The sequence below is a fragment of the Podarcis cretensis genome (genome assembly GCF_951804945.1).
Source record: "Podarcis cretensis genome assembly, chromosome: 6".
In the NCBI taxonomy this organism is placed as follows: Eukaryota; Metazoa; Chordata; class Lepidosauria; order Squamata; family Lacertidae; genus Podarcis; species Podarcis cretensis.
The window spans coordinates 68621386-68765564 of NC_137175.1; the positions used below are offsets into that span (position 1 = coordinate 68621386).

Below are 144179 nucleotides of genomic sequence, written 5' to 3' on the forward strand. Positions count from 1 at the left end.
ATTCTGTTATTTCTTTCATGCCTGATATCATGCGTACATGCATGCGTATAGCTAAACAGAAAATGGTGAACTATTCTTCCCTAAGGTCTGAATTTAGTATTTCCTTTTTCCATGACAAAGCTCTTTGTCTGTATGCATGTTACCATAATAAACATTGAATTCTTTGTCATTCTCTCACACATTATGTTACCAGTATTCTAAATGAATATCAAGAAGAAAATTTGTGCTCATGTGTCCTCCCCTTCGGAGGGCACAAGGAGAAGGGGACGACAGAGGACGAGATGGTTGGATAGTGTCTTCGAAGCTACAAACATGAGTCTGACCAAACTGCGGGAGGCAGTGGAAGACAGGAAGGCCTGGCGTGCTCTGGTCCATGGGGTCACGAAGAGTCGGACACGACTAAACGACTAAACAACAACAAGTCCTCCCCTTCCTACGCTTGTATTCTCCTAATTCAGGCAAATCCAAATCAGCCATTGTTAACTGTATCCACAAAGGGACTATGGCACAGGACCCTCCACCTTGGACATTCCTACAATTGTGTGGGGTTCTCCTTCATGGAGAGACTGCAGAAATGTTCAACTGAATGTACAGTTGCCCTTCAGATCTTCTCAAGCAATACAAAAAGGTCAAAGGTGGAGAGGCAGCCCCTCCATAGATATAATTAACCAATGCCTGTATAGGGATATATCTTTATATTACAACTGAACCAGCAAATTGTAGTCTGAACATGCACTCCACACAGGGTGGAAAACCATGGTTGGAAGCTGGCAAACTACAAGTCCATTTCTGATCCTCCATGCTGTGGTTTCAAAGCGCAGAAATATTGTGTCTGAATTTACTGAAAGCTGGCTTTTTATTTCTCCACACTGATGGATTCCGGGCCTTCTTTTCCCCAAGAGGCACCACTTAAAATAATGCTTTTGTTGAGATATTATTTGATGGAAGGTGCTTAGCTCAGATTCTAAGCTTCTTCTTTTATTGACCTCAGGGGACGCTTTATATGAGAGTCTTTTCTAGAACTCAAGAGTGTTTATTTTCTACTGAAACAGCTGCATTCCCTTTCTGGGCCATCTTTTCCTTTAAAGCTATGTCAGCTCAATGGCTCCTAAGGCTGGTATGTAAGTGTTTATGACAAAGCACCTTTATCGAAACACTGCAGTCCCCAAACACATTAACAGTATCGTCTTATACACGACTGCTCAGAAGTAGGCTCCATTGAGTTCAACGGGGCTTACTTCCAAGTACATAGGTATAGGGTAGTTCCTAACACACTCTGAAGCATATACTGGATTCTCTGTCTCATGTTTGTCTCATAATTCTAATTTGGCTGTATACTTCTTGACTCAGTACATAGTTAAATTGTGGAGCTTGCTCCTGCAATAAAGGCCATTAGTTTGGATAGCTTTAACAGACATTTATTTATTTATTTATTTGACACATTCATGGGGGACAAGGCTATCAATGGCTACTAGTCATGATGGCTGTGTTCTGCCTCCACTGTCAGATGCATTATGCCTCTGAATACCAGTTGCTGGGAATCACAGGTGGGCAGAGTGCTTTTGAACCCATGTCCAACCCAGTGTGGTGTATGTCAGTATATGGAAACATCACCGCTGCAGACAGATTGTTGACATCACATGATGCGCCTATCTGTGGGAAAGAAGAGTTTCCCAGGACGTTCACAGGCTGGATAAGTCTCTGTGAAGAGTGTAACTTGAAACCTTCCAACTGCGCATGTTCAGGAAGTTTGTCAGACTTGCTAGAAGAACTGAACTGAAAGGACGTGTTTTTCTCTAGTGCTGTAATGTCAGAAATAAACATCATGTAAATAGATTTCTGACTTATTTTCTTTCCCCTGCGGAAGCAGGAGGGAGGGGTTGTGCATTTTACCCACGCTTGGGAAAATGTCGCCTATCAAAATCTCCCTGGTCTGTCCGAGATATCAGCCAGAGGAGGTTACCGGTAAGCAAGCTCCGAGGACAGTGAGAGGGGCCAGCCTCTATGGAGGGGGCTTGCAAACCAACAGTGTAGTGGTTAAGAGTGGTAGAATTTGGTGAACCGGGTTCGCGTCTCCGCTCCTCCACATGCAGCTGCTGGGTGACCTTGGGCCAGTCACACTTCTCTGAAGTCTCTCAGCCCCACTCACCTCACAGAGTGTTTGTTGTGGGGGAGGAAGGGAAAGGAGAATGTTAGCCGCTTTGAAACTCCTCAGGGTAGTGATAAAGCAGGATATCAAATCCAAACTCCTCCTCTTCTTCTTCTTCTTCTTCTTCTTCTTCTTCTTCTTCTTCTTCTTCTTCTTCTTCTTCCAACATGCAGGCTCCCCAAATGCACCTTGTAGAACATTGCAACAATTGGATTCCTTTTCTGGGGAAAGTCAGCAAGGGGCACTTGCCCCTCTTATATTCACAGATTCTTTTCCAATATTTTTTGCTGCCCTCTCTCCAGCTGGGTCTGAGACTGCAAGAAATACAGCAGTGAGGAAATGCGGCATTGAGGAAGCATTTACAGAGCAGAATTGTTGGGTGCTGGATGGGATAAGAATAGAAATGAGGGAGAAATTTATATCAATTTGCATTTAAAGACAAACATACAGAAGTCATGCTTCCTAAAACAGTAAGTACAGGAACTGAAATGCAGCCACCATTCAAAACTTACACTTTTCTGAATTTTGCAATGCAAAATTTTTGCAGTGCAATACAAAAATGCATATACTAAGATAAAGGCACATATATTAATGAAAAGAATGTGTGTGTGTGTGTGTGTGTGTGTGTGTGTATATATATATATATATATATATATATATATATATATATGCTTTCTGCTAGGGGGAAATTGCTTACAAAAGCATACAGTATATATTAGACAAAATCCCATTCTGTAGATTTAGGAAAAACAACAATTCGTCTTCTCGGGGTCATTTCAAATTTTTGTTATTGTGTTATGAAAGCAACTAAAAAAGACCATTGGTCTTCTCGTATTTAAAGGCAAGACCACCTCCCTGAAAACTGGGGGACAATATTTGGTCCCTGTTTGGTTTAGAACTCTCCACTTACAGCCGTTTCTGCTGTTTAAGTTGTTTCACAAGGATTATCCAGCAGATGGCAGTAAAATGATACGGCATGACATCTCAAATGTCAGAAGGCTGTAAAGATGGGGAAAAGGTGTACTTGCAAACAAAGGCTCCTTCACTATATGTATTTTAAAGATCTTTCAGTAACTATCTTGAGCTGGCCTTCCTATTTGAAAGAAAAAAAATGCAACAGAGATGGGGAGAGGAGAGAGAAGGTGTGTCATAGGGATGTGTTGAGGTGAGAGTAAATGTATGCTTTCTGAAAAGAGTCCTTTGTTATGTCTGGGTGAATGTGATATAAAAGAAAATCTGCATGGAACCAGAAATAAAATAGTATATTTATTAATATCCTCAGGGCAAGAGAATCTCTCTTCCTGAAACAAGGGGAGGAAGGAATTATACACATACTCCATGGCCTATTAGTGTTAATGCAAATTATATGTGCAAATCTCTGAATCTCATGAGATAACTCCTGCCACAGAGGCAAGACAACAAATTCTTCCCAGCGCAAACTCACTTAAACTAATCAGACGAAGAGATCCATTCTTTTCATGAAAAGATTGCCACATGAAGGGCTCTGTGACTGAGGCAGGCCTTCTAAGGATTACATCTGTAGCTGATTTTCTTGATACTTTATGAAGGGGAGAGGAGAATCTGCTTTGCTAACTGCCTGAGGCAGGAAAGTTTTACAGAAAAGTAGAAAGATGAAAATAGACTGAGCTATACAAACATCTGCGTAGCTGACAAGCCTCTTTTGAAGGGAAATAAAAATACCAGTCATGTGACCCAAAATCTCCCTCTGGTCTCCCCCGCTCCATGAATTCACTTCTCTGATGAGAAACCAGAGGGAGTTCTTCCATGAAAAGTGATATCCTTCCTCTTCTTAAATATTCTGGTTGATTCTTGGTCAGATGTTGTAGATTTAATCCCTGGACAACCCTTAATTGCAGGCCTGTGATTGTTAATTGCTTAAGTCAGAGTCAGTGCAAGACATTAGGTTACTTAGGCAGGCCAAACTGCTACCATTTCTCCTTCCAACCCTCTTCCTACCACTACCACCTCATCCACTGTCTCCTTCCTCCTTAACCCCCCCCCCATTTACTCAATCTCTCCCCCCCCCCCGCTACTGCCATCTATGCACTTTGCACATTGCTAGCTTTGCTCGGAAAAAGGGTCTTTGCTCAGAGCAAGGCACTATGGGTGAGGTCACCCTGAGAGCACTGGCGCCCCCATCCAGCACTTTGCTCCACCTCAAACTACAGCTTAAAAAACACTTTGAACATTCCTTGCAATTTCAAAGTTTTAATGAGATTGTGCTATAAAGCTGTGGTTTACAGATGCAGTGCGGCAGATACTGACTGGGCAACCTCACAATGCCTTTCTCGGCAATGCTAGGAATGCCCGCATCGCAGCAGTGAGGGTGCATGGGTGGGCAGGCAAGAAGGGAAGAGTAGCAGCAGTGGGTGGGTAGGAGGGAGGGAACAGGTGAGTTGCAGACAAGCAGCAGATAAGTGGCAGGCAGGCGGGTCAGTTGGCTGGCTATATGACCACAACTTTGTTGATTACAGATGTCAGGTGGTTTGACACAGGCATTGGGTGTGTATCACAATATCAGCCACCCCGGTTGAGCGTTAAACAGGCTTGACCAAGGTTAAGAGTCAGCCTATGCGTCATATCTGGCTGACTCACCAAGATTACTGAGGGGGTATTTCCTAAGGCCCATGCACCCCTCAGCTGGATATTTGGACATGAAGCATCCATCCAGGCTTCCTTATTGGGATATTCCATGACAGCAGAGCAGGGTGGCCACACACCCTGCCTGTGTGGTCTAAGAAGAAGAAGAAGAAGAAGAAGAAGAAGAAGAGAAGAGTTTGGATTTCATATCCCACTTTATCAGTACCTGAAGGAGTCTCAAAGCGGCTAACATTCTCCTTTCCCTTCCTCCCCCACAACAAACACTCTGTGAAGTGAGTGGGGCTGAGAGACTCCAAAGAAGTGTGACTAGCCCAAGGTCAGCCAGCAGCTGCATGTGGAGGAGCGGAGATGCGAACCCAGTTCACCAGATTACGAGTCTACCACTCTTAACCACTACACCACACTGGCCCACCTCAATGCCTTTTCCACCAAAAAGATGTGATGATTGCTAAGAGGCAAGCAAAACTCTCAGATAGGAAAATTCCTCCTTGGCCCAGAATGTAATCCATAGCAAAGTCCCACAGGGCCATTCCTCCTAAGTATCAGGTGGCCCATAATCCTGAAATTGAGGGTGGAGCATCCAGTGTAGACTGATGACTGGGCCCTGGCATGGCCGTCTTTATATGGCCAGGAAGCGGGGCAGAGAGAAAAGGTTCCCTCTGAGGTCTGCTCCCAAGCCCTGCCACATCACATGGCCACAATTGGCCAAAGGGCCATGTGGGTGCGACTTCTGCAATTGGCACAGCAAGAGGAGGTGGAAGTGCCTTTTCCCACCATGCCAAAGTCCAGCCCCCACCACGGCCATGTCAGAGCCACAACAGCTGCACGTGGCATGGTGCAAAGGGGCATTCTGGTAAGTGGGTGGCTAGCTGTTTCATTGCAGTGAGAGATGGTTGAGCTGATTGACTCATTCCAACTCATGAAGGGGCCAGCCCAGACAGTTGCAGGTACCCATTGGTTGCTAACAGATGGAAATGAAGTAGTAACCAAGTTAGTTTTGTTGTTCTTATTAGACTTCTTTATGCCTCTTTGTTACTGATCTGCATCTTGTGGCTTCACATCATAAGCAATTCCTCAAGTACTGCATTGCTTTGGCTGTTCCCCCCAAACAGCTACCCCCCCTATTCTTCTTGAAGCAGGAACTGAGTCCTGAATCCTAAACACACTTACCTGGAAGTAAGTGCCTTTGAATTCAATGGGATCTACGATTGACTATACATGCAATAGGATATTTTCCCCCTTTACTGAAGTCCAGATGAAACTGTGAAACAGAATACATTTTTCTTCTTCTTTAAAACACAGTGAAAAGCTGTTGCAGCATTGCTGCAATAATTTGTTTTGCCAAGGGGAATAAGGAGTTTGTTGACAGTGGTTGGCAGAAGCTGAAAGCCGGATTCAACAACACAAATGCAGCAATTTTATTATTAGAAAATCGTCTTCAGATTGGAAGGCCATTCTATTATATTCTTGTTGGCAACAACAAGAATACCTTGTTAATTTGACTTGCAGATTTGCCTTGATAGTTAATTGCATTGCAATTTATTTATTTTAAAATGTGTATTCTGCTTTTCATTTAAAGTAAGTCCTGGCACAGATTGGAAGAAAATCCTAAAGCAATAAACAAAACAAAACCAATGTATCTGCAAAGGGGGGGGGAACCATCCCATTTCCTATTCTATTCATGCTTACTCAAAAAATAAGCCAGTTACCTGGATTCAAACCTTTGACTAGGCTATCTTCCTCTAGTGCAGCAGTCTGCTCATTGCGCTGCCAGTTGCATATTACTTTGAGTAGTGATCAAATGGTTGCAGCTGTTGGTATGCAACTACCAAGAAATGCAGGTTACTATGCATATAAAAATGTATTTTTTTAAGGCTGGTTTTTCAAAAACCTGAGAAGGGTGAAACACGCTAATGAATGGACACACGTGAAAGTGGCATGGACCAGAAGTGATCTGTTCATCCATACGTCTTGCACAAGCTACAACAGGAGCCCCCAAATTTATTTAACCAGGGTGCTTACAAAACCAGAGATAATGTTAGAATAGTGGGGTGCATTTGAACATAAATCAGGTTCAGGAGTGGTACCTCCACCCATCTGGGATGGATCCAAGCAGTGCTCTTTTTCTAGAAAAAAAAGGGGCTGGAACTCCCCATGAACCCCTCCCTCGTTCTTTTAGAATGGCAATGGCGCCCACCTGGGAGGTGCCAGAACTGTGTTCTGATGAGTTCTGGCTGAAACAAAGCCCTTGATCCAAGTATATATGGCAAGCATGTTGAACTAGTGTCAAAGAAGAATAGTTAGGTAGCCTAGATAATAGGTTTGCTTCTCTTTGTTTTATTATGTAACTACCTGATAGAGCTCTGGACTGCCTGCCTGCTCTCAAATTGTTCCTGTCTAACCCTCCATTGTATCTTATATGACCCAACATCCACCACTTCCATTTCATGTTTCAGTTGACTGTGATCTGATGATAAAGGCACTGGGGAACCAGACAGTGTAAATCTGACGATAAGATAGTGAGGCTGATGCTAGAAAATTGCCACCGACTGACATAAGACAAAAGGGGGGGGGGACACATCAGGAAGCAAAGAACTTTTGAACTCATTTAAACAAATATGTAATAGAGACATATCTTTCTTACAAGAATAGATTTTGCTAGTGCCAAGCCAAAACATCTAAAAGCTAATAACTAAACAGAGGCATCCAGCACTCGTCTGCTGTGAGAATTGATCTTTGAAGCACAACGCCCTTGCCTTTCCCAAAACAATAGACAGGCAGTGTCCTTTCAACTACTGTGGATAAAGACCTACATCCAGTTTTCTTTTATTGCTCCAGTGGTGCACTCAGAGAGGAGGATCCCATTGTGTCTGTATGCTGGGTTATTGCTACACCAGGCTAATTCAACATAACAGTCATGTTCCTATACTCTTCTTCTTTCTTCTTCTTTGGCAATCACTTGCAGCTGAGTAAGACTGTCTTCCATAAATGTGGTTTTAACAGTGAGTTCGTAAGTGACTGTGGAGGCCAATTCTGGATCCACACGTCCTTCCACAGTGGGGACTCCTGACGGGAGTTGATCACAATGAGAGTTTGCCCAGTGTGCCTTCCTCTTAGCACGTTTCTCCCTTTCATCCTGAGTTCGAGTGTCTGCAAAGTCCATGACACCTTTGGCAAAGGCTGTTCTCCAATTGGAACGCTCGCAGGCCAGTGTTTCCCTGTTGTCGGTGTTTATACTACATTTTAAAAGATTTGCCTTGAGAGAGTCTTTAAACCTGTTTTGTACTTGCCATTTCTATGAGGCTGGGGTTTGGTGTGGCACCTCTTTAGCCAACAGAAAGTGATGAAGGAGGAGGAAGACTACCAGAGAGTTCCTCTGGAGTGAAATGATGTCTCTTTGGGACCCTAGTTGGTAATGTGACAATCACCTCTTTTACACTCAAATTGGGTTTAAAATTTAAAGACAAAGTAAAAACCTTATCTTCCTAGCCATCGGGATCCTGATAAATGAGAGTAAGTTACCTGAAATGTCCAGTAATCCTACCTCTTCCTGAGATAGCAACGGAGGGTAAAAATTAACATTCAGCTGAAGCAACACTCCTGGGGAATTTCTAGGCAGGAAGGAGCCTTTAGGCATGATTTCTCAATTTAGAAGGTGATTTTTCCAGAGGAGCACAGGACATTAGGGAGCAAGTTGTGGAGAACAATAGACCTGCCAGGGGTTATTGCTTGAGACGAGATCTGCCTTGAGGTAATGGCAGAGCTGCCTCATTCAGCTGATGCAGGCTACCCTTGTCAAAATTAATCAGAATTCACTTGATTTCATAATCGGGTTCTGAAAACTCAATCATTATTCATCTACCTTTCATTTTCTTTTGTCTTTGTCACTTTTTGGTGTTTTGACACTAGTGGAAAGCATTCGCTTCTAGCAGAGTACTCAGTCACCTATCATCCTTGTCCTCACTTATGCACTCCCAGTCTAGACTTGGACCCTGCGTGGTGTAGGATTGCGTCATCCATATGCAGGTTGTAGTGACTGCAGTAGTGATCAGTGTGACGGCTATCACACAGCTACAACTGTGTGACTGTATCTGTTGGATGGTTCTTATGTATACCCTTACTGGAGTGCCACAATCGAGTGCACAGTAAATCACAATCATATCCTCTGTTGTGCCTGTGTGGCAGAAAGGGAAGATTTGGGAGAGGTTCAACCAGGGGGGTCTCCACTGATTTATTTGGAAATATATTAACATACACCCAGTGGCATGGCGTGGCATGGCGTGGTGTGGCAACAGGGCAGTTGCCCCAGGTGCAAAATTTGTTAGGGGCACAAAATTTCAACACCTGGTGTTGCCTCAGTACAGCTGCACGCTTTAGTCACCAGGCTCCGTTGAAAACAGCTTCTCCACACGAACTAGGAAGTGACTGCGCCAGACAATGGAATGAATTTTCCTTTCTTATCTCTGCAGCTGTAATGCCCTAGGTGATGCAGACACCTAAGGCAGTTGAATGTACATGCGTATTCCATCTGTTTCCCTCCCTCAGAGCTGCCCCGGATGCTGGCAACCCACAGTATGCCATTGCATACACCCACCTGTTTACCATTATGCTGCTGTTAGGGGTGGGGCTGACTTCTGAGTAAACTTTCTGTAGAGCATCTACTTTTCCTCAGCCATGCCAGTGGTAGTCTCCTGTCAGTGCAAAGGTATTGCTACATCAATATTTCCTTTTTGCTGGCTTAGTGTTGTGGTCCACTGAAGCCAGAAGGTATATGAAAGATCCTATCCCACCCAATGATTCTATGATTCAATCATTATGCTTATAATATTTTAGTAAGTCATGATTTTAAAAGCAGAAACTCAGTGAAGGAAAAGATACGTTACTTGAAATAAAATCCTTCATTTACAGAGGTTCTGATGCAGAGGCTCCCTTCTAGTTAGCTTTATCATCAGCTCTAATAGGACACTTGTCTCCAGAGACTATGGTTACCGTGGTTCCAGATGGCCTTCAGAATTCTCTGAAGATTTGCTGCCGTGATAAATGACAGATGTGGGAGCTGTAATTTGGCTTTTAGGTCCAATAACGTTAGTCATGGTGAAATCCCAGTAAACTAAATTGCTAGTTATCATGAGACAGCGGTAAAGAATTACAAAGTCTTTCTTTTAATACTGAAACAAGGAACTTCAACAGAATGAAGGAAACCAAATTACCCTTTCCTATAACTTCCTCTGCTTTTAAACCTACTTCAAACTGTTTATAAGAATTTTGCAACAGAATTGACGATCGAGGCAATGCCACAAAACAGATTTGGCAAATGAGGGAAAAATATTATTATGTTATGAGTTTTAAAAACTGGAAAGCAAAAACACCATGACTATATTGTTCTTTATGGAGTTTCATTTTGCATATAGAATTGTGAAGAAGTAGCAAGGTGGTTATCAGTTTGGTCGCTATTTCCCCTCGAAAAAATGACAACATGAAGTTTGTCGCTCTGTGTTTTGCATTTAGATTTGAACTGGTACAGACTGAAATAGCACTAAGTACATTATATGAGTGGGTGGTTATCAGGAGCTGCACCGCTACAGCTTTCCCTTAGCTCTATGGCCCAACCCAGGCCCAGATTAAAGCTAGGAGGGCCTGAGCTAGGAGAATTTGGGAGGCCCAAACTTAATAGCATCTGATAATGAGAAACAAAACCTTGTTCTCTTTTTTACTGTTACTAACCAACTGGGCCTAGATAGTATAACCTGCCTGTTAAAAAAAAAACAAATTGCAAGAGGCCAAAAACCCCCTCCCCCAAGATTATGAGACCATGGATTGCAGTTTGCTAAGCCCATATGTAAATCTGGCACTGTCCTTATCCACCCGAATCCCTTGGTGGTGGTGTCTTGTGTTGGCTTGCAGCAATAACATCCGAAAACCACTAGCATAGCAGATAATAGGATCAAGTCTTAAAAATCATGCTAGTTTCTCCACCACAAAGTCACTAGCCATACAGTAGTGAATCCATGTGCTATTTATGTCTCAAAGCAACATTTTGTTGATGATATTCATAAATCAGTGGCAAAGGGAATGGGGTCAAAGGTCTCAACTAGAAGATGTGTTGAAGATCTAATTAGTCCAAAGCTTTGCAAAGATGGTGGCTTTGAAGACAGCTTGCTGGAATCTAGGCTCATAGACTTTCCCCATTATTGCAAAACATTTTCATGCTGTGTCTACAAGGCAATTGTGTCCGATTCAGTAGCTTCTAATACCCTCATCTCTCTTGGAAGTGTTGCATACAAATCATCTATTAAAAAGGTAGAATATGTGATATCACTGGAGTTTCTTTTAAGCTCCAATCCTATGCCTTTTCAATTTTGCTTAGCTTCAGGGGAGATATCCCTTCAAACTGCAATCATGTAATGCATCTCTCATTTCCCCAATAATTCATAAATCTGCTTTCCTCCACTACCACCAGTGCTTTTCTTTTTGTGTTGTCATGTGCAAATAAAGACCATGTGTTTCTAAATGAGATAATTCTGCAGTCTTTGATTTTGGATATAATTCCAGATCCCAGCCCCCTCACCAAGACACTAGGGGTGTGTGTGTGTGTGTGTGTAGGAATTAAAGCTAGTTAGAATGTGACTTAATGAGCCCTTGATTGAGGGAGACATAGTGTTAATATGTTGTGTGGAGAAGTGGGACCCTATCCTCAGGCTTTGCTCCTGACCTTGTTCCCATGGCTGGAACAAAGCCCATCTGCAATGCCTGGACTTTGATTGCACAGAGAGAGCCTATGCTTATGCAGTCTTTGAGATCAGCAAGGCAGCCATTGCCTAAGTGAAGTAGCCATCCCTCTTTTCCTTGCACCGATTTGGGTAATGCTCTCTTTTCCACAATACTTTACAGCACAGTCTTAAGCATATCTACTCACAAGTAATTCCTATTGAATTCAGTGAGACTGAAAGGTAAGCAGGGTTAGGTAAAGGGACCCCTGACCGTTAGGTCCAGTCACGGACGACTCTGGGGTTGTGGCGCTCATCTCGCTTTATTGGCTGAGGGAACTGGCGTACAGCTTCCGGGTCATGTGGCCAGCATGAGTAAGCCGCTTCTGGCAAACCAGAGCAGTGCACGGAAACGCCGTTTACCTTCCCGCTGGAGTGATACCTATCTATCTACTTGCACTTTGCCGTGCTTTCAAACTGCTAGGTTGGCAGGAGCAGGGACTGAGCAATGGGAGTTCACCCCGTCGTGGGGATTCGAACTTTCTGATCGGCAAGCCCTAGGTTCTGTGGTTTAGACCACAGCACCACCCACCTCCCAAGCAGGGTTAGGATAGCAGAATTTGGGACTCACCAGTATCCCTAGCCTACTTCGGTCCCCTACCTACACTGTAATGATCAGGAAAGGAGCTATCCCCATGAAGAAGCACCTAGAGGAGGGGTTGTCAACCTGGTCCCTACTGCCCACTAGTGGGCATTTCAGGATTCTAGGTGGGCCGTAGGGGGTTCTAGGGCACAAATTGAATTCTCCTTCCATCGAGCACTGGTGGGCGGTAAGGAAATTTTACCATCAAGAAAGATGCATTAGTGAACGGTAGGCATAAACAGGTTGACTACCCCTGACTTAGAGTCTAACCATGACTTTTCCTGTGGCCAACAATGTGCCATGCCTTTTTTCTTGGGAAGTGGGACAAAGGGTGCATCGCACAGCATCTGTGGAGGGAAAGGTCAACATTACTTTTTCAAAGCACGATACGACCCAGCAATTCCTGTTAGGTTAACTTCTTTTTGTGACTTGGAAAATTCAAGTTACATTGCGCTATTAAACTTTGCATCATGGAATTAGCATGCATTTAAGTCTCTGTGAATGTTAACAACAGTGTTTAGGGACAGCAGGAATAGAGAACAGAAGGCAGGGGAAGGAACGAGGATCCATGCAGAGCAAAGGTCCTACACTCTGGCTAAGGGATATTTTCTAGTTCAAAAGCATTTTGCACAGCCTGCCCATGTGGAAACTAGAAGCTGGTCTTTGAAAAAAAATAAAATTTAATTCTGATTATCAGGATTCCGTGAGGGATAGCTACCAGAATCTGTGTTGGCATCCTCACTTTAAATTTTGTGATGTGATTGCAAATAAACTTGTGCTTAGCCAAAACCTTTCATCCAATTTCCTAAAAAGTTATATTCACCCATGAAAGAGGCTTCTATTTTCAACCTCTTTTGAATGATGCTTTAGAATATCTTTAGACTGAATTTAAGGTATTATTACCAAGTGGTTGTGGATTGGATGAGTGCTTTTCTTACATTGATTCAAAACTTTGCAGCCTCACCAGCTGCTTGGACCTCTTGATTTCAAAAATGCCTCATTTATTGCCTCATCACACATCTTACCCTGGTATTTAATTGAAGTGTTGGAAGAAAGGGGGTTGGGGACTATTGAGCACCTGAGAGCAGAGCTCCCATTGATTTTGTTTTTAAGGGTAGCTCTTCCTTTTACCGTAAAAAATATTTCTGCACTCACTTCTTTAAAAGTAAATAGGCTTCACAAAACATCATAGGAATACAGTGCTACCTTGGGTTAAGTACTTAATTCTTTCCGGAGGTCCGTTCTTAACCTGAAACTGTTCTTAACCTAAAGCACCACTTTAGCTAATGGGGCCTCCCGCTGCCGCCACACGATTTCTGTTCTCATCCTGAAGCAAAGTTCTTAACCTGAGGTACTATTTCTGGGTTAGCGGAGTCTGTAACCTGAAGCGTCTGTAACCCAACGTACCACTGTACAGTCATACCTTGGGTTGAAGTAGCTTTGGGCTGTGCGTTTTCAGGTTACGCTCCATGGCAACCTGGAAGTAACAGAACGCCGCTCGCACATGCGTAGACGCTCAAAATGAAGTCACATGCATGCATGGAAGTGGCAAATCGTAACCTGCGCACATTCAGACATGGGTTGTGTTCGCTTCAGGATGCGAACGGGCCTCCAGAATGGATCCCGTTTGCATCCAGAGGTACCGCTGTATTATGAAAGGTAGGATATAAATGAATGAATGAAGTATATTCGCCTCATGAAGAGTAGATATTTAGGGTTTTTACTATTAGGTGTGTTTCATGCATTTTCATTTTTTTAAAAAACACTGACTATTGAATCATTACTAATAATTTAAATTTTCAATCTCTCCCCCAATTTTAGTGCCCAAGGATGGTATTAAGCTTTACTCATTCACATTAGACCCATTCAAATTAATGCATATGACCTCAATAGGGCCATTAATTTCAACAGGTCATTTCTGAGTAAAGCTTAGTTGAATACCACCACAGTACTATTTTTCTAGAAAAAGAGGTGCCGGAACCCACCACGAACACCTCCCTTGTTCTCTTATAACGGCAGTGGCACCTGCTTGAGAGGTGCTGGAACTGAGTTCTGGTGAATTCTGCCTAGAAAAAAAAGCTTTGGATATTGTACTGTGCCCAAAAGCATGCAAGGCAAAACCTGATTTGGCTAATATCAGGAACCCTTGCAGAAAATTTCATTTTACAGGTCTACCTTAGACTAAGGTTACCAGACGTCCCTGTTTCCCGGGGATAGTCCTGGGATTTACAGATCAGTCCCCATGCAAAATCCATTGAAGTTGAAAAGTGTCCCTGGATTTATTGAAAAAAATCTAGTAACCTTACCTTAGGCCCAGTGCATAAGAAAAGTGAAAAGACCTCCCTTCTGGAAGGGCAGGATCTGGAAGGATCATGTGTGGATGGAAGGAAGGGAAGACCAAAGGAGTTGCATTCTTCTCCAAATTAAAGCAAAGATGAAAAAGAATTTTGTGGCCATTGGGCCCGGCTTGCACTTTAGGCATGCACTGAAAGTGACATGGTCCATATTTTCAAGCCGGGAAAAATCAGTGTTGGCGACATCCCTAATTGATTTCAACAGCTCTTGCCGGCTTGGAGGTGCACCTGATTCCCCATCGTGCATATTTCTTATTACTCGAAAGCTACGCGAAACATTTCCTGCTCCTAAGAATTATCACTGGATTAGAAGCAGAATGAAGCATACTCTTCTCGAAAGAGATAGCATTGTATTTCACTAGAAAATTGAGTGTGTAACTTTACCACGGCTAAATTGTTTTGTACAAGGTGGATTAGGTGAAGTCTGCTACAGTAAGTGACTAAATAAGACCAGCGTGGCTTATATCCTTTTGGCAGAGAAACATGAAGAAAGCCGAATGTTGCGAACAACTTTATTATGCTGGCATCTGACACTTTAGCCAAGGCAAAATAGAGTGTCAATGTACTGAACATGTTATGCTTCCCCTTCTATTCATTTTGTTTATAAATAGCTTTTCCAGACAGGCCCAGGCTGTGGCTATGTCTTGACTTAACGTAGATCTAATCTAAAAGTCTAGCAGTTGACAGGTTGGTTAACATTTTATCTCCCCCAGATGTGTGCATTTGCAGCTCTTCGTATTTCTTATACGGTATATTCAGGACCTTGTGCAATGCTTACATTAGGTGGGACAAGTTCGCATAGGCCATATATATATATTAATTAGGATAGCTGATAATTAATTAACCACACAGGAACTTTCTGTACAGAACAGGCCGTGCCATCTCAAAGTTCTGTAGGGATTTGGGGCAAGATGTCTAAAGTGGTGAGCCTTCCTGAAGCGTGCCAACACCTTGTGAATCCTGTGCATTTGCTTTCTTTCATCCTGCTTGCTCAGGCAAGTCCAAACAATAGATGAGGCAAGTGGAAGCAGTTCCTCCTTCTCATTACTGTCAATGCTGTCAGGGAATGACAGCAAAGAGGATAGCACTAGCATTGGATACAACCCATTGATGACTAAGCTAAGTGCTCAAACCAACAGCAACAACAAAAGACTAGCCAAATATCCCATCTCTCCCTAATTTTCACAAGGGATTGCCCTTTGTCCCCAAAATGGTTAAATAACCCCAACTCAGCTGGTGTTATTGGCTCAGAACTGAACCTCTAATCTTTGGAAAATGAACATGTGAGAAGTGGTTGTTATCCTACCCGCTAGACCGTCCATTGTCCTCAGTATGTTGATCCAAGTCTTTACAAAGAGCCTACATGCATACAAGCTGAAAGCATATACAGTACTGCAGACTTTGTGTAGCAGGTTGAGCAGAGGTACAGTGGTACCTTGGGTTACATACGCTTCAGGTTACATACGCTTCAGGTTACAGACTCCAGAAATATTACCTCTGGTTAAAAACTTTGCTTCAGGATGAGAACAGAAATCGTGCTCCAGCGGTGCAGCAGCAGCGGGAGGCCCCATTAGCTAAAGTGGTGCATCAGGTTAAGAACAGTTTCAGGTTAAGAACAGACCTCCAGAACAAATTAAGTTTTTAACCCGAGGTACCACTGTACAGCGGTTGACTCCCTTCTGGATTGTTTTGGTTTCCTGCTGAACTGTGTAACAGAATCCTAGGCCCTTGATTATTTCTTTATGCGGCTTTGAAACCATGAAATCTAGAAGGGATTTCAACCCTTCATCAAGTTAGCAAATTAGCATGTTACATAAAAATAACATGCCCTTACATAGAAGGAGGGCTCTGTCAAGGAAGGCCTCGGGACACCTGAAGAGCTCCCCATGCTTTGCCAGGGATGGTGGTGTAGTTTGGGGGTGTGGGAAGGACCATGTGTGAGGTGCAGTGAAGAAAAAACAATACATGTGTTTAATAGAAGATATGGTTCTTGGAATTGGAAAGTAGGAGCGAGTACTACAAGGTGAGTAAATAATTAGTGTGTTTTTAAAGCCAAAAACAACCCCCAACCCCCCCAAAAAACAAAACAAAACAAAAATTGACATTTGACATTAGTATTACAATATAAATATAATCCTCTGGTTGCCAAGTGGTTTGAATGCTAGAATGGCCACAATGGGAAGCGGTTGTTCAGCAGAAAATGGAAGAGTCAAGAAAAAACAGCATTCAGTGTGGTTCTCATTGAGATAGAAAACCTGTGATTAGACTGCACAACTTCACACTGTAGGGGGGGGAATGTATGTTGCTCATTAATAATAATCATAAAAATACTGCAATTGTAGGTTTTGGAGAAAAGAGTTCCAGCCTAATTTCCTCACCACATGCTCCTTTTCTATGTGTGGTTTTGTTTGTTTGTTTTTATATTGAGGAGCATTCAATCATGCAATTTTCAGAAGCTGTCCCTGTTTCTGATTTGATCCCGGAATGTCCTGCTTTTCCTTAGGATGTCCTTATTTTCATCAAAGAAATGTTGGATGGGACGCCGAGTCATCTGAAAGCAGCCCTGTATAGGGAAGGTTTTTTTTAAAAAAATGTTTTATACATGTTGGAAGCCGCCCAGAGTGGCTGGGACCACCCAATCAAATCGGTGTGGTATAAATAGTAAAATTATTATTAATATGGAACAGGATGTCCCTATTTTCATCAGAGAAATGTTGGGGGTATGTTCTTCATATCAGACAGTGGTAACAGGGCATCTGTTCTGCAACACTACACTTGCTGCTTGAAATTTCCAGTGTTTTGTTTATGGTAAACATAATTAAATGCTAGCCCCCTACATAACTGCAGAGTCTTTGAAAGTCAGTTCCAAATACAGAATGGAATGGTGGACGGGGAGGGGACAAATTACTTTTAGTAGAGCTAAGTTTTCTTTTCTGAACACTGATCTGTTATCATTATCATCATCAACATTATTAGCAGCCACTCTGGTATTGCAGCACTCTTATTGACAGATTTAATGGAAGGGATTCATTTCACTGAATAGGCGGAGAGTTTAATACTTAAATCTAAGCATTTATGTTCACCTGCCATTTGAATGGTCCTGTAAATTTAGGGGTTTTTTTAATCAAACCCTCCTGGAGGAACTATGCGCTTCTGAAGCACTCTCTATCTGTAGATCTCAAATAAGTTTTGACTCCTTGAAATCAGTCTGTCAGTGATTAAATTGGACATGGAGAGCTCTTATTGGAATCAAATTTGATTGTTTTATGCAAGATACTTTGCTCAGACACAAGAAGTTGTGTTACACTGAGTCAGACCATTGGTCCATCAACTTCAGTATTGTCTACACAAACTAGCAGTTATGCTCCAGCGTTTCAGAGAAGAAGCCCATCTGTCTTGAGAGTTGATGGAATGTGATTCCGGGACTGAAGGCAAGCAGCTGTGTTAGCAGGACGTAAACCTGGCAGGCAGGGGTTCCCAGACATCGACCCCTTCTCAGCCTCGCTGATGTAGTCCAAAGGAAAGCAGAGCAATACATTTGGCACCAGCTTGGCTGCAGGAGTTGTCAGAAGGAGGTTACAAGATTCCATCCAACCATCTTAGGGACTCCTTGGCCTCTTTCTTCTACTTAAGATGTTCTGCAAGGCAGGGGAGGTTGAGGATAAGAGTTTTCCTTATCTTAGATGGGCTATGTTCACAGGTTGATGAAACCATCTGCCCCACACCTCAGCTTAAGTACAATGTTAATGTGGCATACTACGGGGTACGTAGGGATTGTGGCTAACATCTTGTGTACTCGGCTTCAAACTGCAGTGGTGGGAGTGCACTGGAACTGGAATAAATGGGAATGTGTGCACCGCCTTCGTGATGCAAGCCCCTTAATTGTTTCCATGTAAATGAGGCATTGATGCACACACAGAACCACACAATTATATCTACAGAAAGAGAGAGAAACCTTATTTTTAATCTAGCTGTTTTCAACAGTGGACACTGAGTTTTGATAAAAGTAAAATCTTTTTATTAACACTCTAATGGAATTTACTCTCTTTAAACAGCAATAAGCTAAATTATTTTCATTTCCAAGTCAGCAGGTATGACATTAATAGCAAAGTCCCTCTCAGAAACAGCTTTGCATACTGGGCTTGCTCCCTTCTGAGTTACAACCATTAGCCCTGAAGAGGCCTGAGCTCCTTTAGAAGCCTTATTTGTTACACAATAAACCAGTCTGTCTTGTATAGATATGCTGTTTGTACACAATATAGTGTGCCTGAATGCACATTTAAGTACAATATCTATACTGGAGAGAAAGTAATTGATTTAAGAGAGATGACAGCTCAGTAGCTCATTTCATACTTTCACAATATAGCAATTTTTCTAAAGCCTCGTTTTCTCCTTTCTTCCACGGTGCTGCTCATCTTAGCTTTCCATCAATTTACCTTAAGCATCCAAAACAGCAAGGGACGTTTCTGAACAACCTAGAGTATTCATCCTGGATCTGAAATGAAAAGATGGAATGAACACAGTGGCTTATTAACAGGTAAATATATGTATTTTAAGCATCTTCCAGAGAGTGTGGCTTATTCTGTTATAAAGGTTTTTACATAATTTGGCCTCAGAGAGGATTAGGGACGATGCTGAAGGGGTTTTCAGAATGCAGACTGCAGGATCTTACATAAAGGCTTCAATCCAGAATCAGATGACTATAGTTAGTAAACCTCTTTAATTATTTCATAGGATTATTGCTGTACAATCTGAAATGCATTGCTTCTTAAATTGTAGATCTGTGAGACATAAATCAGATTTCAGAGTCTTAGGACATGATTGTGAATTATGTATGTGCACGAATTATTTTATTCATCTACGGCTGCAATCCTTAATACACTTGTTAAGTGCGGCCCATTTAAATAAATGGGACTGCCCAGCTAATATGGATAGGACAGTAATGTAAATCTTCTAGCTTCTCTGCCTCTGATGCTGCCTTCTGCTAAGGGGCAGCACAATCCCCGAGCTGGGGTAAAAAAAGGGGTCAGCTGAATTAACTTCCCTTTAAATACCCTACCTGGTGAGCTTTCCCATGCCTGTACCTTTTGGGATGACTCCTGTGCGAGAGCAATCTCTGAGGTTAAAGGGCGGGGGGCAGAAAACTTATGAGAGGGGAGTTTAAAAAGGAGGGGTCTTTTCAGTTTACAAATTTCAAGGGAGGCTTTGGCACAGGTGTGCCACATGAAGCATTTCTAGGTAGAAGAAGTACTCACTTTTCGTGACAAAACACAAAGAAATATGAAGATGAACAGTCCTTGAAATGCATTGAAGATTGTAAAAAGGTATGCAGTGACCACTGATCCCTGGATGACATGAAGCACACCAAAGATCCACGTCGCCCCAAGGAGGAAGAGGAGGGAAAGAGCCCCCCGTGCACAAGATCTAGGTAGAAGCAAGAGAGTTAGAATTCTCTCCCTCCCTCCTTCCCTTTCCCACCATATGCAGGAAATGATTTTTGCAGTTGAAAAATCCCTGAACGCTGCATGGCAGTTACATGGTTCCTCCTTTAGGGTGTGCTGTGGTGCTGTTGCCGAAATGATATTCTCTTGCTCTCATAACGAAACGGGGAAAAAACAACAGCAACAAAAATCGCAGAAGAAAGAGTAAAAAGTGGACGGTTTTTTAAAAACACTGCCTGTCTTAATCTTCAAATCTGTTTTCTCTGGTGTATTGCAGAGCCATATGATTTGATTTTAAATCTACTGTTAGTGTAATTCCCCAAGGTAAAACATATGTCTGTTATGAAGTATACCCCCTAAGAAACCTTGGAAAAAATGTATAGTATGCTCTTAGGTCAGCACATGTGCATGACATCAAAGGGATCTTTTGGCTGTTTCTCAGTTTCAGCCTCGGAGATAGTGCTGGCTGTAAAACCAGACTTTCTCTTTATATTAAAAGGATTTCGCTTTTACAATGCAAGGGAACTTTAAATTGTGGCAGGGTCAGAATACTGATGTCCTAATAGCATACAAATCAATTGCCTCTGATTCCCCCACCCTCTTTTTTTGTTAACACACTGTAGTCTAAGTACACCCAGCCCTGCTCATAGACTCTGACAAATTACACCATGTTGTCTCACAAATGAGCTTCTTGATTAGTTTTTCTTTTTCATTTTCAGTCCAGCAGTTGCTGGACTTCCTTTCCACAATAAAGCCTTTTCTCTCCCCCCCTCCTTTTCTCTCTCTTTTTCTTTTTTGGTGCTGCTTCCAGAAAAATGAATAATTTTTTGACTTCATTAGAAGCAGTGCACTGTGTGAAGCTGATAGGGCGAGGAACAGGAGAAAAGTGATCAATCAAACAATTGCTAAATCCTAACTATAAATCTAACGCAGCAAGTTGAAACTGCAGGAGTGTTTCTAAGCAACAAAAACAGTAAGTTGTTTTCAGTGGTCCCTGTAGCACACACACACACACACACACACACACACACACACTCCAGCCTTGCCAGCACAAACGGTTTTCAAGGTCTCTATAAATCAGTTTTAAAGAAAATGAGTTGATCAGGAAATCATAGCAGCACACAAAATAATAATTAAACAACCCCGAGAGACAAACAAATGAAAAGGCAGGTTTGTTGAACCCTCCCCCTATTTTCCTCTCCTCCACCAGCAGAGTGCATCACCCAGAAAGCAAGGAGACAGAAGAGAAGTGTTTTTTCAACCCCATTGATTTGAATGGGAGAGTGAAACAAATTCTGAGCTCTCCCTTAATGGAAAAAATGGGCATCCTGACTGCAATCCTATACTCACTTACTGGGGAGTAAGTCTCTGTGAACTCAGTAGAACTTATTTCTGGGTTGGCATGCATAGGATTTCACTGTAAGTTGGGACTATGCCTCCAGTTTGGCTTAGGAGTTTTCCCCCAGCAAAATGTATCGGGGGTAAAGGCAACAAGTATGATGATTTTCTTTAAAATCCCCCCCCCAAGCCTAAAAACTCAACAACTTTGCCCCCCCCCACAAAGGTATTCGTTAGCAGAGTTGTGGCAGTGATGGTCAGAGTTTTGGCCGCTTTGGGGTGACAGGTTGTGTGTGGGAATCAGCCGCGGCTGCGGTGGGCAGTTGTGGTTCAAGGACCCGACCCCCGCAATGTGGAATGAATACACAAAGACATGTGATATAAGGTTAACAGGCAAGAAAAGGCCACAACTTTATTGATTACAGCAGTGATAAGGTATTGGCTTAGGCATTGGATGTCTAAAACAAGGGGGTTTATTCACCAGTAGGTGGAGCCTGTTGATGCTAATCCAACTATAGGCTCTCCCCTGATGTCACCGAGGGTCGTGGCCATGGCCTCCCGCCAAGCAGGCATCGGACAGAGTACACGAGCGCCGGATTCCTTTAACGGAATACCCAAAAATTGAAGGCATAGGCGATGGCCACACCTAGCTCTTCGACACACCACAACACATTATTCCAATGCCTAACCTGCCCACCAATAACACGAAAGTTGTGACGATTGCTACGAGGTAGGCGAAAAAACCAAAAAGCCTAATGCCAAATGGAAAAATTCCTACCAGGCCCCCTGGACAACCAGGGCGACCAACCTAAGGTCCATAACAAGACCAAGGAACTAAGACCCTGAGCTTGAAGGGAGTGGAGAGTGGGTGACTCGCGACGAGACGACAGAGAGGAGAATGAGGCCGAGGAAGGGCTGGCGCCGCAGCACATAGGCTGCTGAACACGCCCCCTCAGAGGCACCTGGTTGGGTGCCTGCCGATGGGCGTGGGCGCCAGCCAGGTGAGTGGGGGAGGCAGGGGGCTACCGCCCCCTGCTAGGGGCGGAGCTCAGGCTCCCGCCCACAACCACTCCCCTCTCTTTCAGGGAGGAGAGTCTTTGCTGGCAGCCCTGAGGGGGAAGTTCTGCCTGCTTCTCTGCCATGCATATGTGAGGAGATGTCTTCTCCAGGCACCAAAGAAGTGCCGAGAGCAGTGGTGGTGGGGCAATGGATCACATCTTATGGAAAGGTGAGTTGTGGTGCAGGGTGGCTGAGCCCATCATCCTGTGCCCGGGAGACATCGATCACCCCTGCCAAACCACCCTGCAGAGGCAGCGACGGCCATGCCCTGCCACAACTGCCACTCACCCCACCATATGGCAATCCTAATTCATTAAAAAAGATTTCTATTTCTATTTGAAGCACAGTTTTAAGACCCAGATTCTTAAAACTACAGAATTTAGAGTCCCCGTAACCTTACCAATCCATCCTTACTGCCAACTATTTTAATAGGGTGCCATCCAACTAAACAGTTTAGCTGGTGCAAGGACTTTAAGCAGCAGATATTCCCCACCCTCTCCTTTCCCTGTACACACTCTGCACGCCCTGTGAATTCCCAGAACAGATTTAGGTGTTGTGGGGGGAGAGGAGAAGGTGGGGAAGTTCCGCTACATATCTTGTTGAGTTCTGTGGGGCTTACTCACAGGTAAATGGACACACAAGTACAGTCATAGGCTTTTGTCAGCAAGAAAAAAGCCTTGATGCAGTGTAAAGTAGACTTTCCTTCAGGAGTGATGTTAATATAGAATTACAGCAGTGGGTAGCTGTTTTCAGATCAACTGGTTTTAGTTTTTTTAAAAAGAGTAAAAGTTGAAATTTACCTTATATTTTCATAGCAGCTAACTTCTGGCTTTAGCATGGCTGTTTGTCGAAATACTTTATAGATAATGACACCAAAAGCAATCAAATTAACCTGGAAATATATACATATATGTATTCAGTTTAACAAGATGAACATTGGAATTATATCTGTATTTCATATTTAAAGCAAACAAATCAAACCCCTTCTTTCTGTTGAAAGGAAAGAGCTATTTTGATCCTTTTAATAGAACAAAGAGTACTATAGTAACCTAGGTCAAAGACGAATGTAACTCTATATCCTTTCAAGTGTATAATTAACAGCAGTCTGCAAATGTTTATTGAATTTATTGGCAAATCTCTTTAGGTTCTGGATCAGAATTCTCCCCCAAAGTAGATGTATGGAATATGTATTCTCGGTTAGGCATTATACAGATATTTCATTTGAAAATACAAACCCACTGTTTCCTACTAAGTAACATTAGCAACATCAAGGGTGCGTTAAAATCTTTGGGTGTAAAAGATACAAGTGAAAAGTTTTGAATTTCAAAGGTACTTTTGGTAAAAAGGGTAACATACTATGGACTTGGTATTAAGCTTTGCATTTGTTTGACTAAGAAAAAGCCAGAAAAATATGGAAATGAGACATGGAACAAATAACAGTATACCATAAATCAGAGAGCCAACCACATATGAGCCAACCACAAATGATACTACTGAGCAGTGATGGCTTTGTCTGAGCTACCACCACAAAAATGAGCAATAGCCTGCTTTATCTCTGGGTCAAAGCCCTCTTTCTCCTAGCCACCCAGCCCTTCGATCCCCCAATCCTCCTGTCCCATTTTCTGCTGGTGGCAACAGTAGCAGCATATAGTAAGCCCACAACTTACACCTTCCCTTGTCCGGTACAGTATATAGAGGGCACACCAGGAAAAATGGTGCTGATGGCCCTCAGGTGCAGTACATTTCCCCAAAGCCTCCAGGACCTTTTCTCCAGGACCATACCTTCTTCTCTCTCCCTGTGGCTGGAATGTCATTATTGCTGCTGATACCATTGCTGGCAACTCAGACTTGTAGGTAGAGTCTAAACCAAAGGGAGACAAAGGGTGTGGTGGAACAGGTGGGAAGGGGGGTAAACTAGGAATTCCTCCATGGCTTGGATTTTTAATTAAGCCAGAAGAATTCAGGGCCTGTGATGCTCACATCTTCTTTGACGTGAATGCTGTGAGCCACAAAAAATGTACCTGTGAACCTCACTGATGTTTGTTGAGTGCATATATCACATGGAATAAGAAAAGAAAATGTCCAAATGTATGCAATACCCAGCATAATGTAATATAGTATCCGATATAATATCTTATACCAATATATCTTAGAGATCAGGTACTTTTCACTTTGAAAGAAAGCAGCTCTCCCACATAGGAAGTGCTCCTTAGAAAGTAGCAGGGAAGCGCTAGGTTAGGTACCTGTGGGGTTTGTTCAATAAAGTTATGCTACTGTTTGAAGTAAGTGGAAGCGTCTGATCAGCTATTCACAAGCAGCAGTTATTCACCAAAAATACCCATGAGTAACAGCAGATCAGTATTAAAAGAATTATATTGCTGAGTCCACCTGCACCTTTATCAATAACAACACCACATTCCTTGGACAAAGTTTGCCTGAAGAAAGCTTCTGAAGTAGTCTTTGGTGCTTTATAAAAGCTGTACAATACTCCACAAAGTAAAATAGGGACACCTGGATATGTATAATTCTCTCTAGTTGAAGAATCAGTACCTGAGTATCCCCCATCCGGTATTTCTATGGTCCTTTGTATGCTATGGTCCTTTGTATGCTTAAAAAGCAGAGACATCACCTTGCCAACAAAGGTCCGTATAGTTAAAGCTATGGTTTTCCCAGTAGTGATGTATGGAAGTGAGAGCTGGACCATAAAGAAGGCTGATCGCCGAAGAATTGATGCTTTTGAATTATGGTGCTGGAGGAGACTCTTGAGAGTCCCATGGACTGCAAGAAGATCAAACCTCTCGATTCTGAAGGAAATCAGCCCTGAGTGCTCACTATCGTGAAGCTGAGGCTCCAATACTTTGGCCACCTCATGAGAAGAGAAGACTCCCTGATGTTGGGAAAGATGGAGGGCACAAGGAGAAGGGGACGACAGAGGATGAGATGGTTGGACAGTGTTCTCGAAGCTATCAGCATCAGTTTGACCAAACTGCGGGAGGCAGTGGAAGACAGGAGTGCCTGGCGTGCTCTGGCCCATGGGATCATGAAGAGTTGGACACGACTAAACGTGTCCTAAACTAAATGTGCTACTATGTGCAGAAAGAGGTAAGTGGTCCACCAAGACCCTAAGCAAATGGTCGGGGGAGGGGAAGTTGGGGAAACTATGGCCTGCACAATCTAAATGGTATGCAAATAGACTTTGCTTGCTTGATTTGTTTACTTATTCAGGGGCCCACAACTGTACAGGCAAAGCCCACACAAGTAGAGTTCGTACGTGCCCACAAACTTGTTCACACCTTATTTCCCCAGCATGCATGGAATTGGTTCCTCAGATAAAGAAATCCATCTGGCATAACTGAAGGGCACTTGAGAACTGTCAGCTTTAATTAGAGGTGCTGCTGGTGAAAATGGTGGTGAATAATATCTATTGATATTAACCAGTTGGGACACCTTTTTATCGATAAAACTATTCAATTAGTTTTAAATGTGTTGTTTTCATTTGTTGGTGTTGTACACTACATTGAATGCTTTTATAGTGGGAAAGTGGAATAAATATCTTTCCATTAAGTAAGTAACCCAGAGAGAAAATTGTGTTTGAACCACAATAATAAACAGGAACTATTGCAGGCACGGGCCCAGGTGGCGCTGTGGGTAAAAGCCTCAGTGCCCAGGGCTTGCCGATCGGAAGGTCGGCGGTTCGAATCCCCGCGGCGGGGTGCGCTCCCGCTGCTCGGTCCCAGCGCCTGCCAACCTAGCAGTTCGAAAGCACCCCCGGGTTCAAGTAGATAAATAGGGACCGCTTACCAGCGGGAAGGTAAACGGCGTTTCCGTGTGCGGCTCTGGCTCGCCAGAGCAGCGATGTCACGCTGGCCACGTGACCCGGAAGTGTCTCCGGACAGCGCTGGCCCCTGGCCTCTTAAGTGAGATGGGCGCACAACCCCAGAGTCTGTCAAGACTGGCCCGTATGGGCAGGGGTACCTTTACCTTTTTTTATTGCAGGCACATGCATCTCCAAGCCTTACCTAGCTGTTTCCTGACTTCCTACCCCACCCTGATTCTCCTTTCCGAAGAAAAACATCCTTTGAGTTTAGTCCTACCTGCTTTTTCATTTACCCAACACCACAAACCTCAGTTTACACAGTGACCCTAAGTGGGTTTGTACCAGACCAAAAGTGCAGGTAGTTGGACACACAGAGAGAGCCTGCTGTGCAGCAATGCCTGAGGGCTCCTGCTGTTGTGGGCCATTGCTTGTGTCCTACCCCTTCCCCTCATCTTTCCCCTTGGATTTGTGAAATTCTAAAAATATACTGAATGAGCCACATTTCAGCTGGCTAGCTTTTTGCATTCTGTCTGTGAATTCTTGATTGCAATTGTGCCACTTGGTTCTTATGGATTTGCACCTGCTGACTGAGTAATATTAATGAAACATCCACTTGTTTCCTCATCTATATGCTTCAAGAGGAGGGGGGAAACCCCACTCATATTTAAAACAGCAATTGGAAGCCCAGTGTAGCATCCATGATGGGAAGCCTAGATGGGAGATTTTGGTGGGGTGGACAATTAAGAATTTGTCTTAACCACAGTCTGGGTTTGATCACATGCACCCCTGCAAAGGCATTATTTTAGAAACACATATGCTTTATTTCTTAACAGAAAATCCTGCATGTAGGTGACCCAGGGCTATGTGTGCCAGCCCTGCCTCCAACATCTCTCTGTGTGCAGACTGTACAATCTCTCTATTCCATACCTTCCTGTGTTGAGCAAGGATGATCTGATGGGAGCATCTACCTGCATTTTTGGGTTGTATCCACAGAGTAGGGAGGCTAGTTTAGCAGAGCTCGTGGTTGTATGGTGATTTCTACTCCCCTTCAAATGAATGTGGATAGAATCCCCTTCAGACCTTCTATGTTCAACATCAAAAGGTCTGGGACTAAGTGGGCAGGCATAAGGATTTTTGGAACAGTGACCCCCAACATGGACTGATGTTTCCAATTCAGGCTTAATGCCCAAAGAGGGGGCAAAACAGCTCTATGATGCATTATCACATTTAACAGTTCACAACCCCTTGTTCTTAGTAATAACTGCTAGGTAGTTAGTGAAGAAACAATTAACTACCTGAGATAGTCCATCTTTTCAGTGGCTACTTAAAAGACCTGAAGAAAGTCTTGGGTGGGGGGGGGGGGCAGGGAGACGGAAGAAGAGAGGTCCAGGCCAGGAAGTTTATGTCATGCATTTAATACATTTAACATATTAACTTTGTTAAATACATGTTTGCTAATGTACAATAGATGTGGAGGTCAATATGAATGGGACAGATAGATAGGTGGGGCTAGGGCCTTTCCCATGCATACTGCATTCTTAACACTAAACCCCGAAGATGCTGTTTGGAGGGAATCTGCTATTAGTACCAATATTTAAAATTCTGATATACATAATACTTCTGAAACCAGCAGTTCTTGAAGTTAATTATACAATTAATTTGACCTTTATAATAATTATATGCAGGCTTTTATATAATATACGTATTCTGGTGAATAACAGAGGAAATAATTCACTTTATCTCTAGCTGGCATAATGTGAGTTTGGATTGCTCTTATTATAAGTGGGGCAAAATGTAGTCGGAACACAAAAGGGTGATACTTGGAGGATGCATGAAGTTTTAGGAAACTAGATAGGTAATGTAAATGGCATCAGCCTAATCATCTAGTCTAGACAATGCTCTCATACTCTTTGACATCTAGGTGGCATCTAAGTGGCAAACTAGGAATTTAATTTCAACTTCATGCATCTCTGTCCTAATTATGGGTTGGTTTTGGAGTGTAGTTCTGCTCATGGAATGGTCATTCCAGGTTCCCACTCATGGAAGAGAAGAGGTGAATTTCACTGATTCCCTATTTACCCATCACCATGCATCCTCCCATCTACTTTTTAGTGTAAGGATCCCTCCAGCATAATGTGAAAAGTAGTGTGAGAGGTTACCAGAGGAAATGGGAATCCAGAAAATTGCTTCCCAACTCATGGGTAGGAGCTTCCACAGATGGAAGGGTGCCATTGGATCTAACCCAATGTGCCTCCTGTTGTATGTTTAATTCTTCTTTTCTCCATTTGGCTAAACATACCTGTCATCATCTCCCTTAATTTCCATGCCCTATCCCTCTCTTTCTGTCTTCTGCCATGCATCTTTCCCTCTGTTTTGAAAATGTGATTATGTCATTTTAAGTGCTTTCTCAAGATATGTTCCTGTAACAATGGATGCTATCTCTCTGTAGATTTGGAGACAGTTTTTTAATGCTCACATTTCCCTCCCCATATTTTGTGCCACACCAAAGTCCTGGTGCTTGAGATACACTATTTATCAAAGTTTCTAAGCTTGTATGGAATTTACAGATGTCCTTTGAAAGTTCTTAAGTGTTTAAGTAACAGTTTTGAATATATTCTTAGAAAGGTGGGTCCCCTTCCCACCTGTTTTTATTTTGTGGTCTTACACCATCTGCTGTAAGTGGGTGAGTAGTTGAAGTGTACTAGAGGGAGAATTAAAGTTGGAAACTATCGTCTGAGTTTTAAATACACCAAGAACACTCATAAAAGCAAGAAGATTCTGGACAAGAGCCAACTATAATTCCTATTGCTTGACAAAGGAAAAGCCTTGGACTCCCTGTACAATTAAATAAACAAATACATGGCTTCTCATATACAAAAGAATGTAGCTTTCAACCCAGAACCACCGACATGACTCTGGCCCTAATGGTGTAATTTTCTGCTTGTGAGAGATCTACTAGCATAATCATTCACTTTCATTATGTGCTGTTCATGATTAGTACTGTTTAACATTAATGGCTACTAGTATTTATTGTTTTCTTTTTCATTGGGTGAAATGACATGTCGGGTCCAAATAATGCTGTTAATAATGGGATGATGTTAATAGCAGGAGGTTCAGAGATGCGACCCATGAGGCACAATCCACTGGAAAGATCTCCTGCACAAGTCCCATTGGAACCAATGCATATTCCTCAAGAACACATTAAATGACAGGTGGAAGATGTGCAAGAGCATGGTCAAATGTGCCCTGCTGTCATTTCGATATCCTGTATAATAGTTCTCATTACCTCTTTACATCAGTATCTGTGGTAACAAATGTCTAAAATGAGCTGCTGTAAAAAGATAGGCTATGCAGGAGACTGAAATCTGCAATTTTTGCATTCTTACATCAACACGAAAAGGCTTATGCTTTTTCCTCAACAGTAATGTGAATGCAAAATCTAAATGGGCAGCAATGAAATTAGCCTAATTTTTTTATGTTTAGGTAGCACAACTCTCCACTACATCCCCCCAAATGCACTTCCCCTCCAAAGCCACCCCCCTTTGAGTTGGGAGAAAGGATTCAATGAATCTATCACATAAAAATGGTTGGACGAGTCAGATATGTGTGGGTCTCAAAATCAAGTGCCAAACTCTCCACTGCATTTTCTAAAATGGGAAAAACTCAAAACAAAACTATATTGGAAAAAAGGTCACAGAATCGGAGAATCAGAGAGCTGGAAGGGACCAGAAGAGTCATCTAGTCTAACTGCCCGCAGTGCATGAATCTTTTTGCACAACATAGGGATCAAACCCATGACCCTGAGATTAGTAGAGTCTCATGCTCTACCAACTGAGGTCATATGAATCCATCATATGATTTTTTAAAAAAACAAACAGCAAGGAGAGAGGTAAGAAGAGAGAAGGGTTATGTCATGATAAGGGCTGTGAACACATGACCAGCTTAAAGTGCAACAAGTTTGTTCTTTTTCTCTGTTCCCATTGAAGTTGGTTTGGGGGCAAACACATCAAAATGCAGTGCTTCATAGGAAATGACAAAATAGATGTGGGCTGTGGCTAATGTCACGTGTACACTGCTTCCCAAACCACTGGTGGGAGCACATTGGATGCAGATTAAATAGGAGTGTGTGCATAGCCAAAGAATTAAGGGGAGGGGGTATGGCTGAGTATTGTTTAGTAGCTCAACGGGCAATGCTGTGGTGGAATGATCCTTTTGGGTTAACAAGCTGAGAAGCTTGTCTTGCACAGATATCCATGAAAGCCAAGGACACTTATTAAAGTAGGGCTACTCTCAAACAGCAGGGAACCCCATTTTTAGTGTCCAACTCTGAGAATGCTTCCTGGAAGGAGATTCAGAAAGAAAAGGCTTCTGAGCTTTTGAGGGAATGCAGACATAATACGGTAGCCTACAAATCCGCTCCACATCCCAGTGGGGAGGAGTTGCGGTGGACCACGTGGCCACCCACTTCCCTCCAGGAGCGTGGGACGAAGACCCACATCATCCAGAGGTTCCCGGCCACATCATTCGCCAGGCAGCCAATCTGCTGGAGGGGGGGCGTGTGTGCGTGCGTGGATGGGCCCCATTTAAACTGAGGCGCAAACCAGAGAGCTTCCTCTTGGCTCGCTTCATCGATTGTTAGGCACTGGTTGATCATATGATGGGGGAGGGGAAGTGTGGCCATCACCTGCCCCTCCAAGCTTAAGGGTATTCCATTAAAGGAATCTGGGTGTGTGGATCTTGTCCGAAGCCTGGGGTAGGGCTAGGGCCATGCCACAACCCTGTCGGGAAACCAGGAGAAGCTCGAGTTGGTTTGCATCAACAGGGCTCCCCCTACTGGTGGTTGAACCTTACTGGACTCCCTACGTGATGGGCAGGAGTCAGATATAGTCCGGTCAATTCCAATGTCTAAGCCAATCCCGCTGACATTCTGTAACCAATAAAGTTGTGGCCTAAATTTGCCCAATAACATTAACCTAATATCTATGTCCTTGTGTCTTATTCATCAACAAGGGGGTGGTCTCGGGTTCTCAGCATGCAACATTTTTTCTTTCTACTAGCTGTCGTAGAGAGAGATGTACTGGTAGCATTACAGGAACAGTGAATGGACTGAATGGAGATTCTCAAGTTATGAGAACATGAATCTGGATTATTTCCAGGTACAAAGGATATTGGATCATTCTTGTGGTTCCCAGCTACAGCCAAGCCTGTTGTGGGGTAGCGATTTGTATTTGTCCCTGAAACCATTTCAAACTGCTTGATCCCAAAGGTATTTGACAGGCATAGCTGCCCATACTGTAGCTTATTTATATTCTTAGCAATATCTGATTCCACAGCTTTCTGTGTAAACAACAAAAAAGTAAAACATCTTTTAAATGAAAAGCTATTGAACACTACAGTATACAAAGAAACCCGCCAATGTACTAACACTATTGTGCCTGTTTACAGATGGAAAAAAACAGCAAGTATGAATCATTGTAATTCTAAGTTCCTTCAGAGAGAATTACAAGACCATATGATATCCTAGCGTGTTAGATTTTGCATTAGGATCCATGACTGAGTTGTAAGACATCCAGACAGCTCCATATTGAGCACACATCTGAGGAATACAAGTTATTTCATCTTCTGTTGGCAGTTTGCTTAAACAGCTGGCTTTGAATGTGTTTCTTGCCTTATGCTGGCATACAGGAAGAAGAGCTGAATTTTGATTTGCCTAGCCATAGACTTTGTTGCAGAATTATCCAAAGAAAGGCCACGAGCATCTAATAGTTTTTTAGAGCAATTTTTGGTGTACATATATATGAATGCTTCACTTAGATTTTGTCACCTCAGCTTCAAAGGAGAATAATTTCTCCTGCCTATTCATAGTAAGTTATGGGAAATCTGATGGTGTTGGCAGGAGGAGGGTGAAGCATGTTAAATTGCTGTGAGGAGAGTAATTAAATCCACCAGCTGTAATTTTGTGGTAATGGGTGGCATTTAGCAGAGGAAGACAAATTTTGATGATGGAAACCTCAGTTTGAAGAATGAGGGAGAAGAAAGGATAGTGTTAGAATAGGCATAATACACTGTCTCGGCTGACTGGTAGTTAAGGATCGCTGAATCAGTCAATTCTGCTTTCTCTCATATTCTCATTTTCCACTCTTAAGTTGAACATTCCACATTTCCACATCAGTTTCAAATATTTTGAACAAGTTCTCATGAAAATTCGGCAGCATTTTTACTGTGAATTTCTCCTGATAGACATCTTTTAATACACACACCTTTGCAAACCAATATTGCTCAATATAATGCTATTTTCACATATGGCTTTCCATGCAGATTTTATCCTTATATATGCATTTTTTGTACACATTATTTTGCCGGACAACTGTATTGAAAAATTCAGAGAAGTGTGAATTTGAAATGATGACTGGGTTTTGGTTTACACATTGTTTCAAAAATAGCTTCATCTATAAATGTAGATCAGAATTCTCCCCTGTCCCAATCTGGTGGGCATTGCACTAGGTGAAATGTGGTTTTTAGCAGATAGGCAATGCTCTATATAGTATGACATGGAAAATTACAAATGAACTAAGATGGAAGCACTACAATGTTCTGCCTTAGTGGGTTTGTTACGGTTCTTGTGCAGTAACTTTTAAATAATAAAAGAGTTACTGTTAATATTCTGCAGTCTCTGGCATTCATTAAATTAGGCAGGGATATTGGAAGCGTATACTTACTAATGTTTTTGATCCCCTTCCTTTGTTTTCTCATTCAGCCTGCGTAATAATTGTGAATGTTTGTGATAGAAAATAGTTGTTATTTTTACCTGCCCATAGTCTTTAAGATGGGATATAATTACACTGAAACAAATGAATGGCAGCTTTCTAAAGATATGACTGGGAACAGGATGGGAAACATGACGTGTTCTGCTTTAAGTTACTAACAACCCAACAGAAGCTCATTCAATGAAAGGCAGGTGCATGACATTGCTTTATAGTTTATTTCCTTTAGCAATGACAAAAGGCTTCCAGTTTCTCTTCATTAACCATCACTTTGAGCAGCAGTGAAACGGCAATCAGTAGTGCTATAATGTCCTAAAAAGACCCAATGGGAATGATGCTATGTCATGATGTAACATTGTTCCCTTGGCCATTGTTGGGAAGAACAATGAGATATTTAAATTCAGACATGACTCACCAAGAACACCATCCTATCCATACCAGAAGTCCACCGGCAAAGTCACTTGGAACAATGTGTGTAAATTGCATTGGGCCATTCTGTGGGTCATTTCAGTGCTGTGAAGCTGCTGGCTGAAACTCTGACAGTACTTCAACTGGTGGGAAACACTTTGTTTGGTCATGGGAAAGAAACTGGAGAATCTCCTGCTGCCTCTTCTCAAAATGGGTAAGTCTCATTTGCCTCCTCCTAAATTGCCTCACAAAATGGCTTTTCTCTCTGCACACTTTCAAATGCATCTTTACAATACAAATCTCACAAGGGGAAAACATAGCTTGGAGGATGCAAGGCAGGACTTGGAGCAGAAGGGTAGTTTGTGGGAAAAGAAATTATCTTCACACAATGCACAACTTCTCCATTTTTAATTGCCTGCTCTGAAACTGCTTTTTAAAAAGAAAGAAAAAGAAAGGGGGGAAATTATATCATGGTTCTAATATGTGCATTTGCACATAATGCACCGTTAACCCAGAAGAAAGCCTTCACTTGTTAAAATGCTAGTCATTGGGATGATAGGTCTTCACAATGTTTTTCACAGAGCAGGAGAATGCCCTGATGTTGTCTTATGAGTACATATATTAGTGCTTGATATTATGTAAAATAATTCTAGAGTTAGCATAACCAACCATAATTTTTAATTGAGTGCTATGGGTTTTAAAATACACAAAAATCTGTTAATGCATATGCAACAGATCTGTGTTGACTTGGAGTCATAGTCACAGTGGAACCCATCCAATCAATTAATCATAGATTGGGGTGTCCCCCCCCCATTCTTCTTCTTCACACGGTAAGAAGAGCGCTTGCTCTTACAAGGTGCTATTGTTCCTGCTGTTTTTCCTTGTGCAGTCCCAACAATTTCAGAAAGGCTACTGTGGGTGGCATGTTTGCAACTGGAGATATAGGTAGCAATCTCAAATGACTGGTTCGGGGGCCTGCAGAAGCTGGTGAAGCCACCCCCTGCCCCAGTATGCAATTAGATGTTGCCCAACATTTGCTTGAATTAGCCTGTGATTTTATATTCATTTACCTGGAAGTAAGCCGCATTGAACTCAGTAGGACTTCTGATAAGCATAGGATGTTAGTGGATTATGTGTGAATGTAAATATCCCATCGAGACCAAAGGAATTACTTAGACATCCATTGTTAGGCCAAGTCTTAATTGCTCCTGTCACTGAGGCAAGCTATTTTTTTCTCTTCATCTTTATGCCATATACATTTTGCGACTGTTATTATTATTACAATTTATACAGATCTTAATTGGCAAAAGCATTCCAATTTTACTCGGCTCCATTCTTACTTTTCCGTAATGTGCAACAACACACTTTTGTACCTGCATGAAAAAATATGAAGCTGCCACAAAGAACAGAGCAGAAAGGGGGGGGGGGAGAGCATTATAAAAATAATTAAGGTTAAACTGCTTGGGGGCAAGTGTAATCAAAACAATCCTTTACAAACTGTACTGTAGCTGAACAATTCAAAAAGCAACTATTCTGAATATAAGCAAATTCAAAGGGAGACGAGATCCCCTTTTGTACCCCCCCCCCGCCTTCTGATAGAAGACTACTGAAAACTGTCTGGTATCAAAGCTTCTCATGGATTAGACCTTCTGCGGCTCTCTGTTTCTACAAAAAAAGAGACAACCTAGGAAAGGGAAAGCTAATTCTAAAGATTTTGACACACTACTTCTGAGTCTGTTGAGTGCTTCACATTCAAAACTTCAAAAATGAAGCTCCCAAATCATATCTTTTCTACTTTCTCAGGCTCTCGCTCAATAATTGATGAAACCATCTATATGCTGATGTCAAATCTTAGAAAAACGGGGATGGTGGTGGTGGGGAAAGAGATGTCTCCTGCTGCTCTTTTAGTTATATACTTGCTTTAAAAAAATATCATATTAGATATGGCTCCTTCAAAAACGTCTGATGTTCAGGAGCAGCTGCATAGGCATCATTCTCCCCAATGACCCTTATTATCAATGTTAGAATTAACAAGCTTGAATTCTGATGTGCAATCTGGCATGAATGAGGACAGATTTCTGTCTTCTGGCTAACGGATGGGTGAAAATGCTGCTTCGGTGCCGTTCAGTCAGGATGGAAGGGAGTTAAGCTGATAACAATGCAACAGCTTAATCCGGAAAACGAAAATGTATGCCATATTAATTGCCTGAAATTGCACACAAGCTGGCAGTCAAACAATGAAAGGTATGTCTTGCTGTCTGATTTCTCTCATTATCATCTCCCTGATGAATACACCTGCCCAAATGCTTTAGTTATTTCCTCTAGTTTGACACAGCACTGGAAAATATTTAAGAACAACAACAAGAAGAAATCCTGGGAGGGGGGAAGAAAAGAGGGGAGAAGAGATTAAAGTTTCTGTGAAGGGTATGCCTAATTTTTTTAAAAAAAATATTGTTGAAAAACTGGACACAGATACCAGTAATAAATCCCACTGAACTCAATGGGACTTGCTTTTGGGTAAGACATGCATGCGCTTCGGGGGTCAAAACAGACATGACATTAATTGCATGATTGCAAGTAACGTGTCTAGTTTTAAAAGTTTAAATAGTTGGCACTCAGCATCAGCACTGTGTGCAAGGGAAAGTTTTATGTTTAACCCTTTCCCCTATGTATGGTCCTGATGAAATCCAGTCCTCCCACAGTGGAAGTTATTTAAGAAACCCACAAATGGGGCATTTTGGGGAGCAGAACTGGATCAGCACCCTTTGCTGCTGTTGCATGATGTCTATTGGCCTGATCCAGGCCTCTTCACCATACCAGCCTTGAAGTCTGTTCAACTTCAAGTGTATTTGTCCCTGCCCCCACTTTCTGCACTGGCTGCGAAAATGGTGATGTCTCTCAAGCCCTGTTGTTGCTGGAAAAGGTTTGGGTTAACCCCTAAATAAATATAATAATTATTTCACCCTATCATTTTATAGCACTTCTTGTCCATGGATCATAATTATTCTTGCCTACTTATGCTGGCAGCTTTTCTTTATTTCCCAAACTCCTGCACTACCTTCGTTACTCTGTTTTAAAATTAGATAATTGCAAACCCCCCCCCATCCTACATGACTTGTGTGCATTGATCTAATCTGAAACACAGCCTTAGATATATTGGTTGCAGTGCTGGAAAGGCTGTTAAGAGAAACAAGTTGGGGAAATTATCTTTAGCTTGCAGCTTGTTTTATGCAGGTTTAAAATACTCCTTTCCCCCTGTAGTCTATCAAATGTCTGACCCAGTCCTTTTCATGTATACTTACCCAGAGAATAACAATAAAAAATGCTTGATATGATCAATGAGGCTAATGGCATGCACTTCAGAATTCTAATGGCAGATTGGTATTAATGAGTACGTATGTTAGAGGGGAAAAGGTGTTGTTGATATGCTCAGAGAAGAACAAGTGCTTTTAGAAAAATGCCTAAGTGAACTAGGCTTTTCTATGAAGACATGTCAGATTTGCCTCAAAAGAAGTATCTGAAGTACCCAATGCAATCTACAGTCATGCACTCATTAAGTTATATGCAGCCTTCAAATAATATCGCAGCATAGTCTAACTCACTAAACTCCCCCAACACAGGCCTTTGCAATAGCAAAAAGATCTGTTTAAAATATACGCCTTGTATCCACAGGACTGTGTGAATAGTTCTGCCTGCCTAAGAGAACTTTGGATTTGTGTTTCTTCGACACTTCTCTTTTGCAATGGAAAGATAGTTCAAAAACAGTTGGGTTTTGGCATGGTAAAAAGGTAAAGGGACCATTAGGTCCAGTCGCAGACGACTCTGGGGTTGCGGCGCTCATCTCGCTTTACTGGCCGAGGGAGCCAGTGTACAGGGACCATTAGGTCCAGTCGCAGACGACTCTGGGGTTGCGGCGCTCATCTCGCTTTACTGGCCGAGGGAGCCAGGGTCATGTGGCCAGCATGACTAAGCCTCTTCTGGTGAACCAGAGCAGTGCACGGTAACGCCGTTTACCTTCCTGCCAGAGTGGTACCTATTTATCTACTTGCACTTTGATGTGCTTTCGAACTGCTAGGTTGGCAGGAGCAGGGACTGAGCAATGGGAGCTCACCCCGTCATGGGGATTCGAACTGCTGACCTTCTGAATTGCAAGCCCTAGGCTCTGTGGCTCAGCCTCTAAATGGAGTAAGACAAAAAGTCCCACTAGGCCCATGTCTATTGTCCAAGCCCTTTGGTGCACCCCAAGGAGTTCTTTGGATCTTGGCTGAGATGTTTTCCTGCTCACTAAAGGTATAATGTTTCTAAGAAAGCAGTAAAGCTGTGGCATATTTGTGTGTGCTTTACTTGAGAGCTGAAGTCCAGAAAAGATTGCTTTGAAAAGGCTATGAAATTGTTGCCATCTACCCGAAACAAAACAAAACAAAAAAATTCCTTCCAGTAGCACCTTAGTTTGTTCTGGGCATAAGCTTTCGTGTGCATGTACACTTCTTCAGATACACTGAAACAGAAGTCACCAGACCCTTATATATAGTGAGAGAAGAAGAAGAAGAGTTTGGATTTGATATCCTGCCTTTCACTCCCCTTTAAGGAGTCTCAAAGCAGCTAACATCCTCCTTTCCCTCCCCCCCCCCACAACAAACACTCTGTGAGGTGAGTGGAGCTGAGAGACTCCAAAGAAGTGTGACTAGCCCAAGGTCACCCAGCAGCTGCATGTGGAGGAGCGGTGACGCAAACCCGGTTCACCAGATTACGAGTCTACCGCTCTTAACCACTACACAACACTGGGTGGGGAGGGGTATTACTCAGAAGGGAGGTGGGAACAGGTGATTGGCTGATAGGTGTGGTAAAGCTGTTGACGACTGTTTAATGACTGCAATTGGTCTTACAGGAAAAAGCAAGGGGTGAGATGGCTAAAATAGCTTTATCATGTACAGTGAGCTAAGAATCCAATGTCTCTATTCAGACCAGGTCTCTCCATGGTTTTAAGTTTGGTAATAAGTTGCAATTCAGCAACTTCTCTTTCCAGTCTATCTACCCATTAGTGCTTGAAAGCCACAATCATGTACAGCTTCATTCTGGCGGTTTCAGTTATTCTTCTAATTCCTGCTCCATAAAACAACACAGTGCCCTATTTCTGAAAACCTCTGCCATCTTGTTCAAAATAGCTTCTTCACTCCATCCAGGCCAAAAATAAAAATGGAATGCAACTTACTGAAACAGAACACTGCAAATATTTATGTTAACAAAATTTGTAATGTTGCCATATGGAATCTATAAGCAGGGGTTACCCATAACTCAATGCCTCTCAATGAACGACAGCTGCCATTATATTTTGGATTGCATTTCACTTCCTCAGCCTGAAATTCTTGTTTGCAATTGGGTACCAAGCCATATTTACTTGTGAATATTTCAAGATGTTTTGATTGTCAGGTTAACATCATTGCTGATGAGTTCAGGAATGTGTGCATGAACTCCAGGCATCTGGGCATGTATGGGGCAGTACTTATGGGTCCCTGGATCAGGAAAAACCAAATTATCCTTTGGCTATAATCTGAAAGAGCTTGTATGTAGGTTGGTCCTAATGGTGTTCAGCACATTGGTTCACCAAAGCTTCTCTTAGTGGAATAAGGATTTGATTCTTCTTTCCTAATGAAGACACCACCACAATCCACTCTGAAAGGTTGAAGTAACACAGAGTAGCTGAAGTATGGAGAGGAGTAAGAAAAACCCTTCCCTTTCCACTAATGGAAGCCTTTGTCGGATCAAAGACAGCCTTCTGTCTGTGTAAGGGATGCCATTGGATACAAGGGATGGGTGTGTGTGTTATTTTGCTTGCCTTTTCATGAGAAACTACTTAATTCACACTTCTTGAACCAATACACAAACTGAAACACATATATCTTTCAAAATTCACACTTTTCTAAACTTTGCAGTGCAGTTATCCAACCATATGTACAAAAATGCATTTGCTGGGAAAAATATGTGCTTCAACATGCATATCTTTGTGAAAATGACAGATTATATTATATGCATTATATTAGGGGGAATTGCTTGGGGAAATGTCAGTGATAGTCAAAAACTACACAACATTGTGTTTATTAGGAGAAATTCACACTGAATTGTTGATGGATTTTTAATGGGCTTTTTTTTATTTTAAAAGTGCAAATTGTGGGTAAATGCAATCATTATGATTATTTATTAGTTGCTTTCCTCGCAAAAGTGGCTCAAAGCATCTTACAAAAACAATATTACAGTAAAAAGCAAGTTACCAACCATTAAAACTTCAGACTCCAACTATACCAATAAAAGACAGGTCTTACAGACCCCACCCCACTAAAGCTGGCTACAAATACCTGAAATTCTTCAAATTAAGGCCCAAAAACCAAGGTTAAAAGGAGAAGTTTTTAAAATTGGAAAAATGAGAAAGTGAGAGAAACTGAAACTGGCAGATCCCTATTAGAAACAGCCCTCTATCTATCTATCATCTATCTAATCTATCAAACTGCTTTATAGATTGATAGTTGCAGTATTGTGTGCTACTTTAATCACATTTTATTAACAAATAAATAAGGACCAGAAGCTACAGCTTAATTGCCTACTCACAGCATCTGCTCTATCACTTTGCCTTCTAACATTTCTTACTTGATCTCAATCCATTTTTACATGTGTAACTTAGCGGCACTTTGAAAATATCTTCATGCACTCAAGCGTGTTGTTGTGGTTGTTTTAGAAAAACACACCATATTTTTGCTGCTGTTGTTTATAATGGGACACCAAAAGTTTCAGAAAGATCAAACCTGAAAACATTTCCAGTAGGAATTAAAAAGGCTCCTTTTTCCCAGAAGAAATAGAGGCTATCAATTCTTGACTTGCCTGCCCATGTGAAATAGTGGGTTTTTGTCTCTGATGTTGCAATTTTGTTTAAAATAGCCTTGATGATGGCAGGGTACACGCGAATGATAAAATCATAAAGATGACAGCCTAATCTTCAAAGATGACCGATCACAGATAAAAGATTAAGTAACTCAGCATTTGAAATACCAGATTATCTGTCTCCTGGCATCGTGTCTGTGTATCCCTCCTGCTGAGTTCTGCAGAGATATCACTGACATGTAAAGATGCTACATCTTACATACCAGAATTGCTACAGAGAATGCCGTTCCCTCAGGCCGTCAGGTTGAAAGAAACAGGCCCTCAAATGAAATATTAGTTAATCAAACATATGTCTGTGAGACAGGCAAAGTACTTGGGCGCGTAATAGATAAGCATATTTTAGCGTGGCTATTTAAAAACAGCTAAAATAGTTCATTTTACCATATAATTAGCACTCACAGGTGGGACAGCGATCGGTTAGTGATTATTATACACCTTTTATTATCAATTTTATGTACCCCAATAATAAAAAAGCCATACTTACAAGAATGATTAGACATGCTGGTCCTATAAAACTCCATATAAAGTTGTTCTTTGTGCTGAGCCAACATCTGAAAAGTAAACAGTGCATAATGTTTGCAAATTTGCTTACAGATGAATCACTCCTATCTTTGGAATCAGGTGTTTCTGAAGACTGGGAATGACTGCTAGTTGTGATGACTATATATTACCTCCAGTACCAGAATCAGTATGCTTCTGGGTACCAGTTGCTGGAGAACATGAATGGAAGAGTGTCATTGAGTTCATGGCCTGCTTGTGGGCAGGGCTGGATTTAGGTTTGATGAGGTCCTAAGCTACTGAAGGTAATGGGGCCCTTTATATGTCCAGCTGTCCTTTGTCAACAACAAATTGTCGCTGTTTTTGTGTGTGTTGAATATATGCTATAAGGTAATTTATGGACCTAATAGGTATGTAGGTTTTATTTTATTTGTTTTTTTATCTTATATTTTGGAAATGTATATGCATTTTTCCCCTTTAAGTTTTTTAGGGGCCCCCAAGAGAGTGGGGCCCTAAGCTATAGCTTGTTTAGCTTATATGTAAATCTGGCACTGCTTGTGGGCTTCCCATGAGTATCGGGTTGCCCTCTGAGGGAACTAAATGCTGGCTTAGATAGGCTTTGAGTCTACCAGGCTCATTTTGTGTTCTTACATTATGGCCACTAGATATGTGGTATTCCTCATTGTGGGAAGCCTATTGTGGAGGGAAGCCACAAGCCTGATTGTCTGAATTACCAGACTAGTGACCCTGCATGATATTTTTTTTCACCCAACATATCATGTTAAACCCAAAATAGCAATCATCATAAAATAATGTTGTACACCACCCCAACCTCTGAGTGTTGTGAGATTCTTTTATCTATGCTGGGAAACCATTTTGTTGTGGTTTCAACAGAAGGAAAAGAGGACCATTCATTTCACAGAAGGGGGCAGTTCTGTACAGACATGATGTGCCCACCTCCTTATAGATATGGCAGCTTGGGTTGCACATCTGAGCTACCACAAGCATAAAAACCCATCTGGATCAGGGCATATGCCTTTGTGTCTAGAACTTAACAGTGAAAATTTCCATAAGTATCACAGTATGTATTCCCTGCAACCCAAGAAGCAGATGCGTGCAATCAAGTGTCTATGCATTCATACCCTGGTGGGTGTGGCTTTCATGCACAAACATGCATCTGTCTGGGGCTAGATTCCTTCATCTAGTAGTCAGAACTGCCTCAGAATATCCAGAGACTGGATTGATAGCAGTGTGCATAGCACTGACAAAATGGTAGGGGTAGAGGAGATTGCATACACCTTTCATAGTTGCAGTGAGGCCACACATCTCTTTCTGAAAAATAACCACCATAGTCATCAAAGCTGGCTGGGCCAACCATTTCTTCGATGGGTAGTCGCAGTCCAATATAATGTACACAGGAGTGTGCAGGCAACTCACTGTTATGTGAACATAGTTTCCTATCAGAAACATGCTTAAGTGATCACATCTCAGTGGGCTGATGCAGGAAGAAGTCATGTCAGAACTATCTATAACTAAAGTCAATATGTAAACAATGAATTACACATCAGTTCTTTCGTAGTATTTGGATCCCAGTGCGGCAGAAATGCCAACCACCACTGCTGGGCTCACGTAGCCAAAGATATAGAAATTCTTGTGTAAGAATCCTTTATTGTAGATTACTCCAACAACTATAAGGTACAGGTGAATGCCTTCGATACACATCCACGCGAACGCAGCTAAGAGGAAGTAATGGAGTAATCCAGCAGTGATTGAACAGAATAGCTAGAAGGGAAAACAGAAAAAAGCGTAAGTGAATAACATAAAAGACTCCATATCTTGCAATGCAGGTTAAAAATGTTGTCATATTACAGTACCAGCAAAACCTCTTCCACTGGAAATTTGTCTCGATAGGAAAATGGCCCAGGCCCTGTCATTACTTTTCTGTAAGTACACAGGAAACCACCAAACCCATTTCATTTTAAAACTCAGACCTCATGCTCATTTCTTTTTGCCTGTGTGCCTACAATCACATGAAATACACAAACTGATGAAGCAGATGATATATATTTTCCACAGAATGTGTTCAACCTTATATATACCCCCTGCTCCACATGGGTGTGTATACAAGCAGTCCCTCTTTACACTGAAACAAGACCAAGACAACCCCTGCCGAAGTAACACCTTCTGATATTATTGGAACATGGTCAATTTAAACTCAGTTAAAAATCTGCCTCCATTTTGTCTTAGTTAAGGCTCCAATTCTCAGAGTGGACCTCTGGCAGAAGACCCTTACTTCTCTTCAATGAGGCTCACACTTTCTGAATGGGATTTCCTGGAATCCTTAAATGAGTGTTTTATCCACAGCTACTTGTGGGTAAAACATTCATGGGGAAACTGGGAAATGCTACTTACACCTCTGAAAAAGGCACTTTAGAGCACACATTTGCTTTCCTACCCAACATGAAATGGCATAAGGAAAGGCCACGTACCTTATTATTGTTCATGTTAATTCCAACAAGAAAAATTAGCTCAGCCAGAAAAAGGCTGCAACAGAGATTTTTGTGAATTGTTGTCCTTGTACTTTGAATTTCGCTGAAGAACCAGAAAGTGAAAATGCACATGGAGAGGCAGATCAAGGAGATAATTATTCCAAGCTGAGTAATTCTTGTGAGAATATAATAATTTTTGTCATCCTGGGAGGGGGAAAATAATAATATAACATATTGGAGAGAATGGCTAAAGAATAGCTTCTTTAAAACCTCATTTGATAATGGAGTTCTGATTCTATTTCAATTCCCCCCCTCCATACTCCTTGTTAAAATACCCAGCCAAGTTATTGGTTGAAATGCTTTACACATTTTTTAATTGATTTTATTAAGGTACTAGTTGGCACAAGGAAGTGTGCAGGGAAAAATCATAGAACTTGGACGATAGGACTTATCTCCCCCTCTGCCTGTGCCTTCTAAATTTGCTCTGGGGGATTGGGGGAAACCCCAGAACAGGTTTTGGGGAGTGCAGTGGAGGTGCAGGCTATCTGTTATCTGGTTTTGCATTGGTATGCCTGGATAAATATAGATATTGATTTCTTCAGGGACTGTAGAGATCGTCAGATTGAACTGGCAATTATCTGTCACCAATAGCCATAGAGCCCAGCATATTTCTTTTCCAAGTAGCTGTCATTAATTTAACTGCCCATTAATACCTTATGACAGAATAATGTAATGGATATCATTTGAAGTGCTTTGAAAATTATCCCACTCAAAGAGATGGAGCATAAACCTGGGTTGTTTTTTTTAATTTTATTTTTAGAAAACGAAAACAATTCACTCTTGACTTGTCTTATCACTTGCTTTCAGATTAATATTTTAAACTCAAATTAAGTAAACACCCCGCAGATGCAAAACACACTCTTGTATTTGAGGACTCCTCATGAGCTGCAAAGGAGTCTAAGTATAACTCAAGGGAGGGAGCTTTTTATTTTTGGACAGAGGATTTAGCCGACTTGAGAGTATTAGCACAAACACATTGCATTGACACATGCTGGGCTCTTCATGCTGACAGATTCTGCTTCTTAGTTGCTAAAAGCAACTTACAATTTCAGTTCAAATGTGAGGGGTTTTTTAAGGAAGCGTTTTGACTCTCTCTCTCTCTCTCTCTCTCTCTCTCTCTCTCTCTCTCTCTGTGATCACTTGGCCTGTATTTAGAAACCATGTCCATTTTATGGGGATCTTCCTTTAATCTGATACTCAGCTATGTACTTCTTTTTTAATTTCTTACTGAGAATATTTCAACTGAACAAAATAAAATAGAAATAAAAAAATGAATAAAAAATCTAAAAGGAGGGGAGAAGGTATGTTATATCACTATATATGCAAATGACTAGAATTCCATATATGCTTGTCTAATATTAATGTTATACACAGCAGTTGTTTTTGTTGAATGCTAAGTGCTCCATATTGGAAATGGGTACACAACCACCACAATAAAATATTTCCACTTTTTTTGTATCATTCTACATTTGCTTTTTCTTTAAATAAAATGCACTATGGTTTTCAAAAGTCTGAAGTTCTGTCTGTTCATACATTTCTTTTTAGTCAGGTTTACTTCTGGGGAAAATTGGCCTATTGCATATTCTGTGGTCATATCCACATCTTACATAGTTTATGCCACTTTAACCAACCTAGCTTCCCCAAAACAACCCTTGGAATTGTAGATTGTTAAAGGTGCTGAGAATTATTAGGAGGCCCCTATTCCCCTCACAATTCCCAGGGTTTCCTGGGAAGATTGATTGTTAAAGCATTATGGGAATGGTACCTCTATGAGGGTGGGACGCAGGTGGCGCTGTGGGTTAAAGCCTCAGCGCCAAGGGCTTGCCGATCGAAAGGTCGGCGGTTCGAATCCCTGCGGCGGGGTGCGCTCCCGCTGCTCGGTCCCAGCGCCTGCCAACCTAGCAGTTCGAAAGCACCTCCGGGTGCAAGTAGATAAATAGGGACCGCTTACCAGCGGGAAGGTAAACGGCGTTTCCGTGTGTGGCTCTGGCTCTGGCTCTGGCCAGAGCAGCGATGTCACGCTGGCCGCGTGACCCGGAAGTGTCTCCGGACAGCGCTGGCCCCTGGCCTCTTAAGTGAGATGGGCGCACAACCCCAGAGTCTGTCAAGACTGGCCCGTACAGGCAGGGGTACCTTTACCTTTACCTTTACCTCTATGAGGGGAATAGGGGTCGCCTAAAAACTCTCAGCACCTTTAACAAGCGACAGTGCCTGGGAATCATGGGGGAAACCGTGACTGTTAGTGGCATAAATAGTACTTTTACAGCTGCTCAGTGACCGTGAATGGTCTCTCTGCCCCATTTTCTGTTTGTAAAATGAAGATAGTAGTGACTTAAGTCTCAGGGTTATTGATAAGCATGAATAATATACAGATAATAAATATTATGGGTGTTGAAAAATGCTCAATGGCAGTTAAAAACAAATAATAAACGGGGGGAGAGTAGAGTAGTTAGCACCCATTTAAGAGATAGCATGTGCATTACTTTGTTATAGGGATGTGGGTGGCACTGTGGGTTAAACCACAGAGCCTAGGGCTTGCTAATCAGAAGGTCGGTAGTTTGAATCCCCACAACGGGGTGAGCTCCTGTTGCTCGGTCCCTGCTCCTGCCAACCTAGCAGTTCGAAAGCACGAAGTGCAAGTAGATAAATAGGTACCACTCTGGCAGGAAGGTAAACGGCGTTTCCGTGCGCTGCTCTGGTTCACCAGAAGCAGCTTAGTCATGCTGGCCACATGACCTGGAAGCTGTACGCTGACTCCCTCGGCCAATAAAGCAAGATGAGTGCCGCAACCCCAGAGTCATCCACAACTGCTAATGGTCAAGGGTCCCTTTACCTTTACCTTTACATTGTTATAATGGAATATTCACAGTGTGAAGTTCAGGGACATCCTAACCATGAAAATATCTACTGCTGCTAAAGAATTATCCCATTGTGTATTTGCTCGGTGAGAATAAAGCGATAGACCAAGCGAGGAAGGAAGTAACAATTTAACTGCAGAGACCAATTGGTTCTACACACAAACTATCTAAAGAAATTAATAAACACTATATTTCAAAAGAGCACTTACAACTTCAGAGTTGTTTGAGGACATCAAAACAGCAAAAGGGGTAAGATGATTGCATCTGCATGTGGTATGGGTGCTATTGAAATGTGCTCGTTCACATCCTTCTGTAGACCAGTTTCCTTCCATTGTGTCTTCTGAATAATTCCAAAATGCACACTTAACATCTTTTTTGTCTACAGTCTGGAACAGAAGGAAAATGTTTAATGGATGGCAAGAGGCACAAAGCCACTCAATAAGAAGTATCTGCTACATTAGCAGAGGCAATTCATCACAATGCCTTTATTCCACAAAACCCAGAATCTGAACTGTTCATAATTCAGGATCAGGAGAAACACAGGAATAAAAACAAAGGAAATCAAAACAGAAAGATGAAACAAGATAGGTAAAAGAAGGTAGACTAAAGAGAGGAAGGAAAACTACACCTGCTTTCTCCTTCTTTTCAAACATTGTTCCTGAGTTTTAGAAATCAACAGTCCAAATAATGGATTTAAAAATGTCTATATAATTAATATGTTTGCTCCTGTCCATTTCTAGTGGCCTTATTTTGACCAGGACTTGCTAATTCTTCTCTTTACAGAGAGTGTATTTGACTGTACTACAGGCCTTGGACTTTTTGCACCACCTAACCTTCTAGTCTTTGAAATGGGTTTGTGGGAGCAGAGGTCATTGTTTTGTTGTTTTTGTTTTAACTACTTGTGTGTCAAAGCCCCCAACCCACCCCCAGGAGAATAAAGACACTAGGACACAGAATTTTAGGTTAATGTTAATGGGCAAAATTTAGGCCACAACTTTATTGGTTACAGAATGTGAGCCATATTGGCTTAGGCATTGGCACCAACAGACTATATCTGACTTCCTGCCTGCCTTGCAGGAAGTCTGTAAGGGTAAACCACCAGTGGGGGGAGCCCACCAATGTGGATCGACTCAAGCATCCCCTGGGTTCCCAATGGGGTCATGGCGTGGCCATAGCCCCTTCAGATGAGATCCACGCCCCTGGATTCCTTTAATGGAATACCCTTGAGCATGGAGGGGCAGGTGACGGCCGCACCTCTCCTCCCCCACACATCGCTATTCCAATGCCTAACCGCCACATGAGCCCAAAGCTTGTTGCCAATACCCTCACACCTGCAACCAAACTCCTATTCCTTTGATAATATCAGCCAACCAGACGTCATTTCCGCCATTGGAAAGATGAACGCCATCTGCCCAATAGAGGGCCTCATTGCTGTAGGCATTTCCTGGGTGGCAAATCACATGGCCACCCAGTGCCAACACCTTGCATGTTACAGCACGATCCAAGAGTTTCCTGGCTTTGTTAGTGGCAGCTGGGCAGCGACTGTCACGCCAAATGTGTCTCTCCAGGAGTTGTGACCATAAAATAGCCATTTTGTCGAAGGTTATTGACAAGTCCTCAAAGTCCTTTTTAATGCTTAGTCTCAAGTTGCCCGATTGGCCACTCACTGCCTGGCATAGCCGGGCCGCCTCAGCTTAACATGGGACACAGTTCCGCCCCAACGCTGAGGTGGGGGTGGGCCTGACAGTGAGACCGCAACCCGCCCCCACTCAGAAGTAGAAGCGGTTTACTTGTGTTTTTACCTAATATTTTTATCCTGTGAACTGCCTTGAGATCTTGTGATGAAGGGTGGTCTATAACTCTTAATAATAATAATAATGTCCCATCTTTCTTGTTTTAGGCCCCATCTGCACCATACATTCAAATCAGCATCATGCCACTTTAACAATCATGGCTGTAGTTCATTAAGGGAGTGGAGAGTTGGCAGAAGGCTGTTAATTACCTCGCAGAACAACAATTCCCAGAGCTGCTGGGAAGAGGGATTGATTGTTAAACCACTTTGGGAATTGTAGCTCTTTGAGGGGCCTTAGAACTCTCAGCAACTTTAACCAACTATACTAAGGTCAGCCTGGATAGCTCAGTTGGTTAGAGCATGGTGCTGAAAGCGGCAAGGTTGCAGGTTTGATTCCTGTATGCGACAGCTGCATATTCCTGCATTCCAGGGAGTTGGACTAAGTGATTCTCAGAGTCCCTTTTCTACTGTTCTATTATTCTAGGATTCTTCAGGGTAAGTCATAACTGTTTAAAGTGCTATGATACTGCTTGCCTAGTCTGGACTTTCATCGTCCATATTATTGCCCTTATCCTCCTGCAAAACAACATCAAAACCAAAAACCTTTCCTCGGCTTACCTGCTAAAGGTGCATACTGAATCATACCCATTTAATATTCTACTTTTTTTTATTTATTATATTTGGATCTTGACTGTCTTCCCCCCCCAAAATCATGATGACTTCTTCACAAAAGCCCTGGGAGGTAGACAAGGTCAATACATTGTTACTTCGCCAAGAATACTGAGTGGGATTTATGGCTGAGTCAGGATTTAATAACAGGATTTAATGCCATTCTACTTCCTATCAACTCCTGTCTATCATACACTATGTAATATCATGTCTTTTAGCACAGGAGGAAAGAAAGTAATTATATGAATTTATCTAAATTTTCAGTGAAACTGTTCTTTTTCTGCCCCGCCCCCCCGATTAAAAGGCTTTTGACTCACCTTTCAGGTCCATTGCCCTCCCAAGAAGAGATACAAGATAGTTAATGAATTACAAGCACAATAAAAATAGCAATATAGTACAAAAAAACAGCAAATTATGCTCCTGAAAATGATAAGTAACTTCATCATAGAGTGGCTAGGGAAACCCAGCTGGATGGGCGGGGTATAAATAATAAAATTAGTTAATAATAATAATAATAATAATAATAATAATAATAATAATAGAATTGCAGATTTGTAAGGACAATCTGCCATACAGGTATTGAAGTTGCACCCTTGGCATTATCAGTACCAGGCTCTATCCAGGCTTAGCACAGCAGCTAATGAAAAGCAGACTGAAATAAAAGATTTTAAGATTGTTTTTCTTTTAGAAATTTTCGGTGGTGGGACTATAAATACCTCCTGGGGGAGGATATTCCACAGATGTGAGGCTGCTTCTGAAAGGCCACATCTTTTGAATCTAGCAACTTCTGATCATCAGGCTAGAGAGCAGAGCCCCAGAAGCTGATCTTCAAGCTCAAGAATAGAATTGTAGAGTTGGAAGGGATCGTGAGGGCCATTTGGTTCACCCCTGCAGTAAAAGAATCTCTTGCCCAACTTGGGGCTCAAACCCACAACCCTAAGATTAAGAGTCTCATGCTCTACCATCCAAGCTATCCCAATATCCCATTCTCATATTGATGTAGGTAGCCCTTTGGAAAACCTGATTACAAAACATCTAGGGTCATAAATAACACTTTAACCAGGACCCGCAAACAGTAGGCAGCCAGTGTGACAATACAGTAGGTGGGATGTGATCTGATTCTTTGTCCCCCTCAGGTATTCATACTGCCACATGCTGTACCAGCTGAAGTTTCCAAATAGTCTTTAATGGCAGCCCACGTACAGCAGATTACAGCAATCTACTGCTGATTGCCCACCACGTCACCTGTTTGTGCGATGCAGCACCAGGAGCATTAACTTCAGTGCCCTGCTAAATTTTGCTCATCTGCTTTTGCCTCTCAAGGCAAACGTGGCAAATGCAACAGATGCACAGTTTGTAAATGGAGGATGTTGAGAGGTGAGGAGGAGATTCGGATTACGCTAACCAATTATTGACAATTGTGTAGTAGAACCAACATGCACTTATTAGTCTTGTCAATTCCTATCAACACTTTGCAGCGCTAACACACTCCCTCCCTGGCACTTGCTGAGCGGAAATCAGAATTGTAATTTCCCCTCTAATCATATTATATACACATATCAGCAAATGACATAGGTGTGAGTGAACAACCAAATGAAAACAGAGTAGCTCCTTGTTACAACATAATTGTAGGCTTACTTTTAATCAGGTGTTCATTAGAAAGAAAACCTACCTGTGCATGTTTTAAAGTCAATGTTATTTTCTCTACTGGGTACAGCATAGGTGGCGTGGAGTGAATTGCGACAGCTATAACTGATGACCCTACTGTCTCTCCATGCTCTGAATTTTCCTCCAGTGAGAAGTTCTGCGATGATGAGAAGAGAGAGCCAATATTGCTGTACCGCAGAAACACAACTGCAACGGTGCCTATCAATCAAACAAACTGTGCTTAGTGGGTTGTAGCTTGTTTCCTAACAACCCTGAAGATAATAAGGAAATGACAAATAATAGATATCTGTAATTATTTTGCATGAAATATGCATAACAGGATTTTTTTTGCAACACAGTTATTGAAAAGGTTAAGAGACAGTGAAGAATGTCTGCCTCTCAAGATAATATAACCCACCAGTATTAAAAATGAGTGTTTGTGATGCAAAATTAAGCAGATGGGTCCAAACTTTCCCTATTGTGACTGGAAGGGCTCCTTTGGTTCAGAGAAGGCATTGAAGTCCAGCAGAGGCTCCTGCTGAAAAGAGGAGGAATATTTTGTTGTTGCTGTTGGCAATTTCCTCCATTGCTCCTGCAGCTCCCAGTGCCACCTCCCACACTGTTCTCTCCCCCAAACTTCCAGAGCAAATATTCAGGAGGAACAGGAAGCTGCAGGGAGGAGGAAACTAGCAAAACCTGCCCCTCCTTTCCTCTGATGTCATAGAATCGTTGAGTTGGAAGTGACCATGAGGAACATCTATTCCAACCTTCTTCAATGCAGGAATCTTTTTGTCCAATGTTAGGCTTGAACCCACAACCATGAGACTGAGAGTCTCATGCTCTACTGACTGAGCTACCATGTTTCTGCCTTTGAGAAGAAATCTGCTCATGTGAACTCTGGATCCAACCCTGTGCTAGTGAAAATCTGTTCTGAAGAGTTTGGGAGAAGTTTGCAGTCTAGGGGGAAAAAGTGGCTCGGGGGATGGTGGGAGAAGGAGGAAATGAGTGAAAATCACCTCCCCACTTTTCCCAGCAGGGAACACCTGCTGGACCTTGGCTCCTTCTGTGTACAGGTCCATTCATGGGAGTTAACTGGATTTATTCCAGAGGTTTGTTTTGTTGTTGCTTTGCAATTATGTTTTGAATATTTCCAAGAGCAGGCATTTGATCCTTGCCAAGGGTGCATTTCTAGTGAAATACCTTTGAGAAATCATTGAAATTGAATCATTGGGATTGGCTATCCCAAACACTCCTGAAGGATTTACTTTCCTGAATTTTGCAAAGGAGGAGGCTTCTGGAAAACCCCATTGAACTTCACTTCTATAGCCTAATTCCTCGAGTCACATTTCTCTCCCTAACCTTTAGAAGTAGTTGCTTCCTTTTTCTTTGCAGAGACCTTTATAATCTCTCCTCCCAACTGCACATGCTGGTGAATGTGCTCCATGCGCTGTATATCAAAGGCAAGAACTTTGAAAGCTGCAAAAGAAAAGAAGAAAGGAGGAAAACTCCTTTGGAAATCACAATTACATCCCAGCCTACTAAACCTCACACTTCTGCAATTAGGTTTACACTCAGCTGAACATTTATTACAGATGTCAGCACAAAGTCCAGCCAGGTAATTTAAGAGCGAAGACGCATGCACACACACGCACACACGCACCATTGTGTGGTTCATATTTGTTCAGGGGTTCATTAGTTCTAGTAGGCACAAATCTTTTATTTCCATTTTTGTACCTTTCCTTGGAAAAATGCAGCCCCTAATTTGCTTTGCATTCAATGCATTTCCTAAAGAATAATGGAAACTACTTTCAAAGGAACAACCTTTTTATTAAGAATGCATTTCTGAAATGGAATATCAATTGCCATCTTTAAAAGCACAGCACCATTGAACAGTTTTTATTTTATAATATTTGGAGGTAGAAATGAATATTTTATTATTACTACACAAAGATACAGCTACACAGGGTACAGCTGCACTGCGCTTTAATGATGTCTGTTGCTGAAACCAAAGAAAGCAACCTAATATGAACCACCCTGGACAAAGAAAATGACATTAGAGGGCATAGAGTCCTTTTTGTTGCTTTGCTCTGATCAGTGTAGTGCTTCAGTCACCCATAAGGTAGCAGAAAGGTCAATCAGACAGTTAAAAGCAAAGCAAAACAAGCATTTGACTAATGGGGTGGAATTACTTAACTGGACTGCCTGTTACTTATAGCACAGAAAGCACACATATTTGTGATCTGAAGTTTCCAGCAAACCAAATATCAGCAAATGTTTTAGGAGAGCATTAAAAAAAGGTCCTCTTACCAAGGTTGTCCGCACAGCTGACTTATATGCATCACTGGCTGGCCAGGCATGAAAGCAGACAATGCCTGGCCAACCATAAGAGTCTCTGATTGGACTGGCCCATTTAAACTTCAGGTTTGGGTGGGCAATCACGCCCAGCAGACTGGCCAACCAGAGAAATTCCCAAGTAGCCAGCTGGCAACATGAACTCTGACCGCCCAGGGATGGCGGCTAGGACGGGGGGGGGGGGAGGTTTTGAAACCCTCACCCACCTGGGAAAAGGTGTGCAGCCATTTCAGAGCCTTAAAAGTAATTTCTCTTGGGGCAGCCTGCAGCTTATGCACTTCTGTGTTGAAGTGTTGCAGTTTTATGATGAAGTTTTGAGGTGAAAATCTGGGTGATGTATGCTAATGGGACACAGGTGGCACTGTAGTCTAAACCACTGAACGTCTTGGGTTTGCTGATCGCATGATCGGCAGTTTGAATCCACACAACGGGGTGAGCTCCCGTTGCTCTATTCCAGCTCCCATCAACCTAACAGTTCGAAAGCATACCAGCGTGGGTAGATAAATAGGCTTCACGGTGTCCCATTGCACCAGAAGTGGTTTAGTCATGCTGGCCACATGACCTGGAGAAGAGGACAAACACCAGCTCCCTCAGCTTGAAAGCGGAGATGAGCACCATACCTCATAGTCAAATTCAACTGGGCTTAACCGTCCAGGGGTCCTTAACCTTTATCTGTATGCTAATAGACTGAGTTCTGCAATGGCATGGCACAGCTGTGGTTACTACTCACTAACTAGCCATGGGCAACTGCAAACTCTCTGTCTCAGTTTTGTGTCTGATGCTGACCTATCTCATATGAGTTCCTGTGATGCCATGATGCAGCTCCTGGAAGACACATGCAGAAGGCACAGTGAAGAGACCCTTTAGATTTCCAAACACAGAGAGAGCTGGGCAGAAGGGTAGTGTGAAGACAGATGTCTTAATTGAGTCTCTACAACAACAGCCTCTGCAAGGCATTCACACAACATTGCTTCCAATATCAACAGTCTGTCCTGGAAGGAAAATAGGAACAGTTTTCAAATCATTTGCTCCCTTTTGCATACCTAAATCACTGGCATTAACCTCCACTTCTGTTGTCTTTTGAAAGCTCTGTGACATGAGTGCCGTGGTTTCTTCTGCAGCATGCATCAGTTTAGTGAGGCTTCTTCTTCTGTTAACTTCCGGGATAGCTTCCCACGCTGCAGTTTTATCCTTCTGAACGAAATTGTTCACAGTATTAATGAATTCCTGTTAGATTAATAATAAAAAAGTACTTTAGGTTATGTACTATATCTTATAAGTGCTCCCCACCCTGCAAAAATAGATCAAATCTGCTGCACGGCTCGATTCACTTACATTAAGAGTTAGATTATAGAGCATTTCATTGTCAGAAATCGTGTTATTCACGATGGTTAGCAAGGGAGAAGATACAGATAATGCTTCTATGTAGGAAATCACATCCACAGGTGAAATTTGCCCTACAGTGTTTTGATTGATTTCTTGTAATACAGCCAGGGGTTCTTTTATTTTTCTAATCTGAAAGAAAGTTGAAATCATTAGGCATGACATTCCTAACATTTACAGTCAAATTCATATACATTCATATTCATTTATCAACATTAGTTAACAAGATGAGCTGACATGAGAGTGAATAGAATATTGGATGTCGACTTGGAAGGCTCAAGGCTCAGTCTATTCATGGCTTACTGCAGGGGTATTAAATCTGTGATCCTCCCATTGTCACTGGATTCTAGCTCCTAGCAGACCCAGCCAGCATGGCCAAGGAATGATGAGAGCTGTAGTTGAATAATATCTGGAAGCACACAGGTTCCCCAGACCTGGCTCACTAGGTAGCCTTGTGTAGGTACCCATCTTTCCATATAGACTGTACCATATAGGGTAGCTGTAAAAATAAATCTGGAAAACCCAGTGTACAAGCAGGTGTGTCTAACACAGGCTGTGCCAGATGCAGGGCTGGTCCAAGACATTTTGGCACCTGAGACAAATGACAAAATGGTGCCTCTCTCCACCAGAAAAGAAGGGGTAAGTGAAGATCTACATCAGGAACAATGGTGGCAACTGCCCCGTGGATCCTGCCGCCCGAGGCAGTTGTGGCACCATAGGTGGACTGGTGCTGGTCTGATATGCTGCAATAAGCAGCCATAATGGCACTGCAACTGTCAGGCAGCCCCGCAGCCCAAGTAACGTATGCCATTGCAGCTGTCATCTTCTTAAGATTGTAGTACCAGAAATAATATCGGTATCATTTCAGGACAGAGGGAAAGTAAAAATAAGATTTGACAATAGATAAATATGTGAGTCTTACTTACTTTGGCTAAGGTTCTGTTAATATTTTCAGCTATGCAGTCATAGTTCAGTTCACACTTTGGCGCTGGGATTGCTGCTGATATTAAAAGGGGATATTAAGGTCTTGGCATACAGTTATTTCAGTCTGGCTGATAACTAAAGCTCCAGACTTCCCCATTCAGTATGTTTTAAAAGCCAGAGATACTTTTTTGTTGTTGTTAAATTGGGTTGGATTTGCATGCAGCATTGTGAATGGCTCGACATATATTCATTCTGTGAGATGCAGGATTGAACACAGGGTAATCTCTTTGGGGAGAGACATGTACCCAACCACATACGCTCAGCATGTATCCAAAATTGAATTGGACTCAGAATAGACGAATATCACCCATTCCTGTTTTAAAAGCATTTACAAAGCCATGGATAGCAGCTACCTTCTCAGAAGACGCATTTCTCCTCCTCTCACACACAGGGCAGAATGCCCTTTCTAAGCTGCTGCTACTGCTGAGACTTTTACAAACTTTTTGTTTTTATTTTGAAGAATGCTCTTATATATTCAGGAATGTTTTATGAAAGTTAAGATTTATGTAGCAATAATAATAGATGGGCTCCTGCCAACCTAGCAGTTCGAAAGCACGTCAAAAGTGCAAGTAGATAAATAGGTACTGCTCCGGCGGGAAGGTTAATAATAATAATAATAATAATAATAATAATAATAATAATAATAATAATTTATTATTTGTACCTCGCCCATCTGGCTGGGTTTCCCCAGCCACTCTGGGCGGCTTCCATAAAAACCAAAAATACACTAAAATATCACAGATTAAAAACTTCCCTGAACAGGGCTGCCTTAAGATGTCTTCTGAATGTCAGGTAGTTATTTATCGCTTTGACATCTGATGGGAGGGCGTTCCACAGGGCAGGCGCCACGACCGAGAAGGCCCTCTGCCTGGTTCCCTGTAGCTTTGCTTCTCGCAATGAAGGAACCGCCAGAAGGCCCTCGGCGCTGGACCTCAGCGTCCGGGCAGAACGATGGGGGTGGAGACGCTCCTTCAGGTATACTGGGCCGAGGCTGTTTAGGGCTTTAAAGGTCAACACCAGCACTTTGAATTGTGCTCGGAAACGTACTGGGAGCCAATGTAGGTCTTTCAAGACCGGTGTTATGTGGTCTCGGCGGCTGCCCCCAGCCACCAGTCTAGCTGCCGCATTCTGGATTAGTTGTAGTTTCCGAGTCACCTTCAAAGGTAGCCCCGCGTAGAGCGCATTGCAGTAGTCCAAGCGGGAGATAACTAGAGCATGCACCACTCTGGCGAGACAGTCTGCGGGCAGGTAGGGTCTCAGCCTGCGTACCAGGTGGAGTTGGTAGACAGCTGCCCTGGATACAGAATTGACCTGCGCCTCCATGGACAGCTGTGAGTCCAAAATGACTCCCAGGCTGCGCACCTGGTCCTTCAGGGGCACAGTTACCCTATTCAGGACCAGGGAGTCCTCCACACCAGCCCGCCCCCTGTCCCCCCGAAACAGTACTTCTGTCTTGTCAGGATTCAATCTCAATCCATTAGCCGCCATCCATCCTCCAACCGCCTCCAGGCACTCACACAGGACCTTCACCGCCTTCACTGGTTCTGATTTGAAAGAGAGGTAGAGCTGGGTATCATCTGCATATTGATGGGCACCCAGTCCAAACCCCCTGATGATCTCTCCCAGCGGCTTCATATAGATGTTAAAAAGCATGGGGGAGAGGACAGAACCCTGAGGCACCCCACAAGTGAGGGCCCAGGGGTCTGAACACTCATCCCCCCCCACCACTTTCTGAACACGGCCCAGGAGGAAGGAGCGAAACCACTGTATAAAAGTGCCCCCAGCTCCCAGCCCCTCTAGACGGTCCAGAAGGATGTTATGGTCGATTGTATCAAAGGCCGCTGAGAGATCCAGCAGAACTAGGAAACAACTCTCACCTTTGTCCCTAGCTCGCCGGAGATCATCAACCAACGCGACCAAGGCAGTTTCAGTCCCATGATGAGGCCTGAATCCCGATTGGAAGGGATCCAAATGGTCCGCATCCTCCAGGCGTGCCTGGAGTTGTTCAGCAACCACACGCTCAATCACCTTGCCCAAGAAAGGAAGATTTGAGACTGGGCGATAGTTGGCCATACTGGCCGGGTCTAAAGATGGTTTTTTAAGAAGCGGTTTAATGACCGCCTCTTTCAGCGGATCTGGGAATGTTCCCTCACAGAGGGAAGCATTCACCACCCCGCAGAGCCCACCGCCCAGCCCTTTCCGGCTTGCTTTTATTAGCCAGGATGGGCAAGGATCCAGGAGACAGGTGGTTGGTTTCACGCGTCCAAGCAGCCTGTCCACATCCTCGGGGGTAACGGATTGAAATTGATTCCATGCAACTTGACCAGACAGAGCTCTAGCACTCTCCCGCCCCGGCACTGCTCCCACGGTGGTGTCTAGCTCCTTCCGAATATGAGTGATTTTATCTGCAAAAAACTTTGCAAAATCGTTGCAGGAGATCTTGGGGTCTTTACAAGGCCCCGGTGGTAAAGGTGGTTCCATTAAATTACGAACCACCTGAAAGAGTCTCCTGCTACTATTTTCTGCAGATGCAATAGAGGCGGTGAAGAAAGTCTTCTTCGCCGTCGCTATCGCCACTTGGTAGGCTCGACGTTGAGCTCTAACGGTGTTTCTGTGCACTGTTCTGGCCACATGACCCAGAAGCTGTACACCAGCTCCCTTGGCCAATAAAGCGAGATGAGCGCCGCAACCACAGAGTCAGCCACGACGGGACCTAATGGTCAGGGGTCCCTTTACCTTTGATGGGAACTCATCTGATTAATTATGAAGCTTCTTTAAAAAATCAGTGACATGCCTGGCTTTGTTCTTTCTCTTTTGTGGTTTTGTAAATTTGATTGTATGGTGTCTTGAACCTTTTAGGGATAGATGTTGAATGGTCAAAACCGACAAGTGTGGCTACCCTATGAGGTAACAGCACTGCAGCTCCATGCTATCCATGCTGTGACATCACAACATTCTGCATTTCTCTGCCCCAATCAGTGGCAGCCAATTTTGTGGAGTGAGGGTGAGGAAAACATGGTATATCATGGTGATGCCACAGCATGAGGTAAGCAATACTGCATGTTATGGCAGGTGCAGTTAAATGTGTGACAGCCACATACTCACTGATACTTGTCAATGCATTTTTAAATTTTTATTTTAAAAGCCACTTGTATTTAAACCGACTTGGACAAAAAATTCAATCTGAACCAAAAAGACACCTGCATGAATCTAGATTAAGCAAAGATGATTTCATCGTACCAAGTTAGCATTTCTGTTTACATGTTTTGCCCAATCTTTACTCAAGTGTAACACAGCTTTGGAATATCTCTAAGGCTCTATTTATAAAAGCAAAGCTACAGTCATATAGTGTATTTGACCCCTTAACGGTTAATGGACTTTGGTTGGTAAGTAATAGAAGAAAATCAGTTCTGTATTTTATAATATACGACAGGCTACTTCTATTTTTCAGCAAACACACCTATCAGTCTTTTCTTCCTCTTTTAAAAAGCATAATAATAATGCAGGTATTCACATCTTGCCACTTTTTTATATCCAGCTGATTAATCTAACTGAAGATAAAGAGTTACCGGTGGGCCTCTCAGAAGATATAGTTTTATAATAACACATAAAGCTCTATAATATCATTTACCTTGGCAGGAAGTGCCATCATTTGGCTTAAACTGTAATTTTCCTGTGGATGGTTGATAACCTTCCTTACAGGAGCAGTTATATCCTCCATACACATTTTCACATTTCGCATGATCTCCACAGGCAGCAGTTACTGGTTCAGCACACTCATCTATATCTGCAAATATTGTGAGAAATTGAATTTTAAAAAAGGTTTTACATACTAACACCTTGCCGCTTTGTTGGTAGTAGCCTGATGTGCTGCAAGCAATCACATATTGAAATTTCACATTTACATCTTTTTTTAAAAAAAAAAGCAGCAGCAGCAGAAAGCTAAGCTATTGATCAAATGGAACAGAAACACGTGTGGCAATTAGGCAATTATAGTGCCTTGTAAGATAAAAGTCAAGGGAATGAGAGCAGGGCTAAATCTCAAAAAATGGAAATAGCAGTGTAGCTCAAGTGAAACTGAAAAGTAGACCTACATATATAATGTATACATATAAGCTATACATATACATATATATTGTATACGGTACATATAAGCTAAACAAGCTATAGCTTAGGGCCCCACTCTCTTGGGGTCCCCCCAAAAAATTAAAGGGAAAAAAACCTGGATGTACAATTCCAAAATATAAGATAAAATAAAACCTATATACAGCAACAGTGTTTTGTGTTGTGTTGGCCCCTATGATGTAAGAAATGGGCCCCGCCTGCTAGCCTGCTCCCTAAGATATCACTGGTTTGCTCATGCTTACATTCTGCTATTTATAATTATTAGTAGTTTGATCATATATTTACACCTATTATTATTTCATGTTATAGCAAGTTTCTAGAGACTAGATTATGAGTCTTTGTACACTGTGTTTCTAAAGGAACTTTTGTTATTGCCAAATGCCAATGTGTTTGCATTACAGTGGTACCTCTGGTTGCGAACGAGATCTGTTCCGGAGGCCCGTTCGCAACCTGAAAAGAACGCAACCCGCGTCTGCGCACACTCGGGTTGCGATTCGCCGCTTCTGCACATGCGAGTGACGTCATTTTGTGCGCATGCACGAGCGGTGAAACCCGGAAGTATTCCTTTCTGGTACTTCCGGGTCACCGCAGGACACAACCTGAAAATGCTCAACCTGAAGCAAACGTAACATGAGGTATGACTGTATTAACTTTGTTATGAATAAAAAATCATTTTAAGTTAGAGCTTAATCATTATTTCACTATTAATATACCGGTACTTCTTAATTGTATTTCAGTCAAACAATTACTTTGATACAATACATATTTGTTATATGCAAATGGCTTTAGATACCTATTAGGTCCATAAATGACCATATAGCATATATTCAACACAAAAAACAGCAACAATTTGTTGTTGACAAAGGACAGCTGGACCTTCAGGAGCTTAGGGCCTCATCAAACCTAAATCCGGCCCTGGACCTACCTGTACCTGACAGGAAATCTTGGCGGCTCCTAATCTCGATTGTGCGAGAACTAGCTGTGGTTTCCCTGTGTGACAGAAATGCACTATGCTGATGTTTGGGGGGGGGTACTTTTGTATGTTTTATTTATTGCAGTGGTGTAGCGTGGTATGCTGGTGCACAGGGAGCACTGAATGATCCCAGCCTCGCAAAGTGGCTCAGGGCTGGCAGGGCGGCGTGAGAAGGATTCAAAGTCCTTCAATCCCAGCCTTGCCCTCACTTGAAATCCTGATCTCCAGGCAGCACTGTTTACCTATCCCGGGATAGGGGGCACAATATAAAGCTCAATGTCATTCCATTTATCATGCTGCACGGAATACCATTGTTAAAATTTCCCACAGGCAGCATCACCTTTTCCTCTCTTGACATGATAAAAGAATAGGCTCCAAGTAACCTCTGCATAGTAGGAAACTGTAAACAAGACTAGTTTGATAAGCAGGATAATGCAGAACACACTGCTGCAACATAGATTCACTTGTCAAAAAATGCAAGTGTCAAGTACAAGGAAACCGTGGCAAAACATCCCTTTTCATAATGGTTGAATAGATCAGTCGGAGATCAGTTTATTATTACAAGGGTTTTTCTCTTCATGTCAGCTGCAAAAAAAAAAAAAAAAAAAAAAAGGGAGCTGGATTCCTAAATACAAATAAATGGCTTTCTACCAAGGGACAGACAAACTTGGAACAGCCCGCAATGCCTTTTAAGCTGAGTGACAAAATAATATACTGCATATCGATCAGGTTTAGAAGTGCACTTATAAATAGAGTATTAAAAATTAATGCATAAATTAATACTAACAGCACTTTCTCCCCAAATGCGATAAACACTGTGCAAAGATAGTTATACATAATTCAGCGTAGTTCAAAATTATAAGCACAAAAGGAAGAAGTTAATCACCACTATAAATCATTTATTATAAATTCCTTCCCCACCCCAACATATAATTCATAATTTTAATAAACTCAAGGTGTAGTTCAAGAACTGCTTACACAAGGACTGGCCAGTTGAGGCCAATGAGAAAATACATCGGATTGTCTTTGGAAATCTAAGGTGAGCTTCAAGGATGCCCAAGCATGCTGGCCATCTGCCAAAATGCCCATCATGCAGCAGGGGGACCACTGTCGTCATGAACCTTCTGGATCTACTCTTTGTCTTCACCATTGGATCCTGTTTGTTTATCTGCTCCTCACTCTAGCCCATACTATATAGGGGAGAAAAGGAAGGGCAGTAGATCCCATGCCTTGCTTGCCCTGTCTGACAAGCAACCAGAAAGTGATAGCCAAGAAGAGGATGAGGAGGAGCAGCAGCAGCTGATAATTTGGGTGGTGATGAGATAAACCTACTGTGGCAGTCCAGGAATATTGCAGTTAGTCCAGGACTGTTTAAGGTGAAATAGAAAGTTGCCAGGTCTCTTCTCTCTCAACCCAGTGGCTACCACTGACAGCTCTGATCATCTTTTGCAGGGTGGAAGTGGAGAAGATGGGTTTTAAGCAAGCATGCTCACATTTCCACACCCTTAACCAATTAAGTGCTGCCATGGCTGACGGTCAAAGATTGCAAGATCAATGTAGGATCTGAAACAGCAACCTTAAACAGAGTAATCCCCATTGAACACAATGGAATTAACGATACATAGGACTGTGCTGCCAGTGTCCATTTTGTCTGCCACTGATATTCTGCTACTTCTCAAAAGCGAGATGGGCACCACAACCCCATAGTCGCCTTTGACTGGACTTGACCGTCCAGGGGTCCTTTACCCTTTACCTTTACTTCGCAAAACTGCTATTTTTATTGTTGAGTCCAGAGATATATTTTTGTTAAATGTGTTTGTGGGAAGGGGAATTATTGGGTTGTTTTTGTTTGTTTTATTATTTATTTTGTATTCTCATTTTGTATTTCATGTTTTGAACTGCCCTGGGAATTTTGGCCGACAACAACAGCAACAACCGCTCCTCACGTCAAATGGGGGGCGCTTTTTGTGTGGTCGCACACAGCCCCTCCTGATCCTACGTGACCCCCGGAAATACTAACCTCAGACAGTTAACCAATCCCAGGTGGGGAGGCGTTGCCAGGGGAACTGGTCTGCCCTACCCACACAATAGAGTGTGGAACTTACCTGGGAGTCCTCAATTGACTTCAGAGCTTCTCCCACCCTGCCCTCCCTCAGTTATGCCTTCTTTTGCAGGTTAACCTCTTCTTCACAGGTGTGCGAGCGCTGCTACATCATTGGCTGCTGTTAAAGGACCGGGAAGGAATTTCCCTGTAGCCTTCCCTGTAGCAAAACTTCACAACTTTGATGGTTTCAGGCCTTGGGCGGAATCCTTTAGTCTATCTTCCCTAAAGGGGGGGGGGCGTGAAGCGGTGACCCATGCCCCCTCTACGGGGGTGATCCCAGGGTTCCCTGTTAAAGGGGTTGTTTTGAGGGGAGTCATTGGCCATACATCAATAGGTTGTCAGTGCTCTCCCTTGTGTTGCAGCAAAATGGGGGGCGGACTCTCTGCTTAAACATACGTTTTCCAGAGCCAGCCCAATCCCCACGCTAGGATAATGCTGATGTTCCCCAGATCGCCGGCTGGGGACTGGGAGGGATAAACGCCCAATGCCTAAGCCAAGGTCTCCCTACATCTGAATCTTTTAATAAAGTTGTGGCCAATTTCAATCTTATAGCACATGAGTCATTATTTCACCCGGGTGTCGCCTGGGGTTGGGGGGGTCTCCACCTGTCCACGCAACAACAACAACAACAACAACAACTAATAATAATAATAATAATAATAATAATGACCACTTTCTCTGTGTGATCTCCTATCAAGCCATGAATCCCATTTATGGACAACAGGGTCTCACATTCTCAAAATCAAGAACAAAATACTTATGGCATTGGGGTCAACAGTGTTAATAAAAAAGAGTTTCATAGAAGTATGAAGCAATCTTAAAAAAAAAGTTAAACAGTCACCTCCATAGGCATTTATCTTATATTGGGTGTACAATGAGAAGAATTAATTAACCAGTACAAGGAAGTGTGAGAGATGTATCTCAAACAAGTTGCAATCAACACAGGCATAATATACTTGCCAAGAGAATGTGGATTTATTGATGTTTTCCCTAGTCCCAGAGGGGGCAGCCCAGCATCATGAGAAAAAATGCCAGAAGAAGAAAAAAAACAACACAATATATATAGTTCTTCCAGAAAAGAGGAATCCATTGGGTCTATGTAAAGGTTAAAGAATACCTTTTTCTAGTAGATTTTTATTCAATATATATCCTAAATATATTCTGTTTCAGATATGTAAATTCCAAAGAGTACGTAACATATGGTAGAGGGATAGACTTCAGTATATTATGTTTATTTTACTTGTTAACTGTGGTTGGAGCTTGATAGGATATTGAATAGACAAATGGGATTCATGGCAAGCTTTTCCATTTACTATAATTTAAGGTAGCAGATATCAATGTCTGTAATGAATAAGAGCACAGAGCTGTTCCTGATATAGCAGTGAGTGGGGAGTCCTTTGAAACACCATAGCCATAGCTCAGTGTTAAGCACCTGCCTTGCATGCACTACTGTAGGTTCCAGGTTCAGTCCTCAGCCTCCAAAGGTAAGGCTGGGAGAGAACCTCACCCCAGACCCTGGAGAGCCACACCCAGTCAGTGTAGACAATCCTGATATGCATGGACCAATTGTTTGACTTGATATAAGGTAGCTCCCCATATTCCCGTTTCAATGCACTTCTCCTGGGCTCCTGGATCCTTCAGCTAGTGAGAAGACACAGTAGGTGAATATGAAGACGTATGAAGTTAACTTGGTGAACACAGTTCTTCTGAGAAGCTTGGACTGGGAAGACCATTCCCAAAGGCTTATCTCTCAGGAATGAGCCCTGCTGCTACACCCGCTGCTACGTGTGAATCCTGGGTATGGGGCAAAGTAAGCGATATTACCCTGCAACCTTATCAGATACCCAAACCCCACTTTTTCCTTCTCTTTTCTAGAGCTCCAATTCTAGCAGGACAGGATATGTCAATGATGGGTGACTATGAAACCTCCATTTAACTTCCTCAGAACATCAGCCATGGGGTGAGCCTCCCCTTTCCCCAATTCATGGTAGGAAATGTGAGGTTGAAATCCTTCTTATTACTTATCCAGTCAAGTGGATGGTAGACAAAAAAGGATAAGGCAGGAAAAAAAAACTATTTGTGGAACTATTATGCTTGAAATGTCCTGTGTTCTTTGTGGGATGACTGAGAAAGGTTTTGCTGAGGCTAACTGAATCATGTTTATGGGAGGATATCAGGATTTACAAGTTTATGATTCAGAAGCTGAATGAAAATAGAGTGGAATATTTAAGTAGAAGTTTCATGACTGGCAACAAGAGACTCAAGCTCTACAGTTCCATACAATTTTTGGTGGTGTATATCAAACCAGAGAAAACACGCAGCAAGAGAAGCATATCTCCTGGTATCTTACCTACACAAGAAGTCCCATCATTGGTCACAAAGGTGGTATTACGATTACTCGACCGGAATCCAGGTACGCACATGCAGTAGTAACTTCCTACTGTATTTGTGCAGTTGGCATTTTCTCCACAAAGTTGTGTGACATTTGTACATTCATTGTCATCTGCAAAGAAACAAAAGCAAATCATCCCCAAGCTCTCTATTCAAATCTCTCTCCTCTTCTGCAGAATTCCAGGAAATTATATCGTGGAAAGGACTCTGTCTTCTACTGATGGAAATGCTTGAAGAAAGGATGAATCCATTTCCAAACAACAGATTCAATATTTATCCAGACTAGAATCCTTCAATAAACATTGATTTGTTTGTGGTTTTATGGCAAATACTCATTACTTGTAAATTGTAAATGCTCTATAGCCATCAGTGAGAATGGAGAACCCACACAGTGTCCAGCTTTCATAGAATTGTATGGTTGGAAGGGATCCTGAGGGTCATCTAGTCCAACTTCCTGCAACCCAATGCAATGCAGGAATCACAACTAGCTCATACATGGCCATCCAACCTCTGCTTAAAAACCTCCAAGGAACAGGAGTCCACCACCTTCTTTTAAAAATAAAATAGAATTGAGACTTTCACATTTGCAGAGGTCTCTAAATACTAAGCTAGATAATCTGAACCCACATTATGTTGATATATATCGCCCCCCTTTTCCATATTCAGATCTTTGCATCACACTCCTACACGTCTCCAAAGAAGTAAGCCCTGTTGTGTTTAGTGGAACTTAGTCTCACTGACACGCGTATGGGACTGCAACCTTCATTTGCTTGCCATTACTCATTGAGTTTTTGTGTGTGGTTTTTTTTTTTTTTTTGTAAATGATTCATTGGTTTTTATAACAGGTTTTATGAAAATAATGTAGTTCACATTTCTTTTGATGGAAGACTCAGAATAATTGAATTATCAGGAAATTTATAAATTCAAAATCTGGAAACAAATAGAGATGATGAACGTGTGCAGAGAGCAGGGCTATGCAAGGTACAGAAAGGAGGTATTTTCTAGTTGAGTATGGTGAGATACCCCTTCATGGATCACTGCCTTGTCGTGGCGAAGGGGCTTAAATAACTCCAAGAAGCTATGAGCTATGGTGTGCAGGGCCACCCAAGATGGACAGGTCATAGCTGAGGGTTTAGACTAAATGTGATCCACCTGGAGAAGGAACTGGCAAACCACTCCAGTATTTTGCCGAGAAAACTCCATGGACATATAAAAGGAGAAGCTTTGAGAAGAAAGTGAGAATTTCCAAGGTATGTTCTGGTTCATGGGGTCACAGAGAGTCAACTAAGACGACTAAACAACAACATGGTGAGATAACAAGAGGACAATGAATGAAAATATATAGTTTCTGGTAGGAACATACATAAGTTTAAAGCAATTGGTGGCTGGACCTTATTGGTGCATGTTTAGTTATTTAGTGTACGCATTTCCCAATGGGCTGCTCCAGATGAGTTACACCCCCTTAGTCCCCTCACTAAATAGTTTGTATATTTCAGCAATATGCTGATATGCTCATTGACCTTGCTTGCCTTCCTTTGTGTACCTCAGATTGCAATCAAAGGACATGGTAGGAGTTTTGGGGTACCATAAGGTTTTTTTTTTGGCAGGGGGGAAGCACACCTTTGAATATTAGTCCAGAAACTTAAAGTGTTGACCAAGGGACAATTAATCAACAACATTCATAGCAGCTTGCTTATTCAAGGCTGCTTGCATATACAGAAGCATTGAAATGCCTACAGAACATGCATGCCAGGTTTTCCCCATTTACTGTCATGTTACAGACAGTTTCTGTCAGCCTATTCAAGCAAGGAACCATTCCTGGTACTGTGCTGACTGAAGGGAGAAGCATTCAGTCACTCACTGAATGTGAGAGGTTTATCAAACAGTAGAAGATAGAATCTTAATCGTTCTTTATGTGAAGGACAATTGACATTTTGTTTAAGAAAACGATGGGCTTCAATTCTTAAGTGAATGAGCAAGAACACTGCAAATGTGAGCCTTTATTTCATTTCAAAAATACATGGCTTCTTTCAACCCTCTGCTTATTATTGTATCCACCTCCTCCAAACCCTCTCCTCTGCTAAGATTCAAGTATAAAAGTTGCAACATGCTTTCCCCCCACCTTCAACTTCAGATATAAGTGTCACAGTGTAGAAAACATGCTTTTATTACAACCCTCAAGGGGTGCAAGGAAAACTCCCAAGTGGTATAAATTGTCTCGTATGGTGTTCACTATTAAAAACTTTTACAATTTTGGCTAATTAACTTTATCATGGTGTTGGCATTACTCCCTCAACTAGATGCTTGTAAAGATTTTACTGGAGACTCATATACAGTGGTCACACTCCTGTTCACAAATTCGTTTTAGACCAGTGCTGCTATTTCCCTCCATTTTCTAAAAGGAAACAAGCTCCTTTTATTGCTTCCTTACAAGGCTGGCTTGTGTTTAGTCACTGGGCCTGACTGACGAAATTCCTGTGGAATTAAGTTGCACTCAATGACCATCTGCAGGAATGACGGACTTAAATGGACATGCTCTAAGAGGCGCCTTCTTATTTAATACTAGGAAGCCAATGAAGTTGCGCCAGCAATATTACTCTTGATTTATTTCAGTGTCAGCCTCAGGCCCTGTATAAATAGGGTAGAAAAGGATTTCTGTAATCAAGTGCCTGGAAAAAGTTAAAGCAGTTCCCCCCTTAAAACTATGCTTTATCATGATCTCTTCCTTTTAGTTTAATTTACACTCACATTCTAAACCAAAGGATGTAGGCAGCAATAATACTTCACATTTGTATAGTGCTCAAAGTGCTTCATATATATTGAACCTGTAAGGTGGATTAGTATTATTATGCCCGTTTTCTATATACTATAATGCAGTATCATTTCTACTAAACTATTCTGGTGTTAATAACAAATATTGTCAAGCTGCCATTTATTTCAACTCTACCACCCCTTGAAATGGCAGCAATTTTAGGTTGAGCAAAATGTAGTCTTCTGCTGCTTTGTCCATCATAGTAAGCTATCTGCCCGCTCCTCAAAATATTAGAATTCACCCACCTTCCCCCCAGTCTCCAAATACCCATTTATTTTCACAGGAAATAAGTAGGTCTATAAAAATGGTGTGCGTGGAAATTTTTAGTTTGGTTTACATTTTGATATATACCTTTGCTATTTGCACTTCCTGAAATAATATATAACCCTAAATGTAGGTATCCTTGAAATCCACACTTATCCAAATTTTGTGAGGCAGCTGTCTAACCAATAATGTGTACAAAAATGAGTAAATTGGTAAAAGTGTGCATTAATAATAATAATAATAATAATAAGGGCATAAATTAGTGAAATTATCATACACAGTTGCATTACATTAGGAGAAATTGCTTGCCAAATAATGACCGTCACATTTGCATGTCTAAAGCATTGATTGAATTGACATAGCAACAACTAGTAGCTAGTGATGTTCAGAAGGAGCTGGTAGACCTTTCCCCTCTCATCTGGAGGGCCATCCCACAGGTAGGAGAATAGACTAGGCTTTGCCTACTCTTATTTGGATATTACTGGTTATTGTAAGCAACTCTGGGAATTATCTAAGGCTGAAGACTGGGACAAAATGCTAATCCTAACCCTAAAAATTATTCTTTAATGAAATCATTTATTTTTCTGCCAGATGTACACTATGCAAAAGAAAAACTTATTGTCACATATGGTATGTGTACATAGGATTACACCTCTATGGAATCAAGGTATGTCACTTTTCAGTTAGTTAGATGGCAAACAATTGTACTCTTGTGCTTCTTAAGTGTCTCTTGTTTACAAACAAGAAGAAGGATAGGGTGAGAAACAGAAGATGTAGAGGCCACAAGCAAGTTTCCCTGGCCTAGAAATAGCTGTGACAGCAGGGACGCCTTCTTAAGTAAGGCAAAACACTTTAGGTACTAAGTACTTATACAACTATACTGTTCAAGTGTGCATTGTTTCTTTTTCAAAGGAGAAGAATGAGAAGCTCTCATGCACTGCCCATGTGACCTCCTGGGTACCACTCATGTGACTTCCTAGGCACCGTCCCTAGGTTTAGCATCCACCAGCCATGTGTGAATGCTTGTACTAAAGTCAGGAGGAGTGGGTTGTAGCCACTGATGTAATCCCATTTGAACAAGGACTTCTGCTTGTGCAATGGAACTGCCTCTTCCTCTACTTTCCCCTCTAAATATACTCTGGCTTTTCCTCCAAACTAGAGAAAATTTGCGGTGCATGAGAGGACAGAGAGGAAATGTTCCATTGTGCAAGCAGAAGTCATTCCATGAATGGGATGCACGAGAATATATTTTTTTAACATTACCCTTATAACCATTGTTGTTATTGGCATAAGCAAATCTGACCTTTCTAAGCCAAATTATTTTTTTTTAAAAGGATGAAAAAATTATATAAGGACAGTGAATATCTATCCTAAAATAGTCCTCTTCACTTCTTACAATATATTCAAAACATATTAATCAACAACATGCTTCTTAATAAATCAAAGTCTTGAAACGCATAACACAAATCAATTCTGGGACCCAAGGGCTTAAATTTATTCTTCAATTTTTTTATCATAATTTACAATGCTATTGAATGCTGCATGGTTTGAGGGAAGCAGCAAACTGCAGGGTTTATAGATCGGGAATTTTGGAACCTTTGTAAACAAGTTTGTTTTTCTCATCTTGGCCAGAGCAGATATTCTTGAAAGCAATCAGGCATTCATTCTGTGGTTGCATTGCTACCTGGGTTAATTATGCACAACCAAATAACCACCGGCAAAGATACCTCTCAAGCATTGCAAAACAACGTTTGGGGAATGCACTGGAAATTTGTGAAAGGTCCAGATATAACTGAAATGCTGTTGTTATTACTATTATTTTAAATAGGGGGGGAAAGAAAACTTTACTGGACAAGCAATGATCAGTAAATATTGACTTGTTAGTGAAAAAAGCTATGTTCAAATCAGTTCTACATTTTTGTTCTTTCAGGAGTTCTGTGCTGCTCAGATGCTCTGCCTGAGACACATGAAAAGGCATGAACACATTGATTGGCTCCCTCCATTCAAAGGGATGGTAAAGTCATTACAGTCAAATGCCATTGGGCTTAATGCGTCAGTGGGACTAATGGAATTCAGATACAATTTTAACAGTGTACAGCAAATTATTAACATCATATTTTTATTTGATGGCAATGGTGTATTGTTTGCATCCTCCTTGTTCCCATTAAATGTCTCAATGCCAGGAAATCATGAATCATCCATATGGATTAATACAAATACAGTTTTCTACATGATGTCAGAAGTTATCAAGGAATGGTTTGGGCACTTGCTACCTATCATGGATAGAGCTTTTTCATCATTTGAAGAACTCCCTATTAAATAATGTGTTTGCCATCATATGGTATACCGCTGAATATGTATTTTTCATTCACTGAACCTGTATATTAAGTAGACTAAAAGCCTAAATCTGTGCCAAGGCAGTCAAGTCCATTGGTTTCATCATGGTTAGATGCTCTTCAGAGAATATGACTGAGGGTTGACAGTGCACAGGTTGCCCTTAAGGGCGACATATGTATAGATTTATAAGAATTATTCTTCTAAATGTGTGTGGAAGCCAATAAAATTGATTGAGTGGCCATGAGTGGTTAAACAAAAGCCAAAATGTCAAGGGCAAGTGTTTAAACGGTGCAATAATCTGATGGTTTGATCAAAAAGGGTTAAATGATCATAGGATATGCATACCCTAGAGATGTTTGAAAAATTCAATATTTGTGAATTCCAATATGGCCCAAAGTTATCTGTGCACTCTGGACTAACATGGTGATTGCAACTATATAGCATTGCTCAGTGGAACTCTGCATTCCTCTCCTCTCTCCTGCAGCTCCTTACATAGGTATATTCAACACCTGTTTCATAGATTTGGGAAATCTTCCAGAGCAGAGTTTGGGGGCATGCATAAAGAGGATAAGGGGAAGTCATGTTATGCAAGCAGAACTCTACTCGTGTAGCATTGGCTACAAACCATAGTTAAGCATTAGGTTTTGCAGTTCAAAATGTTGCAGAGCAATCCTCAACTCAAACCCCGCCTCCAACATTTTGGAAAGAGAATAACATTTACAGTGCAATTCTATAAATATACACTCACTTCTGAGTGGATATTGAGTAATGAGTAAGTCCCATTGATTTCGTTGATGTTGGGAAGCCAGGTAAGCAATGCTGCCCTGCAAGACTCTACTGGCTTTCCCCCACATATGAGTGCCATTCCGTGAGCTCCCCACATGGGTGGGACAAATCTTGCCGCTGATAAAGGCAGCGTTGTTGTTGTTTATGTTGTTAGTAGTATACACTGTGATTCTGTGGCTACTTACTAAAAATGAGTCCAAGTTAACATAGTGGGACTTACAGCTACACAAATATGCTAACAAATCCTAGCGACATGAATCTAAAAATAGATTAATTTGCATAGTGTTGTAAACCTATTTCTTGTATTCTAGCCCAAATTGTTTAAAACAAATTGTTTTAATTAATGATAATTGAAAATGAATGCACTCATGGTCAGTATTCTACACAGAGCAGGTACTTTGTATGTACTTACTTACACAGTAAGTTTTAAGATGTATAGTAAAACATGATCTAACCCGGCTGAGATAAGAGGAAATATTTTCATGGAAGTCATTTTTCATTAAAACAGTCTGTCTCGACTGTTATTCTGAGTGGTCAGCAATACAATCACGGACATAGCCTTGGTTACTCTCAGCTCTACAAGAGATGACTTGAGTCATCTTTCTCACCAATGCTCCTTGCTCAGTCTCCAGACCCACCTCTTTTGCAATTCCTACTCTCATGCCATCACGGCATTGTTGTTGCCACAGCCATCCTAGGAAGGATAGGGATACATGGTCCATAACTGCTGTTGAGGAGCTATGGGGATGAGGATGGACTGCTGGATTTTAGTCACCCACAACACAGCCTGTATCTTCTGTTAGGCTGCTGCTGAGACGGCCCAATCTTTCATTTGTCACCCCATACAGCCAAGTTATCAGCTAACAGGTAATAAACATTACACTCATTTTACTGAATGCCCACATTCACTTAAATGGAGCTTCTACTGGAGTAGTTCTTGATAGACTCTGTCCAAAGTTTCTATCGTCAGTTTTCCTCCACTACCACAAGAGAGACGGTTCAGGCAAAAGGATGAAATTCAGCCTGATTCCGTCCAGAATAAACCTGGACACCAGGTCCCCTGTGGCCAAAACCTGTCGGGGGCGAATTTGACAGCTTCAGGCTGGAGGCCACTGAGGGGCCATCACAGCATGAAACTGGACAGCCCTGCCTTGGAAGTAAGCAGAGCCAAGGCAGCTGGGGAATACATTGATTCATTGCATCCTGCTGTTCTCCTCTGACAGCGGCTCTCTGCTGGCATAGCCTATGGGGAAAACTGGAGCTGCCTTTACGTACTGTAACCCCCAAAGGGAAGCAGTGGTTGAAGTGGCTCACTTAACCCCTCCAAAGCAAGGAAATGAAGGCTTCCTGTAAAACAAATCCCAGCGACATTCACCCTGCTGTGCTCAGCTTGTGTAGAGGTCTCAGCACAGTGGGCCGTCTGACATATATTACCCCTTGTGCTGCAGTGCTGAGTCTCCAGTTATTCAGAAGACAAAACAAGTTCATGGCCGCAATGCCCGGATTAATTCTCACCTTGCCTTTCTTTCAGATGGTGCCTTGGATAAAAGTTTTAAATCTATATGGATAAGAGTCAGGTTAACTCTTAAAAAAAGTAGAAGACCAGAATAATCATTTGTATCAGGACATGAATATTCACATGAACATGGACATGTTTACTGAAATCATGAAGCATGGGAACATTGTATTGAAAATTCACTTGGGAATAAATTCCTTATTGCCCACAGAATCCTTTTATATTTGAAAAGGATCCTTTAACACATCAAATACCTGGAGAGAGAAAAATCAGACTGTTATGAGCTTAACCACACACAAAATCACTGTGGTTAGTCTGAACTATGCTTTACTCGAGCAATCCAATTTCAAAGCATGGTTTAGGAACTTGTTTTAACAAACCAAAGTTAAAATCAATCACAGCTCCCTTTTTGATGGCAACATTACTGTTGATTTACTTCTGGTGTGGGAACTGGGCATGGAGGCTATAAGGTGGAGGCTGCATAGGTGCACTGGTGGACACACAATTATATTGCGTCAGCCCATGCGTTTGCGCAGCACTGACCTTGCCACTGTCTCTCCCCACACTGTCCAAGGAAGCAGCATCTATGCTCTCTGCCAGCTGCTCCTATAAAGACATTTCCAATTTTGATTGGAAAGAAGATACATGCTGTTACATAATTTGCCCAGTTCCCTCCTGTCTCATGGATTCATGCCCATAATTTCTCATTATCTAACTTGATTAATCTAGCTCCTCTTCTTCTTTATTTTTGAGTTTTCCTTGATATCTGGCCGACTGAATACTTTACTCGCAGCTGAGTTGAGCTTTAATGTGTTTTCCTCTTTTTATGTTGTACAAATGAAAGATTACAAATGAAAGATTTTCTTCTGATGATACTTCCTAAGCAAGGCTGAATTGTTCTTTGTGGCTAACCAAATTGTTTCCCACTTGAGAAATACTCATCCCAATCATGCTATTTCTTTTGTGAAGCCCGATGTTACAATTTAGAAATGGGGTTTTGGGGAATGGGTTACTGAAATTGTGTGCCCAGCCACAGAGTCCCCCATCCAGCATGCCCAACTGCTAAAGGGGGTGAAATAACTGGACAAGACAACTGACTGGGGTTTAAAATGCCCAAAACTTTATTGATTTCAGATGTAGGAAGCCTTGGCATAGGAATTGGGCATGGTTAAAGCAGCAAACAACTTAAATGAAGGTTGGGGAAAGGGTGGGTGATGCTCCCGGCCGACTGGATGAGGAGGGCTGGGTAGGCTTTATTGTTGGCAAGTGGACCTGAATGAAGCCTGCCTCCCTCAAGTCCACTCACCAAGCCACACCCCCTGAGGTGAATTAGTGCATTTGAATCGGCGAGTTTGGCGGGAACCCTTGAGCCTCTGCAGTGGCCGAGGGGGGGGGGGGAGTGATATGCACAGGTAATGACTTGCAAGTGTGAATGAGCTAGTCAATGAACATCAATGATAACAGTTTCACATAGCAAGCCCAATTCTTTTCTTGTGGAGTCAGTTCACAAGTTCATCTTCCCGTGACCAACTGTTGACGAATCAAGGATCAAGCTCCAAAGTTTGTCTAAGTCTCACAGAGTGCAGCGTGCCTTTGCTAACAACTCCTCATTCATTTCAGTCATACGTCTAAGAGTAATTTGAAGTATGTTTCGATTACAGAATCCATTTCATGGATTCAGTATAAAGCAGAAGCATTCTCTGTACGCTACAAGAAGTGACTGCTCTCGCCCAGAAAAAAAAAAAGTTGAGCAAGACCTCACAATGGGATGTCACATTTGAGATGTTCCCCTACCAAATGTTCCCAACTCAGGAAGCCACAATAATCATGAAATCAACATTGTTCTCAGCCCTAACCAGTCACAGAAACAAAGAAACAAATCATTGGACGAATACAAACGTTAATGCAGCTGACATTTAAAATAGCTGATAAGCTTATCCAGTGGTATTTAATACAATGAATATATAATTAGAAAATATAATAACTTAAGGGGGGCATTTCTTTATAATCCTTATCTTTCATTCATTTTTCTTAAGTAATAATTTTTTGAGGGGTGGGGGAGAACTTAAGGGGGCTTGTGTTTAGCAAAATGGGTTTAGACATCCAGCTGAGACCCTTCCATTATTGGGGAGCCTTATATGGAGGGCTTATGTGCATTCAGCTTATTATAAGTAAGGAAGCCTCTCTCTCTGCAGATAGAGGTCTTTCCTTAACATGTGCATATCACATGTGACACCGTATGTGAAATTGGAGGTGGGACCAGCAGGAAAGGGCTTGCATCCCCTCCACACTGAACCCTCTAACTGTATGAGAATCATGGGCACATTGCCAATCCCTGCCCCCCTGCAGCACGTAAACCATACACATTTTAGAGGCCTCCACAAGTCTAAGGGTAAAGGTCTGAAGTGAGAAGCCCCCTCTACTCATGCAGGCTCCCAACGTGATATTAGAACCTGGTACTGTCGCAATAACACCATGTGAAATTCTCACACATCTAGAGATACAGTAAATTCTCTTAATCATTTGCCTGCCTGTGCATAAGAGGCATGGTTATGTTACTTGGTTAATTCTCTAGAAAACTGTTTCAGGGAGACTTTTCTATATGATCCCCATAGAAATCCCATTTACACTGCTACATATTGCACACAGCTGTTCCTGCTCTGCAGTTACCAATAAAAAGGACTCGGAGAGCCCCAGAGCATGCAGCAAAGAAAGGCACATAAAAGGCTACAAAGAAAGCACAATTTAATTCTTTCCTAGGACATATTTTTCCAGATTTAATAGGAAAAATACAGATATTTGTCTGAACTGAAATTCTGTCAGTAAATATAGGAAAATGTATTTGTTGCACTTCCCTTACAAGCCCTCCATTTTTTTGTGTAGTTATGCAAAATATCAGAAACAGAATAACAATCCTCTTGATATAGGCCAACCATGGATGCATGGATTCCTTCTGCATCTGTGAAGCAATTCTTGCGCTGCTTCTAACAACCCTTCAGCTGGTCTTTGGTTGGCTATTGGCTTGCTTGCTAAGACTCATTCAGAACAGATCATTTCCTAGACACGGCAGTGTAAATTCTTGTAGATGGATCAATTTGTCTTTGCACTTAAAATCTCAGAATGTCATCACTAAAGCAAATGTATAACCATTTTGACTAGTATCTATTGGTCAGATTTAAACAGGCGACATATATTTTAGATTAACACATTTTAAAGAAGTTATTTGACACATATTTTTAAATACAGTGTCACCTACATTTCCTTTCCCTTTATCACCTCATTATTTGATATATAGCAGCAGCAAAAGATTTCTAGTTATTATGTGAAATGTAGAGTTGATTCTCATGAATTAATCTCTTGACCCAGAAGAGCAGATCAAAAAGCTCCATGCTCTGCTGTGATATGGTAAAACTTACTTTCTACCTTCAGGAAAGCAGGACAATCCAAAGGCCAAAACTATACTTAATTGTAGGCCTTATTCATAACCCACAAGATAATCATTCTTCTTCTGTACATTTCTCCTACACGCCGTTCAGAGCCTACTGTGACGGGAGCCTTCGTCACTGTGCACTTTCACATTTAAATCTCTTCCTCTGTGAAAGGGTACTGACAGTATTCCAGGTTTCTCATCTGTATTTCAGACACTACTTAGATCAAAGCAAGGAAAAGGTCAACGCATGAACCTTAGAATTAAGTTGTTTACGCTCCCACATGCAACACACACAAGCTACAGAGCAAGGACACCCAAGGCAGCATAAACAAATCGAATACCTTTTCCTTCCTTGTTCCCTGAAAAGTACTGTTCTCGGTTCCTAATCAGAGTGTTACAGTATATTTTCCAGCCGGAAAGATTCTTTCAAATTCCTTTGTCCATCAATCACAACGAAGAAGTGCTAGTTGCAAGATAATTGCAAGTTGCCAGACCCACCAAGGGCATCCTCAAGTTCCCAGCTTCTTTGCTTAGACAGTGGCTGGCCATGACAAGCATTTTATTAGCAGATGTGTTGTTGTCCTCATCAGATAAAATTATATTGTGCCCCCCCCCCACTTTGCTTTTACAGCTCTGGGCTTTTCCGTTACTGGACCAGAACTATCAACAACGTAATTGGGAATGGATGCAGGAACAGTTTATGTGGTTTGCAGGCAATGACAACCAGTGTAATAATCATACTTTTATTTGAGAAAAATGGCACATGGTTTATGTTGCAGTTTCTTCCTGTCAAGACATAATTGTAGAGTCATTTTGTTTGTCTGTGTTCCTTTCCCAAGGGTGGGGTGGGGGTGGAGGAAGTAGATAAAGAAAGGGAGAGAGAAGGAGGGAGAGAGGAGCTCCTTCAGAGAAAACATTTAATTGAGAAATGCAAGCCACTTTTTAAAATCCCAATTCTAAAAACCAATCCAGTTTTTATATATATAAAAAAATGCAGTTGCAGAGATAGGCAACAACTACCTTCTACATTCATTGTTCTTCACAATGAATTATTCACCTTTCACAAGTATGTATCTTATTTCCACATGCCTGGCTAGATCGTATAAAAACTGAAAGCTAATAAAGAAAACCATTTCTGCGGTATGAAACAACTAGTGTAATAATAATACTATGAAAGCCCATTTAATTTTCCATTGAAATTCTGTTCTGACATGGTGGATACCTCCTGAATTCCAAAACAGTCAATTTATTACTGTTCTATCTGTATCTTACTACAATATCACCTTGGAAATAAATTGATAAGCTCAGCACTTTTTTTGTTTAATCTCATGCTTGCAAACACTGGCTGGGGATGAATTGTCATACAAGCTTCCATGTCAGTGTCATGGAGGAATCACACTTTAGAAATGGGTTACGACTCTTTCGGTGGAGTGTGGAATGGACTGACAAGAACTCAGGAGATGTCAAAGCATCCATGTCACTCACCCTGAACTAATATTAATAGTGATTTGTTTGCTTTGTGCAGCGGATAAGGAATCTCTGAAAGCCAGGCCAACAGCACCTATGCAGAGGTCACAATAAGTTCTAAAGATCCATAGCAGAGAATTTCTTCCTCTTTTGCACAAATACACCAATTTTCTACACGTGCAATGATTAGAAGCAGCCACCTTATACTAAATTGGTTGTTATTTGTCTGTCTCAGGAGACGATGGAAGAGTGCGCCATCAGGGGTTAAGTCAAACTGTAGGAGAGTTATAGTGCCTGCTGTGGCTGTAGACACCAATATGGGAGAGGCGTATTTTGTTGCAGCTGGGGCAGAAGAAGGCATCCGTTGTGCAGATGCTGGTTTACCATGTCATTTCCCTCCTAAATTATCTAGTCCATATTACAGTGACTTTGTAAGGTATCAGTCAAAGGCCTTTCCTCCATCTGGTACATGAGATTCCAAGGGAACTAACCAAGGCTCCAGCAATGTGCTCTACTGCCAAGCTACACCATTTTCCAATGGGCTGATCTCTCTTTGTGTACATACAGTAGTATTCTTCTTACTCATAGGAAAGAATATGGATCTGTCCACAAGCAGTGCTAAAGACCAATTTAAATGTTATCGATACCACAGTAAGATCACAAGTGGAGCTCACTGTGGTGTGGATGACACTCATCATGGGCCCAAATGTGTGTGATCTTTTCTCCACACTATTGCTATTGGTTATTAGGAATAGATACATGCTTCTGGCAGGAAGAGACTAATATATTGGAATGATTCATGAAGTGAAAAGCTTTTGTTTTCTCTCAGGTAATTCTGGTTAAAGTCAAGATGACAAGACATTGAAGCATATATGGTTAAACCCTCCTGTACCACTATCACCTGCGGTGTGGAAGAGGAATAAAATGTTTGAAAGCTACCAGATGGGGAAAAAGCAACTCAATCCATTCCTGCCTGTGGAAAGCTAGCATATCAGGAAGAACTGTTTTCACATAGTTTTTTACCCTGACATACTAGCTTGTCAGATGCAGGAAGTGAGCAACACAGTATTTTTATCTGCATTCTGAAATCCAGACGAACTGAACTGACTGCATAATTGCATTCCCAAGAGCACATTTGCATTAGTTTTCCACGCTCCCATTTTAAAGTTTGAGGGCTAGGTTGAGAAAAGAACATGACGTCCCTCTATGTGGTACTTTGGGACATAGTATAACTCACTAAAACAATGCAGAGGATCTTGACGTGTTAAGTCATATTTCCCCAAGGAATATGGCCTCAAACAATGGGAAAATCAGGAGTCTGTCACTAAGAAAAGATAAATCTGAACAACACAAACATAGTGAACACAAAAGTCTATGTAGGAGATGTTTACAGTTGCTAATTGTACAATTACTGTGAAATCTCTTGCTGATAATATAAACAGATGATCTTAATTAATTGAACAGCTTAATTCCAGTGGGTGGAAGTGACAACATCAACACTTTTGATTATCTGCTTCCCATAGGAAACATTGTCTTCTTTTTCTTTTTAAAAATGTAAGGCATCTATTGCTAGAAGAAACAGGGTCCTCCTGTGTGAGCTCATGTTTTGTTCCAGGACCTAGAACAGGATTTATGTAACATGATCAAATTGCCCTTTCACATCAGCCTTATTTTTCAACATCACTGTTTCCACAGGCACTTCTATGCAAAGTAAAACCTATTGCTGCTACCTTTCTTATGATGCATGTAATCCAGAAACTAAAGCTAGAAACTAAAGAAAAGAGAGCATTCAGGATGAGGAAGGGGGAGGAAAGTTAAGATAGTGTATTTTCAACATGTTTCCTTAAAAAAAAAAAATAGGGGAGAAAAAATTGGTTGACATGCCAAAGTTGGTACTGAGCAAGCCAATGTTTGGATTCCAATTCTGCATGTTATTTCCTGTAGTTAACCCACTCCAAACACACACATTTACTGCCCCCCCCCGCAAGAAAGTTTGAGGCCCGCTAGAAACATGTTCATAAGCCCCTGGGACATTGCAAGAGTTGCTACCATTGTTTATCAGAAAAGGTTCCTGTGTACCTAAAAGTTACATAGTTGCATGAAATGTGACAAGTTCAACTTGGCCATCTCTGGATATCTATGCTGCATTCAAAGGAGGGGTGGGGGCGGGGGGGGGGCGCAACTTCACAAAATGTAGACCTGATTCAGGAGAAGGGGAAGGAGTATTAGACAATGACAAATGTAGTGGTATGAACGGTTGTCAGAAGTGGACACAAATAAAGTATGATTACTTGCTAAGCTTGCCATTGCTTCCCATTCTCATGGGGTTTTATGACCAATCTACAAAGATTGAGCTTTTTTACACAACTGCAATTTTCTGCTTCAAGTCCTCCAAATATTGTATCTGTAAACCACTCCCTAATTCACATAATGTGGATTCAGAATATGCTGAAGTGGGTCATTGAATGTGTCACCCAGTTTTTAGTTCTCAATTCAAAACAAAGTTGATCATACCATTGTATTAAGTAAACTTGAGATTGCTCTTCATCTCTCTCAAACTCTCTTCTTGAAGCTTTCCCCCGCAAAGGCTTAGAGCAACAAAAGAACTCCAGAAAAATGGCACCAAGCAAACTACATCATGCCAGAGATTCCACCCATCACTGACAGCCCGGATCTGAAAAGTCCCCTCCAATGATAGATCTCACAACACTTCCTAAAGTTGATTTTACTTTTATTCAGGTCAATCTTCAATCAAGACAGAGAAGAAGCCAACTGATAAATTTCAGGATCCCTCCACAATGAAAGACAGGGTCAGGAATGAATACATGCATTGATCACCTGGAAAGAAACCAGCTTTCTTCAGGTCTCAGGTGCCCTCCAGGTGTTTTGGACTTCAATTCCTATTAGCCCCAGCCAGCTGATGGAATTTGTAGTCAAAAACATCTGGAGGGCGTCAGGTTGGAGAAGTCTGAAACAGACTAATTTGTCCATTCGGAACCAAATGTACAGAAGTGCAAACACTTAAAATATTTCCTGCCTCTCTCAGCTCCCTGTTTCCTGCAACATTTTCTCATGCTAAGCAGTAATTTCTTTATTCTCACGTAACACACATTATAGTTAGCCTGGAGTGCTGCTGAAAAATGGCTCCCCTCTGATAAATGACTTCTGCCTCAGTCTAAACTTATAGAACTGCATCCCATGTGGGATCTCAGCTGTTTCAAGGCCCCTGATAACAGCAGCCACTAGAGGCTCAAAACACGACTGCAGGAATCCAAATGCTAAGTAGTTGTATACATGGTGATCAGCATGTGAGGCCATTTTCAATGCTTGTTGTGTGCGCTGCAGTGTTTTCAGAAAAAGTTGGCTTTTGAGCTCTTGACTCTATTTTCTTCTATTTCTTTGTCAGAGAAACAGGTTGCACAAGGCCTTTCATTCCTAATATGCAGAAGGTTGAGTTTGCAAGGAAAATACGTTTTGCTTCATAAAGCTCTTTCATTGCATCCACTTCCAGTGAATAGATTGCCCTTTGCCCACTGCCCTGACTTTCAGATTTTTAGAACACACGGCAATGCTATTGAATCTGAAGGAAATGCAAATAGCAGTCATCTGTGGCAGAGACCCAAATCTCCCCTGTGTTGTTGTCATTTGGGGCCCTTCCAGACTGTCATGATTTTCTGGTGGGACTGAATCACATACCAGCAAATCCAGGCTGCACAATTATAGCTGATTGGGAGATATCTGGCAACAAACCCACTTCCCCCAAAGATTGGACTATATAAGGAAAGTGTTGATAAAATGCACCAGAAGGTGTGGAATAATGCTTGCTTTGATGCAATGTCAGCAAAATATTTGCAAACAAATCAAAATGAATGTCTAGAAGCATGCTTAGTAAAATCAAATAAAATCCTGTTGTCTTCTTAAAATGACTGCAAGTAATCTAAGGCCCCATCTGCACTAGACATTTAAAGCCGTATCATGCCACTGTAAACAGTCATGGCTCCCCCCCCCAAAAAAAAAAGAATAGGGGAACTGTAGTTTGTTGGGTATGCTGGGAGTTGTTATAAGATCCTTATTGCCCTCAGAGAGCTACAATTCCCAGAGCTCCCTAGGAAGAGGAATTGGTTGTTAAACCACTCTGGGAATTGCAGCTCTGTGGGGGTGAAAATTTACTTCTTAAGAAAGACAGATAAAAATTCAGAAAGGCTGCTGAAATATCTCTGAGGAGCCAAAGGCCCCAAAGGGAGTTGTTGTGAATACAGCCCTATTCTGAAGATGAGTATACGCAAGAAATTCAGGACGACTATCACAGCCACTATATGCCAGCCCCAGACAAGTTGTCCCCACGATTGAGGGGGCCCGGCACATGTTGTGCGTGTGTGCCACATTGTCTGTGCGTCTTATGGAGCGAATGCAGGCTGCACAGCTATCCCAGAAGCCAGAACAGCAAGAGGGATCGCTGCGCAGTGAAAGCAGCAATCCCTCTTGCTGTTCTGGCTTCTGAGATTCAGAATATTTTTTTCTTGGTTTCCTCCTCCAAAAACTAGGTGCGTCTTGTGGTCTGGTGCGTCTTATAGAGCGAAAAATACGGTAATTTACACAGCAGTTGTGCAATGAATGAGTCACTCGAGGATGCTGAAAAGGCCCATAATGGCACACACTTTCCTTAACACACATTGATCACTCCTTTTAAATTTAAGATAACAGTATCATTCTAAAGAGAGGGATATGTCCAACTTTTTCAGATGTGTGCCTATGATTGGACTAGGAATCAGAGGATAGTTTCTTAAGGCTAGAATAAAAGCAAGTGGTCTTGGGTATGAAGCAATAAATTCCCCTCAAAGTGCACAGTTTATCGTATTTTTGCAATTTAGCTGAATGGAACAATGAATAAAGTTAATTCTTTAGCTACTATGGGTAATATATATCCTTTTCTCTTAATAATCAAATTGTATTAAGGTAGAGGCTATTTACCAGATATGGAATGTAACTGAACAACAGGGAGACTATTTTAAAATACGTACTAAAAAAGAAAAAGAAAAAAAAAAGGTAACACAACCAAAACAGCATAGATGAATAATACTGGAATGATGATATTTAGAACAATGTTTTGGATTCTCTTTACTGCTTCCATTTTAATAGCAAGTTTCATGTATATTTTAACCACCAGAGAAATGAACCTCCGCAACAAAGGCAGACATAGAAACTGTTTAAGCACTGTGCTGCTCAAAATAAGAAAAAGCTCCATGGGTATAGCAAACAATAAAACCAGCCATAATGCTTTTCTTCTCCCTTCGCTGATGTTAAACACTGCAATAAGATAATGTCCTTACGATTTCCTAAATCTCCTCAATAAGGAGGATATTACCTACTTATTTAATTATTGAATCTCCTGTGACAGAGGAAGCTTTACTAGTAGCAGATCTAAGTCTACTGAATTATTTTCCCTTTCTCATTAATGTGCTTTTGCTTAATAATAGCTGTAAGACCCACTTGGCAATAGAAAAGCAATGGCAAATACTGGCAGAAAGTTGGGATTGATAAGGGGTAGGTGTTATGTGGTATTTATTTAGCACCAGAACTACACAATTTGTGGTCTAGTATTAGTTCCAGATTTTGTGCAATCCTTGGATCACAAGTCACCCTTGCTGGACCCCTCCCCTGAGTAGAGCCCCCTCTCCTTTCTACTGGACACTGCACTTTCATGTGGTCTCCCTCTGAGTCAAGTCCACACCATTGCCCAGAAGTAAAAGGTAAAGCAATTCCCCTACAATCAAGCAGTATACGCTTCGCACCATGCCAAAAAACATGGGGAACCTTTGTCTGGCAGCGCTGAGGCCCATATTTGGGGACAGCAAAATACCGGGGAAGGTTATATGTGGGTGCACTGGTGGAGCCAATCCACCAGCAGCACACCTCCCTCCATGCTGCTCCACCCCTCATGGAAAACCACTGCCAGGAAGCTATGGTTGTGGTTCCACTCCACCAGATCAGCTGCTTCTAGTTTGGCTCACCTAAAGGTAGGGAGATGTAGAGAAAGAAACAGTGCAGAAGCAGACCCGGAAGGCTCTTGGGGAAGGTCTTTAGTGGTCCATTTATGGAATGTGAGCTTTGGCAGATACACCAAGCCCAAGATAGTTCTCCAGGCATGTAAAATATCTCAGTAGAATCTCTGGTTTGTGGAGGGCAGGGCTGCTAAACCTGTGGGGTAGGGGAGCTGTCATGCACTTCATGGACCAATCTACATGACTGTCAAGCTTTGTTTGCCTTGGTCTGATTTATAGATTTATTTACATTTCTGCCACTTTATTCCCAAAGGCAGGTCAGAATACATGCCAAAAGAGGACATAATCTCTTCTGCACGCACACTTGGAATGACAATATGAATCTGCCAGGGCAATGTAAGCACAAGGCATGCTTGCATGAGCCAACTACCTGTTTATACAATAGGGGATGTACTCGATGTTCAGCTAATGAGACTTTCCTTTACGCTACGCAGCTGTATAAATAGTGTCAGTTTACATGTTCCACCCCCTTCATATCTATTTCCTAGACTGGGCACACAGAGACCCCCCAGTCAGGATATGGCTTTTGTAACCCTTTTGTAGTCCTATGCTAAACTTCTATCATGCTATGAAGACTGAACTCTTGGTAAAAATATTGCACAATTGTTTGGCTCTGCTTTGAAAAAGCTGGGGTGGAGTTCACTGTGGGAGGCCAGTTCTTACTACCGGCAAACTTATCATAATAAGAAATCAGGTCAATTAAAACTATTTCACAATTACTGCCCAAAATCTCTCCAAGCTCGACTTGATGTCCACTTTAGAAAGAAATAGATCTGAGCTTCCTTTTCACTTAACAGCTACTGCCTGCGTTCCTGCCTCCGACTACTCTAGATGGAAAGTCATATTAACTTTGAAAAGTGTTCCTGTGAATAGACTTTCAAGTCAATACACATTTGAAGCTATTTGTTTTCCTATTTTCACTGTGGTTGTTATGGAAATAAGATTCTTTCTGCATGCACTATGAACTGCTTACGCAATAAGACTGCAGAACCGATATCACGTATTTGACTAAACTTTATATATTAAACATTTATACCACATTGCTCTTGTCTCTGCAATAAGGATAAATGTCTAAATTTCAATCATTAAAATATTATGTTCATGATGCACTAGGAACAACCCCCCCTTGATTTTATACTGAGCATGACTCTAGAAAACATGTAATGAACATCTGTACTGTAAGATGGATCACACTGAAATTCTCCTCATCTGAATGTCTCCCCAGTTGTTAGGTTTCTGAATGATTTGAATTTTTTTTTTGAAGTTGTTTCCCATGCATTAGCAGGTTTTGTTCAGGTCTTTTGCGCATGCAAGCTTTGTGGCAGTTTTTGGTTATGTCTTTTTCTCCCTTGCTTGTGGTTGATGTGCAAAAGCACATCTGGGCCTCAGTTAACACAGTGCAGAAAGAGGAATACTGATGTAATCATTCCATCGCATTGAAGATTTCTTTTGTGCACTGGTTTGCAATCAGGGTGCATTGGTAGTTGTGCACATTGGTATAATAAGTAACAAGAAAAGGATGGGAACTGAAAACTATGAGAGGCTGTTCATGTGCAAGCACTGAAATTTATTTTAAGAAATTGTCCAAGATATACCAGAAAGAGGAAAAGCTAAATGCAGGGCATCTAATATTTGTGGAAAGTGGGTTATAAGATGTTTTTGGTTTTGTTTTATTACTGGTATGTATTTTGTTTTGTACATTTTGTATTTTCATGAGGTAGGTGGAGACCTCCAGGTATCCCACCTGAGGGAAGGCAAAGCCAAGCCTATGCTGTTGGAGCCACTCCAGATCTAGGGGCTGCGCACATCCACGCAAAGGGCGCCCCCGTTTTAAGCGGGGAGCAGTCATTGTATTTTCATGTTGTGAACTTCAGATGAAGGGCAGGATACAAATGTCGTAAATAATAATAAATGAAATCAATCTAGAATGAATCTATGGAAAAATAATGGAATTGAAGGGTATATCTGCTCATACCTAGACTGTAGCTTTCTGTATCCCAAGTTCAGTACTAAATAAAAATCTCCCTGGAAAGTACATTTGGGATGTTAAATATAAAGCTAAATATGCATAGCCAGTGTTGATCACTCATTTATTCCCATCAGAATAATGGAGAGATGGATACCAATTTCAATTGATGACCTCTTGCATGAGATGTGTGAGGATTGTCCTGCTAGAATAATGAGATCCTTAGTTGTCTATGGTGACATTATATGCATTGCCCCTCTAGATTTTCTTCATATAGATACCTAAAGGATCACTTCAGTATGTCATCCTACGAACACCAAAGACTGCATCTGAATGCACCTTGAGAGCAAAGGAAATAACATCACTATTAAGTTTTATTTGTTAAGAATATTTGTATCCTATCTTTCCAGTGGAATATTGCTCAAGGCTGCTGGCCATAAAAAGAAAAATTATTAGTATGACAAAATTTAAAAAACAAAACACAATAATCCATTTTTTAAAAAAAGATACACCAGCAATATCACTCACCAAACAAATAAACAGCACTAAAAATGCAGACAAATCTATAAGCAGAAGAACACAAAACTGGCAAGCCAAGCTGGCCAAGCCAGTCAAAACAGAAGAGCGTTTTGAAGGATGGCTGTGTTTTGGTTCACATATTGTTCCAGAAAGTCTGAATTGGATAGGTTCAGCTATAAATGTGCACTGAATCTCTAGTCATGGTCCAGATGTTGCCATAGCCAAAGTGTCCAGTGCTTAGCAGTAAAGAAACTGGGACCTTTGACATAACATAGGAAGCTGTCTAATGCTGAGTCAGGCCATTTGTCCATCTATCTCAATATTGTCTATACTGACTTGTAGTATCACTCCACATTTCAGACAGGGCTTTCTCTCAGCTCTATCTGGATATTTTGGGGGGTTGATACTGGAACCTGTCTCCATAGCAGATGTTCTACCACTGAGACGCAGCTCTCCCTCCAAAGCTGCAAAACACTGCACATTAAAAAGTACTATGAATATCATTAGTAATATAAGTGAATTGAAGGAGCTATAGGTAATCAGAGGTTACATTACCTAGGCTATATTATTCTGTTTTGGTGAACTCCTTTTTGAATAGATCAATGTCAGCACAATTGTCCTTTTTGTATGAGTGTTATGTGCCAGGGCCAGTGGAATAGCAAAGCATCTGTTCTTCCACTTAAGTGTCCAGGATGCGATTTCAGAAATAATCTTCCCCTTGCTACTTTTTTGAGCGAGCAACAATGTGACCTTGCTGTCTGAGTCATTTCTCTTCCCTTCTCTGAGCAAAGCTGGTATGAGACACATTTTCTTTCCAAAGAAATCTAGGCTCTTTGCAAGAAACATATATTAAATAAAGATATATGCTAGTCACTGCTGAAGCTTATGTCCACTCTCAAAATAACTTGTTTAGATGGCTGGCCATGTGAACAGCCTTCATTATGAATAAAGCATCAAAACCACTGCATAGCCACTCGAGCTATTCTTTTAAATTGCAGCACCCATTACATGGCTGCCTTTAAAATAAGCAAAGATTGGATTCAACTGTTTGGGAGAAAATAGCCATTTATTGTGGTGTGTGTTTTGGGGGCAAGTTTCATTTTCCTTCTTGCAAAAACAAGATCTTTGTGTCTAGGTAACAAATGTGCAACATTAAATCATAACAAAAAGAATTGAGTTCTCACTTTGGCTTGTACAAAACTGTTCTGTACATGTGGATTTAAGCTTGAGTTTCATTGTTTTTAACAGGCTGTTCAAAGACTGACCATACGTATCTTGCAATGGATATACAGTGGTACCTTGGGTTAAGTACTTAATTCGTTCCGGAGGTCCGTACTTAACCTGAAACTGTTCTTAACCTGAAGCACCACTTTAGCTAATGGGGCCTCCTGCTGCCGCCGTGCCGCCAGAGCCCGATTTCTGTTCTTATCCTGAAGCAAAGTTCTTAACCTGAAGCACTATTTCTGGCTTAGTGGAGTGTGTAACCTGAAGCGTATTTAACCTGAAGCGTATGTAACCCGAGGTACTACTGTAGTCCTGTAGAGAGGGCTAAAATCCTGATGTAATCAATGAGTGGATGGGGCTTGGGATAGTGTGCTCCATCCTTGACCTCCATGAACTATCTGTGTACAAATTTTTGTGTGTGTGCAAGCTGTGTGTATGCTGTCTTCATGTGATCTATGCCCTACACCAAATGCAGACAACATTACACCCACTCCAAGCATAAAGGGAAAAGAACCCATTAATCATCTCCGCAGTGGTGAAACGACTCATATGGAGGAGGCAAAGGTGTTTTTAAAACCATATAATTAATTAAAATCTTGCGTAAATCAAACAAGCCACTGTTTGCATCTCTTTCCAGAAGTCTGCAGGGATCTACAGTGGCTATCAAAAAGAGTCACTAAAGTACTCCAAAAAATGAGAGGATCAAACAAGTTATAGCTAATTATTCTCCTGCTATTGCCATACAGCAGGGGGTGGGGTAAATGTGACAAAATTGAAAGCATCATGGCCACAATAAACCTTATTCATGACAGTTAGTCTTCCCGAGGAGGAAACTATAGCCAGGATAAACCCAAGTTAAGAAGGGAGCTAAGCAAGGATGGATGAGGACAGATGATATGGAGGACAGGTGACAGACCTGCTGCCCTTTCACAATGAAAAGATGAGGTAGTTTTTAGATCCTTTTAACTCAATGGTTGCATAACTCAATCATTAAGAAATATAAAGCATTCTGGATGCAGTAGAGGGTTGTGTATTTTCGTTAATATCAATATAAGGAAATCTGTACTGAATCTACTGAAAATAAGTACAGCCCTGAGTTTCTGTTCTTCTATGTTTATAGTCAATGATGGCATAAATACTCCAAACTCTTACATAGGCTATCATGCAACTGAAGTAATTCCCATAAGATCCCACTTTTCAACAACGAAGGCAGATTATTAAGTTTCCTCATGCTCCAAGCAAAACAAAACCAGCAGTTTCCTTCCCACACTATGGGAAGAGTTCAAGGAGAAAGAACAAATTTGTTCCAAACATCTATTGTTTCCTTTGACCTTCCAATATACATAGAACCCATTATTGCAGCTACCATTGCCACAGAATCAGGTTGTATTAGACACTGCCTACTCCACAAGTTGTGTACTGTCTTTTCAAACCGTAGGCTATAATTCTCCAAAGTTCTGATAGGTGGCATGTTCAAGTTGTAGTGGGAGATGGCTAGAGGACGTGGCAAAGAGAAAGGGGCTTGGAAATGAGCTTTTAGAAGAAGAGTCTATGCATAACCCCAAATCAAGCCCCATCTCAAAACAAGAAAAAGGAGTGCCATTAAGTTAGGAAAAGATTTGGGCAAACTCCAATTACCTCTCATGCATAGGCTGTGCTTTTTTGCGAGGGGGTGGGGGATGGTGTGCTGGTACACATACCTTGATAAATGTAATGTGGGAGCCAGCACAAAATGACTACCATGAGCATCAAAGAAAGAGGTGGTGGTACTCTGTAGAGTAGTCCAATAACACTGTGTTAGATCATTGTTTAAAGCATAAGAACCTAGTGCATCCAGGTTTGAAAAATGCCTTCAGGTGGTATAGTGTGGAGTACAGCTAGCTAAGAAATTTATATTCTCCTTTTGAAACTGGCAGTCATATTTCAAGATCAAAAGTTGCTTTATGAAAAAAAAGTGGCACCTTCAAGAATATGTTTCAGAGTGGAACAGTGCTCCTGTTCAGGGTTCCAGACAAGCACACACTTTTCTGAGAACACTCAATTCCATTCCTTTTGCCCCTCAATTTCCCCCTTTCTCTCCCTGACAAACAGTTAGCAATCTGTAGCCACTCAGCATTCTTAGTCATCATTAGGATTTGGGGATTTTTTTAACTCCCCCATATTTTTTTCCCCTCCTCAATTTTTATTTTATTTTATTTTGCATTTCTCTGTATGTGGATGGTTAGGCTTGCCATATGTCAGGAAAATTTCTAACATGCCCTGATTTTCAGGTGTAAAAATGGCATCTGGGTGAATTTTGCCATTTTGGCTGCAGGACAGGCATTTGGGAATGATTTCATTGCTCGTAGATATTTTGTAAACTGTATTCTTGCACATACAATCAAATGAGCATGCACAACACCTTCTGCTTACACACCCATTGACTTCATTTCAGATCTGGAAACTAGGGAAATAGTACGACTTGCTGCGTATTGAAATGGCTCTTCTTTACACTGCTATTTGTCAATGGAACAATATGTTTCTCAGGTAGGTACAAGATAAACCGGATGTTCGGTTAATACATTTATGATTTCTTAAGCAAATCCTAGAACATCCTCTTTAAACTTAATCTGATTGACTCAAGAAGTAGAAAACAGACACTTCCCTTCGGAAATGGAACAACAATTGGCAAAAGGTTAAAGATGTTGAATTACAGAGATGTGCCTGAATCTATACGAATAGCAGAACGATTATAGAAAATTGTGGGTTCTTTTCAAAGAAACAGGAACTGGCTTTTCTGTATCATGTCTTGTTATACAATTTAGAATGCTCCTATGGCAGCAGAATAATGAGCAGAGCATCCCTGTGTTTTGAAGTCCTACCGTGTTTGATATGACTCACTTCTTAGTTCAGGGGAAGTCAGCACTGATGCCTTTCAGAATCCAGTTGTTGTTGTTCTATGGCTCTCAGCAATCCTGGTCACTGAACATGTTGACTGGTGTTGATGGTAAATGGAGTCCAAAAACATCTGAAGGGGGCAGCATAGTAGCTACCCCTGTCCTAGTTAATGTATTTAGGACCGCAGCTTAAAAGGGCAAATTTAGGGAAGCCTCTTTTTCAACTTCACTCTATACTCAAACTGAAAAAGCAGTTGTAGCTGAAGAATGCTTTACCAACACTAGCTTCTCCTGTATGTGGATGAACTGTGCCAATCCTACAAGACTAACAGGATTCATAGGTAAAGGTAAAGGGACCCCTGACCATTAGGTCCAGTTGCGGACGACTCTGGGGTTACGGTGCTGATCTCGCTTTATTGGCCGAGGGAGCTGGCGTACATCTTCCAGGTCATGTGGCCAGCATGACTAAGCCGCTTCTGGTGAACCAGAGCAACACACGGAAATGCTGTTTACCTTCCCACCAGGGCGGTACCTATTTATCTACTTGCACCTTGATGTGCTTTCGAACTGCTAGGTTGGCAGGAGCAGGGACCGAGCAAAGGGAGCTCACCCCGTCGTGGGGATTCGAACTGCCCACCTTCTGATCGGCAAGTCCTAGGCTCTGTGGTTTAACCCACAGCGCCACCCGTGTCCCTAACAGGATTCATATGGCATTGCAAATGTGCAATCCCTCATGTTGTGGCAATGTAACTACATTAAGTTACATTGAAGAAAGCAGAAATGTTTGTAGTAATTGGCAAGGGGTAGGTGTGAAGAAAGATGACACCTGAAAATTAACATTCAAAAACAACATTTAATTTCTAAAGTGAGGATGTAGTGAAAAGTATCTACTTCCCCATCCCTGGATTCCCTTAATTGCAAGTCATTCATTTTTTAAAAGTCAAATCTAAAACTATTTTATTTAATGGTGGCTACTGAGTCTAAATTGCAACCTGTACTCAGACATTGCTTATCATTTAGGCAGTGGTAGTTAGTGTCCATTGGGACTGGTAGGGTAGGAGGCAGGAAGGCTAACAGTAGTGGAGCCATAGCCAAAAACAGGCAGATCCAACCATTTTTAGCATTGTTCCTTCTTAGTTCAATTGAAGGAACATATCTTCAAGAAAAAGCTGCAGTATTGGAATATGGCTGCATTCTCATATGGAAAACCTTTCACGAGCCACATGCCAGAATGGGCAGAATCATAAATACACATGATACCTTTTATTCAGTAGACTAGTTTCTCCCCCAAGCCACCCCCAGGAGAATAAAGACACAAGGACACAGAATTTTAAGTTATTGTTAATGTGTGAGGCTGAAAGGGAAGCCTCAGAGCCGCGCCACGGCTTAAATCGGCCCTGGCCACGCCCCCAAAGCGACCTGATTGGCCGCCTGGCTACATGGTGTGGCTGGGGTCTCCCCCAGCATGACGTGGGATGCTGTCCCACCCGCCTGCTGAGTGGGGTGGCCAGGAGGCCTGACTGCAACCCGTCCCCACAAAAAAGTGGAGCCGATTTCAAGGACACATTCCAGCCAAGCAGAAACATTCAAAGAGGGTGTGAAGCCAGGCCAGTAGAAGAAGTGATTGGGAAGGGAGTGTGGTCTGAGGCAAATACCCCAGGTCAGATGGAGAGGCTTGGGGGGCTTCATTCAGCTCCCAGGCCTGAGATTCCCTACTCACATACCTTGTTTTTCCTTTGTGCTGCAAGGCTAATGAACCAACTTTCACTGTGTAGTTATCATTTGCTTCTAATTTCCTGCAAGCTTCCCTTCATAAATAATGTGAGTGCAAACAATAAACTTGACTTTTTCAGCCTATCTAGTTTCCTATGAGGGAAACTAGTTTGGTCCACCTATTCTGCCAAAGTAAATATCACGCAAATTCTTAAACCTGAAGAAGTACTCCTGTGCTCTTCTTAGGGATAAGTGGCCCTGTCAGTTATGATTCCCCTCTCTTCACTACATTTCCACATGAGTTTGTGCCGTTTGTTTTAAAAAGTTGTCATAAAAATCAACCAGCATTTTAGTGCAAAACTCTCCAAATATACAAAATTTTGTATGCGATTTTGCTTAATGTATATTTTCATTAAGCTGTTTTTCCCCGATACAAAAATGCATTGTATGTTCTTACCATATGTGTGTGTTTGTGTGTGTGTGTGTGTGTGTGTGTGTGTGCATTTTAATGCAATCTTTACTCTAGTATATGTGTTTATGCAAACTGAATTGAATTCCCCCCCCCATCTCTAGGCCTCGTCTTGAAAACATTTCCTGGGTCAAGAACTATGAGAACTAGAAGAACTTGGGACAAAGTAACTCGCTCCAAAACTTAAGAATTTGCTTTTCTGAAACTCAGAGCTGTGACTTACCCAGGCTGTTTAATTAAATGAAAGAGAATGGGAACGACTAAGACTCTCCTCCTCCAAAGAGGGGAGGGGTTGTGGGCGGGAGCCGATCTCTGCCTCAAGCAGGGGGCGTTAGCCCCCTGCCACCCACTCACCTGGCTGGCACACCACGCCCACGGGCAAGCGCCCAACAAGGTGCCTTGGAAGGGGCATGGACGGCAGCTTAACTTGCTGCTGCGCCAGCCACGCGGCCTCACTTTTCGCCGTCCCGTCGTGAGTCACCCACCCTCCACTCCCTTAGAGCTCAGGGTTTCAGTTTTTCTCTTGGCCTTGCTATGGACCTTAGGTTGGTCGCCCTGGTTGTCCAGGGGGCCTGGTAGGAATTTTTCCATTTGGCATTAGGCTTTGTGGTTTTGTTGCCTACCTCGTAGTGATCGTCACAACTTTCGTGGTATTGGTGGGTAGGTTAGGCACTGGAATAATGTGTTTGAGATGTGTGGAAGGGCTAGGTGTGGCCATCGCCTACGCCTTCAGTTTTTGGGTATTCCGTTAAAGGAATCCGGCGGTCGTGTATTCTGTCTGATGCCTATGTGGTGGGGGGCCATGGCACGACCCTTGGTGACATCGGGGAGAGCTTATAGTTGGATTAGCATCAACAGGCTCCACCTACTGGTGAATAAACCCCCCTTTTAGACTCACCCCTCTCCGATTGGGTGGAGTCAACTGACGTGATCCAAGCCTAAGCCAATACCTTTTCACTTGATGTAATCAATAAAGTTGTGGCCACTTCTTGCCCATTAACCTTATATTACGTGTCTGTGTGTTTTCATTCCACTAAGCGGGGATCGGGTCCTCAAACCACAACTGCACTTTGGCAATTTGGAAGTCCTGCATTTTATTATGATAAAAATCATAAAAGGCCTTTACGTAGTTCAGGACTCTGTTTTTATTTCAATGTTATCTAAAAGAACCATTGCTACTAAACTTCCTGAAGATGTGGTTTTAAAAAAGTAAAATAAACACACACACACACACACACACACAGAGACAGAGAGAGAGAGAGAGAGAGAAAGAAAGAAAGAAAGAAAGAAAGGGAGAGTCAGTCTTCGTATCCCTTGGTTATTTTGCAGGACTTATTGCCTCATATTTAATAAACCACTTTGCTGTGTGTTGCTTAACTGGTAAGCAGTTATTGAGTTAAAATCAGAAGACTGCTAAAAAATCAAACTGTCTCCTTTTTGTGTTCCAAGAAGGGAATGTTCTAATTGACCTACTGAGGGCCGCCTTCTCATCTGCAACTCTTTTTGTAGATGCTGATAAAATTCCAAGCATGCAAGGAACCCTTACAAGAGTCTGTCTGAACTCAGGTTGAGAAGAGAATTAGTGTGAAGAGCCTCCATAATCACTAGCTTTCGGAATGCTTTTACAGTTCCATGCTGTGGAGCTATGCCTCGGGCCAGACTTTGCAGGAACCAGCTTGTAACCTCAGGCTAAGGTGATGTGAGCTAGGTTAGACATTCAGCCCACATGTTTCTCATAAGAGAAAGACCAGACATATCATAGAAAGAAGATACTGTATTAAGAGCTGCTTGATATTGAGTCACACCAGTGTGGTCCTTCTACTTTAGCATCATCTACACTGAGTGGTAGAGGCTCTCCCAGGGAAGTCATGCAGAGAGAGAATGCTTTGCGTGGACAGGCGGAGTCCCCAGATCCCGAGTGGTCCCCCCCGTCATGTGGAATAACGACTCTAGACAACGTGCTATGGGATTAAATTGGCCACAACTTTATTAAATTTCAAATGTGGGTAGACCTTGGCTCAGGCATTGGGCGTTCTCCCTCCCTAGTCCCCAGCCGGGGACCTAGGGAGCATCAGGGTTATCCAGTGTGTGTGTGGGGGATGGGCCGGCTCTGGAGAACATATGTTCAAGCAGAGATAGCCGCCCCCGTTACGCCGCCGCAGGGGAGAGCAATGACGACCTTTCGGCGTACGGCCAAAGCCTCCCTTCAAAAACCCCTTTAACGGGGAACCCTGGTATCGCCGCCGCAAAGAGGAAGATGGACTAAAGGATTCCGCCCAAGGCCTGATACCGCCAAAGTTGTGACGTTTTGCTACGGGAAAGGCGAAACCTGCCAATGCAGGGAAATTCCTTTCCGGCCCTTTAACAGCGACCTTATCGTAGCAGCGCCCGCATACCTGTGGAGAAAGGTTAACCTGCAAAACCTATGAAGAAAAGATAACCTGCAAAAGAAAGCATTAACTGAGGGTGGGTAGGGTGGGAGAAGCTCTGGAGCCAAGTGAGGATTAACAATTAAGATCCACCCTCTATTGTGTGGGCAGGTAATCCCTCCCCCTACCTGGCCTGGTTTCCCTGGCAACGCTTCCCCCAGGTGGGATTGGACAACTCGCTGGGGTAGGCGGGGACCTCCAGGTATCCCACCTGAGGGAAGGCAAAGCCTATGCTGATGGGGCCACTCCAGATCCAGGGCTGCACGCGTCCCCGCAAAGGGCGCCCCCCGTTTTAAGTGGGGAGCGGTCATTCTCACCTTACAATCTTTAGATCCTTCAAGATCTTAGAACATATTCTTTATGTGCTCTAAGAAAATATACTTCGTATGTATATCACTGAGTTCTGGTTACACATACAAATTAAAGAACAAAGATATTTGAATCCTACTATTTCCTATCATAACTAGTCAGCTTATTGAAATACTTATTTTATTGAAATACTTATTTTTATTTTATTGAAATACTTATTTTTTTATTGATTCAGTTGGGTCCTAATACTCAAAATAGTTATGCCAGGGACAACAGCAAAATATCTGCTTGAATTTATCGGCTATTATCCCCGAGGACTGGGGTTTAGCCATCATCATTCCAATATTTAAGAAAGGAAACAGAACTGAGCCAGCTAACTATAGACCAATCAGTCTATTAAGCGTTATTAGCAAACTGTACGCTGCTCATTTATGTGATAAATTGGTGGAGTGGATGGAAAGAGAGCATATTCTATCAGAAGCTCAAGCTGGTTTTAGAGCAAAGCGTTCAACTATAGACCAGGCCCTTGTCCTTCAACACCTGGCAGACAAATACTCTAGAAAAGGGGGGTCTTTATATGCAGCTTTTGTCGATTTTAAATCGGCTTTTGATCTAATACCAAGGGACAGACTCTGGGAAAAGCTTGGCGCTACAAACATAGATAAACGCTTATTACGCCTTATCCGTGGTCTATACGAAAACACCAGGGTGAGGGTAAGATGCGATCGGTCAGGCCATCTAACTAAAGAAATTCAAACGCACTATGGGGTTAAACAAGGATGTGTCCTCGCGCCAACGCTATTTAATTTTTATATCAACTCTCTAGCAGTAAATATGGCGAAAGAAAATGCCCACCCTCCCAAATTGGCAGGTGTGCCCCTCCCGGTGCTTCTGTATGCGGACGACGCAGTCCTACTCTCCTTTTCCTGTGTTGGCTTGAGGAAGCTTTTGAGATCACTTGCTGACTATTGTCAAGCGGAACAACTATCAATAAATTACAGCAAATCTAAAATTATGGTGTTCTCAAAAAAAAGAAGGAAACACAAATGGAGAATTAATGGTCAACCTATTGACCAGGTAGCAACTTTCAAATACCTGGGAATAACTTTTCAGGAAAGGGTCTCGTGGCACCAACAGATGAAAAACGCCATTGCCAACGCAGGAAGGGCCAGTAAAGCCCTTACAAGATTCTTTCATGGGAAGAAAGAATACGTTCCGGCGGCCTCCCAGGTTTTTGCTGCAAAAATACTCCCACAACTCACTTATGGATCCCAGGTCTGCAGTTTTAAAAATTTTGCGCCTATGGAGGCATTTCAAACAAAATTCTATCGGTGTTTATTGGGGATCCCCCCTTGTGTATCTAATATAGCTGTCCGCTTAGAAGTTGGACAACCACCCGTTAACGCACGGCTGTGGATTCTAAAGATACACTACTGGTTAAAACTTATTTTTTCCCCGGCCGGTTTGGCTCCCTTAACACTCTTAGACACCTTTCATTCTACCTGGAAAGCTTCCCTGTTTGAAAAGATAAGAAGCTTGGGATTCTCCCCGCAGATCTTAATAGCGGCAGGATATGAGAGTGCCAGAAGTCAAGTGCTCCAACGCATTAGGGACATAGAGCTGCAATGTCATATGGGCAAAATGGATAAACATGCCACAATTAGAGACTTTGGGAGAGGGTTCTCACCCGCAAATTATCTGGCTGATTTACAAATACCTAAGTACAGACACTCCTTTACCCTGGCCAGATTCAACGTTTTGCCCTCTGCCCTGTTGTTAGGCAGATATGAGGGCAAACCATATGAGTCACGTGTTTGCCCATGTGGCTCATCGGAAGTGGAAACAAGTCTGCATGTATTGCTGCACTGTAGTTATTACGAGGACTTACGTCTGACCTTTATTGCCCCAGTTCTACAAAAGCTTAAAAATAAACCAGAACTCCTATGTATGAGAGCCTTGGTAGAAGATAAGGTCCCTGAAATTACGATCAATGTTGCCAAATTCTGTGTAGCTGCTATTAGGCGCAGGAAACAAGAGCTTTCCAATGTCAATATGCAGGTGAAGGCAAATATTTAATTTTATTTATGCTGTCTAATTTTAAATTGTTGTTATGACCTAATCTGTATTGAAATTGTCCTTTGTTCTTCTGGTGTTATCTTTTGCTGACTAGCTGTACGAGTTAATCTGGTCTGTGACCGTTTAATAAACTTTGATTTGATTTGAATTTATCGGGTCTCTTTCCTGTGTATGTGTTGTTGTTGTTCGCTCTCAGCTTCTTCCATTCTCCATTTTGTTGCAGTCTAAGCTTGTTCAACATTGCAAAGCCATCACCAATAAGCACACACTGACTTCTCAAGTTTCTGCTTCCTTCTGTGAGAGCTCTGCTGCTCCTGTTTTCAGTGATGAGTCATCAGCTAGCTTAATTCAGATCAGCTTCTGCCAGAGTGAAACTTTTCAAAGGTAACCTCTTTAGAGCATTCCAAATACAATGAATTCAAACATACATTTTATGTACATTAAATGTATAACTTTGACATAGATCACATCCATGCAATACATGGCATGCCCCCAAAGAATTCTGTAAACTATAGTTTGCCCCACAACTCTCAGCACACTTAACAGACTACAGTTCCCAGGATTATTTGGGGGAAGCCGGGTGCTTAAAATATATGGTGTATATGTGATCATAGTGTTGGGTGGGGTCTTGTAGGCCATCCTCCTCAATGCAGAGCGCCCCCAACAGTTGGCTATCCATCTCTGTTTGAAGATCTAAGCTAGGGCAAAGAGATCCAGTTTTTTGAAGTTTCAGCTGCGGCAAAGCCATCACCCCTACAACTAATTGGTTACACTGTAGTGCAAATTGTCAATAAATTTATCCTAATGCTCAATTGAAATCGACCTTCCTGTAACTTAGGGCCCATTATATATAGCCCTACCTTCTGAAGTAGGAGAGAACAAGTCCTTGCCTTTTTACAAGGCAACAGTCCTTCAGGAATTTGAAGAGCACTACTTTAATACCTAGGGACGCAGGTGGCGCTGTGGGTTAAAAGCCTCAGCGCCTAGGACTTGCCGATCGAAAGGTCGGCGGTTCGAATCCCTGCGGCGGGGTGCGCTCCCGCTGCTCGGTCCCAGCGCCTGCCAACCTAGCAGTTCGAAAGCACCTCTGGGTGCAAGTAGATAAATAGGGACCGCTTACCAGCGGGAAGGTAAACGGCGTTTCCGTGTGCGGCTCTGGCTCGCCAGAGCAGCGATGTCACGCTGGCCACGTGACCCGGAAGTGTCTCCGGACAGCGCTGGCCCCTGGCCTCTTAAGTGAGATGGGCGCACAACCCCAGAGTCTGTCAAGACTGGCCCGTACGGGCAGGGGTACCTTTACCTTTACCTTTACTTTAATACCTGCTGAAAACACATTGTCTTCCAGTGGAATCAGTCAACACTTTAAGTTTTGCAGGGGCGGACTTTGGTAATATGGCATGTGAGTGAGGACAAAATTTTGTGGCTCCCCTCCGAAATATTTCTTTTTTTGACAATAATTCCTTTGGGTCCAGTCGCTTTTTAATGGATCTTTTCAGTAGGTACCTGTATAAATATTATTATTATTATTATTCCTGATACTTTTGTGCCTCCATGGCTAGGCACCCTGTACGTGGGACCTGCCTACACTGCCCTAAACCCAACACTGAGTTTTGAGAGATCTTAAAGTTAGATAAACTGACTTGATTGGTATTTGGAAGAGGGGGAGTTCTGAGTTTTCATGTATTATGTGCAGCCTGTGCTTTTCAAAATATCTTTGCTGTGTCTGGGAAATCATTGCAACAGGACAGCTGTGGTTACATATACACGGGCTGTACAATTATTTCAAAAACTCTGGCAAATATAATTGCTGTGCAGTTGGAAAGGAGACACACGATGGCTTTTCAGAGCCCCAACTTCACATGGAACTATGCAGCCTCACGATAGCTGGATGAGCTGCTAGTATGGAGATTGATTCATCTCTCAGAGTGTAAATTGCGACTGACGTTTACAAGTGATTCTTGTGGCTATTGTCTCTTCCCCTTCCTGCCTGCCGGCCTGTGCAGAACAAACAGCTCAGCTTCATTGTCCTGCCATATTTTAGAAAGTTAAAGTAAACACTGTGATCACGCTGTTTACTTCAATATTGTGCCAGCGAAACAGCAAATTGGCAGTCAGCAGTCATCAGGCAGCCAGCAGTAAAACTATACAACAGTACCGGAAAGCTGCAAGTATGTCAGCCCGTTTTATCCCTAATATTGGAGGGGAAATTCCCAAACATTGCATTTCAATTGGCTTCTTTGTCACCTACTGTTATTCAGTCGAGTCTGAATTATTTTTCTAGATCTGGGTTATCTGCTGCACGGAAGTTCCATTTCTTTGTAATTTAGATGTGGTTTATATTCATACCTAAAGCTGTAATTGCAATTTACCATCCTCTTTCACATCCAACATCACCATCAGCTTTCTTCATGATTTTAGCACACGCACGAACACACACATTATCCACAGCAATCCTCCTAAAAATGTGCACCTATGAGATTTGGGTGGCCTTGTTTTCCCCACTATGTATGACAGGGATGGGGAATCTGTGGCCCTCCAGATTATGTTGGACTCTGAATCCCATAAACCCCAGTCAGCACAGCCAGTGGCAAGGGATGATGAGAGTTGTAGTCCAACAACGTCTGAAAGGACAAAGGTTTTCCACCCCTGATTTATCCCAATATTGTGAGCAGTGTTGGCTTTCTAGAGCATTGAACAGGCGTCTTTCCATCCTGAAAACTGAACCATAGCTCCCTGGTACATTTGGCAACTTTAGCAATCACCACATGAAAAGAATAACGATAAGATTAGGATATATTTATTCATGGCTCATCTTACAACATTTGTTTAAATGTGACCTTTGTTGGTGTCTTTGGCTTCATCTGCTCTTTTTATATTTTTGATAACTGCCTTTTTAAAAATGCTTTTAAAAAATTTGCAGCATGATGCTGCAGAACTTGCACAATAATTTTTAAAATAAAATTTGCTATTAGCTGCAAAAATGTTGAGATCTGTTCTTAAGATCGAAAAAATGAGAATCTCGGAGAAACAAAAAAGATAGATCCTTCCATCTCTACTCAGAGGAGAATCATTGCAATGAATGGGCCTATGTTAGTCATGCCCTTTCATTTCACTGAGTCTGCTCTGAATGATATTAACATGGAACAAAACACATTGATCTTTAGATCCCATTCCCTACTTGAATTATCCTACTTGACAAAGTTCCTTTCATGGACAATCTGGAGAAGACAGATTGCGCTATTGAATCACTGTCTCTTTAAGGAGTAAAAAACAGTTTCATAGCAGTATACACATTAAATGAATTAAACTGACAACTGTCAGTTCAACCTCTTTTTGCTTTCAAAAAAATCATACAGATCCTTTGTTTAAAAAAGGTTGAATGTTACTTCTGAAACCAATAGTTGCAGCAGCTTCCTTGATTATATCAACACAAAGCTCCAGAGTTAAGAGTGGAGAAGGGAGGTATTTAAATAACATCATTAAGGATATCATTAAAAGCCAGCTATTACTGAACAGGTGCAAAATTGTTAAATTGCTGCTAATGACAGCAACAGTGAGCGTTGCCACCTATCTAACTAACATGCTTGCACTGTGTGTGTCATTTGGCGAGCTGCGGTTTATATGCGTACATGAAAGAGAATCTGCATTGATGATAACAGAAGGACTGTTGTACTAGCAAGCAAACGTTATAAATTGAAGAGTAACAGGCATTTATTTCCAGAAGCCCTTCCTAGGAAAAAAGTAGAGGAGAAACACTCACACTCCAAGATCTAACATATCATTAAATCACAGCATCGCTCCACTTATTTTAGCTTCAAGCTAATAACTAACCTGACTATCTTTTAATCCTTTTAAGATCTTATCCAATTAAAAGCAGATGGTAAATATGTTCTTAGAAGACTACAAAGAAGATTAGCTGAGTTACTCGATCCACTGCCTTCAAAAAATGCCCTTTTTTTTGCTTCCCAAGAATATGTCCTGGACCACCAATGAAAACCAACGAATGAATAGAGAAAGAACCCATCCACATGATGCTGACACAAAACTTCACACATACACTATGCAAAAAGAGGAAATAACATTACCCCCTTCTCTCCTCCACCTCTACCTCCACAAACTCACAATGCCTACGATAACAATGTCTCACACCAAATGTAACCAACCTGTAGAAAAGACTACGAATTGAAAACAGATACGCTAAAAATTTTCAGTAAAAACCATTTAAAGAAATCTCCTATTAGCTTACCCACCTTCACCCAGAAAGCTTGGGCAGCTGCTGGGGTTCATGAACTCTGCCAGGGACCACCATTGATGCGGGCCCTGAGAGCCACCAACCTATATAACTCACTATGGGGTACTGTGGGGAAATTAAAAATGGTGTCCTGGAGTTCTCTAATGCAGGAGACAATTTACCTTGCCAAAGCCAGTAAAGATGTCCTTGACCATAAACCACAATAAAGCAGTGACCAAACAACAAAAAGCACAGTATATCCAAATAAAGGAGACAAAGGCTAGGCAAATAGAAACAGAAAAATGGGATTTACTCCCAGGTAAGTGCACATAATTCATCCTTTAAAGTAGTGTGAGAAGAATGAAATAATCTCTAGCTAGCACCTAAAAGCAAGTAACCTTGGGAAAGTAGCCACAGCCACCACTGAAAGGGCTTTGTCTCCAGTCACTCCAGTCATTTTCTTGAATCAAAATGACAGTACCCCTAAACATTTTTTAAAGAAAAAAACACACACTCTCTCTCTCTCTCTGTGTGTGTGTAATGTATCACATTTGTTAATGTTAGTTTAAAACTTCCCACAATCCAGGAGCTTCAGATTTCAATGCTCTACAACTCCCATAATCTCTGACCATTGGCCATGCTGATGGAAGGGGCACAGCTCAGTCATTCCTGGTCTCATGGAATAATTAAGCATGTATTTGGCTCTCATTAGTTCTTTTGCTGTGTGACAGAAGACACCCCCCCCTTTCCTTTCACACAGTGGTGAATATAAGGGATTTGGAGTAGTAATAAATTCATGTGATCACATGAAAATTAAAGACTCATCACTTGATAAACACGTTTCTCAATGACAGGAATATGACAGGAAAAATTGCTTTCAGGGTAACCCCATTCCAGTAAAATCCATTCCAGTCAGCCATGTAGGCTATGACACGAATATAGTCATTGTCCTCTCCTTTTCTGTTATTAACAGAGATTAGACTGACTATGACGCTGACTAGAAACAGCGTCATTTTGTGTAATATTTCCCCCACACATGCCTTTGTCACTATCAGATTTCTAGAAGCTATGAATACACAGGCAACCTAAAACTCATTTATCTTTCCATAATTTTTATTTCATGTTTTTGTGTGTATGCCTGTTGACTAAACTTGGCCCAAGGGGATGGATTAATACAGTTAGATAATTTACTGTTCTGTCCTTGATCCTGTCATGTCTGGATAGCTCAGTTGGTTAGAATATGGTCCTGACTACCGGTTTGATCCCCATACAGGACAGCTGCATATTCCCGCATTGCAAGGGGTTGGAATAGATGATCCTCAGGGTCCCTTCCAACTCTACAATTCTATGATTCAATGTGTTTTGGGAGGGCCATTTCGTCCACCTTGGGGCTCTTTTCTTTTGTCCATGCAAAAGTCTGCTTAGGAATGCATAGTTGAGTATTAGTATTCATGGAAAATAGAAATTATTTCAGTATTTATGGATAAGGAATGGGTGTTGGGGCAACATGCTCTACCCCAACCAATGCACATTAATTTGAATGTTTGGAATGGATCCCTGTAGCTACCCATATATTTATTATTCACAGATACTGAAGAACTAAAACATCTGACATTTAAAAACAAATGGGTCAATATGGTTTAGGGAGTCATGGACAGAAAAGCTGGGCACTTTTCTGGGAGCAGGCCTTATTGAACAAGGTGTGACTTTTGTCCAAGTAAGAAAGAATAGGCTTGCTCTGGCAGGGAAACAACAGCGGAGCGAGTATGAATGGAATCCCCCACTGAGGATTTTCTCTCATCATTTTTCACTTTCCATTTTTATTTAGGTGAAATCCAGTGAGAACCTGGTGGGACCCCTCTAAGAAAGTGAGCTACTTTCATCCATTGCATTTGATCTTCCTGTGAAATCCCCTCAGGTATTCTACATGAAGGCAAACTCTCAAAAATTAATGCTTTAAGTGAGGGGAAAGAGAGAGGGATCAACACCAACAGTTGGAGACCATCCTGACTTCCTAACCTGAATCCTCCTATCCAGGGCTCTATTCAAAAGAAGCAAAGAAAGAGGAGATGCATCAAAATGATGCCAACAATCGAACTTCATCAAATAAGAGAGTCATTATAGAAGACTGAAAAAGCCCCGCATTTCTTTTGAGAGATGTTGGCTTGGTAGGATATCCGAAGCAATCTTCAACTGAAATAAATCAAGCCTTTCAGTATTTTGTACAAAATACAGTCATACCTTGGATCCCGAACACCTTGGTACTCAGACGTTTTGGATCCCAAATGCCACAAACCCAGAAATGAGTGTTCTGTTTTCTGAACTTTTTTTGGAACCCAAACGTCCATGGCTTCCGATTGGCTGCAGGAGCTTCCTGCAGCCAATCAGAAGCTGCGCATTGGTTTCTGAATGTTTTGGACTTCCGGAACGGATTCTGTTAGACTTCCAAGGTATGACTGTATATAGAATAAGAGTTGGAAGAGACCACAAGGGCCACCCGCTGCAATGCAGAAATCTTTTACCCAGTTTGGGGTTTGAACCCATGACTCTGAGGTGAAAAGTCTCTACCAAGTGAGCTATCCCAGGCTTCATTTGTTAAAGTTTTTTAAAGAACAGTTTTGAGGCTGTGCAACCCTCCCCTCTCCCCGCACACTTTCTTTTTCTCATGACTTTTGGTGCTACCTCCCCATTTAGCCTCAGGGATCCAGCCAGCTAGCCAGAGCCCACACCAGAATACTCTATTCCATTCCCAACCCGTCTTTTCTGCTTTTCATTTCCAAGTGATTCTACCCCCCCCCCCCCCACGGCCACTGAACATGCTAATTCCTCATTGATTTGTTTGGGTGTATATTTCTCATACTCTGCAAACCCTAGGGTTTCCCAGAGCATGCTCATTCCACCCTGGTTTTTTTCTTTCACGGATCCCACCTGGGTCACAATCTTGTCAGCATTCACTACCTGAGCTCACTAGCAAAGGGAGATACTTTGGTGACAAATTTAGTTTTCCACAAGTCATTCAAAAATGCAGGAATTCCAGGAACAAAGTCTACAATAATCATGCAACCTTCCAGTGTCTACATCTACAAATCATGCTGGAATGACAAGTTTGTCAGAAGAAGAGATTGCTAAAGATAACCCAATAAAATAAATAATGATTTGTAAGAAAACTCCATGAATATTAGCTTGCTTACCATAACATCCATTTCTGTCTGGTTTCTCTATGCCGGGCCCACTGAATCCTGGGCTACAAAAACAGCCTTGGCGTCCATTACGAACTTCACATTTTGCACGCTCATCACATGGGATGGTACAGTTCTGGGAAGAGTAGCTACTGTCCAGCAGTGTGGACATGAACACTAAATGGAATTTAAAAGAACTGTGAGTTTTGTCTTTGTAGTTGTTGAGTTCTGAAATCAGTTTTAGGCAAATACATTTGGGACAAAATAAAATTGCCATTAAGTTGAAAAATCTTATTGCTAAAGAGTCCTGTTGAACAAGGCTTGAAAACAAAATTATAACTGCTGAATGAATGATTTAAGCTCAAATATCTAGGCTTTCAAGTATGTGGATTTGTCTTGAAAAGCATCAGCCTTCAAGTGCATTCAGTAAACACAAAAATACTGCACAAAGCTCCACAGTATATTTGAATAAACTATAAGTGTTTAATTCTACCATGTTTCCCTGCACAGAGCAAAAGTGGCAAATAGTTCTTAGTCCAAAGAACACAACAGAGGAGACAAAAAACATTGTGCATCTACAGGACACCTCCCCTCCCCACAACAAGCATTTTAACATTACTTTTTAATAGCACTAGTCCAACAATGTAACTTCATGGAAGATTACATTTACACACAATAGCAGTATTATTTTGGAACACTTTCCCCATTTTTCAAGGCTACAGTATGACTGTCTGAGCTATTTGCTTCATCTTGAGTGTGATAATGGAGTCCAGGCCGATTTTCAAATTCTCCTTACGTCTGGTGATTGCAACGAGTTTCAGCATTATGAAAGTTTGCTTTTGAAAACATTAAGTATAAATTCATTTCCCCATAATGGCAACCTTTATTACTATTTCACATAAGCCACTCTGAGCTTCCCTTTCTCCCCCTGAAGAGTGGCAAATCTATTTTCTGAATAAATAAATAAATGCATTAACACAAAGGAAAAGGAAACAGAATGCAAACAACACAGACCAAGCCATTTACTCAGACGAAATCCCTGTAACTTCAGGGGAGCTTACTATCTTTTAAAGGTGTTTAGGATTGCAGCCTAAACTTCATAAAGTAAGCAGTTGTTGGACAATACTCTCCTAACCCTAATATTACTTTCTAATATTTGAATCGCCATCTTAGTGCTTTATGTCCAAGATTAATTACTGCAGGAAAAACAAGAAGTAGCTTTCTATGAATAATAATGTCCAAAAACATTTTAAAGGTCATGATTATACAACTTTGTAAATATATAATTCTGTTCCCTTCCTCTATTACATTATGCATTATTTATGTGCTTCTTCCCTACAGAAAACCTCTTATTATTATTTCTGAATCTGGCCATCTGTGAGATGTGGCCTTGGTTTAACAAACTGGATAATATTCACATTCACCACTGCCGCCGCCAATGCAATAGCATTTCTGTCTTCTCAAGGTCAGAATTCATTTGAGCTCATGGGATTATTGTCGTCAACTTCTATGCATGCCAGTCTTCTGCAGACATTAGAGTTTCTTTGCCAATGTGGTTTTGACAAATCTAGCAACTTCCAAAGCTGGACCTGAGAAACTACTTGAGATTCAGACCATTGGTCCATCCCAGTCCTACTTGAAGATGCCAGGGACACTCTATTACTGTGCTTTGGTTGTCCCACATGGATCTCCCAAACTTTCTCTTCCCTATTTCCACACCCTGCCCACCAGTTTTGTCTCTTACATCCAACTTAACCATTCATGAAATAAAATTACCTACCTAGGACCAGTAGAAGTTTCATGGGTGGTGCTTCTAAGAAGTGCTCAGTCTTGAATCCCTTTGTAACAAAATATCTGGTCCTGCTGGAAAATGTATGATCGTGGGCTAAAGGGTTGCACATGCCCATTAGAAGAGGGGATCACGGCGAAATGCCAAAGCTCTTTATTCTGCCATTTGCCTGTCCGTATGCTTCTTCAAATATTTTGAGGGAAGGATGAAGTGAGCTAAAATGCTGAACAGCAAATCAGCTGGAGAGCAAAGTAAAGGAACTGTATAGAAAGTTTGATCAAACAGATGAATGAATATGAGTGAGGATAGGCGCAGGAGACAGGCATGAGTACAGAGTTTAAGGAGATGGAGCGTTAGGGACTAACAAGAAGATTTAAGAAAGATACAGGGATAGAACCAAAGACTGAGGATAGCACAGTGGATGGAGATCACAATGGACTTGGAAAGCTGTGGGGAGTAGACCAGGAATGAAAAATGAGCATTAAGAAATGGTGAGGCAGTTACCGGGATCCCACCAGCCTTGCCTGATGTGGGTTGAGCAAATCAGAATTCTAGCACCCCAAAAGAGTTGGTGAAATCTGTAGTTTGCTTCCGTGTCGACTGCTTTCCTTGGCTATCCAGAGATGTCCCAATCGCAGTCTGAAATTCAGTCACTTTAAGAGCAGCAGCATGAGAAGGAGGCACAGGAAATCCACTGAGATTTCTTTTGTGTGGAAAACAAAGATATAAAGCCATAGGAGGAAGGAGGCAGGAAGCCAAATGTGCAGCAAGGAATTTCAGGACCAGCAGGGAGGTACGTGTTAAGGCCCTAAAGGGGTGATGTAATCATAATTAGAGGATAAGTGGCAAAGAATATTGGGGGTGGGGAGAAGATGAATTTTGCTACACCTAACAGAGAATGGGGGGGGGGGGTTGGCAACATAATGCAGGCAAGAACACGTCCAGTCTCTTTCACTTGGATATATTTTGCTTCCTGCTATACACCTTTTTCAAATTTTGTATTCTATTATTACTATCATTGAAAATATATTTCTATCCCACTTGTTTCTGGCGGGAAAAGGACCTTGCTGCTGCTGCTGCTGCTATCTTATAGTACCCTTGATTTCACTGGAACTCAGCTGCAAAAACATGCAGTGCTCAAGGTAAGATGATGTGTGGAAAAGAAATGCTTAGAACTTTTAGGATTACTTGAGTGTCTATATATAAAAAAATACACACACACACACACACACACACACACACACACAATTTTTTCCTACATGCAGAATTTTTCTGTACTGTGTTGGATTTAAAAAAAACCCCAAAGTGAAAATAGTGTATGAAGTCAATAAATGATATTATCAGGGAGTGCACAGTTCCCAAGAATAGAACCACACAACTTTTTCTTTTGAGGATAGGCAGCAACTGAGTGTGGTGCTAGGTGTGGACCAGCTTCACAGTCATGGGTGACTTTGCATTGTGAAAACCACACTAGTTATAACTCCAAAAGAACTGCTGGAAGCTCCCGTCCTGATGGCAGGTCAGGCTTTAGACTTTGGGGGCCTTCAGCACTGTTTACCGGACCTCATCTTCCATTGCACCTGAAGGCAGGAGGCTAGCTCATGGGGCATCTATGGGTTACATGGTACATACAGCTCTGTCTTCTAACAGCTTGCCAGTGCTGTCTGTGCCTCAGGCAGCAGAACGTGAGGTGTGGTAGGCAGACCCTGAAATACCACACCTGTGTTCTCTTTACCTAACAGCTTGTCTTGGTAAGCTTGGCTTCATCTGCTGGGTCACTTTCTCCTGGAACATCCATAGCTTATGCCCCTAAACCTGACTTATCCCTAGTTAGTTTTCCCTGCTGAGGTGAAAGAGTTATTCCTTCTGGATATCTGAGAGCCATATCCAACTGGTCACCACAGAATTCAGGCCTCTCAGATCCATCTACATGACCTTCTTTCCTATGTTTATGGAAGACAGGAACCCATTTGGGTGGGCACTACTGTTTTTCTGAAAAAAGATATTCTGAAAGGCTATGCGAGACAAAACACATCTCACAACTGCAGCCATTCTGTCACTACATGTGGAAGTTTGCCAACTCTGTAACAGCAGGCAAGAGCCACAGTGACAGGAAATCTCTCTTTGCAAGAGAAAATTAGAAAGTAATATGAAAACAGTGTTTCCACACCTACTTGGTAGGCTGGAGGCCACAAGCACATTTCCCTCCGTTTTTAAATTCAGCTTTCTTTCTATGAAGGCGAAACTCTCATTGCCTGCATCAGACTACAGTGTAGTATGCAGGCATAGAGTGGAGAGAAGCCATTTCTATTTCCATTTGCTGAGGTTGCAAGTCCTGCCATATTACCCAGGGTTGAATTATTTAGCCAGAAGATGGGACGGCTTCTGCTGGTGGCACACTGTTGTCCCTCTGCACCACAGCACACAACTGAGCAGGTGCTGGGCATGCTGTCATGCACTTAATTCTCTTCCACTACCCCCCTCAAGGCACTAATGTGTCCTCACATCATGCAGCTGGGAACTGTTCTTATTTCCCCAAGAACCAGAAAGGTTGTTGTTGGGAGTTATTATGGCAATAGTGTAAAGTATTGTGTGAAATATCTTCCCAACCATAATATCCCAACTGTACATGGGCGTGGTTATGAAGGATGCTGAAAACAACAACTTCACATCTCACCTTCCCTTTCCCCTCTCATAACATAAACCTTGAGACATTATAAATTTCTCACCATGGTGGGGACCTCTAAAGTTGGGAGCCTTTCTGCTTGTGTAAGCTTCTTCCACATTTTAGAACCATGATCTTCCATGGTCCTAAATTGAAAAGGGAACCTACACAGGTAAGCAGCCTCCAATATACAGAACATAACCTGCCTCCCCAACACACCTCAGGATGGGTGATGAAGACAGCCTGGGAGGATGAAGTTAGCGTGCTCATCCCAACTCTTCCTCATCAAGTGAGGGATCTAGGATGGGACTATAGTGACTCATGTGACATGACATCATTCTGCACCAAGTTTCCCGTCCCTGCTTTGCTTGATTGTCTGGAACTTGCAGAAGCAAATAAATGTGAAGTGAAATGACTCAACTTTACCAGGAAGTTTAGAGGACATGAAGTTGTTCTTTGTAATAAGCTCTACTTCTGGGATGAAAGCTGTTGTAGTCCTGTGCAGCCAGCCACAGGAGAGCTCAATGGAGGGAGAAGCCAGCCAACCAGCCGAGTCTCAGGGGGTATTCACCTGGAGGCGGAGTCTGTACACAACAGGCATAGGCAAACTCAGTCCTCCAGATGTTTTGGGACTACAACTCTCATCATCCCTAGCTAACAGAACCAGTGGTCAGGGAAGATGGGAATTGTAGTCTCAAAACATTTGGAGGGCCGAGTTTGCCTACGCCTGGGATACAAGGTTCAGTTCAGTCCTAAGGTCAGGAATATCTTGGTTTATGTAGCCAGATGATCCAGGGGTCAAAAAAAGCTGAGGAGCCAAGATCACGAGAAGCAAGAAGCAGCAAGGTCTGGCCTGGAATGACAAATGCTGTTTCCAGCAACTGACTGAGGTAGGAAACCCTGCTTAAGAAAGCTGGAGCCAGCTGGTTGTGGTTCGAGGACCCGACCACCGCGACGTGAAAAGAAGACACAGGGACACGTGATATAAGGTTAATGGGCTAGAAAAGGCCACAACTTTATTGATTACAGCAATGAAAAGGTATTGGCTTAGGCATTGGATCGCGAAACAAGTGGGTTTATTCACCAGGGGTTCATCACCTGTTGATGCTAATCCAACTATAGGCTCACCCCTGCTGTCACCGAGGGTTGTGCCATGGCCTCCCGCCAAGCAGGCATCGGACAGAATACACGACCGCCAGATTCCTTTAACGGAATACCCCTAAACATTGAAGGCATAGGCGATGGCCACACCTAGCACTTCGACACACCACAGCACATTATTCCAATGCCTAACCGCCACCCGAGCCGAAAGGCTCGCCGCCAATACCCTCAAAGCTGTAACCAATCCCAGATGCATTTGCTGACACTAGCTAACCAACTGTCGTTCCCCAGATCCGATAGGTGGACACCGTCATTCCGGTATAAAGCTTGGTCGCCGATCCGGATACGGTCATGATAAATGACTCGGCCATACAAAAAGTGCACCCAAATGGCTATTGCACAATTTAAGAGTTTCCTGGATTTTTCAATGGCCATACAGTTCTGCACACTGCGTCACACAATTCTCTTCAGGAAGGAGGACCAGAACACTGTTGTTCCGGGACACAAGGCAGCCACCTCATCCAAATCTCTCTTTATGTGCCACGACAAGTCCACACTTCTTCTGCTGATAAGGATGTCAGGAGGGCCAAACGCGGCAACTCTCCCTCTCAACAATGGCATAAGCAATGCCTCGTCACGAAAACCAGGAAACTCGCACTCCAGATGGCTGCCAGGAGGGCCAAACGTGGCAACTCTTCCTCTCAGCAATGGCATAAGCAATGCCTTGTCACGAAAACCAGGAAACTCGCACTCCAGATGGCTGCCAGGAGGGCCAAACGTGGCAACTCCCCCTCTCAGCAATGGCATAAGCAATGCCTCGTCACGAAAACCAGGAAACTCGCACTCCGGGTGGCTGTCAGGAGGGCCAAACGTGGCAACTCTCCCTCTCAGCAATGGCATAAGCAATGCCTCGTCACGAAAACCAGGAAACTCACACTCCAGGTGGCTGCCAGGAGGGCCAAACGTGGCAACTCTCCCTCTCAGCAATGGCATAAGCAATGCCTCATCTCGAAAACCAGGAAACTCGCACTCCAGGTGGCTGTCAGGAGGGCCAAACGTGGCAATTCTCCCTCTCAGCAATGGCATAAGCAATGCCTCGTCACAAAAACCAGGAAACTCGCACTCCAGGTGGCTATCAGGAGGGCCAAACGTGGCAACTCCCCCTCTCAGCAATGGCATAAGCAATGCCTCGTCTCGAAAACCAGGAAACTCGCACTCCAGGTAGCAATCCGAGGTTAGGGGTGAGGCCACAGCTAACTGACCGTACGTGGGCCAATGGACTATACCTTGGCCACAAATCCAGACACTTCTGAGAACGGCTGAAAATAAAGGAGAAGAAAAAGAAAAGAAAATTACGGATAAGTAGAGGTAAAGGAGCAGGGCGAATTCTAACGAATGTAGCCTTTATAAGCGTCGGATTCCACCGGCCCATTTCCTTAATCTTATCCACTGGCAGGCCCAAGCGTGCTGCTGTTGAGGTGGCGCCAATCCTAAATGAGTGTGCTGCATAATCCTGGGAAGATGAACCACAGGCATCAATAACTTTGCGGAGTGCCCTTGTGAATTGGTGTCTCAACAAAGGTGACCCATCCTCGTGAACCAGGACCGGGCCAGGACCGGGCAGTTTGAGGTAAAGGTACCATTTAGTGTCTTTGACCGGGCATGGGCCCCGCTGCGCTGAAGCTGTAAGTTTTACGAGGGAACCCCTACCTGCCTGGTCCATTTGGGATTGACGTACGCGCACAGTCATGCTAGCTTCGGTCAACTGCAGTTCCTCCCACTTGCGTTAACCTCGGCTACCACTTCACCAACCCTCAAGGCGCCAAAGAAGGCGATCGCATATGCTGCGGAAAAGAGGCGGGCCTCGAACTTGGCCCAGCAGATTGACCTAAGCTTTGTGCGTATCTGAGATAGCAGCCCATAAGAAATTGGCTTACGGCTCTAGGGGGGTTGTAGCCTGCCCCAAACCTCAATAGCTCTGAGAAATGAGGCCGGGGAGAGGCTGACACTGCAGCATCAAGGCTGCTGGACACGCTCCCCCCCACGGCACCTGGTTGGACGGCCACCGGGGGGGGGGGGGCGTGAGCGCCAGCCAGGTGAGCTGGAGGCAGGGGGCTACGCCCCCTGCTAGGGGCGGTGTTCAGGCTCCCGCCTACAACCACTCCCCTCTCTTTCAGGGAGGAGAGTCTTTCTCATCAAGAGCAAGAAGACTGATTAGCAGCAGGTGGAGGCACTTCACTTTCTGCTCCTTCAGGCTGAAGCTGACTGCTGGCCCATGACTGCTGGCCCATGACAAAAGCACTTTCTGATAGGTGCTTCCTGTCTGGGTGGGTGTTGCACTAATATCCAATCTACATACAGCTCCACTATCGCTAGCCTGATGTGCCATTTCAATAGACTGTATCAATTTTGACGCTACTTGTTCCGAACCTTCTAAGAATTAGGTTTAAGAATTGGCTTGTGTCTCTCCTCAAAAAGATTTCCCCAAGGAATCATGTTGTATTCTTGTGCTCCATGACAGACATATTTCTAATCTCTTTTGCAATGGGAAACTTACCATATTGGTTAGATATACACATGCACAGGAACTGTTCCCTGTGTATTTTCAGTAGTATTTCAACAGTATTTTTTGAGGACCGACAAAGAGGAGGAAAGCACATAAGAAGCTCATAGGTGAAAAGGAGGGAAAAAAGAGAGAAGATCTTGATGAGGAGCTTAGATGAGCTGAGAAGGTAGGAATGAAAGGTGAAAAGCGGAGAGGAGCAGGAAAGGGGTCAGCTCATAAAACCATTAAGGATAATATGAGAAGCTTACATCAGATGTTAGCAGGCAACGGGGAGCCAGCAGAGATGACAATTTGGGGAATGTCAGAGCACTATCTTAATGGAGGATTATTTTCACAACAGATTAGTGGTAAAACTGAATGTTGAGGGTATCAGCTGGAGCCTGAAGAAAATGAGGTCGCAGTAATCAAGGATGAAGAGGATGATGGACTTGACAAGTTTTATATTTTTTGTGGTGAGAATGAAGAGGAAATGGAAGATTTTAGAGACATTTGGGAGATAAAACCACCTGGATTTAGTGATAATATCTACCAGTATATAGGGATAAAGAGTGGAGTGACACATGAGAAGGAACAGTAGACCATGTGAGAAAATGCCTTCGAAATCTGCAATGTTGCCAAGACTTTCTTATTGCTGTGAAATCTCAGTAGCCGCTGATGGGGGGGGGGGAGTCCCTGATGCAGTCAGAATCTGCAAAACTTTAGACTTGGGTATAGAGAGAAAGAAAGAGAGTTATTTCCGAAAGTTGTTTTTTTTTTGCAAAAATGGTCTCAAGGTTAATTATATATTAGGAAATGCAAGGGACAACTGTATTGCCAGAGACAGTAGAAATTCTGTGAAAAACAAAAGTAACATCTGTTCACATTAGTCTCTTGCCCACTTCATTGCTACCTTTAATTTGAGACTCTCTATAGATTCTTCAGAAAGTAAGGCCAGCTCAGAGAAAATGTTTGATGGTGATTGTCCAATAAGCCCAGGCTTCAATAAACTAAATTTCACAATCTCAAGAGAGAGTTTCTATCCCATTTATCAAACAACGAGAGATACTCACTTAGCTACAACACGTGCAGAATCTGGCCTTTGCAAATTCCCATATGAAATTACCTGATTTACACATCTCAGAATAATGTGTCAATTGGCACTTAGCTAATTGAGCTAATGTTGAGAAACAGTTGTCAGCAGTCTAAATGTATCAAAAGATGAATTTAAAACTTTATTTTGAGAGAAAACACACATTTGAATATATATTTGGAAAGAATGCACACTTCACAATTCATTTTAATTTGGGTTTCAAAGTAGTTTGAGGGCTGTTGTTGTTTTTAATGCAGATTAATCTGGAAGTAGCAAATAATGGAATCATGTGTAAAAATATAGACCAGGAAAAGAGCTGTCCATCCCTCTATGTAGCATAGCAATCTATTTTGGGTTGTCATCAGTTATTGTTGTTGTTAATGTTATTGCTTGTAGTGCATTCCATTATGCTTTCTATTGATTTATATGTTTATTGCAGGGGTCGCCAACCTTTTTGGACCTGGGGGTACATTGTGAGAAAGGGAGTCAGTCACAAAAAGGCTGTCATGGAGGCATGATAGGGTTGCCATATTTCAAGAAGTAAATCGTGTCCTCCCTCAAAGAGGGCACGTGTTGCGGTGAGACCTGGAGACTGACCTCCTGTGTGGTGGATGGGTAAGATTGGTCAGCCACAACACCTGATTGGTTGGTCCCTCGATGTTGGGTTCAATCTGTCCAATTGGGGCACAGTCCAAACGGATCGAGGGACCTATATAAACCCATGCACGTGACCCAGAGCTTCCTCTTTCGGTGCGTGCATTCAGAACACCTGCCCACCTCTCCCTACTTTTAGGGCTTTGGCGCTTGACCTTGCTATGCCGTTGTATGTCGTCTGTCATTTGGACAGGGGCACAGCAGGAATTTCCTCCACTTGGCTAATTGGCTGTTGCCATTTGGGTTTTGCCTGCCGCGTAGCAAATCGTCACAACTTGTAAGGTTGTGGATAGGCTCTGCTTCAGGTGACAGGGATGGGAGAACGGTCTTGCCATCTCTATGTGAAGGGTATTCCGTTAAAGGAATCCAGGGACTCAACTTGGTTTTGTCAACCCCTGAGAGGGGGTTGTGCCCATGCCTAAGTCCAGGGGGACATCTGGGTGGCGGACATAGTCTGTTCCCGGCTTTCTGCCTATCCAGGTGTTCACCCTTGGCTGACCTATGGCTGGTGCCCTGGGTCAGCACTACCTGCAAGGGTGCAGGGAGCTAGTCGAACCAGAGCCTATGCAACCACTCACTTTCTATAATCAATAAAGTTGTGGCCTAAATTCTGCCAAAAATCAAACTAGAATGTGAGTCAAGTGTGAATTTATTTAGGGGGGAGGTCTCTGGGTCTGAACACGTAAAAATCCAGACAGTTATCGAGCCCCTAACTTGTTGAATTTTTTTTTTTTTGCGTGATTGCCTGCCCACGCCAGACCATGATATGGAGCCAGAGCCTGACCACCCGCTCCCAAGCCGGAACCTGAACCCAAGTTGCCCTCCCACAACCGACCCACAACTGGAGCCAGCAGAGCCCAATACAGAGCCCAAGCCCAAGCCTAAACCCAAGACGCCGGTGCCCAAAAAAGTAAAAAACAAAAAAAACAGAGCCGATACAGAGTCAGAGCCCAGCCACTGCTCTCAAGCCTGAGCTGCCTGCACACATTTTAAAAAACAAACAAACAAACAAACCCCTTTTCGTTAAAAATGAACAAAAAAATCCCTTGAGTAGTCAGGTTGCCCTCCCAAAAGAGGCCATGTCTAGGATTTCCTTGACATGTGGCAACCCCAGCATGGCATAACAAAATGGCTGCCAGGGATAATGACATAACTTAAAGTTTCAGATATTTTGTTGTTGTTTAGTCGTTTAGTCATGTCCGTCTCTTCGTGACCCCATGGACCAGAGTACGCCAGGCACTTCTGTCTTCCACTGCCTCCCGCAGTTTGGTCAAACTCATGCTGGTAGCTTCGAGAACACTATCCTACCATCTCGTCCTCTGTTGTCCCCTTCTCCTTGTGCCCTCCATCTTTCCCAACATCAGGGTCTTTTCCAGGGAGTCTTCTCTTCTCATGAGGTGGCCAAAGTATTGGAGCCTCAGCTTCACGATCTGTCCTTCCAGTGAGCACTCAGGGCTGATTTCCTTCAGAATGGATAGGTTTGATCTTCTTGCAGTCCATGGGACTCTCAAGAGTCTCCTCAGATATAGTTATTGCCAATTTTTCACCCGCTTCCCCCAAACAACTTTATATTTACCATGGTAGGTTAGCTATGTCCTGGTGGTCCTGATTTTGGATATAGAGCTTTTAAAGGAACAAAAGCCTTGTTTTCCCTAATACCAATTCTAAAAAGAAGAATAAGCTTCTATCCTGTATCTACTTAGCTGGGAGCAAGCCCTATTAATCAGAAAGAGGCTTACTACTGAAAACTATACAGCAAATTCTTAATGAGTGCCTGGACATTTGAATAAAGTTAGTCCCTACTGATTGATTTTATTCAAGAAGGAATTACACATCACTTTTACAGCAGGTACTGTTAAATACCAATTAAACATGAGTTTGCAATGACATTTGTACATCCCTAATTTTGTTCACACAGGAATGAACATTGGTAGCTGTTGTCGTTAGCTTTGCAATGTAGGAAACTGCATATTAAATGAACCAGATTTCAACAACACATTACTGAGCAAAGGGACTCATACCAAAAATAAGAGAAATAAGTATTTATTGGATAAGGCACAGTTAGTACTGCTGAATTATAGAAATTGAAACTGTAGGCTAGATAACATTTTTCATGGATATCCATCTATAGAAGAACAAGCAGGAAATTATATGTGCAGTGTCTGTGTTTACTTTGGACAAAGCAGTATAAGAGATCTTAGTTTAAAGACTGTACTGGATTTAATGTCACTTGCCTCTGAGAAGAACCTTTGATGAAATCATTTTTAAATAGAGGGTTGCAGGGGTGAAGGGGAATTGCTGAATATTGCCTGCCATACTTTCCCATTGACTGTTGCCTTCTATTGACAGGGGGAAGCCAATTGGACACCACTCATAATGGATTTCTGTGATCCATAATTATAACTCGTTTACATCTACAAACATAGCCTATGTGGCATTTTTACCAGAGAAACATGACTCTTGTACCTTTCATAGTACTTTAGTAGCATAATCCTACATATGTTTGCTCAGAAGTAAATATAAGTTGTTTTGATGGGCTTAGTCTTGAAGCAAGTGTACATAAGGATGTAGCATAAAAGTGGTGGTACTTAGTTGTTTAAAATAAGCTTTTACTCTTTGATGTATTAGCTTTTTTGTGTACAAGATGTTGGCATGGGACTGATTTTTTTACAAGAGCCCCCCCCCAGTACATCCAGTGGTGTTGAGACTATACACATGCAAATCAGCTTGCTTGGGTCACATACCTTTAAATTTAGACAACCACAATCTAACTTGGTACTGGATTTGCAGTTTGCACAGCTGCAAATTTGTACAGTGATGCTATATATTCTGAATTTCTTTTCTAATAGTTTGTCATATTCCATTTGCCATATCGACTTCTACAGCTTATTGAGCTGATGTTTTCTGTGAACTATCCAAGAGGCCTCAGTATTTTTGTGCGCTTTTTAAAAGCCCCTTTTGTGTTTTATTGCTCCTTGCCCGCATAAAGAGCCTCTCAACAAACATACTACTTTTCTATTTAAAGCATCATTTACCTCACCATTTCCCCCTCACTGATTAGGTGAATAGGTGTCAGGAATATTTACCTTTACCCCTATTAACTGTGCCATTCTGACCTCTCAAACCGCACAACAATTACCCACAATTTTGGCATTGTTGCGCCTGCCATCATTTCCAGAAGAAACTCCAGGTTTCAGAAAGTTATAATTCAAGTTGTAAAATCTTATAGACATTCAGCTAGAAGATCTGTTTTAAATTAAATAAGCATCTATTTATGAAAAAAAGTTGTGATTTTAATAATTTCTTTTTCATGCCTGTTGCTATAGCTCCCAACAAAAGAACACAGGAAATGTCAAACAGACGTACAAAACCATGTAGAAATAGTGTTAGGTGCTATTAAATTTTACTTATTAAATAATGTATCCTCTCGAGAGACAGACCTGAAGAATATGCAGCAAAAGCTTACTCCCAAGTAGCACTGCATAGGATTGTAGTTTAAAGCCTATAGTCACTGAAGGGATAGTCTGTTATTGACTGGATTCAATCTTGCACTGCTGTTTATAAAGATCCTGATAAATACATATTTTGATTTTACAGTTCCTGAAGTCTTGCCCTGATAGCTATTTGCACTGTGATATTACATTTGAATATGTTGTTGCCATTGGTATTTATTAACAGTGACAACGACTCTTATTTGTATAGCGTACAAAATTCTTCATCAGCCATCACACTTTAAAATGGTGTGGCAAACAATTTTATGTGGAATGCGCTTTCTCCAGATACTCCAATTTCCTTCCCTTTGCTTTAAGGGAAAACAAGATGGTCCCAGTCCAACCGTAGCCAAGGATGGAAAACTGCTGCCCAAACATGCAGGTGTGCATTGTGGCAGGACTTTCAGGGCAGAGGTATGGAGCACCGCACACGAGAATTAGCAGGAGGGCTGTCAAATGCGGCTGGGCTGGATTTCCACATTTTGAAGTACGTGAAGTAATGCAAGTAATTATCTGAGAACATCTCCACCCCCATGAGACCATTAAGTCCGGAGACTGTTATTACCTAACTGCACCGCTGCCTCCAAAATTATGTTCATCTAGATTTGTCCTGGCTGATAAGAGTTGAGTTTTCCATTTTTGAATTTAGTACTGAGCACTGTTCATGCTGCTTTAATTTATTCCTGCCTCTTTCTGTTTCAGCCATTTAAGAGGCCTCTTTGTGATATCAAGTAACTCCAGTGAGGACCAAGTGTCAAGTTCCCATATTCTTTAAAGTATCACAAATGTTAACTTGCAAGGAAAGCATTATAAATGCAATTATATCATATTTTTAGTCGTAATGATATTATTATTAGCTGGACTATCCAAGTGTGTAAGATTAGGGATGAGCAATCTGTCAGTTTTCATTTCCCTCAGCTTCTCATTTTTCCAATCTTAAATTCAGATCTCCACACTTCCATGTCAGTTTGTGACTTATTTTACTTATTTATTTTACAAAAAGCAAAAAGCTTAATGAAAATTCAACAGCAACTTTACGCAATTTTTCCTAATATAAACATTTTTGTTCGGGTTACAGATGCTTCAGGTTACAGACTCCGCTAACCCAGAAATAGTACCTCGGGCTAAGAACTTTGCTTCAGGATGATAACAGAAATCGCGTGGCGGCACAGCGGCAGCAGGAGGCCCCATTAGCTAAAGTGGTGCTTCAGGTTAAGAACAGTTTCAGGTTAAGAACGGACCTCCAGAACGAATTAAGTTCTTAACCCAAGGTACCACTGTTCCTCGGTTCATCTGTTTCAGAAAGTGTGAGTTGGATATGTTTGTCTTTAAACATGAACCAAATCAAATTTCCCTTCTATCCTTATTTAAGAGCCTTCTTGGTAGCTTGGTGGGATTTGGAGAGCATATTGTCAAACTCACTTTCTCAAATTGTTTGCATTTCTGTGACCTGCTTAGTTCATATATGAAAGATTCTCTTTCTCTCATACTCCTCATAAACTAAGTTCTTTGTTTTATTTCCATGTAGCTCAAGCTTCTCTTACTGGAGATTTAGGGCTATGCCCAAAAGCTGATTAGAGTGATAAAGCTCTCCTAAGTTGAGCTGATTTGTGCCCATTGAAAAGAGGGTGCCATCTTTCCCCTCCTGACATTGCAAGGATCTTCCCTTTCTGAAACTTGTAAAAAGAAGTCTAGACAGAATGTTGTTGTAGGACACATTCATCTGTGTTTATCATGTATTTGGGAAAGTTGCAATTAATTTTTATTCACTGGTGATAACTTTCTGTAGAAAGACTGGAAAGGTTGATGGGTACGTTGCAGATTTAAGTGATGTGCCTCGTTTATGCTGCTTCCTTGTGGGCCATTACTGTAGGATTTGAGTGGAACCATATGATTATAGTCTTAGGTTGTCATGCAAATAGACTAATTTTGTTCCATTTCCCCTTCCCTTCACTGTCCTTGTCAATAGGATGGATAAATCTCACACCTTATTCTGTTTCTGATAGACTTGTAAGGCTGTCATCAGAGTGGATTAATCTTGTGCCTGTATTATCACAAAATTCTTTCTCCTAAGAATGACTTATCATTGAATTTAAAGCCCAATATACTTTATACACAATCTGCAGCCTTAGGCTAGTGACAAAAATGTAATAAGAGCTAAAAATGGCATACAACTAATCCATTCTTATCAGGATATTTAAATTATAATTTCATGGTCTTCCCTCAATGCCTCATATAATCAAGGAAGAATAGGGAGAAAAATAATGTATTAGAAACTTCAGCTTCAAATGTCATTCTAAGGGGACTATTCACACACCTGGTGGATTGATATTGTCAATGGGCACAATTTATCAAGCTCCATTACTAACAGTGGAAATTTCCTTATTAGCTCCAATGGAAGGTGGAGTGATAAAGTTTTTATCTGGTGAAATCAGTTCAGGTAAACACTCTGCATTTGGCTGGACACCTTTCCACTCCTTTATTACATAGGGTAAAGGTAAAGGACCCCCAGACAGTTAGGTCCAGTCAAAATGACTATGGAGTGTGGCACTCATCTCTCTTTTCAGGCCAAGGGAGTCAGTGTTTGTCCACAGAAAGCTTTCCGGGTCATGTGGCCAGCATGACTTAAACTGCTTCTGGCACAGTGGAAACCAGAGCATATGGAAACACTGTTCACCTTCCTACCGCAGTGGTACCTATTTATCTACTTGCACTGGCGTGCTTTTGAATTGCTAGGTTAGATCACGTAGAAGAGTGGGTTGGCTGGATCATACCCCATGAACACCTTTGACACAAGATAATGACAAATCGTGGCATGTGATTAACAGTTTAAACATGAGCCCATCAATGGGTTCTGAGACCCTAAGCATTGAAACTGGGAGAAAATTGTTTGCAAAATGTAAGTTTTGTCAGTGTAGCTGAAATGGGGAATATTGCTTAATTTTCCACAAGTGCTGCCCAAGCAATTCATTGTGTAAAAATTGCCATCTAGAAAGGCTATTATTCTTTACCACATGCATATACAATAATGTTAAAATAATGGGAATTATTTGACTTAAACCCCAAAGAAGAAGAAATGAAAGTTACTGGGTTTTTTTTTTTTTTAATCCCCTTGACATGGATCTTTGTACAAAGTTATAAAATGGCTTGGAAATGAGAGGTTCTGTGTCATCATAATTTAAATTGTCTTAAGTGTTTGGACATGCTGCTGCAAACCTTTGAGGAAAACAAGCTCCAAATATAGATTTGAAATAAATTATTATGCTACGGGTATCTCTTGCCAGACAAAACAACATCTCTTCAAAATTCTAAATGAAATGGTTTAAAACAGCTGTCCCAAAGAGTTTTGCCAAGCCATTACATTCCCCCCACATTTTGCCAGTGTGGATGCTGGCAGCAGTCTTGCCCCCAGTAGCAGCCTGCAGTGGGGCAGGGACACAGAGTTGCCCTCCCAACACCAGCATTGTTACATGATGACTCAGGGCAGCACGGGGGTGAGGCTGATGCCCCTCTGTGGAGCCAATATAGTCCACACAGCTAAACTGGCCTTTAATCATAGAATCATATGATTCTGTGGACAAAGAATTATGGCGATAGAGGAGGGGGCTTCTTTTGTGGCAAGGAAGGAAGTGGAGGAGACATCCTGCTTTCAGCTCCGCAGTCAGCTTGGCATGAAGCTTTTTCTCTGCAGAAAATCTCTCCCATTTTGGCTTCTTAATCACCTCTGTTGTGGTTGTTTTGTGAGTTATTTTGTCTCTTTTACATCTTCCTTCCTGCCTTCCTTGTTTGTCTTGTCACCCCCCCCTTCCTTCTTCCTTCATTTAAATTATAACATTTTTTTAAAAAGCTAGGTGCACACCCTAATGAGATGCACTGTGCACACCTATAGTAAGGGAAAGGTAAATGACCCCTGGATGGTGAAGTCCAGTCAAAGGCAAATATGGGGTGTGGCACTCATCTTACTTTCAGGCCAATGGAACCTGCATTTGTCCACAGACAGCTTTCTGGGTCATGTTGCCAGCATGACTAAACCACTTCTGGCGCAACGGAACACTGTGATGGAAGCCAGAGTGCACAGAAGCGCTGTTTATCTTCCCACCAAAGTAGTACCTAATCTATTTACTTGCACTGGTATGTTTTTGAACTGCTAGGTTGGCAGGAGCGGGGACAGAGCAACAGGAGCTCACTCCATCGTGGGGATTCGAACCGCCAAACTTCCAATCAGCAATCCCAAGTGGCTCAGTGGTTTGGACCACAGCGCTACCCGCGTTCCTATAACACCTATGACAACTGGCTCTTAACTATTGTTCGTTCCTTGCTTTTGTAGAATATGAAATCAGATGGAATAATTGCATTGAAGAAAGAGTCTGCTTTGTTTCCAGAGACCTGAAAATATACTAATAACTTTTTTATTTTACTTTTAGGCCACTGAAGTTTGCACACATTTAAGAAGAATGACACAAACATAAAAAGTCCTTAAGATTACCAAAGAAGCTTGCAAGATGCCTGCTGTACTCCATAAAGTAATGAAACTTATGCCTAAGCAGCCTAAGGATAGTCAGAAGAATACACTACCAATCAGGCTTTTCTAAGAGTGTGACAGGAAGTGCTTTCTATAATGGATGTTGAGCACAAGCACTGCCCACTGAATGGTGCTTTGAGGTTTAACAGACAACATTTATTGGTTTTTAAGAGTGTAACTGATATACTCTTAAGAAATACTTGACTGGTATGACAACTTTATTAACAGACACATGGCACTTAGGCTTTGCTGGAGACATAGCACAAATAGGCAGTATTTAATTTTATACGCAAATGATAGGCCATATGGTGCTTTTTTTCTTTTTCTTTTTAAGCTTGCCATCAGTAGAACAAAAAAGATTTTAAGAGCTATGCAGTGACTATTCTGGGAATCCCACACATTATACTGTATGTATGGAATAGCTCCGTGAAGCAGACATTTTTTTAAACAAAGGAAGGGTGGTACATAAAGCTCATAAGTCTAAAATGGCAAGAATTAGAGCTCCTCAGTGTGCCTATGAGCAGACAAGGAGAAACAAAACCTCGTACCAAAGCACAGTAGAATTGGGTTGAATTCCAGGCTAACATTTTTGATACCTACCTTCACAGATCACCCACATAACACAGGGACAAGGGCTGTAAAATGGGCTTCCATAGTAGCAAGGACTCTACAGCTTAAATAAATACATAAATTGTGTGGTCATTACCAGTAAGGAAACCTATTTAAGGGCCCTTGTCGCTATGCTACATGGCTGATCAGTGCAGGGTAGGTATCAAAAATGTTACCCTGGCATATAGATGATCTATTTTTATACATTTTAGCAAGTTTTTCTGGAGTTTGGAGATGTAATAGAGAAACGGGGTCTTACTTGCATATTTGGTGGAATTGTACAGACATCTGTGCATTTTGGAATAATATATATGAAGAACTTTAAAAAAAATATTTAAATACATTTTTTTTAAAAAAAATCAATAGGGAAATCGAAAAGAACCTTGTTCATGTATGGGATAATGGCAGCCAGAATTTTAGTAGCAAGAAATTGGAAAAATACAACACATAACATGGCAGATTGGCAAATCCTAATGGTAGAATACCTGCAGCTAGCAAAGGCAACAGGAAGGATTAGAGGCCAAACGAAACAAATAGTCTATAAGGAATGGAGAATTTTTAAAGAATACTTACCATGTCATGTGGCCAGCATAACAAAGATGCTTCTGGCGAACCAGAGCAGCACATGGCAACACTGTTTACCTTAACTCCGGAGCAGTACCTATTTATCTACTTGCACTTGAAGTGCTTTTGAACTGCTAGGTGGGCAGGAGCTGGGACCGAACAACAGGCGATCACCCCGTTGCAGGGATTCGAACTGCTGACCTTCCGATCGGCAAGCCCTAGGCTCTGTGGTTTAGACCACAGCGCCACCTGCGTCCCTCAGAACCTCTTACCTTTCAATAAAAGCACTTCCCTTGCAAACTCACCTGTGGAGATGGAATCCTTTGATGTAGACTTGTTCCTCCACACACCAGGAATAATATATTCACAAATCCCAAACTAACTCTCTGTTGTTGTTGTTGTTGTTGTTGTTGTTTGGGGGAGGCAATCTCTTTTGTGAACTAAGATTTTTTACTGGATCCCATCACATGAGGAAAAAAAGGGCTGCCCATACAGAATGCCACTGCATGAATGTCTTAGATGCATTTCATTGAAACAGGCAGGGTGAATTTGCAGTTCTTTTCCACACTGAGAAATAAAATGGACACCGTTGTATTGTATGGATATCACTGTTGTATGTGTATATCTCATTGCACAGGTGGATCTGTATAACTAGGTGCATCTTAATGCAGATGCAAATGTGTGTCCATATCAAAATACCACACATGGCCATAGACATCTGGCATGCCCTTTCATGCAGAGGTATTTCCAGATTGAGCCCATTATCTACTAAAAACAGAGGTTGCTGGCACTTAACATTGTCCTTATATTTATTCATTTCTTAAGGCTTATGCTTCTTCTACCATTTAACATTTATATTGCACACACAGGCACACACACTCTCTCACACAAGTGCTAATATGTCCTATTTTGGTAAGAATTACAGCAAACAAATGCTTCCTTTAAAAGTTGTTATCTTTGTCAGACATGAGGTAACCAAGTGCATGGGATTTGAAATGGTGAGAAATGAAATGAAGTGATATGAAATAAAAATATATAAAAAGTGGCTAAGGTCTTCAGCCTTTTCTCAACACTCACTTTATGTATCCTTTCCATGCTATACAAAATATGACTTTGACAGAAAAGCCTACAGATGTTCATTTGTGTGCTTCTTGCGGTTTCTATTGGAAACGGCTAGATTTCACAGAGGGATGGAGACCCAGTGTTTATATTTTGTAATCATCATGCAAAAAAACTCTTATGGATCTTTCTGAACATTTCCCTGTATATACAAAATAGGCAAAAACTATTCACTGTAAGTGAAAGTGCACATAGCCACTTGGAAGTGTGGTCAATATTGCCAAGGCTTGAGAAGAATTCTACCACATATTTATATGTGTGGTATTTCTTTGTTTTCTTCTTCATTCATTCTGACATTTGTATGCCATCTTTGAAGGCAGAGCCACCCAAAGTAGCTCTTATAGAACAATAAAACAAAAAACAGATTATTTGGGATATATATAAAACCATTATCCAAATATAAAAACAATGACACTCAATTAAATCCACATAAAGCTTAATACATACAGAAAGCTAATGGTTGTAATGGTTCTAGGGGTTGCTCTTGCGTAAGTCGTCACCACACCTGGCTGAGTTACCTGGGCAAACCCGATTCTGTCCAGGCAGCCACTCACCCGTGGTTGTCTCAGTCGCTGGCAGAATCCGTCAGTGGGCGTTTCTTGAACTTCTTCCAGCAAAGAAGCTCTTTGACGCCTAGTCTCCGCCTATTCTCCCTGCACGGAAGCCTTCTGCGCAGGGAGGGTGTGGACAGCGGAGGACCCGTGCTCTCCCCGCTGGTCTCCGGCGAGGAGTCATGGAGCCACCTCGCCAATTCCCCCATCTACCCCCCTTCTCCACTGGTGCTACACTGATTTCCCTCCCCAATAGCTGGGCTGCTTCTCTCCCTCCTGGGACGCTCTCCGTAATCCCTCTGGAGCCCTCCCTCTCCCTCTGGCTCCGATGGCAGTTCCCTGACAGTCCTCATTGATCTTCAATTCTTCTTTTGCTTACATATCACAGGAAGTTTTCATAAATAGCTCCATTAATCATATTGCTCTTATGCTTTGAACAAGCAGATTTTTTTCCCAACAGAGGGAAGAGCAGAAAATTGTTAATATTTAGTATCGAAAACAGTTTTAGAGATCCTGGGCAAAGGATCTTTCCAAACAGCATCTAATCATTTTTACAAAGTGGTCACATGGACTTCTGGTTCCTGTTGGGTAAACTGGACGTTCATCTTTAGTCTCCAGTAGATTTTTACCACATTAATTCCAAATTGTAGAAATCTTGTCCTCCCTAAAAGAGGGCACGTGTTGCAGTGAGATGAGACCTGGAGACTGACCTCCTGGTTGTGGGTGGGTGTATTGGATAGCCACAAAACCCTCATTGCTGGGTTTAATCTGGCCAATAGATTGCAGTCTAAAAGGATCAAGGGACCTATATAAACCCATGCATGTGGCCCAGAGCTTCTTCCTTCGGCTCGTGCATTGGAACACCCGCCCACCTCTCCCTATATTTAGGGCTGTGCGCTTGACCTTGGTATACCGTTGTGTGTTGTCTGTCGTTGGGACAGGGGCACGGCAGGAATTTTCCCCACTTGGCTGATTGGCTGTTGCCATTTGGGTTTTGCCTGCCACAATGGGAAAACGGTCTCACCATCCCTATGTGAAGGGTATTCCATTAAATGAATCCAGGGACTCAACTTGGTTTGGTCAACCCCCGAAAGGGGGTTGTGCCTGTGCCTGAGTTCAGGAAGGCATCTGGGGTGTGTGTGTGTGAAAAGAGTCTGTTCCCAGGCTTTTCACCTGCCTCAGGTGTTCACCCTTGGCTGACCTATGACAGAGCTCTGGATCAGCACTACCTGCAAGGGTGTAGGGACCTAGTTGAACCAGAGCCCATGCAACCACTCACTTTTCTGTAATCAATAAAGTTGTGGCCTAAATTCTGCCAAAAACCAAAACTAAAATTTGAGTCAAATGTGTCTTTATTTAGGGGGAGGTCTCTGAGTCTGAACACGCAACTATTTGTTCCGCAGTGGCTGTGTGGGGAGGCTGTATAGGTGGCCCAGCTGTAGCAATCCTCCCTGGAGGGCTTCAGGCCCTACCCCATGAGAGGTTTTGTTCCACACCCACCTTGAGGGCTTTTGCGTGTTGAGTCCCACAATGCCACCCCCCAAAAAAATCACACATCACACATCAATTTTTGTTTAAGGTTTTTGGCATAATTTTGGCCACAACTTTATTCAAAATACAAAAAATGTGAGTGGTTGCTTAGGCATTGGTTATGACTATCTGTCCTTGCCCCCAGGGACAGAACTGACTTCCGGATTCCAACGGAAGCCCGGGTGGGAAACAAGTATTGGGTGAGAAAATGAAGCTGGGCATCAGTCCCTCACTTCTCACCCTCATGTTCCTGTGGGGCTTGCACGGCCCAAGTCCGATGCCAGGGACAAGGATGAAAAGAATGGCAAGCCCTTTCCGCACCACCATTGAAGTGGTAGGCACTTACCCCTCCACCAACCAATTTTAACCAATGCCTAACCGCCAACCTTACAAGTTGTGACGATTTGCTACGCAGTAGGCAAAAACCAAATGGCACCAGCCAATCAGCCAGATGGCAAAATTCCTACCAGGCCCCTGCTCCAAGGCAGATGACCCCATGACAGGCATAGCAAGGTCAAGCGATCAAGAACCCCCCCCCCCTATTAAAGGGAGGGTGGGCAGGTGATCCAGTGCAAAACAGCCAAGAGGACGCCCAGCATTGGGCGTCCTGTATTTAAAGACTCTGACCCCTCCTCTGAATTGGCAACAATCAAAACTCCCCAGCAACCCAATTTAACCACTTATGGCTTGGGTTATCCAAATCTGCCCAGCAACAACAGGGTGGCTTGTATCCCCCAACCGCAACACGTGCTCTCTGTTAGGGAGAACATGCTTTGCCTGGCTGGAAAATAAATAAAAGGTTATTTATTTAAGCTACTACTGCAGCCTGTGTTTCATTAGCCCCAAATGGAAAACGAGTGAGGTCCCAACTAAAGAAGAATGGCAACTTAAACGGACAGAATATGTGCAGCTTGCAGACTTAACATATAGAATAAGAGAACAAGAAGAACATATGTTTAGAGAAGATTGGAAAACGTTTATTGAATATATGGGGGGGAAATTATGTACACTTGAAAATGTTGGCAGCACTAAGATAAATTCAACAGTGTAAGCAAATAAATAAATAAGTTTTGATGGATGTAATAATGGAATACTGAATGGTTTAGTTTTTGTAAAATATGCAGGGATTTATGATATGCAAAATGAACCATGGAAAGAGAAGAAGGGAAGTCATTGACATTTTAAGGATGTTTAAATGAGTATTTTAAATTGTAAAACAGAATATATATATATATATATATATATATATATATATATATGTGGAAAATAGCTTTGAACAGTTACAGTGTCTCTGGCTTGCATGGATAGAGATGAGAACAGGATTCTAGAAACCACTGACTGTTGCATGGCTGGATCATAGCTTATTGTACCTTTTGCTCCACCTACCTTTGCCTCTGGCCACATCCACCACTATGTATGTGGCCCAGGTGAAGGTGCTCAGAAGGAAATGTGCCCTCAGGTTCCCTACCACTGCCACAAGCAAAGTGTTTTCCTTTTCCTTTTTTAAGTCTAAAAGGCGGGGGGAGGTAGAAGTGATTTGGGTCTCACAGCAAAACGCTTTGGCATTGCCTTCCCCTCTGCAAGCCACTCATTTACAATGCCCTTGAATAAAACAATGTGCTTAACTATCAAGAGAGGTCCTCATAAGACCATGAAGTATAGAGTCTAGCATTCATGTGCACAATGGAATGTAAAGTAAAATGACAATAAACTGTATTGTGGGGGTTCTTATGAAACGTCTTAGCAGTCAATTTTAAAGGCACAAAACATGTCAGCTGAAGCGCAGAGGGTATAAATTTTGCCAATTAATTAACTTGATACAATATGTTTCCCATAGAGAGGTTGATGCCGCTGTCTATATTTCAAGCGCAAGGCGTATTATGTATATAGAAGCTAGTGAGCTTAATCACAAATGCTTCCATAAATGATGTCCCACTAGGCAACAATGCAGAACCACAAGCGAATGATTATGCCTGTTGTCTGAAATGCAGCAAATAGCGTAGTTATGGCAAGTGTGACACCTGAGAGCAAAATTGAAATTTATAGAATGCATATGGCAGAATTTCACTTTTCTTTTTCATTTACTGATAAGACAACATGACAGATGTCTTAAAACGAAAACAGATGAAATGAATTTCCACATGGAAATTCTGCCAACTTTCATTTCCCCCCCCAGGTTCCTAGGATCTATTCCCACATGGACAGCTAGAATTTGAAAACTCTGTAGCACTCCTCAGCATTTTTCCATTGGAGAATGAGACAAAACACTGAATGTTACAAAGCAGTTAAAAAGATAAGCTTCCCCATAACTGTTCCAAGATCTTTCTGATTTACTTAAGAAGGAGGGAAGGGGTTGGGATGTTGGAAGTCTTCAAAGCTGTGCTCCTTGTAGTTTGTTCCCGATGAAACTTACAAAAATGGCTAAAGCATGCAATATAATGAAAACCTTACTATGATTTGTTTTAACTCTGCTGAGGTAAGACTTAGGTGAATCAAATTAACTACCGGGTACCAGATCCTCTTACTTGCATGGACACAAAACAAGGCCCTCTGTGGAATAAGTTTTAGAAGGGCATGGAGAATTTATTTTTAATCAGTTCTGAAATACAGGCTTCTGTAATAAGAATTCCCTTTGGCAGTCAAAGCCTCACTTGCATACTCAAAGAAAAGGAAAGGGGCAGGTCTGAAAGGCAGTAGGAGAAAACATGAGACCCAGTAAGCTGGAGGCATTATTTTCATACTGTGTCGGCTCCACTCTTGTTGAGTATTCCAGCATCCTCTTTTCATCAGGAACTAGTAGGCAGACGACTCAGAAACTGTGTGTTTGTACTTGCTGAAATCGATAGGCTCAGGATGAAAGGTAGTGTTTAAAGAGCTAATGCGTGAGACATTAAACACCATGCCGTACAAACCATGCCTAATCCTGGGGACCGCAACTGAAATTGCATCAGGCAGAACAAAGGTTATGACACTCTTTCTTTGTTATTTAATCTAATTGGAAGTCTTGGGATTGAGTCTCTGTTGTTGATTATGATATGGCATGCAGTCTGTATAGCTTCAGGGTGGCTTGTTTGTTTGTTTGTGCCTCAGTGATCTTTTCTGGGAATCCTAAGGCTGTTGGGCTACTTAAGGGAAGGGCACAGAGACCAGACTTATTTTCTTGCTTCCCCATTTAGAGAACAAACACCACCTTCATGATTGTCAGAGGTCTGTTTTGAGAATGACAGCGAGCTAGATATATGACACAGCTTTTGAGCACAATTATGCATGAGATTAAAGGTGGGTTTACCAAACCACTTTCCTTAATTTCACACATAATTGTGCTTAAAAACTGTCATATATCTTACATACCTCATGTGGGCCAATACCCTTTGTTAACCCTGGCTGGATGATACAGATGATCAAGCATCCCGTGTCCTTTGTCAATTTTACGGATGTTTTATCTCATTTAAATCCATGGATTTTATAGTTAATTCACATTTCCTCTCCCTCAGCTCTTGAATAGCTGTTGTGTTCATTTATTTTAGGTATGACGTCTGCTTGCAAAGGGTTGTCTAGTACTCTCCCATCAAACTGCATTTCTTTGCTGCTTTTAGCTATCTAACAGCTAGTTCCTATCAATGGGCCTGTATCCTTAAATTCATAAGATTAGCTTGCCAGGCTGATTGGTGGTAGTGTGCAAAGCCATGGGAAAGGAGTCAGGAAACCTGCTTCCGTAAACAAGGCTGCCTTCAGATGTCTTCTAAAAGTCAGATAGTTGTTTACTGTATTTCTTTGACATCTGGTGGGAGGGCATTCCACAGGGCGGGCGCCACTACTGAGAAGGCCCTCTGCCTGATTCCTTGTAAATTCACTTCTCGCAATGAGGGAACTGCCAGAAGGCCCTTGGCACTGGACCTTAGTGTCTGAGCTGAACAACGGGGGTAGAGGAAAAAGGAAGTGTGCTACTATGCACACATATGGAGAGAGATAGAGACGGGGATCACAACATATTGGATGGTGTGGCACTGCTTATAGTTAGCAGTGAATCACACTTTCTGCAATGTATTACTAAACTGTCTCTGAGGCTTGACTGGTTTTGCATTGCAAGCAGTCATTACATAGGCCAGAAGCAGTGAAACCTGATTGTGGTGACAGAGCTATGGAGTCAGTCTCTCTCTGTGTCTCATAACAGTGTAAAAGGTAAAGGTAAAGGACCCCTGACAGTTAACTCCAGTCACAGATGACTCTGGGGTTGCGGCACTCATCTCGCTTTACTGACCGAAGAAGCTGACGTTTGTCTGCAGACAGTTTTTCTGGGTCATGTGGCCAGCATGACTAAGCCACTTCTGGCGAACCAGAGAAGCACATGGAAATGCCGTTTACCTTCCTGCTGGAGCGGTACCTATTTATCTACTTGCACTTTGACATGCTTTCGAGCTGCTAGGTTGGCAGGAGCTGGGACTGAGCAACGGGTGCTCATCCCGTCATGGGGATTCGAACCGACGACTTTCTGAATGGCAAGCCCTAGGCTCAGTGGTTTAGACCACAGAGCCACCCACGTCCCTACAACAGTGTATCATACCGTTATAAATTTCAAATAGACCTCTAGAGTAGTCTGAGTTATTGTTTATTGGGGTAATTGCTTGCAAAATGTGTATATTATGGGATTTTGCACAGAAATGTATATTAGAAGAAACAAACACTAAAATGCTGGCAAATTATCATGACAAATTAAAAAATCACAAACTGATTTGCAAGCGCGAGGAACCGAACTGAAGATTGGACAACTGCGATAACTGTGAAGCACTCTGAGACCTGTGGGTATATGATGGTATACAAATTTTAATAATAATAGTAGTAGTAGTAGTAGTAGTAGTAGTAAAATAAACTAAACTTGACATTCATCCCTTCCTCTTCTCTTGTAACCCCAGTTCTGATTAATAGCGAAGCTGCTACTTTCATTATACACCATGTTACTTTCTCTAGTTTTTGCATCAGAATAATTTCAATCCAAACATGAAATGTCCCCTACTGAGGGGGAAATAAGCAGTTTAAGGAATGCTAGGAAGATTTACATAAAATATTGTTCAAGGAAAACAAAGAAAAAAATAAATTATATGATAGCGGTCAAGCACTGTAAGAAAAAAAAGAAAGAAAAACTTTAAAATGAAATCAATTCATGTTAACTGTTGTAAAGAAAGGAAAGTTTTCAACTATATCAAAGGACAGAGGAAAAAAGAAAACCCAAAGGATAAAATACAATCTCCACATAATAAAAGGTGGAACAAATAGCAAGAATTCTGACACAGAAAGCTCAGATAAATACTTCTGGTATATGTTTAATTGAAAAAAAAAATGGAAGCAGACATGCATTGGGAGGAAAACTCAGGAAACCAAAGCAGGGCAGAATAGAACTAATTTATAGTAAGGGAAGTGTCAGTAAATTCTTCAAAGAAGTCAACAAAAGAAGACTCTAGGTTCAGCGTGTCTCCTACCTAGGGAGTTGAAAGAATTGCTTGACGAACTAGCAGAACCATTAGCAGTAATATTTGACACATTTTGGAAGCTAGGCTGCTGTGAAAGAAGAAAAAATGCAGTCTGGGTTCAATTGTCTTAAGGAGCAGACTAGGAGAATGTGACTGTGACGGATAATCTGGCCAGTTTCCAAACTGCTAAGGGCTTTTGGAGGACACCTTCCCTCCAGATTATGCATTTTAGAACACTCAGTACCCTATCCTTGTTTAACACACAACTTCATTCAAACCTACATTACATTTGTAAAACGCTCTGTAAAAGATTTTGGAGTTGATTCAGAGGTATCCCCAAGGTGTTGGCACTGCATGATGTACTTTGATGTGGATATGCATTCATCTTTGAATTCAGTTGTTTTAATGGAGTCATTTCCGCACTGAAATACAGACAACACAGGATGACTACTATAGCACTAACCTTTCCCTTGTACCTGCCTCCTGCATGTGCTCTGCCAATATCCATGAAATTCCTTTGGTACTTTGTATGAGTTTTTCATGCACAGAGTGAAGATCAGTAAATTTGTTATTGTTTTCTGCAAGTACAGTAGCCATGGGGAGAACTCCAGAGTGCTCCTCATCTTGGAATGGATCTATCCCCCATGCCACCTATGGTCCCAAAGTGTGCATTAGAAAGTAGATATGTATAGTACTTTACCATACACTAAACGGCCTCGGCCCAGTATACCTGAAGGAGCATCTCCACCCCCATCATTCAGACCCGGACACTGAGGTCCAACTCCAAGGGCCTTCTGGCGGTTCTCTCACTGCAAGATGTGAGGTTACAGGGAACCAGACAGAGGCCTTTTCGGTAGCGGTGCCCATCCTGTGGAACACCCTCCCATCAGATTTCAAGGAAATAAACAACTATATGATTTTTGGAAGACATCTGAAGGCAGCCCTGTTTTGGGAAGTTTGGTGTTTTCTCATGTTTTTAATATTCAGTTGGGAGCCGCCCAGAGTGTCTGTGGAAACCCAGTCAGATGGGCGGGGTATAAATAATAAATTATTACTGTTGTTGTTGTTGCTGTTGTTGTTGTTGTTACCCTGCCCTGTTTAGCCTTATAAGTATGGTAAAAAGAAAAGAGGGCTGCCCCCATAAGTACAATTCCTCAGGAAGGGTTTGCACCTTGTCATGTACGGTCACCTTCTGGGGACATTAAAAAAAGTACTTTATTGAATGGTCATGGAGGCTTGCTCAACAGCTGTAAAATGTTAAAGGCAGCCCTCAGATCATATGATAAGAACTTTTTTAAAAGGGTGAATCTTTAGGATTTTTCCAAAAATATCCGCCCACAAACAGGATGCACAGGAGCGGTGTTTTTGTGCACATACAAACTAGCATGGGACAAAAACAGAAAAATACCCTGTTAAGTATTATCGTTTAGTTGTACACTGAAATGGGAAATACAGTAACTCTGTATGTATATGTATGTATGCGCACTGCTAAAAGCATAGCATGGAAACTTCCATTGTGCTAAGGCAGAGCTGCAGAGAATCTAACAATGATTAGTGGGAAGGTGTCTATGTTAGCTCTGTCACATGTTTAACTTACATCATGTGAAAAGGGTTGTATTACAGCTCTAGGCATATGTTAATCTGTAGGCACCCATTTTGTACGAGTGAGCTCTTTGTTTGGAAGCAACAAAGAAAAAGGATGTGTGCTAATCCTCTCTCCAGGAGGCAGTGGCAGAGGAAGGGGGCAGGGGCGGTCTGCCCTGGGTGCTAGCCTGGGGGTGACATTGCCATGGGCGGGTGCCTCCCCCTTGGAACGCTTGGGCAGGCGGGTGCCACCTCATTGGGACGGCGCTTGGACGGGTGGGCGCCTACCCAATTGGGATGATGGCTCGCACAGGCGGGTATCTCTCTCTTGGGATGCTCGATCCGGTGGGTGCCGCCCCATTGGGACGACTCTGGCATGGGCAGGTGCCTCCCCCTTGGGAGGCTCAATTGGGCGGGCACCGCCACATTGGGACGATACTTGCATGGGCGGGCGCCTCCCCCTTGGGGAGGATGAGAAGTGGAAAGCTTGGCGTGGTGTGGGCATGGCAGTAGGAGCATGAGATTAGCTTCACCACCCCACCTGAACTTGCCATACTCCCTGCTGACTTTCCTCTCCCCTTCCTGGTAACTGACAGCAATATGTGGTATTCTGAAGCTGGGAAAACAATGCTGCTCCTCCAACATTGTGTTGATGGTGGCTGTTTATACTTCATGCCCCAGGGTGGGCTGGTGGGATGCTGAAGAGAAGAAAAAGGAAATTCCTTGGGGTAGGTCTATAGACCAGTGCCAGCCCCATTCTGACAGCTGCCCCCATCAGAAAGATGGAAAGTGGCATTTAGGTGTTGGTCAACAGTGATCTTGAGCATATGAGAAAAAGGTCTACTTTATCCACAGATTTGATGAAAAACTGTTTGTAGTACTGCAATTCAGCCAGCAGCTTAGATCATCTCTAATTCATAAACTATCCATGCGTTCCTCTTTAACCGCTGTATTCAACACAATAGAAGAAAGGCGCACAGATCAGGCCTTCCTAATGTGTTTTCCATAATGCAAATTGATCTTTATTCCTTTTCATTTCCTTGACAATGAAACAGTGTGCTACTTGTGTTCCCATCACTCTCTACGCAGCACCCAAACATTTCATTACCTGATCCTTTATTGTGCCAGCTTCCTTTTTTTATGAGGAGTTGATCAAAATTAATATAGTCCCTCTACCCAGTGGCATTTATTTCAGTTAGGAGATTAGAAATGTAAAATTTCAATAAAAGGAAAAAAATTAAGAAGCTATTTTAATGAATATTTTACACATGACTAATTAACACAATCCCCTCCAGGAATTTGAAAGCAATAAGAAATTGACGGAAAAAATAAATTAAAAATTAATAAAGGGGTCTCCAAATAACTTTGTTTATGAGCATTAGCAATTGCACTCTTAGTTATGAATATTTCAAACTGTTATGTTGTTTAAGAGATGTTATTCTTGGAGTTTTCATAATTATAAAGGTGATTAGGGATGGAGGGAGGGACAGACAGTAACATACCAGACATAATGTTCTGAAATTATAATGCCCACTTGAGGAACATACGCATCTCCTGTTAATACAGTGGTTGTCTCCCATGCAAATATGCTTAGGGAGATAAAAGGAGTTGGTCCTTTTTATGGAAGAGATACTCAGAAGGTACACAGAAAAACCATAGAGGGTGAGCCAGAAAAGCCACACATTAAAAATGGCTGAGCCCAGGGAGGGGACGAATCACTCGGCAATTGTTGAATTTAGATGATGGGTAATGGTAGTTTAAGGCTAAAAACATGCCTGGTGGTACAAATGGACTGCTCCACTTTGCTTGCATTCCACTCAAGGCCAAACTACACATTACATTTTGTTTAATGCTTTGCATACGGAGACATATTTTAAGAAGATAAGAAGAGACTGCCAGATCAGGCCAATGGCCTTACGCATATTCCAACATTCCCAGAGTAGTTTAATTAGTGGGCTTTGGGGGCATGATATACAATGGTTGGGTGACTTGTGTGTATGTATGTGTGACATTTATGTGAAAGCTTCTGAGGGGCATATGTGGTCATGGGTTGCCCTTATGTGCCTTGGCTACATTCACACCATCCATTTAAAACACTTTGGTACAACTTTAAATATACACGGCTTCCTCCAAAGAATTATGTTAGCTGAAATTTGTTAAAGGTGCTGAGAGTTGTTAGTCTCCTCACAAAGCTACAATTCCCAGAGTTCCCTGGGAAATAGGGTTGCCACCCATTCCTAGAAAAACATGACAATCCTTTTTTTTCCCCTTGGAGAAAAGGGTTCCCTGTTCTGTTTGGATTTCAAACAGGACACATTTTTTCATATATTCAAGCTCCTCCTCCTCCTCCTCCTCCTCAAAACTGTGTGTCCAGAGGGTGGGTCCAGTGGGAGGAGGAGAGCAAGAGCCTGAGTGGGAGCTTGTGTGGGGAGAGGGTGGGTCCATGAGGAAGAGAGCTGAGAATGACAGTGAGAGTTATCTGGGGATGTGGGCAGATGGTTAGGTGGGACCAGGAGGAGGAGTTTGAATTTTTTTTGTGTGCTGGCAGAGGGTGGGCCATGGAGATTGAGAGAGGAGGTCTGCTACAGTGGAGTCTCGGGTTTTGCATGAGCAGAGCGTGCAGCAGATGGGTCAAAGAGTGAGAGAGGGGGGTTGCAGGGGCCTGGTCAAGTGAAGGAGAGAGTTTTAGCTTGAGCAGAGGGGGCAGGAATGGCTCAAACTCGGAGAGCGAGAGAGGGGGGTTGCACAGCCCTGGTAGAGACCCGGTGAATAAACCACTGTAGCCCCCATGTGCCATGGTAATGGATTGCTTTGAAATCACTTTTGCACCAAGTAATTTTTACCCCCCAATTCACACCCCCGAACTGTCCTGTATTTTGCCCCACCAAAGGTGGTGATCCTGCTATGAATGGTATTGATTGTTAAACCACTCTGGGAAACCATGATTCCTTGAAGCGGAATCACAGGGCTTTAAATGGATGGTGTGAATATGGCCCTAAACTAAATTTTCTGATGTTATGCATACTATGCTTGGGTGTATTTTGTAAATGTGTCATCCTGGGCTGACTCTACAGGACCAAAGCAGCCTGTCCTCTAACAGTATATAACAGCAGTCTATCGTGCTTTATTCCAAGAGCACGTAAAAGCAGCATAGAGTTGCATGTCTCAAGAAAGCAAAGCAAACAGTAGCTTATCTTTGGTAGAAGCAAATTTTGTTTGTTTTATTTTAGTTACTAGTGGCAGCTGCAGAAGTATGCTTAGTGGCTGGAGACTTCCATGTTCCATGCCCCTAATGCCCCTTGACCAATGCTAAATCATGACAAGATAGAAAGTTGGGGGATTGAGGAGAGAAATGAAACAGGATGCTTAGCAGTAAGCACAAAAAAATGCCAAATGTTCAGTTTCAATCAGCATACCTTAAAAAAAATACTTCAAAGGGTAGCATAAGTGATAGAAGAAATGAACGGTAACATGCAAAATATCATTACTGGAAAGAAGAAAATGATTACATGTGAATTACTGCCTCACGTGTACGTAATCACTACTGTTTAAAAGGGGTTCTTTGAAGTTAGAAATAGTTTGAAGTTACCAGCAGGAAGACAGACGAGGGCAGGGGAATAGGGAAAAGAAAAACAATCTAACAGAGATTACTTATGCAAATATAATGTATGTTATGAATAAGAAGTATATGTATCAAAATCATCTAATGGACAAATGTTTCATAGACATAAAGTGATGTTAGTAAAAAAAATTAAAAGGTATATTTTCAACCAAAAGATGCCTGGTATTAATTTATAACCACGAATGGTAGACACAGCTATTATTCCAGCTTATTCCATTTCCCTGACGTTTCCCTAACTGTTAATGTTAGGAGTCCAGGTTCCTGGCTTGAAAACACAGTAAACATACGTAATTTAAAAGGAGGATTTATTGCATGTTGCGGTCCCCAAGACTCCCCCCCCCCCAAAGAAAAACACAATTGACACTTAATTTTTATTTAAGGTTTTTGGCATAATTTTGGCCACAACTTTATTCAAATTACAGCAATGTGAGTGGTTGCTTAGGCATTGGTAGCACTAACTGACCCCGCACGGGGACAGCTCTGACATTCGCACCCCCCGCGAAGTCAGCAAGGGTAAGTCACCTGGGGAGAGAGATGGGACTGGGAACCATGCCTCACCTCTCCCCAGCATGCTCCCAGGGGCTTGTGTGGCCCTAGCCCCTTGCCAGGGGGTTTCAGACAAAAGCATGGGGAGCCCCTGGGTTCCTTTAACGGAAAACCCTTGAAGCAGCAGCAGCAGCATTTTGGAGGGGCAGGCACAGCCAAATCCATACCCCTCCACCAACCAATTCCAAGACCAATGCCTAACCGCAAACCTTACAAGTTGTGACGATTTGCTACGCAGTAGGCAAAAAACCAAGTGGCACACACTAATCAGCCAAATGGACAAAATTCCTACCGGGCCCCTGCCCCAAAGCAGACGACCCCATGACAGGCATAGCAAGGTCAAGCAAACAGCCTAAAATTACAGAAGGGAGGGCGGGTGATCCGAAGTAAGCAGCGAAAAGAGGAAGTTCGTCGCTGCGAGCATTGTATTTAACAAATAGGACTGTCAATCAACAAATGGCAACATCTAGATTTCCCCAGTAACAGCCCGCCCCTGCTTAAAGGATGGCCATACCATTTGCCTAGCAACAGTGAGGTGTCTCGTCAGCCCCGCCCGCAACCTGTGCTCTCCATGAGGGAGAACACACTTTGCAAAAACAAGCAATTAACTCTGGACAGCTCTATCCAAGCCTCCAGCATCATCACTCAGTTGATCCTTCTGAGGAGTCCTTCCTGTGATGACAGAAGATATTGAACCTTCGACCCTTACATCTCTTATTTTGCATCCTGTCTAGCAGCTGTCCTATTTGCCTATGCCTCGGGCTTATTTGGTCAGCTACAGCCCCTTCCTGTTCCGAAAAGCTATCTCTGTGGTTTTTCATGCCTGGGTGGGCTGTTTGGGCTGTGTTCCAGCATGCTCTCCTTTCCTCCCTTATCAGCCACCCACCCAAAGTCAGATATGTGCAGCTGAGGGCTCTCCTAAAAGCTGCTTGGAGAAAACTTTTGCTTGGAGCTGGTGTATTCATGACAGTTAATGTCCTCATTATATCTGAGCTTTCCCATGACGTAAAAGCAAATTCCAGAAAACTAATAGAATATAGCACATGTTTATCACTCATTTCCATGTTATTTGATGCAAGAAAAAAAATCTGCTTGCAGCACCCTGAACCAGGAAAGCAATGGAAGTGATTGCTTTTCCAGCTTCCATGGATTACCTGCCCTCCCTCCCTCTAGGTTTTGCTTCAGCTCCTGACCTTGCTATGGACCTCGGTTGTCCAAGGGGCCTGGTAGGAATTTTTTACACTTGGCAGATTGGCACTGCCTAAGCCAATACCACTCACATTCTGTAACCAAGAGAGTTGTGGCCTTTTTTTTAGCCCATTAACCTAAATACTTTTGTCCATGTATCCTATTTGATCACCAAGCGGGGAGCAGGGCCTTGACTCACAAGCTCCCAAATGTTTTGATAGTGGTTCGCGAAGAGTCAAAATATTATCTGCAGCCAGCCATTAAAGCAAAATTGTTTTCTGATCCCTCCAAATGAAAATTAACACGTAATTTTAAAAAGTTTATCGCTGTATGTGTGAACACTGTATTGAAGTATTGTTTGCTTTTAAATATGCCTATACATTTCTTTCATCACTCCCAGCTCATTCTCGCATATATATATAATATCAAATGATTTGTAAATGCAATTTGTTTCTTGGAGGGAAAAAAATTGCCACAGTGATTCAAATTAGTATCACTAAGAGCTTTTAATTAAAACCTAAAATATGTATGCCACTGTAAAAAAAAAAATTAACATTTTTACGGTTTTATTAATAAGGCTGTTTGTTAAGGGCTCCTGAAGCAATGGTGCTTTTGAAGATAAGCACTAAAACAACATTAGTCTGGCACTTATATTATTCTTTATAGCTCTGGAATCTTTTCTTTCCCTTTACAATGGAAATTTCCCCTCCTATGCTTTGTGTAGAAAAGCACCATGGGTGTTTCTGTCTGGAAGGATGATTGTGCTCTCTGTGTGCTATGTGTGTTCAGGGGGAAATACATATGCAAGAGAAAAGGGCTTCGTCTGAAATATGGAGAGCTGCCACAGGAACACCATCAAAAGCTGGCAAGAACATTTATATGGAAGAATCAACACTGTTGTTCTAGTTTTGAATTAATGCATTTAACTGTAGTGGGAGAGGAAGAATGTGGTATGAGCTCAACAGGGGTGCAGTGTAGCCATCAGTATTAATAGGAACTTTATTCTAGAAGAATCTGCAGGTAGTGAATGAACAGCTGGGGAACAGTTTGATTCACAGATGCTTCAGCTTTACTCGAAAGGCCTGTGGTGAGGTTCATGGCTGTATTACAAATAAATCTATTGCTTTTCCAGCTGTGAATCACAAATAACAGTCTGAGTGTCCTATGCCAATTGCCCTAAGAACTGAAACATATTGGGTTGGATAACATAAGCACTTACCCTATAATAGTTTCACCTCAGCACTTTAACAAGAAGAACAATGTCAGTTAGAGAAACCAATCCCCCCCCCAACTCGTTCTGAATAAGATATTAAAAGCAAATGCCAAATTAATGGCATACACTTGCCACGTTCAGGAGTTTTCTGGACTAGATGATTATGTAATGTCTGCCTTCAAAATGTCAGCGCTTGGGGAGATTTCCAAATCCAGTAAAATGTGAACAGAAAGGAAAGGGATGGATGTTCCTTATTTGTTACCTATCCACTAAGATATTCATTGGGTGCCCTTTTGGGTGCCAAGTTGTGTTCTTTGCAATGTGTTAATTGGACTGAAGAATCATTTGCCCCAAGGCTATGTCAAATATGGTTGCCTGCACATCGTGACTGCAGAAAAATGCTTCTGTGATACTCCTTGTGGGGCTGTAAAACTTGGAAATGGCTCTCCATATGGACACCCCAATTACACAGGAAGTCTTCCTACCAGTGAAGCACATTCCTGGCAGCCACTGCTTTTGGCATCTTTCAACGGGATCATGTGGTGTAAAATAGGGATTAATGCATATACTGAAACAAGCAACACAGCATAGTAAAACTTCACTCACTTCATATGACATAATGGTTTTGTGGAATTCCATCGGTCTTAGAAAAATCTGGCAGCAGGCAAAAGCATTTAAGATAAAATGGTGCCAGGTTGAACTGCTTCCATGTACAAACTAAGAAATGGGCTAATAAAGGTTTCTTAAAGTTTTCTGGCCAAGTCACTAATACTCTTGTCTTTGCTGTGCCATGGTTGAAATGTACAGATAGCTTGATAATATTTCCTTCTGAAGTGGAATTATATACAAGCCTTTCCCCACATGACACAAGTATGGAATTACAGTTTGGTTAACAGAGACAAAACAAAACTCCTTTATCTTTTTATTTATTATTTTTTAAAGGAAGAAATGGCAGTAAAACAGGAGTCGTCCGCTCATCTATAAAGTGAAGAGATGATCAAAAACACATTGAGAATCTTGCTCAGTTGGTATTTCCAGCTCTCTCTTAGTCTCATCTTCAATTAGAAGTCAAATTTAATCAAAAATATTATTGGTATTATGCCATGTTAGATTTTCCAGGCTTACATTTCATTTTATTAAAAGCAATATTGCATGTTACTGTGACTTTTTGAACCTGCCGTCCTTAAATATTCCTACTTCTTAGTGTATTTCACCTCACAAGCTGAGGAAATTTTATAGTGGTGATATGATTTATTTAAATCTAGGGGCTTCGGTAGGAGTATTGATCCTCCAATATAATTCAAATTAGATATGTAAATAGTAGCTTTCTGTTCTCATGCATGACTGTAAGAACTGGGAGCCCAATTTTCCAGGCTAGCTAATGCAAGTCTCCCAACCTAATATAAATCTCCCAGAAATAGCCTTTAATGAAAGAAGAGGAAAGGCATTATGTCCAAATTTCCAGTTCCTTCTGTTTACAAGGAGCAGTGCTGGTGTGGAAGTCAGGAAAGGCTGAGACTTACTGAAGTCTACTACTTACTGCAGCAAAAACAGGTTTGTTCCAATTTGTGTAGGCGCTGTGGGTTAAACCACAGAGCCTAGGACTTGCTGATCAGAAGGTTGGCTGTTTGAATCCCCGCGATGGGGTGAGCTCCCATTGCTTGGTCCCTGCTCCTGCCAACCTAGCAGTTTGAAAGCACGTCAAAGTGCAAGTAGATAAATAGGTACCGCTCCGACGGGAAGGTAAACGGCATTTCCGTGCGCTTCTCTGGTTCGCCAGAAGCGGCTTAGTCATGCTGGCCACATGACCCGGAAGCTGTACGCCGGCTCCCTCGGCCAACAAAGTGAGATGAGCACCGCAATCCTAGAGTCAGTCATGACTGGACCTAATGGTCAGTATAGTATACCTTTACTATAAGGCTGTAGTCCTAAACACTGAAAAGGAAGTAAATCTCACTGAACTCACTGGGACTTACTTGGTTGGGGGAGGGAAATTGAATTGGTTCTTTTATAGGTGAACATACTTACTTACCGCTTTCGATAACAATACGGAAATCCCCTTGCCCTGCCGCTTTCCCCCAAGAAAACCCGCTGTTTACTGCTGATTCGAGGCAAAAATCAATTGGGTGTCTCTGGATTAATGTTTACTCTGATTTAATGCTAAAATGTTTTTTTTCTGGAAGAAAGCAGTGTGGCAAAGGCAAAACCATAGCATGGGACAAGCGGAAAGCCTCTCAGGCCTATGCTTTCTAGGCAAGTGTGGACGAGCCCTTAAGCAGGAAAACTGGCTAGCCTTTACTGCAGCTAACTTCAATGTGAATATAAACATGGGAGGAAGAGGGGTTTATTCTGGATAATTCGCAATCCAATGGTCAGCGCATCCATGATGGTGAAAAAAATGGAGCTGTTATATTTAAACTCGCCAGAAATATAGTACACATGCTGCAAGGTGGCCATTTACCTGTTACATTAATGTCATAACATAAAGTGCGTTCTCCCTAAAAGAGGGCACGTGTTGCAGTGAGACCTAGAGACTGACCTCCTGTGTTGTGGGTGGGAATACTGGACAAACCACAACACCCGATTGGTAGGTCCTTCATTGCTGGGTTTAATCTGGCCAATGGGATGCTGTCTAAATGGATCGAGGCACCTATAAAAATCTATGCACATGACCCAGAGCTTCCTCTTTCAGCTTGTGCATCGGAACACACACACACCTCTCCCTATATTTAGGGCATTTTGCGATTGCCCTTGCTATGCTGTTGTGTGTTGTCTGTCATTGGGACAGGGGCATGGCAGGAATTTCCCCCACTTGGCTGATTGGCTGTTGCCATTTGGGTTTTACCTGCCGCATAGCAAATCGTCACAACATGTAAGGTTGCGGATAGGCACTGGTTCAGGTGATAGGGATGGGGGAACGGTCTCACCATCCCTATGTGAAGGGTAGTCCATTAAAGGAATCCAGGGACTCAACTTGGTTTGGTCAACCCCCAAGAGGGGGTTGTGCCTGTGCCTGAGTTCAGGCGAGCATCTGGGGAGTGGACATAGTCCATTCCCGGGCTTTCCGCCTACCTCAGGTGTTCACCCTTGTCTGACCTTTGATAGAGCTCTGGGTCAGCGCTACCTGCAAGGGTGCAGGGAGCTAGTCAAACCAGAGCCTATGCAACCACTCACTTTCTGTAATCAATAAAGTTGTGGCCTAAATTCTGCCAAAAACCCAAAACTAAAATTTGAGTTAAATGTGTCTTTATTTAGGGGGAGGTCTCTGGGTCTGAACATGCAAAATGGATCTCAGTGTTATTTAGCATTTTTTTTAAAAAAGGAAGGATTCACAATATCCAGTCTCTAAGTATCTCAGTTAAATACCGTTCCTTTCCATGTTTAGTGACCTAAAATTATTACCTACTTTTGTTCTCCATCATGACTTTGTTTTCCACAATAAATCATAGAATTCTCGGCAGGACAGAGACATTTGAGACTGAGCACTAGCAGCAAACCAACTCCATTCAGTGAATAATGCAGAGGGATGTCCCTGTGTGTTTCCCATCCACTTTCTGGTCATTTGCAACCTCTCTCAGTTGAAGAAGGCTACTCCCCCCCTAGTTATAGGAAAGCATAGAGAAGATAAAAGATCTGGTTAGGTAGTTGGGAACCCTGAACAATGACCTTTTCTTTGTTAGAAACTAAAAATGTGAACACCCAGCAACAATAAATCGAGTCTCTTGTCTTTCATTTCTTTTCCTCCCTTTGTTCAACATGTCACTGGATTCTATGACACATTCTCCTTCAAACTTCCATTATCTATTCTGATTCCTCCCAAGTCAGAAGGGTTCTTTTATGTTTCTTGTGCTTCTGATGACATCCTCCATTTCTTCAGGTCAGTGCTCAACTTTCTTCCTTGCCCTTCAACCTAACAAATAAATGTCATTCAAATAACAGAAGAAGCAAATCCACCAGGGCCTAAAACAAAACAAAACTGCATTGATGGTTTTGATTTCATCCTGCTTCTCAGTTTGTTTTCATGTCGTGGAGAAAATGATCTCTAAGCCAATGATAAATATTTTCATCCTATATATTAAGTATGTTAAGTGTTTTAACCTAAA

The 144179-nt window shown here is 42.1% G+C and overlaps 1 protein-coding gene across 2 annotated transcripts; it reads right to left on the reverse strand.

The window, feature by feature from the left end:
* Positions 1–18470: 18470 nt before the first annotated feature.
* ADGRL4 (adhesion G protein-coupled receptor L4) lies at positions 18471–106710 on the reverse strand. 2 transcript variants are annotated; one of them, XM_079981326.1, is made up of 16 exons: positions 106006–106710; positions 104238–104402; positions 64520–64672; positions 58599–58754; positions 54910–54980; positions 53936–54115; positions 53644–53827; positions 51608–51724; positions 50274–50467; positions 46350–46526; positions 43223–43426; positions 42295–42515; positions 40720–40786; positions 23114–23205; positions 19731–19899; positions 18471–18970 (listed from the first exon to the last, which is right to left on the reverse strand). In XM_079981326.1, exons 1-16 carry the CDS (start codon positions 106130–106132, stop codon positions 18908–18910), a joined length of 2340 nt encoding a protein of 779 aa, XP_079837452.1. In that variant the 5' UTR covers positions 106133–106710; the 3' UTR covers positions 18471–18907. The 2 variants fall into 2 exon arrangements, with proteins under 2 accessions (XP_079837452.1, XP_079837451.1); XM_079981325.1 differs by having other exon boundaries at positions 54910–54983.
* Positions 106711–144179: the final 37469 nt, after the last annotated feature.

Coding starts and splice junctions, on each gene's coding strand:
- ADGRL4 (XM_079981325.1), bottom strand. CDS start 106,132: ATGGGCATGTGCAACCCTTTAGCCCACGATCATACATTTTCCAGCAGG. Junction 58,755..64,519: donor TGATGGGACTTCTTGTGTAG/GTAAGATACCAG, acceptor CAATATTTGCAG/ATATAGATGAGTGTGCTGAA. Junction 19,900..23,113: donor AGCTGCTATGAAAATATAAG/GTAAATTTCAAC, acceptor GCTTCTACCTAG/ATCTTGTGCACGGGGGGCTC.